General features: G+C 39.4%; 3 protein-coding genes across 13 annotated transcripts; all 3 read left to right on the top strand.

The window, feature by feature from the left end:
* The first annotated feature begins 14,173 nt into the window (after positions 1 to 14,173).
* Positions 14,174 to 21,114, top strand: Spp1 (secreted phosphoprotein 1). Its single transcript, XM_004661612.3, has 7 exons — positions 14,174 to 14,315; positions 15,379 to 15,446; positions 15,535 to 15,573; positions 17,838 to 17,918; positions 18,180 to 18,221; positions 19,669 to 19,992; positions 20,643 to 21,114. The coding sequence occupies exons 2-7, from the start codon at positions 15,393 to 15,395 to the stop codon at positions 21,060 to 21,062; spliced, it is 960 nt and encodes a 319-aa protein (XP_004661669.2). The 5' UTR covers positions 14,174 to 14,315; positions 15,379 to 15,392; the 3' UTR covers positions 21,063 to 21,114.
* A 31,496-nt stretch (positions 21,115 to 52,610) lies between these two features.
* On the top strand, positions 52,611 to 95,372 carry Pkd2 (polycystin 2, transient receptor potential cation channel). The gene is made up of 15 exons (XM_045143767.1): positions 52,611 to 53,247; positions 60,043 to 60,156; positions 63,420 to 63,553; positions 64,929 to 65,179; positions 72,151 to 72,375; positions 74,589 to 74,817; positions 77,662 to 77,829; positions 80,839 to 81,020; positions 82,121 to 82,241; positions 86,073 to 86,171; positions 88,690 to 88,811; positions 89,055 to 89,172; positions 89,348 to 89,511; positions 93,203 to 93,350; positions 93,866 to 95,372. Exons 1-15 carry the CDS (start codon positions 52,641 to 52,643, stop codon positions 94,100 to 94,102), a joined length of 2,919 nt encoding a protein of 972 aa, XP_044999702.1. The 5' UTR covers positions 52,611 to 52,640; the 3' UTR covers positions 94,103 to 95,372.
* A 7,193-nt stretch (positions 95,373 to 102,565) lies between these two features.
* LOC101610248 (THO complex subunit 2-like) lies at positions 102,566 to 139,226 on the top strand. 11 transcript variants are annotated; one of them, XR_006635661.1, is made up of 8 exons: positions 102,566 to 102,687; positions 105,352 to 105,501; positions 109,738 to 109,832; positions 114,354 to 119,739; positions 124,179 to 124,322; positions 131,715 to 131,881; positions 133,256 to 133,469; positions 137,304 to 139,226. XR_006635661.1 is itself a non-coding variant. In XM_045142498.1 (3 exons), exon 3 carries the CDS (start codon positions 114,623 to 114,625, stop codon positions 119,390 to 119,392), a length of 4,770 nt encoding a protein of 1,589 aa, XP_044998433.1. In that variant the 5' UTR covers positions 105,355 to 105,501; positions 109,738 to 109,832; positions 114,354 to 114,622; the 3' UTR covers positions 119,393 to 120,611.
* The last annotated feature ends 4,953 nt before the right edge of the window (positions 139,227 to 144,179 follow it).

The raw sequence follows: 144,179 nt of genomic DNA, 5'->3' as shown, positions 1-144,179 counted from the left end.
TAAATAAGAATAAATAGCTGAAACCTTGGCAGGAGATGAACCCCCCTTGCATAATAGCTAGGACCCAGGTGAAACAACAGAGGAATTGACAGATGAACATGAGTGCTACTTCAAAAGCAATTGTGGCAACCTGCACCAGGGTGATGGAGACACATACCCAGGATACTCAAAATTCAACAAAGCAGAAATCCAGATGCTGCTGAAAGCTCAATACTAAAGTAGATATAAAGCACACTCACCAAGGCTCAGGGGATTTTGTGGAAGATAGGGAGGAAAGAATGTAAGAGCCACAGGGTGGGAGGGAACATCCAGAGACATTGTACCTCCCACCTCGCAATGATTGACTACTGCTCTCACAACTCATAACCCACAATTCTATGGTGAATAGCAGCAATCACACTAAGGAGGGACCTCCATGTAGTGAAGGCAGGGACAGTGGAAATGATGGTGCCCACATATGATGTAAAAAGTTTCTACTTAACAAAAAGTAATAAAATAAAAATGATGTCAATGCAGAAAAAAATTAAAAGATAGATATAAGAAATATGTTTGATATTATTTCTATTGAATCTTAAAGATTTACAGATGATATCAAGGTCTTTGGGCTAATGAAAGTAAAGAATTATCTCATGAAGGAATAAAGGGAAAAGACAGGAAAGGTGAAAGATAAGTTCAGTGGGGTTACATGTTAGATATAGGTAAGTTTATTTGCACTGTGCAGAGATCCCAAGTATGTTAATAAAATTTTGTATAATGAGGTATTGCTTATGAACAATATGAACTTATTATGAACTTATGAATTATATGAATAATATGAATTATGAACTTATGAATAAGTGGATCAAAAGATCATTAGATACTCATCACAAATATTATTGATGCAGTATCATGTGCAGACTGTAATTCAAGGTATTTTTACCATAATGAATGTACACAAAATGGGAACAACACATGGACTACTGTCCATCTCACCTCAAAAATATTTTGATGGGCTGGAGAGATGGCTTAGTGGTTAAGGTGTTTGCCTGCAAAACCAAAGGACCCAGGTTCAATTCTCCAGGACCCACATAATCCAGATGCACAAGGTGGCACATGCATCTGGAGTTTATTTGTAGTGACTAGAGGCCCTGGCATACACATCCCACACCCCTTTTCTCTCCCCACCCTCTCTCAAATAAAAAATAATAACAAAATGAGTTTAAGGCTGGGGAGATTTCTCAGTGGTTAAAGACACTTGCTTACAAACCCTGCTGACCAAGGTTCAGATCCCCAGCTGCCCATGAATGCCAGATGCACAAAGTGGCACATGCATCTGCAGTTGTGTGGCAGCACAAGAGGCCCTGGCATACTCATATTCATTCTCAGTCTCTCTCTCCTCCCCCCTCTCCCTCTCTCTTTTCAGATTAAAACTAAATTGAGATTCGATATCACTCCTGTCAGATTGGCTACCATCATGAAAACAAATGATCATCAATGTTGGCAGGGATGTGGAAAAAGAGGAACCCTTCTACACTGCTGGTGGGAATGCAATCTGGTCCAGCCATTGTGGAAATCAGTGTGGAGGTTCCTAAAACAGCTAAAGATTGATCTACCATATGACCCAGCTATAGCACTCCTAGGCATGTATCCGAAGGACTCATCTCATTTCCTTAGAAGTACGTGCTCAACCATGTTTATTGCTGCTCAATTTATAATAGTTGGGAAATGGAACCAGCCCAGATGTCCCTCAACTGATGAGTGGATAATGAAGATGTGGCACATTTATACAATGGAGTTCTACTCAGTGGTAAAGAAAAATGAAGTTATGAAATTTGCAGAAAAATGGATGGACCTGGAAAGGATTATACTATGTGAGGTAACCCAGGCCCAGAAAGCCAAGTACCACATGTTCTCCTTCATATGTGGATCCTAGCTACAGATGACTGGGCTTCTGCGTGAAAATGAAAATAATTAGTAGTAGAGGCCGGTAAGTTAAAAAGGAGACATAAAGGGAAGAGAAAGGAAGGGAGGAGGATACTTAATAGGTTGATATTGTATATATGTAAGTACAATAATTGTGATGGGGAGGTAATATGATGGAGAATGGAATTTCAAAGGAGAAAGTGTGGGGGAGGGAGGGAATTAACATGGGATTTTTTTATAATCATGGAAAATACTAATAAAAATTTTTTTTAAAACTCACGAAAAAAGAAAATGCTATTTTTATTAAAGGTGTCCTTTTTTGTGAAAGGTATTATTTGAATAACTGAACAGATACTTAGGTATTTTTAACAACTGAAATTGGTGCTTTTAAGCACTTGATTCTAATTATGTCATCTCAGTGACTCAAAGCAGCATTGATAAGCCAACATATCAAAGTAGATATTTTCTATTTTGAACCATCAATATAAATACAATTGATTTTTAGCTTTATTTTTCTAAATGCTTCAACTACTTGTATACTTTATATTTTATATTTTTAATAAAAAACACTCTGTTGTGTGGAAAACCCACAGAGAGTCATGTATTTCTCCACTTGAATTAAAGGGATAAAAGTTTAGCTGAATTTTTTTTTGTTAGTCCTAGTCTTTCTTCCTACCAGGTTAACACTCATGATAGAAGATAAAGGAAACACATCAGTTGCCCAAGTTTATAAAAAAGACCATGAAAATTAAGGATGCCTTGGAAAATAAGTATGTAAAATATTTGGACTTCTCAAAAAGAAAAAGAAAAATTATTTTCTTTTATATAACAAATGGTCAAAACCTACAAAATTTAAATGCCTTGTCTCACCTTTTTCTTTAATTTCAGGATGTCATTATCATTAAGAAGTAAACTTACTTCTTACGAGATCACATTTGATCAAACGAATATACTTTTAAAATCTTAGCAGAGGTTAAGACACCACAATTTTTACTTGTTTCTGAACCAATTTCCTATAAAAAAATAATATAGTTGAAATCCCAGGCTGAGATTTGTTGGAAATGTCTAAAAGCAGAAAAAGTACATTTTCTGATTCCAGCCTCCACTTCTTCCACAACCCAGAAAAGTGGGTGTAATAGTTCTATTCGCATGCCACACAGAACCTCTTTGCTACTTCCCCACGAACTCTGGATAACCCCTTGGCCAAGCTACGAGCCACAGACCAACAGTCCCCCAAGGGCCAGGGTATATCAATGAAACATACAGGAAAGGGTCAAAACTCCAGCTCCACTAATTATGGTTATTCCCATATTAGGGTGGTTAGCTATTTTAAAATACTTCAGGTTTCCTAGAATTTACCACCCACACAATATTTGATCTGGTAACCAGTAGCAAAGACTAAAAATAGTCAGTAGATATATCCTTACTAATTATCAGCAGTCATCCAAAATCTGCATAGAATTTAATTTCTCAAATGCAGTGATATCAGTTGATTTGAAGTAAACTCCATTTCATTTGTTTTATTTTATTCTATTTTATTTTATTTGAGAGAGAGAGAGAGAGAATGAACACACTAGGGCCTTCAGCCACTGCAAATGAACTCCAGATGCATGTGCCACCTATACACGTCTTACACGGGTCCTGAGGAATTGAACCTGGGTCCTTTGGTATCACAGCAAGCTCCTTAACCACTAAGCCATATTTCCAGCCCTTGACATCCATTTCTACCTGTCCTTATCTGCCCCTGCTTGATAGGGCCAAAAATCTAAAGGTGTCCAAAGGGCTTAAACAAATGTATTCTTTATAAGTGATAGCTATAGGCTCTCCTCAGAGGTAAAACCAAATAAACAAGATTTAATTGAATTTATGGTATAGGTAGCATAAAAGCCAGGTCCCTGGTTTCCAATATTGGGCACTGTTTCTTAAAAGCCTGTGCCAATGCTGATTCATGTTCTGGTGAGCAGGGGAAAAAAAAAAAAAAGGATTGAAAGACTCTTTCTAGCCTGATCACTTACCACATCCACTTATACTGAATACCATCTTATTGCAGCATTACATGGTCACATACTTATATAAAATAATCACCTTCTAATCAATGTGTTACTAACCTTACTTCTGACTTTTAGGAACAAGGAAGCAAAAATTAGCTGAAAATACATAATTATAATGCTTTGGAATCATAATTTAAGTTTAGTCCCATTAGTCTAGCCACATGGAACACAAATGCCAAAACTCAAAATCTGTAGATTAAAAACAGTGTTGCATTAATTAAGATAACATCTGCTTGACAGGTATAAGACACTTAGGGCAGTAGAAGCATGTTTATCACTGATATAATATCCAAATCCAAGGTCCCTGGCAAGCAGACAATTCACGATGTGTCTTCTTTGGGGCTCTGCCCTCCAGAAATGCTCAAGTCAGCTTCATGCAGCTAGAGTATAAGGAAGAGAACCATAGACTCTTCAGTCTGGGAATGGAACACTCAACTTAGTTTGTATTCTGTTGCCAAAAACTAATCACATGACCACACCTAGAAACCAGGAAGGATGGAAAATATAGGGTCAGACTGGGAGTTTGTTCCCAGAAACTACTCTAATGAAGATGAAGCTTTGGTGTGCAGCCAGCAGCAATTGCCACAGTGATTATGCTAGGTATAATCAGAAATGCGAACGTTGTAAATGTAAGATTAACTACAGTGTGAGTCTTTCTCTATGTCTATGGTCCCTGTTAAAAATGTGATGAACAATTTACTTAACATTTTCAGGGTCAAGACAAGTAATATTTAAGGTAATTGTATGTGCTATCAGTTGAAATTAATATTAAGGCACAATTTTTAGGACTGTGTTTTGCATTGGTGATTCATAACAGAGTGAGATTAGCAGGGATGCATTGACAATCTCCCACACTGTGTGGTTCATGACCTTTCATGACATTAGCTACATGGGCCATATGTGGAAAAACAAAGTCTTACATGTTTCTGAGATGAGAACTTCTTAAGGACAAATCCATTCACTCATTATGAGATTTCTCTTATCAGTACAACTGTAATTTCTAGCTTTTATTATATGCTTGATTGGTTTTTATTTTGTTTCAATTGAAGATGGCCAAAGTTATATGTTTATAATCTTGATTAGTAGCTTAGAGGTCAGGCTTTGACCAAATGTGAATGGTAATAATAACAATAATATATTTTATGGGACATCTATAATATATAAGACTTAAAGCTATACATGCATCTAATATTTCTAACAGTTACATGAGTTCAGTAGCATAACCCAATCTTAAACCAAATTGTAATTTAACACCTCCCTGAAGCTTTTCCTAAGTTCAGTGAACTAGCAAGTTCTTCCTTTAGGTCTCCACTGTCCCTGTAAATAGATTTTGGAATGTTTTTTAAAGGATTGAATAAATCAGGTAAATAAACCTGATGGCTTTCATTATATTTATCTGAAAAAATTTCAGGTCATATAGTAGATATACATTTTAAAAACATACATTTTAAAATCTTGGACATTATAAATATCCCACAAAATATGTACAGATATTTTGATGAATGTCTTCTTTTTGACAACTGAAGGCTGAAGTTTTGGGGTTACTTCTTGTTATCACAGAGAAAGTAAATATTGAAATCACAATAATTACAAGGAAATGTTTTATGGAAGAACAAATAAGAAAGTATGTTAAGTATGACATGGGGAAAAAGAGGACATATTCTGGTCACAAAAATTGGATTCTGGATAACTCTTGAACAATCTCATTGGATACAAAGTAAAATTAAAAGGTTGTGAAGATCAATGACATCCACAGATGCTTGGAAATGAAGAGGAAGTGAGTGCGGGAAATAAAAATCTAAAAACATCCCCAGACTATGGTCAGGCCTGATATGCCTGATCTGCCTGGCAATGAAACTGCCCCCTAAAACCACAGGCTGCATTTTCCAGGAAAGAAACAAGCCAACATCTTCAGTTTCAATCTCCCACTCTTGGTGTAACAGAATCTGACCCATGTTTATATTGAGACTGATTTCCACACTTAAAAAGATGGTTTAACTTGGGTGTGGTGACTCACACCTATAATGCCAGCACTCTGAAGGTGGAAGTAGGTGGATCACTTTGAGTTTAAGGTGTGAGACTAGCCTGGGTTAGTGAGACCCTTCCTCAAAATAAAATAAAACCACAAATTTTAAAACTGAAACTGGCCTTAAAGTAATCCAGGTCAACTCTATCAAAAAGCCCAAGATGCAGACAGTGAAAGGATTTTTTAAAACTCAATAGAAAAGGGAGAGTGAGGAGGGAAAAAAATGTAGGCTCTTCAAATTCTACAGATGATATGGGCTGGAGAGATGGCTTAGCAGTTAAGGTGCATGCCTGTGAAGCCTAAGGACCCAGGTTTGACTCTCCAGGTCCCACGTAAGCCAGATGCACATAGTGGTGCATGTATCTGGAGTTTGTTTGCAGTGGCTGGAAGCCCTGGCACACCCATTCTCAATCTCTCTCTCTCTCCCTCTGACTGTAATAAATAAATAAAAATAAAAATATTTATATACCTATAAATATTTATATATTAGACATATTTATGTATATAAATAAAAATAATAAAAATAAGAAATTCTACAAATGATATAAGTGTGTGTGTGTGAGAGAGAGAGAGAGAGATCAAGCAGTAATTCCTTAGATTTAATACTAACTAAAAATGTCACATATTGCTACCAAAGAAATAAGTATTAGCATAATATTATCCCTTCATTTGTTCCCTCACATGATTTTTTGAGTGCTTAGCAGAAAACTGACAGAAACTTGAAAATAATCATCAGGAGTGGCTCAGTTTACATAAGCTGCATTGGTTTCTTGCAATGAAGTATCTGTCCTATACTTTAGTCAAAGGACAAAATTATGTGACAATAAAAGTGCCATAGTCACTGTGCTAGGCAGGGTGCGGAGTACATGAAAAACACAAAGAAGGAGTGGCCATTTCTATTCAGGCCAGAGAAAGTATACAGGGCATGCTTTGCTGCTTTTGCGAATTCAGCCTGGAAAGATATGCAGCTATTTCAGAGGCAAATGTAGACGGGACTGGAAGGACGTCCTACATATGAAAAGCATGCAGTGTGAACAAAAGATATAGAGACAAGGAAGGATGCCACATTGGGAAACCTCAAGTTACTCTGCATGCTTATTTTATGGAGTAGTGGGAGATCTGGTAAAATAATAATAATAATATAATTCTGTCTTATTACATATAAGGCTGGATAAACAGGAGAATATATGAAGTTCTTGCCTGTAATCCATTCACCCCAACAGCTCATTTTAGTGGGATCTGAAGCAGATGTTTAATATGGGCTTTCTGGTTGCAACAGGGATAAAAGTCATAAAGACTTGTACCACAGTGACATATTTTTATGATAGAGATAAATGTATTTATTCTCTGAAAAATATTTATTGCACGTAAACTGCTGGGGAATAATCCTATCATGGAATTTGCATTCTATTAAAAATAGAAATTTTGCAGAAGAGGGGGTGGAAAGAATGTCAGAGCCACATGTTGGGTCATGATATGCAGACATTTATCCTACCCATAACTGTGGGCTGACCCCAGAATGCATGACCTATATATCTCAACAAGGAGGGGCCAAGGGGAGGGGTAGGTAATGGACGAGCCTAATTATGGTACCAAATAAACTGTATTCGCTGAGTACAAAGCTAATTAAAACATTAAAAAATTAAAAAAAGAAGGAAGGAGGAAAAAAATTCAAGCATTAATGAAGAAATCAAATTTTTTATATAATCTTAATGCATAAATGCTATGCCTCAGCATCCATGAATGTCAGGTATTTCTAAACAGAAACTGTCAAAATAAGCAAACAATAAAATGGTTTCATTTCAAGAAAAATATATAAATCAATTTAAAGGATCTACCAATTAAAATGTTAAAATGTTAGCAACCATACTTTAATAAATCAATATTGGGGTTTGTAAGTGTAATTCAGTGGTAAGTCAGGTGACTTTCAATGTAGAACAGAGGAAGAAATCCAGAAGAAGATAAGGCTTACTACTTTTGGCATCTTTGTTTTAATCTCCAACACTACAAGGAAGGAGGAGGAGAATTAAAACTGAATTTTTGAGTACTGACAAAAATAGATATTAATACATGAAATATACAATGAATTCAAGCCTATGAATATACAATATATTCATGTGTAAGGTGTGTTACATATGTAAAATTTGTTGTTATAGAGAACTTGGTGGTCAATCAGCAAAAGAAACAATTAGCAGATTGGCACAATCTATAGAATAGGAGAAAATCTATGTCTACTATACATGCTAGAGGGGATTAATGTCTAGATTAGAACTCCAAACACCAAAATGATAAATCATTCAATCAATGAATGGGCTAATGAACTGAATAGACAGTTCTCAAAAGAAGAAGTATAAGTGGCTAATAAATATTGGAAAATCTTTTCAACATCCATAGTCAAATGAACTACAAATTAAAACAGCTTTGAGATTCCATTTCACCCCAATCAGAATGGCTAACATCAAGGCAAGAAGTGAGGAAATAGGAACCCTCATAAACTGCTGTATGTAAATGCATAGATTGGCCTCAATACAATAATAGATAAAAAAGATAAAATAGATAAAAAATCTTCTCTTGCCCATAAACAAGTCACTCAAACAAAATCCAACAAAGCCATCACAACTGGGTCTGAAAAGAGGACTTAGTGGTTAAGGCAGTTGCCTACCTAAGGAACCCGGGTTTGATTCTCCAGTACCCACATAAAGCAGGATGCATATGGAGTTCATTTGCAGTGACTAGAGGCCCTAGCACACCCATCCTCCATCTCTCTCTCTCTCTCTCTCTCTCTCTCTCTCTCTCTCTCTCTCTCTCTCTCTCTCTCTTCTCCTCTATCAAATAAATAAATAAGTACTTTTAAAAAAGAAGCATTATGGCTGGAGAGATGGCTTAGCTGTTACAGCACTTGCCTGCAATACCTAAGGACCCAGGTTCAATTCTCCAGTATCCAAGTAAAGCCAGATGCAGGTGCAGGCATCTGGAGTTCTTTTGTAGTGGCTAGAGGTCCTATCTCTCAAATTAAAAAAAAAAAAAAAAACTTAAAAAAATGTATCAAAACCAGTGAAATACAGTGAAAGGGGTTCTAAGTGAGAAGTAAGTCTTTAGCAGCTATGAGTACATGTATTAAAACCTCAGAGAGAGCTGGGGAGATAGATCAGACGGAAAAGTCCTTGCTGAGCAAGCATGAGAACCTGAGTTGGGATCTTCAGCAGCCACACAAATGCCAATGGGCATGGCAGCCCACCTATAATACACCAATATAATAAAGAGTATATCTAACAAAACTATAGCCAGTATAACATTAAAGGGAGAAAGTTTTTAAACATTTCCACTAAAATTGAGAATGAGACAAGAGTGCTTATTTTCTCTATCCATATTCAATATAATACCTGATGTCTTGGCTAAAATAATATGACAAGATAAGGAGATAAAACTGATACAAATAGGAAAGAAAAATGTTAAATTATCCCTATTTTCAGATTATATGATCCTTTATAAAAGAAACTCTAAAGTTTCCACTAGAAAAGTCTTTGAACTGATAAACACTTTGAGCAAACTCAACCAAAATAATTCAGTAGCTTTTCTACATACCAATAACAAAAGTGATGAGAAAGAAATCAGGAAAACAAACCCATTCACAATAGCTTCAAAAATCCCAAAGAAGCAAGGGTGCTGTTTTCTTGGTGACCTGGGTACCAGCACAAGGGTGAAGATCAACACAGGAAAAATCAACTCCTACCAAATCAGATATCCAGAGACCTAGAGGCCCCCAACACCGCATCACTGAAGCAGACCAAAAATGAACCCAACATGGCTCAGGGAAATTTTGTGCAAGAGGGGGCAGAAAGAATGTCAGAGCCACACACTGGGTCATGATACACAGAGACATTTCTTCTACCCATCCATAACTGTGAGCTAACTCCACAATGCATGACCCATATACCTCAACAAGGAGGGGCCAGGGGGAGGGGGTAGGACATGGACGAGCCTAACAATGGTACCAACTTGACTGTACTCACTGAGTACAAAACTAATTAACAAAAAAATAAATTATTTTTAAAAACTAAGAAAAAAATCCCAAAGAATAAACCTAGTCTAAGAAGTGAAAGCTTCTATAATGAAAATTTTAAAGCAATGAGAAAAGAAAATGAAGAAGACAGTAGTTGATGGGAAGATCTTCTGTCCTCATGGATCAGCAGAACCACTGTGGGGTAAACAGCTCTATTACCAAAAGCGATTTGCAAAGTTAATGCAATCCCCACAAATTCTAATTACATTCTACACAGAAGTAGAAAAAAAAACCCTAAAATTTATATGGAAGCATAAAATATCCCATATAGGCAAAGTAATCCTGGGTAAAATACAATGCTAGAAGTACACAATACATGATTTCAAGCTCTAATGCATTTCAAGTTATAGTTCAGAGCCGTAGGAACAAACAAAAGGATCACACTGAAACAAAATAAACACAGATCAATGAAATATAAAAGAGGCCCCAGAAGTAAAAACTAAGGTAAGATAAAAAATTCAAATACAACAAAAAAGAGATAGCCTCTTCAACAAATGGTGCTGGGATAACTGTGTCCAGCAGCAGAAGAATGAAACTAGATCCCTATTTTTCATCATGTGAAATCATCAGCTCAGCGCTGGAGAGATGGCTTTTGCGGTTAAGGTGTTTACCTGCAAAGCTTAAGGACCCAGATTCAACTCCCCAGATCCCACGTAAATCAGCTGCACATGGTGATGCATTTGTTTGGAGTTCATTTGTAGTGGCTAGAGGCCCTGGTGAGCCCATTCTCTCTCTCTCTCTCCTCTCTCAAATAAATAAATAGAAATAGTTTAACAATCAAATCAAAATATATCAAAGTCTTTAAGGTAAAAATTAGAACTTGGAAAGTATCAAAGGAAAATACGAAAGAAAAAAAATACCTCAAGATACAGGCATAGGCGAGAACTTCCTAAACAGGAATCCAGTAGCTCAGAAAATAAGACTAGGAACGGAACAAAGAAATTACTTGCAGAGCTGAGAAAGTTGAAATACTAAGTTATCACTCACTAAGTAGAGTCTGGTTAGAAATGTTCAAACAAACTAGAAATTGACATAATAAAACTTATAACAAGTTAAGTGACATATGAACATTTCAGTTTTCCTATGATGTGGAAATCTTCATGTATTTCAGAAAAAATAAAATTCTCAAATGTTTTCTCAAGGTGTTTATGTCTTAACATCACAAATCACTTTTTGCATTCTAGTTTTACACTAAACTTCTTGCTTTCCATTGACAAGAGTTTCAAGGAATGGGCATTTCGTGCTCCTGCTTCTCACAACTATCCATTAGCTAAGCATGGAAACAGAAAATATAACAGATCAAACCTCTTGAGTTTAAATGTTTTAATATGTGGATTCCAACAACTGGAAAAATCTACCCAGAAAAGATAATGTCAACAGCATATTTGAGAACAAAAAGGGATGGCTGGGGAGATGGCTCAGTGGCAAAAGCACTTGCTTGCAAAGCCTGCCAGCCAAGGTTTGATTCCCCAGAACACAAATAAAGCCTGCAGTACAAAAGGCAAAAACAGGGCTAGAGAGATGGCTTAGTGCTTAAGGTACATGCCTGCAAAGCCAAAGCACCCAGGTTCAATTCCCCAGGACCCACATAAGCCAGATGCATAAGGTGGCACATGCATGCATCTATTATTCATTTGCAGTGGCTAGAGGCCCTGGCATGCCCATTCTCTCTCTCTCTTTCTTGCTAATAAATAAAGATATTAAAAAAAAAAAACAAGAGACTCCTCAAAAATCGGAATAGACACTTTATCCTTCCATACTTTACAGGGTTGTCCAATTACAAATCACTTATCTTCTCAACCCTGAAGTGTCCAGACACATCCCTAACCCTTGAATTCACCAGACTTGACTTTGAGTGCAAACTGGGAATCAGGAGCCTTTCGAATGAATGCAGGAAAAGGGAAGGGTATGATTGTGTGAGATTGCTGAAGGCGTCAGCAGAGCACAGAGGAGAGCTTTGCTTCTCTTGGTCTCTGACCCTGGTTGCATAGCAGGTCAATGTTGGGAAATACTTCCCCACCTGGAATTCTGAGAAATGGAGGCCTCTGCAGCTGTATAGTGACTTTGCCATTAAATACATGAATGGCTCTCCTGCTGCAATAAGAAAAATCTCTAGAACCAGGTTGTGGACAGACATCCTTTCCTGAAATGCTGCCATCATGTGGCACTTTGGAGCTACCCACGAGAAGAGTCCTATAAAGGGTCATGCAGTTCACCTCAGGATGTCATAATTCATATTGAATCATTCCTGTGGGCACACAGTAAACTATAGTGAATTCTGGAAATCAAGTTGTTTTTAGAATTTGTGGACTTCCCTCCACTAAATGAAAAACATGATAAGCTTATGTGGTTTATGTGCTGAAAGGAAAAAAAAATTAAAGAAGAAATGAGAAGTCTAGTTTATAACTTTATAACCTAGGTGGTTTATATTTTACAGACATTGGTGCCATCTTGATCAAGAGTGTGCTGATAACCTTCAAATAAAAAATATCCATTCATTTGTAATACATCTAATTCAAGAGGCACATGCCCTTCAAATGTTTATAAAACCTATGGACTACTTACACTATAGGAAATTATTTAATCCATGTTTATATAAAAAGCAATATTTGGCAGCTAGGACTGACAACTTCAAACTGATGTAATAATAGGATGATCTAGCTTTAATCTCATTTCACACATGACTCTTACCATGAGTTGTAAAGTAAATAAACAGCTTGTTCTGTACTTCACAACTGAGAAAGGTACAGGAAGAGAGTGAGTAATCAGAGGATGATATTAAATATTTAAGACCGATTTAGAGCTATGCTAGCTCGTTATTCTACTGTAATATTCAAACTTCATCCGTAATTTTCTTCCATTAGAATACTTAATGCTCAGTAAAATTTTCTTAATACAAACATTAAAATTTACTTTTCTTCTTAAGTAGCCAATTATATATCTACTAGGAGAAAAACTAGAAAAAGACAATTCAGAGTATAAACTATTCCTTTAGAGATATTCAAATTACTCTTTTGAGCATATAGTTTGAAGACCTTACATCTATCTCCATCCTAATTTAAAGACAACATTACAAGTCATGACTTCTTGCTTGGGTTAAAATTTTCAGAAATATTTAACATGCAGAGTATTTAAAATATACAGATCCTCTGCATGTAATATGTGGGAAATACTATTAATTTTACAAAAGTCGGTGTCTAAACAATCCTGCCTCCAACAATAGCATCTGGATTTACAGAGGAGGAAACCAGTACAAGCAGACTTGTCCAAGGTCACAGAGGACAATAATGACAGAGTGGATTGAAAGCCATAGTCTGGGTTTCGTCGCATCACTGTCCAGCTGCTGTCAGTCCTAAACGGCTTTGTTCAGGTGACCTCTAGACTAACTTGCCTTTCCTCTATTTTATGTAGCTATATATTTATAGGAATTTCAATATCACTAATGGCATCTGTCTAAATGTCAAGCTGTCACATACTTGCAATAACACAACTGGCCTGTTGTTTGTTTGTTGCTTGAGGTAGGTCTCACTCTGTTAGCTAACCTAGAACTCACTACATAGCTCAAGGCTGGCCCTAAACTCACAGTGATCCTCTGACCTCATTCTCCCTGGGATGACAGGCATGAGCCACCAGGCTTGGCAAAATTGAGCTATTGAATAGCTAAGCCCGAGGTTCTCTGAACTCTTTGTGTGCAGAAACAATAGCTTTCTAGTCCTTAATAAGGCTGATAGAGACAAATGTGTTTGCCAGTATGACCTTTATCTGTAACTTAAAGTGAAAAAAGAATTCCATCCGATTTCCTCTCCTTTGGGTTTAACTTATGTTAACATTTTTCCACAAATTCAGAAACTGTAAGTAAATAAACAAAACGGTAAATAAAAGCTTTGTAAGAACTGTTCCCTTCTTTATGGACCTCTAAATGCTCTTTCAGGGTGCTAAATGCCAATCCCATAAATGAAAACGCTAGTTAATGATACTGCAGACAAGTAGTTTTAACTGTAGATTGTGCGTGTGTGTGTGTTTTGTTTTCTTTTCTTTCTTTTTTTTTTTTTTAAACCACAAAACCAGAGGGGAAGTGTGGGAGCAGGTGGGCTGGGCAGTGGCAACAGCCTCATGACACATCGCTCCGCCTCCTGTGTTGGTGGAGCCGTCTGCAATAGCGTTTAAATTCCGGGAGGTCTGGGCGGTCAGCAGCAGGACAGAGGCAGTGAGCTCAGCATCCTCTGCCTCCGACTGCCTCCCGGTGCAGCGTTCTCAGCGGACTCCAGCCGAGGTAAGCCTGCAGTTGGCTGCTGTGTGGCCGTACATTCATTCTGTCGAATTCCACGGGGAAGTCCGAGGTGTGGGGAAGATGATTTTAACTGTAATGCTGCAGTCAGGCATGAATTGTTCTAATCTTTTGAATAAGCAGGACAGCTATTACCAATCTCTTAGATCAAAGGTTTCCAGGTAACTTGAAAGCCAGTCTAATATAAAACTTAAAAATACTTCTTAGATCCTTAAAAAGACTCAATTTATTGCTCCTAATCAGACAAAACGGTAAACAATATCTGTTTGAAATGATTATAACTTTATCATTTTAAGCTATACTTCCAACATTTTAAAGTTGCTACATGACTAAGCAGGTATTAAAAGAAACATCTTCTGAGCTACCATAAGCCACAGATACTATTATTTTCTAGCAACTTAATTCATTTTCAAGGGGAAAACCTTTCTTAATAGCTTGTTTCTATATTCAGATTTTAAGAATTTTACTAAGATACCTATATGATGCCGTATAAACTCATTAGCACAGATAGAAACTGCTGACTGTTTTCCATTTTAAATTTCTAGAGTCTTTTTCTTTAATGACTAGCTTCAAATATAGCTTCACTTCACCTAAGCACCAACTTCTTAATAATTTAATTTGAAATGAATATTGGATTTCTTTTTTTAAAAAAAAGCAAATTTCTCTCACAGTTATATTTTCTCTTTTTGATTTTTCTACCTTGCAAAAAAAAAAAAGTACTATCACGTTTGCTTATTCTAATTATCAAATCCCTACAGAACTGATTTAAGATGGAGATAGCAGACAGTAGTGGTATAAGTTCAGGGACTGCAAATTCAAACGTTGAATAAATGTTGAGTTGTGAATTTCCTTCTCCCTTGCTAACAGTGAGAGATCGAGACAAGAGATGGTACTGATACTAACTCAGAAGTCTTTAACTTGGAAAAGTTTTCTCTAGGAAGGAGAAGGGATGCCATAGGGTATAATTTCTGTGTGACTATTATGTGGAAGTAGGAGGAATGCTATCACCTCTCAGGATATGGAGCATTGCTGACAGAATATTTTGCAGGGAATACCACCACCATGAGAGCCGCAATGCTTTGCGTCTGCCTCTTTGGCCTGGCCTCTTCTCTCCCGGTGAGTACAGCTGAGTCATAGAGAAAATTCTGGAAAATAAATGGTCTAGGGACGCATTGACATTGCATTTCATCTTTCTGTTTCAAAGGTTAAACAGGCTGATTCTGGAAGCTCTGAGGAAACACTGGTAAGCATCTTTTTGGTTTATCATATAACTGGAGAATTTATGAAACTATTACAAAAGTTGCTACAAACATGGTTTTATTGCTGACATTTTCTTACCTTCGCAATCAGTCCTGTTCCTTTGTGTTTATTGACTACTATAGACCGAGGATAGTTCCAAACATGCCATAGCTTTTAATAAATAGGTCCTCTTAAAATTAGACATTTTAGTACAATCAAACAGTGTTTCAGACCATTGTCATTTATATAATATGGACTCATATTATATAAATGTATGGCATTTCCTCTCCTTGAGTCAATATTCTGACAGCAGAAAATGCCATCCTTTGCTTCACTTAGTGAAAGGCTGGGTTTAAAATGTATCTCAGATGTTGGCCAGAACTCTTTGTAGGACCATGATATTCATAATATTGCCTGAGATATTTGCTAAGACTCCCTCTCTGAAAAGAAAGTCTCTTTATGCTGTTTGAATCTATTGTGCTTGTCAGCTGACTTTAGATCACATTTTCCTTAGTCAGCATAAAACCAAACCAAATTCTGTTCTTACTGCAATTACTTGACAAGCAAATAGCAGAAATGTACCTGCCCTTCCACAATAGATGAAACTGTGCCAACCAAACACAAGTGGGCCTTGTGCTGAGGAGTTTGGACAAAAAGGCACAGAGAGTCCAGTTCCAGATGAACAGAATAAAGGCCAGTATAGAATTGTCTGGAGTCATTGCAGTGAGATTGCTTAATAAAGACCATCATGGAGGTGTTTATGTGTATGTGTGCTGTCTGAATAGGTGTGTGTGGGTGTGCCTGTTTTCCAACAGAATTGAGACACAGTTGTTGAATCACAATAACAAAATGGAAAAGCTAACATTTCTAGGGAAGAAATAGTCAACAGTTAGTACTTTGAAAATAGATTCAAATGTGGCAAGGATGCATTTCTTAAGGGTACATGAAGCCGTAACAGTACAGGTCATTCAATGGCATTTAAGAAATAGATGAAGAAGTCAAAGTGCAACTTTTTAGAATTCCAGAAATATAGGTCCAGGAGGAAATGTAGTCTTCATATTGCTCTCTTTACATTATAAATTTAACTTATAAATGCAGTCTTCCTGAGCCTTCATCACATATACCACCTGAAATAGATAGATAGATAGATAGATAGATAGATAGATAGATAGATAGATAGATAAATAGATACATAGATACATAGATACATAGATACATAGATACATAGATACATAGATAGAAAAAGAGAGAGACTGTGGAAATTTGAACTCATCTAGTCCAGTAGTTTGTACATCTGTTTAAGGCAAGGAAACTTTATATCAAGTTTATATCAAGTATCAAATTCTGAGATGCCCAATATAAAACTGCTCTGTGTAGAGCCAGCCATGAGAAAATTCCTTCTGAGCCTCCTTAGGTAAATATGGGAAGGATAGGTAGAACCTCCAGGAGTCTCCTCTGTGGCATGGCTGTGAAGTGATTTGGCCTGGTCATCACAGCTGATATAGATGATACCACTCTGCATTAGCATGTTGTCATTTTCCCAATAAATTAACTTGCCTAGAAGAAAGGCTATTCTATTTACCTTTGGTACCTCAGAGCAATAAACTTCTGTGTACTAGCATTATTTCTCATGATCTGATGCATGTGGTTATTCAACACTGAAAATGTGGTTTATTATAACTGTGGAACTGAATTGTTTTATTCTTAACTTATATTTAAATGGATACATTTGACTAAGGATACCATATTAGACAGTGCAGTCTTAGAACATTTCTGTGTTCCATGGAGAGGAAATGAAGAATGATGGCAATTAAGGCACATCTGCTCTAGGATGGTTTACCTGAGAGGAAAGTTCATCCAGCAAAGACAGACTAGGAAATCACAGTGGTGAGATCAGTGTGACAGCAGTAGACCTGGCTTTGAACCTCAGCTCTGCCACTTATTACCACTCAGCCATACTGGTGTTCAGGTTCTTATTTGGTATTGTGGGGGAAATGCTGATGCCTATATCAGAGAGGGTGGAGAGACCCATATGAACTAATATTTGCAAAGCACTTTGAAGAGGGTCTGGTCCAATGTACAAGTTCAACAAATGAATTAAGAAAAATAAATTATAAAAAGGATGTCTAAAGTAGTAGATGACTAGATAAATTCATATGATGCTTTGACATCAGGAATGGTGAAGTGTGTAGCTGCTTTTTCCAGTTTATCACTTAGATATCTCCATGTTTCTTTTTGTGATGATGGCAAGTACACCTTTTTTTATAGATTTATAACAAACACTTGGATGCTGTGGCCACATGGTTAAAACCTGACCCATCTCAGAAGCAGAATCTCCTAGCACCACAGGTATGTTTAAATTTCTCAAAACTAAGCCAAAACAATAGACAGCTACCAATGTCATTCAAGCTTGTTATCAGGATCCTTTCAGACCACTGGTACGTGGGTACCTAGAATACCAGTGGGTCTACCATATTATATTCTTCCTACTATAAGCCACCCACCAATGAGGCTGAAAAACAAGACCTGATTTAGATTGAAAAGATTAACTTTTGAAGCAAATAGCTGAGCATGCATGATGTGTACTAATATGTGTCATTTCTTCCTCAGAACACTGTGTCCTCTGAAGAAACAAATGACTTCAGACAAGAGGTAAGTTCTCATGTTCACTGGAGACCTAGAGAAACCATGGCTTCATTCTCTTTAGAAGCAATTCCATTAGCAAGTTCTGCAGTAAATCTCATTGTAAACCTTGTTTAGAAAGTAAATGTGTGTTTTTATACATCAAAAATAAAGGGGTTATTCAGATAAGTGTAGTGATGCAGAAAATCTACACATGCCTATTATTTGAATCTTTCAGCCTCTTGCAATTTTTTTAAGGTAGCATAAAGGAGTCTTGTCTAATATTGGATAAGCACATCATTAATACTACCCAAGCAAGGATTTTGGCCTTAGTATGTTTCTGCTGCTGATATTATAGTTTATTAGGCAAGTATTTTTTTTATTAGGATCATTAATATATTTGTTGAGCAAGGCAAATAAACATCTCTAATAAGGAAAATTAAATAAAGGACTCATTATATTTGCTGATTTGGAGTTTCATAGACTTTAGCTCTAAACTCAATGAACAGATCTGAGCTACAGTTATGTAGCCATACATAGATATACATTATAATAGACTACACATAATAGGGAAGGCTTAGAGATTTTGATATATACATTAAGAAACAGATGTGCTTGGGCTGGAGAGATGGCTTAGCAGTTAAGACACTTGCCTGCAAAGCCAAAGGACCCAGGCTCAATTCTCTAGGTCCCACATAAGCTAGATGCACAAGGTGGCACATGCATCTGGAGCTTATTTGCAGTGGCTGGAAGCCCTGGCACACCCATGCTCTCTCTTTATTTGCTTCTTTCTCTGTCTCTTTCAAGTAATTTTTTTTAAAAAAAGAAACAGATGCTCTAATATCTTGAGAACTTGTGTTTCATACAGAAAGCATCAATCTCACAATTATTTATCTGTGCATGTGTTATATCACTGAATTTGATAAACTGTTGTTTATTTATCCCTGTGTTTAAAGACAAATTAGAGGCACTCGAGAATTAACTCAGTTAATAAAGTGCTTACCTCTCAAGCATGAGGACTTGAGTTTGTTCCTCAATACCCACATAAAAATGCCAACCTGTAATCTGAACACTGGAGAGGCATAGGCAGACAGATTTCTGGAGTTTTCTAACCAGCCAGTCTAGCTTTATTGGTGATCTCCAAGCTAATAGATGACTCTGTCTTAAAAAGAAGTGGATAATGTACCTAAAGAAAGATACTGCTTGTCTTCTGGGCTCCACACCCAAGCACCTACACTCTTGTGCACACACATATGAACACATACAAACATGCACCCTACCAGAAACATGTAAAAAAAAAAACAGACAAATTAGAAGATGCCAATTTTGGTGCCTAAAAACAATGGAGTATATTATAAATGCTATATGATAATAAAAGATGTTGAAATTAAAAATAATTCTAGAAAAACTAGTGCAGCATAAAGGTGAAGCAAAATAGAACTCAAACATCACTTGTTGGACTGTCTTGATGTTTTAGACCCTCCCAAGCAATTCCAATGAAAGCCATGACCATATGGATGATGATGATGATGATGATGATGGAGACCATGTGGATAGCCATGACTCTGTTGATTCAGATGACTCTGAGGACACGGATCATCATGATGATTCTCACCATTCTGACGAATCTCATCATTCTGATGAGTCTGATGAACTGGTCACTGATGTGCCCACTAATGGTCCACAAACTCAAGATTTCACTCCAATTGTTCCTACAGTGGAAACCTTTGATGGCAGAGGTGATAGCGTGGTTTACAGGCTGAAGTCAAAGTCTAGGACATTCCACATTTCTGATGCTAAGGTAAATCCCTGGTCATAACATAATGCTTATAACTAGAGCTCACTTCTAGGAAACCAGGACCTGCAAATTCATTCATCAGACAGGAAGCATCTATGATCTTTGACTACAAAGCCTTTTACCACTTGTAGTCCTAGCTTCAAGTTTGCATAATATCTTCCTAATTTTGTCTCCCACACATAATTCCATCTTTCCAAACCCTGGCTTTCAAGCATTTCTTACACCCATTTATTTCACACTTAAAATTATTTCAAAAGGAAGTAATTATTTGCATGATATAGTGGTCATAATTTGAAATTAAGAGGAATTTCAAAATACGAACTTAGCCAAAGGATCTGGCCTGGATCTAGGGTCACAACTTACTCTTAACTTTCAATTTAATTTCTTTTAATATAAGTCAGAGATAATGAGACAAGCATGAGCCATGAAGGCTCATAAGTTTCTTTACATTATAAGTGATATACCTGTTAAACTAGAAACAAGTATGTGAAAGTTATTGGTAAAGTACAAAATACATACAAATCTCATTTCTTCAGTAAAATTTGGACAATCAAGATTCAGTATGATTTGGCCTAAAAGTTAAAGATAAAGAATTATAATGTTCTCTTCCATAACTGTTCACATAATTCTTCTTCAATTTGTGCTTGGTTCAGTATCCTGATGCTACGGAAGAGGACCTCACTTCACACATGGAAAGTGAGGAGTCTGATGATGCACTCAAGGTCGTTCCTGTTGCCCGGCATCTGCACGTGCCCTCTGACTGGGACAGCCATGCGAAGGACAGTCATGAATCAAGTCAGCTGGGTGACCAGAGCGTAGAGACCCAGAGCCATGAACAGCCCAGAGAGTATAAGCAGAAGACCAGTCATGAGAGCATTGAGCATTCGGATGGAATTGACAGCAGTGAAAGTTCCAAAGTCAGCCAGGAGTTCCACAGCCAGGAGCTCCACAGTCAGGAAGTCCACAGCCAGGAAGACAAGCTGGTCGCAGACCCCAAGAGCAGGGAAGAAGAGAAACACCTGAAATTTCGCATTTCTCATGAGTTAGATAGTACATCCTCAGAAGTCAATTAAAAAAAAAAAACATACAGTTTCTTACTTGGCTTTTAGTAAAAAGAGAGAGAGAGAGAGAAAATACATTAATGAGGGCTAAGAGAGAATAAGAAATGCTTATTTCTCCATTTAGTAAATAGACACATATGTGTGAGAAGGAAACAGTGTTGTTGATCATTATTAGTTTAGTTGTTGCTTCATGGAAACACCCTTGTAACCCAAAAGCTTCAGCATTTTTTCTATGTTCTTTGAACAAAATGAAAACTACCACTGTATTTTAATGATTGTTATTCTTTTATGAATAGAAATGTATGAAGAAGAAGGCAAGGCACTTATACACATTAAAAAATTATAACATTCTGTGTCACAATAATCTTTTGTTTTTTAAATTAGTGTATATTTTGTTGTGGTTATTTTTGTTGATGTGAATAAATCTTACATCTTGAATGTAACAAGAGACTAATGGTGTTGATTACTTTTCTGACTTGGTTTCCCACAGTTGTTTTACAACTAATAAAACAAAACGAGGTTATTGAACTTGCCCTACATAGAGCAATCTGCGGTGTGTAGATCAACTATGGTTTCTGAGCAAAAGTTCCTAGTTAATGGGACAAAGACTACCACGGAGTTAAGATGCAACCAGAACCATCCAGCCCTGCAGAGTTCTCCCTGTGAGCGCTCCTTGCTCACTGTAGCACAACTTACTTAAAAGCTAGTGAAAGCCTGATGTCATCAAAAGCTAATATCACTATTTCCATCATTACCTATTAGACTGCTCAGTAAAATGTCTTGCTTTTCTTCGCTTGATAAACTTTTGTGTGAGTCTTATAGACATTCTACTTTTGATAAGAAAATATAATCCCCTTTTAATTAAAAAGAATTAACTCCTGTTTCAAGGGGCTGAGGAGATGGATCAGCAGATAAAGATGCTTGCTCATTCAAGTTATAACCAAAATTATCAGTTTTATTCAAAGTAAAATTTTAGGAAAATTTAACGAGTACAAACTTCTTCTGGATCTTCTGCTCTTTCTAAAACTAGATATTCCACTTAGAACTTATAAAATGTTCTGTATTACCTGGAACAAAAGTAAAAACCTTAAACTATAGAACTTCTTTAAAACAACAACAACTGAGGGGCCAGAGAGATGGCTTAGTGGTTAAAGTTCATGCCTACAAGGTCTAATGATCCCAGTTCAATTCCCCAGTACCCACATAAAGCCAAGGCACATGCATTTGGAGTTCATTTGCTGAAGGCACTGGTGTGCCTCTTCTCTCTCTCTCTGCTAGCAAATAAATAAAAAATATTTTTAAAAAACAGCTAAAACAAAAACAATCTAGTTAAGTCACTGATTATAAGGAAACTTTTAGCCTTAAATTCTTGCAGCAACAAGTAAATAAAAAAGAATGAAAACTGAGTTTCCCATTTTAATAATTAGGAAAGAACTACAAAGTAAAGCAACAGAAAGAAAATAATAAATAATAAATTAAGAAATAAGATCAATGAGGTATGGAACAGGAAAATGTAAAACCTAGGGTTGGCAAGATTGCTCAGTAGTTGAAGAACTTGCCTGAAAAGCTTAAGAACCCAGGCTCAATTCCCTAGTATGCCCAAAGTGGCACATATGTCTCAATTTCATTTGCAGTGGCTAGAGACCCTGGTGCACCCATTCTCATTTCCTCTCTCTCTCTCTCTCTTTCTCTCTCTTTTCCTGCTTTTAAATGATTAAACTATTTTTTTTAATTTTTTTCAACTGTAGAAACTAGTAAATAGAGATGCCAGTTCTTTGTAAAAGCACATAAGCCACTATCTAATAAAGAAAAAGGTGGAAAGCACACATAAGATAACAATAAGAAAATTGCCAATGAAATTAGGACACTTTGAAAGTAAAGGGGATTTTGTACATTTCTGTCTCATATCAAATGTAAACCTACATTACTTGGCTCATGTTCTTGGGAAAACCAATACAGGTGTTCCTCAATTTATGATAAAGTTACATCTAGAAAAGTCCACTGCAAGATAAAAATTTTGCAGGGCTGGAGAGATGGCTTAGCGGTTAAGCGCTTGCCTATGAAGCCTAAGGACCCCGGTTCGAGGCTTGGTTCCCCAGGTCCCACGTTAGCCAGATGCACAAGGGGGCGCACGCGTCTGGAGTTCGTTTGCAGAGGCTGGAAGCCCTGGTGCGCCCATTCTCTCTCTCTCTCCCTCTATCTGTCTTTCTCTCTGTGTCTGTCACTCTCAAATAAATAAATAAAAAATGAACAAAAAATATTAAAAAAAAATAAATAAAAATTGAACTAATAATCGTTAAAAAAAAATTTGCAAATAAAATTTGCACTTATCTAGTCACAGACTCACAGATAGGGCCCATGACATGGGTGCATGTGGCTTGAATTCCATTTGCATTACTTTAAAAACCTTTTAAATTTATCTTATTTATTTGACAGAGAGAGAAACAGGGAGAGAGAGAGAGAGAGAGAGAGAGATTGGGCATGCCAGGACCTCCAGCCGCTGCAAACAAATTCCAGAAGCATGCACCACCATGTGCATCTGGCTTACATGGGTCTTGGGGAATCCAACCTGGGTCCTTTGATTTAACAGGCAAGTGCTTTAACTGCTAAACCATCCCTTCAGCCCTCCCATCATTATAGAAAAAGATTCAATACACAGAAGATCAAACATCTCAGGCAAGCAGCTTGGCCACAGTGTCCTGTAGGAATGAGGTGTTTTCTACTGGTGGTCACATAGTTCTACTGGAAATGCACTGATTTACACCATCACAAAGCTAAAACTCACACATCATCCACATGGTAAAATCAAGCCTATAATGCAGAGAAAGCAGGAATAAACAAATTTATATTGAAGAAAGAGAAAACAGTTATCAAAGCTATTAAAAAGTAATTCTGAAGCTGGGCATGGTGGTGCACACCTTTAATCCCAGAACTCAGGAGGCAGAGGTAGGTGGATCGCTATGAGTCTGAGGCCACCCTGAGACTACATAGTGAATTACAAGTCAAACCTGGCCTAGAGAGTGAGGCCCTACCTAGAAAAACAAAACAAAACAAAATATCTATTAAACTTCTGAAAAGCACACAGGCTCAGTGATATGAGACCAGTAGTAGAATTAAAAAGCAGGAAGGGGACTTGGGAGATGCCTTGGCTCAGTGGGCAAAGCAATTACCATGCAAGCATGAGGATCATGAAGCATGGTGACATGCACTTCTATTCCCAGCACTGAGTCAGCAGGGGCAGGAGAACCCCTGGGGCTTGCTGGATAGCATGTCCTGAATAGGTGAGGTCTAGGTTCTGTAAAGATCCTATATCAAAAAATAAAGTGGACAGTGATTGAAGAAAACAACTGATGGCCTCCACATACACTCACCACATGCACATACACATATGTGCACCTACATACGTACAAAAATGCATACATATGTATGTAATAAAGAAAGAAAGCTCTTAAATGACTTTTCCTCAACAAATGTAATTTGAATTGCAAGGCTGAAAATATTCTATAAACCCACACACACATAAAACTCCAAACCCTTCTAACTCATTGCTAGCAATGGAAAAATCCAAAATTATACACTGGCAAGCAGAATGCAAAAACCAAGCTTAAAGAATCCACCACAGAACAGATAAATGGCTCAATGGATAAGAGTTCTTGCTGCACAAGCACGAGCTCCTAAATTGCATTCCCTGTAGCCACACACACCTCTGAGCGTTGCCACATGTGCCTCTCACGCCCGCAGTAACGGTTATGGAGAATTGCTGGGGCTCACTGGCCAGTCAGTCTCACATAAAAACTGTGTAAGTTCCAGGTTAAGTGCACCCAGTGTCCTCCTCTAGATTCTGCATGTATCCACAGCAGGTACCCACATTTGCACACATGCTTGTACACACCACATGCACACATACATTTACCCAAAGGACAAAAAAGAATCTATCATAACCATAGGAAGTTTATTATAGGACATCGCTGCTGCAATATTAGTGAATCCATTCCCATAATTCACCCCATCTCTAGCTCTAAAGAGAAAACTATCAGATGATTAGACCATTAGGCAATTATAAAAAGACTTTGCATTAGCTAGCTCTTATGGAAATAAAAACAAGCACTCCAGTATCTCAATGGCTTACAATCTCTAATAGTTACTTTCTTCTCTCAACAGTCTGTGAGTTGACTGGCTGGTGGTATTTCAGGCTACATACAGCACAGATTCAAGTCTTTGGGATCAGCCACTACTCAAGGCATGTCCTCTCTTTCCCCTTTTTGCAAATTTTTTTAATTGAGAATTTTTCCCTTCTTTTGTCCCCCCTCCCCTACTCCCACTTAAATGAACCCCCTTTTTTTCTAATTAGTGCCTCTTCTACTTTGACATTTTTCCCTTTCCTCCACAATCCATGATAAAATGTTGATGGGCTCATTATTGTGCAGGTCTGGTGGAGATAACAGCCACTATGAGGTCATGAATGCAAGTTACTTCACATATGACATATAGTGCCCCAAAGGACTCCTCTCCATCCTCTGGGTCTTACCTTTGTGCCTTTGCCTCTTCCACGGTGTTCCCTGAGCTTTGGAGGGCATAACAGGGATGTCGCATGTAGCACTGAGCACTCAACAACTACTTAGTCACAACATTTTGATAAATTTTGAGTCTTCCCCAATATCCAACACCTTCTGCAAAAGCAAGCTTCTCTGGCCAACACTGAGAACAGCACTAATCTATGGACATAACTATAATGTAAACTTTTAGGAGACAATTTGATAAGTACAACATATGTATTTAGTTAAACGATAATAGGAGTTTATCTTCTAGGTTTTGTGACCTTCTAAGCCATAGGCTTTCTACTAGATTTTCAGTAACAGTCATGGATTCCCTCCCATGAACAAGCTTCAGATCAAATCAAAAGATGAATTGTTAACCTCATGACATTCATGTTACTACTGTACCATGAAGTACATCTTGCTGGCTGGTCAGTTATGTATTAAACAGGGTGGATCAAGAACATGCCCTTCTAGCTGGGCGTGGTGGCACACGCCTTTAATCCCAGCACTTGGGAGGGAGAGGTAGGAGGATCACCATGAGTTCGAGTCCACCCTGAGACTCCATAGTGAATTCCAGGTCAGCCTGGACTAGAGTGAGGCCCTACCTCAAAAAATAATTCTGATGGTAGAAGCAGAAACACAAGACATGTTAGTAAAACATTATGTGTTGGGTTCAGAACTAACACAGTCTCACATTTAATCAAATTCCATTGTTATAAGCAAGTGACCTGACCAAATCCACATCCAAGGACAAGGAAGGTCACAGTGAACTGTGATAAAGGAGTGGAAAAAATTACTTACACCAAATATGACATAGCCATTAGCAAATTCAAGAGACATTGCTGATTTTACAAAATAAAATAAAATTCTGTAGAGATGGCTTAGGGGTTAGGGCTCTCCTGTGAAGTCTAAAGACCCAAGTTCAGTTCCCTCATACCCATGTAAGCCAGACGCACAAGGTGGCCCATGTGTCTGGCGTTCGTTTGCAGTGGCTGAAGGCTGTGGCATGCCCATTCTTTATCTGCCTCTTTCTCTCCCCTTCTTCTCAATAAATTAATTAATTGATTAATTAAAATATTTTAAAATAAAGTTAAAATGATGAAACACCTCAGATCAGCATCATACTTAATAGAGAAACAGAAACATTCTTATTAACCTCAAGGAGAAAGTAAGTATGTCCTCTCTCCCTACCACTTAGCAATTTTTTGGAGACATAAACTAATGATAAAAATATTTAGATAGACTGGGGAGGTTGCTCAGTGGTTAAATCACTAGTTTGCAATGCCTGATACATGGGTTTGGTTCCCCAGTACCCATGTAAAGCCAGAGGCACAGAGTGGTACACACATCTCGAGTTCATTTGCAGCAGCTAGAAGCGCCAGCATGCCCATTCTTTCTCTCTGTCTCTCTCCCTTTCTATATTTCTGTTTGCAAATAAATAAATAAATAATAAAGTTTTTTGATGTATAAGAATTGGCAAAATATTAAGTCATATCTACATATGGTACACATAATATCATATCTGGCAGACTGAGAATCAGTACTAAAAGTTAAATTTGATAAATCCTGTAATGTAGTATTATATAAAAGTTATCTAAAACCTAAACAAATAATTCCAAGCAGTAGCCATTTGGCAGAGATGATAAATGTCATTAATATGTAAGCAAAATACTAAATGAAAGTGTACACTAGGAAAACCAACCAAAGAGTTGAATAAATGAAAATACAACATTTATTTTTATAGGACTATTCAACACTAAAAAGACATTAATTTTCTCCAAGTAATATGCACATCTAACAGGACTACAATAAAAACATTACTCAACTTTTTTTCCTGGAGCATCTAAGACTACTTGGGAAAGATTAGCTGTTAAATACATGAACTTGAATGATTAGACATCCAACCAGACAAAGATCAAATTGGATTCACATCTTTCATTATTCCTCAAGCATAATCTCCAAATAAATTAGAGATCTAAATTTAAAAGACACGAGAAAACAAACAAACATGTGAGTTAGTTACTTTATAACTTTGGCAGCAGGAAAGCTTTTCTAACTCTAAGAATACAATTCCATTCCACAGTCCCTGCAGACGTCATCAGTCAGGGAAGGTGAAGGTGACCCTGAGTTCCTGACGCACTTATTTCAGCCGGCACACTCAACTGCAAATAATCACAATTAATGGTATTGTTTCACCTTCATAGAATACAAGTGTTCTGTTCCGTATTAATAAGCTGCTCCACACTGTGATCACAGCCAGGGGGCAAAACAAATTTAATCCTGAAATTGCATCTTTGAATTCTGGCACATTCAAAGACCATTTCCTGGACTACTTCTCTGTTAGGATAGTCAGGAGACCCACCTCGCCCCCCCCCCAAAAAAAAAACATAGTAATTTGAGCAGAGAAACTTAAGTATAAAGAACTAGGAACCAGAGGTAAGGGGTTAGTCAGATAAAAGACAACCTTAAGGTACCATAAGGCTGAGAGTACCCAAATAAAGGGCAATTTGAAAAAGAGATCCTTTCCCCCAAACCCATCATGGAAAAGGGTAAAGCTACAGTGTAGCAAATGACAGACAAGCTTGCTGTGATCTCTAGTAGGCTCTGGTTCTCCGCTGGTGGGCTGAAGTTGGCTAACAAGGTGCTGTGGTTTAATCAGATGCCCCCTACCCTCATAGAACCATATATTTTGAATACTTGGTCCACTGCTGGTTGCAATTTGGGAGATGGAGCCTTGCTGAAGCAGGTGTGTTGATGGGGGACAGGCTTAGGAGTATTATATCGGGCTCCCACTTGCCAGAGCTCTGTTTACTCTCTTGCTTGTTTTCCATCTGCTGCAACAGAAGTGCTATCCAGCCTCTGTTCATGCCATGTTTTCTCCCGCCATCAGGAAGCTTCCCTTCAAGACTGTAAGGCAAAAATAAAACTTTTCGTCCCATCAGCTGCCTTTGGTTGGGTGATTGATCCCAGCAACGGCAAGGAAACTACAACATAGAGTTCTTGCGGAAAGTTGCCAACAGACCATGACTGGCAGACAGGACTGTGGGTCAGGACTATAGAGGAGAAGGAAGCCAGAGTGAGAGCCACTGGCTGTTCTGCATGTAACAGACTGTCAGCCTCGCCCTAGGAGCAAGAGGAAGGACACCAAGAACAATCTGAGGGAGCCAGCTCTGCGGCGTCCCTCTGGTGCCCTCTGCTGACAAAGCTCTCCACTGTGCCAGCGGGCCTGTTTGCTGGGCCAACTCCAGCATTACGGAGAGGGGCAATGGATTCATAATAGGGAGGCAGAGAACCGATAGTTCAGTGGGGAAAGGCGAATTCTTGTTCTTGGCCAACAACAAAAGAAGCCTGGGGCATCATTTTATGATAGAATGAAATTCAGCACTGCAAGACAAAATGAATTCGCATCCAAGGAACCAAAGACAGATTTGAAGAGGGTTTCCACTGACTAAACTGGGCCAGTAAGAAAAGCAGTGAAAAGGATAATGGCAATAATGAGTTACTGAAAATAATATTCTTTAATTCTATTGGTATATAGTAACTCCAAGAGAGAATGGGAGAAAGAGAAGGTCACAAATGAAGGAAAAGCTCACCTTTATAGATGAACACTGACAAGTGATAAATACAGGATTGATAAAACTGGAAAATTATTTCACAAATGACAATGTAATAATTGATTCAGGAAATGAATTTCTACTAAATGTTAGACTCATCACACAAAAGGTGATTTGGAAGAAGTATTCACCTGGTCTGTGCATATTACTCAACAACTCCAAATGAAGTTGCTTTTAACTAGACAGATTTAAAAGTCAGCATAGTTATCTAGTTTTTCAAACTTGGCTTCACTAACACCTCCTTCCTAGAAAATGTGGTGAAACATGAAGCACGCAACATTGCCTTTGCTTAGCATGTGTAAGGCTCGGGGCTTGATCTCCAGCACCCGCCCCTGCCCACACACACTATGCAAGTTCACATATATAAGAAACATGCCACACCATTTATGAAATATTCCTCAAAATTTTTTCAATAAAATCAAAGCACTGGAAAACAAAATTTGGGCTAATCTATAATATGATTGGCCTGAACTTTCCAAAAGGTAGTATACCAGATAGAATATAGGATACCTTCTGAAATCTGAATTTCAAAAGAATAATAAATTATCATGCTGAGAACAATAAGCCCAGGGCATATGGATAAATAAATTTACCAGATCAAAATTGCTATAAAAGCTTTCACAGGACTGGGGAAATGGCCAAGAAACCAAAGGACCCAGGACCCAGGTTAGATTCCCCAGAACCCACATAAGCCATATGCAGAAGCAGGGGGCACATGCATCTGGAGTTTGCTTGCAGCAGCTGGAGGCCCTGGTGTACCCATTCACTCGCTATCTCCCTCTCTTTTTCTTTCTACCTGTCTATTTATCTCTCTCTCTGAAATAAATAAATAAAAATAAAATCTTTTAAAAATAAGTATTATGAAACACAGTGGGCAAATTCTCAGAGAGAGAATCACATGTCTGAGAGGGCATGGGACCTTTTTTAGAGTAGCTAAAAGAAGGTCCCTGGCCTTATATCCTAGGTCATGTGTTTGGAGTCATATTTTGTGACCAAAAAATAAATAAATAAATAAAAGTACAATCTATTCAGCAGGAAGCTCTAGTGCAGTTCAACGTTGTTAACTGTTCCCTTGTACATTACGTGGCTAGATTTGTTCTTTCTCCATGTTACTTAGTAACTCTCCACCTGCCTTTTCCCATTTCTTTCTCCTATCTTGTTTTCTAAACTGCTGGAATGTAAATTGAACAGTGGCCTTGTTCCTAACAATTTCTTTATAATTCTTTCAAGGCTAATTACATCTTTAATAAAAGATTGGTGGTCCACTCTATCATCTAATATGCTGTGCATGATGAAGTTGCACAGTTATCCCCAAAATATGCTCTACAGCTCTTTGTCTTTTGCCACCAAGATTCATATCATCCACAATGAACTTTTGATGAGAGAGACCTACAAGGTTTTCCAAAAGAAGACAGATTTCTGTCAGAGCACTTAATGACCCACCATAGGTTAGTGGTAAGACCCTAAGGCTGAAGACAACATACACTGTTGGTACATAACATGGAGTGACATGGCTGGAAGCAGGAAGGGAGTCAGTCTCCAGACAGTTAGTGCATCTAGTGCCAGAAGATGCTACATGAGCAACTGGGGGGAAATGACCAATATTTGTCCAAGCAACGCATAGCCTAACCTACTTAGCAGCAAACAGCCTGAAGTGATGCTCACACAAGTGCAATAGTGGCACACAGCCATGGTGAGGAACCAACTGCTCTTGATTTGGCTTACTGATCCCCTCAGTGGTATGGGACCCATAGCTGGAGCTGGGAAACAAGTCAGAACCATATCCAAAAATGAGCCCACATCTATTAAACTCTCTCTAAAAAATCATGGTTATCACATTTATTTGGTGCTAACTTTATTCTCTGTTAGAGAATCTGCTTCTCTTTTTCAGATAGATGCAGATCCTAAGGAGAGAACTACCCCATCATACCTCAAAAGGACCCCAGCTGAAACTAAGAATAATTGGGTAATCATGCAAGAATGCTATTTTCTTGGTGACCAGGAGCCAGCAAAATGGAGAAGGAGATAGAAAGAGAACATTCAACCCCTACCAAACTAGATATCCAGAGACACAGAGCTCCCAAGATGTCAATACTGAAGCAGACCTAAAATGAACCCAACATGGCTCATGAAAATTTGCAGAAGAGGGGGTGGAAAGAATGTCAGAGCCACACGTTGGGTCATGACACGCAGAGATATTTCCTCCTACTCAAAACTGAAGGCTAGCCGGGCATGGTGGCACACGCCTTTAATCTCAGCACTTGGGAGGCAGAGGTAGGAGGATTGCCATGACTTCAAGGCCACCCTGAGACTATATAGTGAGTTCCAGGTCAGCCTGGACTAGAGTGAGACCCTACCTTGAAAAACTAAAAAAAAATAAAAATGAAAAAAAAATTGAAGGCTAACTCCACATACCACAACAAGAAGAATCCCTGTGGAGGGGGAAGAACAGGAAGCAGGTACCAACTTGACTGCATTCACTGAATACAAAAATTAAAAAAAAAGATTCACTAGTTGTCATGCCTTTTTTGTCCGTTGGAACTTTGATTCTAAAATATTGCTTCTTCTTGGTCATTGTTCTCCCATTAAATTGCCACTTTTGTGGGATTCACAGATTTAGATGATTTTAATGAGAGATAAACACTGAATCATGTTTTAGTATAATATACCCCATGATTATAATAAAGATAATTTGTGGAGAGATGAGAAGGCCAAAAATAGAAAAATTAAGAGTCTCCAAACAATTGGATTCTGTTTGGAACCTGACCCAGCAAATTGTGATGCCTTATACAAACAACTCCTAATGGTCTAGGGCACCTTCCCCCACATGGCAAAAGTAGTTCACTGAAGGTGGATCCTTAGGGATATGTTATACTGGCTGTTTTCTGTATATCTCTCTGTTTCCTGTCTGCCATGAAGGAACAAGCTTTACTCAGCTACATACTCCCATCACCATAATATTCTGCCCAAGTGAGTGGTGCCAAATGGCAAATAGACAGAACCTTCCATAACCATGAAAATACATCTCCCTTCTTTTAAGTTGTTTGTGTCAGGCATTCTGTCACAGCAACAATGGTGATAAAAGTAACTAATTTAAGACAAGTTCCTGTGAGATTTAGTCTTACTTATGAAGCAGGGCATAGGTAAAGAAGTGTATTAAGTAAGTCTGATATTGATCTATATGAAGCATGCAAAAAGTATTTAAGCAATGTGATTGTGAAGATTGAGTAAAGACTATTTCTACTTTGTAATTTCATGAATGATGTTTTTATATTTCCTCAATTTATCAGTCTCACATAGTGGAGTATGATGGAGATTTCCACTCAAAATACCCATTCTAAAGCACACATTCTCTAAAATATTGCAAATTCAATGTCAGCATGGTTTCGATGAAACCTCCTTGACTTACCTACCTATTCCAATTCCATGTGGTTTGGGTCTTATTAATCTAGCCAGGTTTTCTTAAACCAATGTGCACCTAGGTATTTGCGCACTAAATCCAACTCTCCAATTATCAATCTCATGATGCAATGGACTAATCTTCAAAGCATAGGTAGCTGAATCTACTCATCTAGTCCAGTGAAAGAAGTACAAAACAACTATCAAAGAAGGAAAATGTTAGCTCCTTCTGAAGATCTACCAAAAAAAAAAAAAGTGAGATTGATCTAAGGGGGAAAAAAAATCTGAAAATAAAATTCTAAAGGTAGAATACTACCAAAATCATTTATGTTAAAATTAGACTTTGTGCTTGTTATTTAAATAGACCAATTCATTTTCTGCTTATACAAAACTCACCTTACCAATAAAGATAAACACCACTTTGGGGTAAAAGGATGCAAGCAGATATTCCAAGAAAATGGTAATAAGAAACAAGCAAGTATAGCTACAGTAATATCAAATAAAATAGAATCTAAAACAAAAGAAATCAAAAGAGATAAAGAAGGCCACTTCATACTCATTAAGAGAACAATACAAGAGGATATTATAATCATAAACTATATCTACCAAACACAGGTATACTAAATTTTATAAACCAAAATCTATTAGAAAATAAAGCAGAATTAACTCCAAACACAATAACAGTAGAAGACTTTAATACCCCACTATCATCAATGGACAGATCATCTAAGCAAAAAAGAAAAAAAAAAGTAATGGATAAATAAGGGAGCTAAACAATATCATATATAAATTGGACTTAACAGACATCTACAGAACATTCCAAACTAATTCCACAGAATACACATCATATATTGGGGCATAAAATATGTCTTCACCAATACCTGAAGACTGAACAACTTGCTATTAAACAATGAATGAGTAGTTAAATAAATCAAAATGGAAATCAATAAATTTCTAGAGCTGAGTGATAACAAAAGCACAGCATGCCAAAACTTATGGGATACAATGAGGGCAGTCCTCAGAGGGAAGTTTATAGCACTTACTTAGTAAATGCTTTCATTGCAAAACTAGAACGATTTCAAGCTAATAACTTACCATCCATCTGAAGGCATTGGGAAAAGAACAACTCAAACCTAGTAGTACCAGATGGAAAGAAATAACCAAGATCAGAACAGAAATCAATGAATTGGAAAATAGGAAAACAGATTAAAAATTGATGAAACATAGAGCTGGTTCTTTGAAGAAAGAAAAGATAGATAAACCTCTGGCCAAAAGTTAAAAAGAGAAGGCTCAAATCAACAAGATCAGAAATTAGAAAAAGAAATGTTACAATGGCTACCAATAAATGAAATTGTGAGAATCATCAGGACATATTTCAAAAACCTAGGCTCCACAAAATTGGAAAATATGGTAGTAAAGGATGAATTACTTGACTCATTCCACCTACAAAAACTAAACTCAGATGAGATAAATTACATGAATAGAGCTATAACAACAAAGAGATTGAAGAAGTAGTTAAAAGTCTTGCAACAAAAAAAGTACAGGCCCACATGGAGTCATTGCCAACTCCTACCAACCTTTATTGCCTAGCAAAAGCCAATATTTCTCAAGCGATTTCACACAATTGGAATGGAGGGAGTCTCCCTGATTCTGTCTATGAAACCAGCATCACAATAAAACCAAAAACAGGCAAAAAAGAGAATTACAGACTGATATACCTGATTAACTTAGATGCAAAAATTTTCAATAGAACTCTTACAAACTGAATTCAAGAACACATCAAATATATCATTGATCTCAATCAAGTAAGTTTTATCCCAGGGGTTCAGGGATGGTTCAACATACAGAAACTGATAAATGTGGGAGCTGGGTATGGTGGTGCACACCTTTAATCCTAGCACTCAGGAGGCTGAGGTAGGAGGATCGCTGCGAGTTCAAGGCCACCCTGAGACTCCATAGTAAACACAAAGTCAGGCTGGGCTAGAGTGAAACCTACCTCAGCAAACAAAAACCTAAAGAAGGAGAAGAAGGAGGAGGAGAAGAAGAAGAAGGAGAAGAAATTGATAACTGTAATCTACTACATAAACAGACTTAAAGACAGGAATCACATGATCATTTCAATAGATGCAGAAAATGCTTTCAACAAAATTCAGTATCCCTTTAGCATTAAAACACTAGAGAATCTAGGGATGAAGGGATCATATCTCAACATAATAAAGGCAATATATAATGGGCATAAAGCCCATATCATATTAAATGGGGAAAACGTCAAGCATTTCCAATAAGGTCTGGAACTAGACAGAAGTGCCAACTCTTACCATGGCTTTTCAACATAGTACTTGAAATCCTATCTCAAACAAAAGAAATAAATAAAAAGGATACAAATTAGAAAGGAAGAAATTAAACAAGCCATATTCACAAATGACATGATTCTACAAATAAGAGAACAAAAAAAAAAATAAAATTCCTGGAAATGACAAATGCTTTCAGCAAAGTGGCAGAAGATAAAATCAACACACAAAACCAGCAGCCTTTGTATATGCTAATGACAACAATATGGAAAAAGAAATGAGAGAAGCTGCCCTGTTTACAACAGCCACAAAAAAATAAGTATCTTGGAATTTCTCTTACCCAGTAAATGAAAGATGTATGCATTAAAAACATGAAAACACTGAAGAAAGAAATGGATGAAGACACGAGACAATCGAATAACCTACCATTCTCATGGATCTGAAAAATTAATATTATTTAAGTGGCCATCCTACCGAAAGTAATATGCAAACACAATGCAATTCCAGTCAAAATCCTATCAATATTCTTCTCGGGGTCAGCAAAAAAAAAAAAAAAAAGTTTCAAAATTCATATGGAAGCACAAAAAGCCTTGGATAGCCAAAACTGTCCTTAGCAAAAGGAACACTTCTGGTGGTATCACCATACCTGATTCCAACATATACTATAAAGCCATAGTAATAAAAAGAGCATGGCACTGGCACCAAAAAAGGCACACAGATCAATGGGATAGGGCAGAAGATTCAGGTATAAGTTCTAGTGACTACTGATCTTTGATAAAGGGGCCAAAAATGCTCACTGGAGCAAAGATAGCATCTTCAGCAAACTGCTGGAGAAAGTAGAAATCCATGTGTGGAAGATTAAATTTATTAAATTTATACCCCATCTTCTCACCCTCCACTAAAATCAACTCCACATGGATCAAGACCTGAAACTCTAAAATGGCTACAAGGAAAATGGAGAGAACACTCCAAGATATAGGTATAGAAAAAGACTTTCTGAATAAGATCTCAGTAGCCCAGGGAATTAGACAAACACTCGTCCACTGGAACCTAATGATATTAAAAAGCTATTTTACAAATAAGTAAACCATCAACAGAGTCAATAGACAACCCACTGAATGGGAGAAAATCTTCACCAGCTATATAATCAACAGAGATTTAATATCTACGACCTACAAAGAACTCAAAAAACTAAACAATAAAACATCAAACAATCCACTCAAAAATGGGGCAGGAACTTGAACAGGGTTCTCAAAGGAAGAAATACAAATGGCCAATAAACAACTAAAGAGATGTTCAACATCTCTAGCCATCAAGTAAATGCAAATTAAAGTGATTTTGAGATTCCATTTCACTTTAGTCAGAATGGCAGTCATCAAACAATCAAATGACAACCGGGCATGGTGGTGCACACCTTTAATCCCAGTACTTGGGAGGCAGAGGTGGGAAGTTCATCAAGAGTTCAAGGCTACCCTGAGACTACATTGGACCAGAGTGCGACCCTACCTCGAAAAACCAAAAAAAAAAAAAAAAAGAAGAAGAAAGAAAATCAAATGACAGGGCTGGAGAGATGGCTTAGTGGATAAGCACTTCCCTGTGAAGCCTAAGGACCCCAGTTCGAGGCTCAATTCCCCGAGACCCACGTTAGCCAGATGCACAAGGGGGCGCATGCATCTGGAGTTCCTTTGCAGTGGCTGGAGGCCCTGACACACCCATTCTTTCTCTCTCTTTCTCTTTCTCTTTCTCTCCCTCTCTCTCTCTCTCTCTCTCCCTCCCTCCCTCCCTCCCTCTTTCTCTTTTTTTTTTGCTCTCAAATAAATAAATAAATAAATATATACATATTTAAAAAAATTTTAAAACCTCTCTTTAAAAAATTAAATGCGGGCTGGAGAGATGGCTTAGTGGTTAAACGCTTGCCTGTGAAGCCTAAGGACCCCGGTTCGAGGCTCGGTTCCCCAGGTCCCATTTTAGCCAGATGCACAAGGGGGCGCACGCGTCTGGAGTTCATTTGCAGAGGCTGGAAGCCCTGGCGCACCCATTCTCTCTCTCTCCCTCTATCTGTCTTTCTCTCTGTGTCTGTCGCTCTCAAATAAATAAATAATTTAAAAAAAAAAATTAAATGACAGCAAATGCTGGCAGGAATGTGGGGAAAGAGGAACCCTCTTCCATTGCTGGAGGGAATGCAAACTTGTGCAGCCACTATGGAAATAAGTATTGAGACTCCTTAAAAAGCTGAAATTATATCTACTATTAGAGCCAGCTGTACCCCTTTTCATCATATACCCCAAAAGATTCTATTTACTACCAAGACATTTACTCAACCATACTCATCTCTGTTCTATTCACAATAGCTAGGAACTGAAATCAGGCCAGATGCCATCAACAGACAAATGAAATGGTTAATGAAGATGTGGCACAAACATACAATGGAACTGTATTCTGCAATAAGGAAAAACAAAATACTTAGATTTTCAGGACAATGGTTGAACTTGGAAAAGATCATACTAAGAGAGGTCACACAGGCTTAGAATGACAAATGCCACATGTGCTCTCTCATATGTGGTCCCTGACCTGGAACAGCTTGAGTTGATTGTAAATGGTAGCAAGCATCAGAAGTATTGACATGGAACTAGACTAAAGCTAGGAAAATGAGAAAAAGAAAGAATCAATAAGAAGGGTGGAAAAGTTTTCAGAGGGGATGGGTGAGGGAGGGAGGAGTTACACACAACTGATTATAACATGAATCAGTACCATAAAAAGTTTTCTCCTGGATAAAATTCTAAAGATATAACCATCAATAAGGTGGGGGAGGCAAACAGAATTACCACTAAGAAGGTGGAAAAAGCTTAACTGTAAAACCATGGGCTTTGGCTGGTAAATCCCAGGATCAGAATTCGGTTATTTCCCAGTGAACTGTTGGTCAGGGAGATACATGAGGTCCCAAAAACAATGCAAGCCATTGCCAAAGCACTTGGTTACCTGACAGAGCCAAAAAGGAAAATGCTATGGGAGCTGCTGAGGGACAATGGTTACCAACAGCCTGAATAAGCAGGAGATTCTGCAAGCTATAAAATCAATCAGCAGGGAAAAGTTACGCACTTGTGCAATAGTGGCACACAGCCTAAGCAGGTAACCAGCTCTTCTTAGTTTGAACATGAGACCCACCTCAGTGGAAGAAAACTTATACCAGGTAGTGAGAACCAGGTCAGAATCCAAGATACAGGAAACTCATAGACTCCTGAAAGAATCTCCACTGTTCTTTGGCTAAGAAGAGTGAGCACAGTAGAAAAAAAAAAAAAAAAAAACTCTCAAGTAACTCTGTTTATCCCCTTTAATCCAAACTGCTCTCGCTTTTGGTTGGAGAATCTGTTTTATCTTTCAGATGGCAGAGATTACTGGGAGATCCAGGACACTTGACACAACAAGAAAAGATAGTTGGGGCTGGAGAGATGGCCTAGCGGTTAAGCGCTTGCCTGTGAAGCCTAAGGACCCCGGTTCAAGGCTCGGTTCCCCAGGTCCCACGTTAGCCAGATGCACAAGGGGGCGCACGCGTCTGGAGTTCGTTTGCAGAGGCTGGAAGCCCTGGCGCGCCCATTCTCTCTCTCTCTCTCCCTCTATCTGTCTTTCTCTCTGTGTCTGTCGCTCTCCAATAAATAAATAAAATAAAAAAAAATAAAAAAAGAAAAGATAGTTGACTGCCTACCACCAAATGGGTCACCTCCACCACATCTGCCTGAGCCCAGGAGTCATTGCCAAGGAAGAGGCAACACAAGTACTGCTCTCACTGCTACTTTGAAAACCAATCCAGGAGAGATGGTGACAGACAGTGTAGCCTCTCAAATCTCATAAAATAAGAAATCCAAAGGCTAAAGAAAATTCAACACTAAATCAGATTTCTAACATGTCTACCAAGTGAAGGCAGAAAATTATAAGAAGGCTGGAGAGATGGAATAGTTGTAAAGGCACTTGCCAGCAAAGCCAAAGGACCCAGGTTTGATTCCCCAGTACCCACATAAAGCCAGATGCACAAGGCGGTGCACATGTTTGGAGTTCAATTATGGTGGCTGGAGGTTCTGGCACACCCATTCTTTGTTTCTACCTGCTTTTTTCTCTCTAATAAATACATAGACTATTTTTCAAAGGTAATGAGGGAATAATCTGCTATGAGTCAAATGTGTACCACTTAAAAATATATATATTGAAGTCTTAATGTTCAGTACTTCAAAGCATGACCTTATTTAGAAATGATATCATTATACTTTAGTTAAGATGAAATCATAATGAAATGCAATATGACTGATACCATTATAAGAAAAAAAAAAGCTGTGTGAAGACAAAAGCACACAGGGAGAACACCATGTAATGATGCCACATGTTGCTAGAAGTCAGCAGAAGACAGGGAGAAGCACGAAGGAGTCTTCTCTGTAGATCTCAGTGGAAACATGACACAGTGACTAGACTTCTGGTATCCAGAATGATGAGACAATACATTTCTGTAATTTATGTCACTCAATGTGGGAAGCTTCTTTGTTACAGTTCTCCTAGAAAACAAATATGATTATGAACAGCTTTATGCTCATAGATTCAACAACTTAGACATTGAGCAACTCCTCAAAAGCCACCAATTAAAAAACTCAGTCTAGATGAAATTGATAGTTGGGATAGTCACACAGCCATTTAAGAAATTAAATGCATAATTCAAAACATCCTTCAAAGGAAACTTCAGATCCAGATGGTTTCACCGGAAATTTTTACCAATCATTCAAAATTAACACAAGCTTTACACAATCTCATTCAGAAAATAGAACTGGGAGGAGTACTTTCCAACTCACTTTATGAGAATAGTATTATTCCAATATTAAAACCAGAGACAGTTAAGACATAAAAAAAATTAATGCTGCAAACCATATTGCTCATGAATATGGGAACAAAATCTTTAGCAAAAAAATGTTAGAAAATGAAATTCAACACTATATTTAAAAATATAATACAGGTATGCAAGATTTGTTCCCTATTTGAAAACTGAGCAATATACTATACTATGTCAACAAGCTAAAAAGAAAAATCACATGATAATACCACTGAAATAATGAAAGTATCTAACAACTCGAATCACGGTGGCAAGTAGGAAAACAAGAATAGAGAGTACTCAATCTTATAAAGAATGTCTATGAATAATATATAGATGACATTCTTAAGGTTAAATACTGAAGACTAAATTATTTGCTTCTAAGATTAGGAATAAAGCACACAGATTAAAAGAGAAGAAATAGACATGTCTCTACTTTCAGGTCACATACCCTGTGCAGAAAAACTCAGTGAACTCACTGGGCATGTATACCTGTAATACTACCATTCAAGAGGCTGAGGCAAGAGAATTATGAGCTCAAGGCCAGCCTGGGCTACATAGTGAGACCTTGTCTCAAGAAAGAAAATGGAGAGGGGTGGATTTTAAGAAATGTTACAAACGCTCCTAAAATGTGCATAGTAAAATTGTAGGAGGAAAAAATAACACACAAAAATCAATTGAGTTACTATATTCTGAAAAGGAATGTATGCAAAAAAAATCAAAAGTATGACATCCTTTAAAATTTTTTTCAAAGAAAGTTAATTGAATAGGTATCAATCTAGTAAAGGCTGTACTGAAATTAAAGTAAGAACAATCTAAAATGCAGAAATATAAAATAAAACTAATATAAAGTTAAGAAGAAGCACTAAGGCAGGTAAGCATAAGGAAGAGCTTAATAACCCACAACAGAACTTGGTCTGGTCAGTAAACATACCCTCTTCCTAACAATGCACCCAGCAACCTGTCGGCAATCTGGGACCCTGAAATGCACCAAGCTTTCTATATACCCTGAAAACAATGGAATAAGTTTCTCTAATAAGCCCATGGGCCAACTAGTCTGGTATTCCCAACAGCAAGCAACAGGAAAGAAGACTGTATCTCAAGCAAGGTAGACAGAGAGACCCAACACCCCAAATTTGTTCTCTGCCCTCCACGCACATACTATGGTATCTATGCTCACATGTACATGCACATACACACACACACACACACACACACACACACACGAATAGCCAAAATAATTTAAAAACTAAAATGAACCATTCTTCATATTGTTAAGGCTGACTATATTGCTACAATAATCAAACGGTGTAGTACCTGCACAAGGTAGAAATGCAGATACAGAATAAACTGTAGGACCCAGAAATAGATCTGCATAACTATGTCCTGGTATTTTTGGCAGAGTGAAATCATTGCACTGCAGAAGTGATAGCCTCTGCAGTAAATAGTGCTGAAGCAGTAGAACACTCATAGATCAAGGCGGAAAAGGACAGCTTAAAAAAAAAAAATCCTAACCTAAACCTCTCATTTCATACAAAATAACGCCAGTGTGGATTATGGACTTAATTGTAAAGTGCACAACTATAAATCTTCCTGCCAATAAAGTAGGATGAAATCTCCAGACCTAGCGCTATGTAGAGTACTTTGATTTAACACCAAAATCATAATCTATAAAAAGAAAGAATTATGAGATGGGGAGGTAATATGATGGAGAATGGAATTTCAAAGGGGAATGTGTGGGGGTGGGGAGGGAGGGAACTACCATGGGATATTTTTTTATAATCATGGAAAATGTTAATAAAAATTAAAAAAATAAATAAAAAGAAAGAATTAAAAACAGTGAACATCATTAAAATTTAAATTTGTTCTATAAAGTAGCCTACAGAAAGGATGAAGATAAATTCTAGGCAGGGAGAAACTTTGTAAGGGGCACTTTCTACAAAGGACTTATATCTTGAAAATGTCAGATTCTCCAGCCACTAATATGAGTGCTAACATTCACTTCTGGCGTCAACTACTCTAATTTAGTGAAGACTCCACATGTTAAATGGCTCTGTCACTCACCAGTCACAAGCCCTGGGTCCCCAGAGTATACTCACTAATGTTCAAATGCATTACAAATCCAAGGGTTACTATGACCTCCCTATTCACATTCAATAATTCAGTGGAAAAGTAAAGAACTCAAGAAAACACTTATGTTTATTGGCATGTTGTAAAGGATCCAATTCAAAGAGAGCTATGCAGACTAAATACATTTGGTGCTATAAGGAGAGGCAGGTTATGCAAAGCTTCCCTGCTGTTTCTCGCTGTGGTGCCCTCTCAGTACATCTGTGTTCACCAACATGAAATTCCCTGAAGCCCAGGCTTTAGTAGTTTCTAATAGGTATTTCATTATGTAACTATAATTGATGAGATCATTTCACAGTGGTGTAAACTGAAGCTCCAGCCTCTCTACCCTAGTTACAGGTCAAGAAGTGGAACTGAAAATTCCAACCTCCTAATCATGGCTGTTCCATCTGGCAATTGCTCCAGTCCTAAAACTGTCCCGAGAGCACGTACATAGCATTAGCATACAAGAGATATTCTTTTGGGGGTGTTTTTTTCTTTTTTTTTTTTTTTTTTTGATGTAGGGTCTCACTCTAGCCCAAGCTGACCTGGAATTCACTATGGAGTCTCAGGGTGACCTTGAACTCATAGCAATCCTCCTACCTCTGCCTCCCAAGTGCTGGGATTAAAGGCATACACCACCACGCCCAGCAAGAGATACTCTTATTGCTCAGAAAAGTGTGCGTGGTTTTGAAGCTGTGTTTCATCAACCAACGACTAAAATTAACATTTAAAACAATTTTTAATTTTTTAACTTTATTTTTATATTAACAACTTCCAAAATTATAGAAAATAACCCATAGTAATTCCCTACCCCCCACACCTTCCCCCCTGAAACTCCACTCTCCATCATATCCCTTTCCCCTCTCAATCATTCTGTCTTTTATTTTGATGTCATGATCTTTCCTTCCTATTATGATGGTTTTGTATAGGTAGTGTCAGGTACTGCAAGGTCATGGATATCCAGGCCATTTTGTGTCTGGAGGAGCTCATTGTAAGGATTTCTACCCTTCCTTTGGCTCTACATTTTTTCTACTACCTCTTCTGCAATGGATCCTGAGCCTTGTAAGGTGCAATAGAGATATTTCAGGCTGAGCACTCCTCTGTCACTTCTCAGCACCATGGTATCTTCTGAATCATCCCAAGGTCACTTCCATCTGAAAAGAGAAGTTCTATAATCCAAAAGTGAGAGTAGCATTAATATATGGGTATGAACATTAAGAGAAGTACTTACTGGGAAGTTCGGTGAACATAGTATATACATTTAGCAAGACACCAGCAAACATTACACTCCTAGGGCTTATGACTACTCCTATTTTAGGTTTTCAGTATCATTGATATATTCCCTTCCATGGAGTGGGTCTCCAGTCTAATTAGAGGGTGTTTGGTTTAACCCATAACAGACATGCCACTATTGCACCTGTTGGTTCATTTGGCCTGGCTGGCCAAATTTAAGGCTTGCAGTGTCCATTGTTGAGTATTGCCACTGGTGATTTCTCTTTCTCCCTTTGAACTGCATGCAGTGTAGCTTTTCCAGGTTTCTGTCAGTTGGTCTACATGAAGGAGCTTTTTATCTCAGCTCCAGCAGGATTTCTCAGTGACTTTGCAGCCCAAGTATGTGGAGTCTTCAGCAACTGGGTCTTACCATATATTCCTGGTGTGAAATGAAGAGCCTCAGTAATGGCCTGTAATGTTTTGGGGCCATCAGTGACTTCCCTAGCCAACAACTCACTGGAAAGTATACCATCCCAAGCATGGAAAATTTTCTAGTAACAATCTATGGCTTTTGGGTGTTCCATTGTCCAAAAAAGAAGGTTTCCATATGACTTATTTATATCCTCTTAAATTCAGTTGCATTGGGTATTTTGTTCCCACATGAGAAAGTAATGCAGAAAATTTGTACCAAGAGTGGGATCATTGCTGCGATAAACACTGCCACATGATTCTTAATCTTTTGGAACTGGTTTGAAAACAGAATATGGAGGCCACAGGCAGCACAGCATGAGGAATAGAGATACTCAAGTACTTTGGAGTCCAGATGATCCCATCTCTAGTCCCAGATGCCAGGCATGGTGCTGTAAGATTTGGGGTTTCTCTTCTGACTTTTGGTCTTGCTTTGGTTTGTTCATTCCTGGTTATGCTTCCATTCCTTTGGGATTGGGACTGTTGACTTTGTGATAATGCATGTTGAAAGCATGCAAGTTGGTTTTTGATGTTACAGAAACTCAAAATTCAGAGATTATCATGAGCTTCAGATGAGACTTTAAAGTTTTGGACAGTGTTGGAACTGTTTCAAGACTATGAGGACTTTTAAAGTTGGGCTGAATCCATTTTCCATGTGATGGTTGTGAGTTCGTGAAGACAAGGGATAGGTAGGAGGTTATGGCTTTTAAGTGTTATGTTTGACTTTCAAGTCGAAAAGGGGTAGACTTCTGATTAATTAAGGTGGTGTGGTTGTCAACTTAACAAGATTTAGAATCATCATGGAAACAGATGTCTGATTTTTACCTCTGGGAGAGTTTCTAGATTAGATTAGATTACTTGAGGAAGGAGGACTCACACTAACTGTCATTAGCACATCTTATGTGCTGGGTTTCTGGACTCTATGAAAAGAAGAAAGCTGGCTGAGCATTCAACATTCAACATCACTCTGTTCTACTTTCTCCCTGCAGATTTGGAGATGTGATACTATGCTGTCTGTTCCTGCCATGCCTTCCCCAATATGATGGACACTTCCACTAGAGACTGAAAGCTAGAAATAAAACCCTTTCCTTCCTTAAGCTACTTTTGATCTGGTATTTTGATCTGGTATTTTGTCCCAGCAAAGGGAAGTTGACTATTATAGACCATTGGTACCACAGTGGGCTTGTTGCTGTGATAAACCCCATTCATATCTCCCACCATATTCAAAAATCATCGCAAAATGGACCATGTTTACATATATAATTAAGACTTATGAAACTTCTACAAGAATATATTTAGAAAAATACTTTAGATTTTTAGATAAAAATTTTATTACATATACCACCAATAGCATAATCCATTAGATAAAAAGTTCACAAGTTGAACTTTAAGTTATAAACTTCAAAAACTTTTAAGAGAATTGAATAACACTTTCAGAAGGACTTTTGGAATATTTATTTACAGTTGTTTCAAAGTGGCTATTTAATGAGATTTTAAAAAGAAAAATACAGTGTAGCATCCTCCAAAATCTCCAAAGTCATTTCCTAACTCTTTAAGAGTAGAAGCCCCAGCCAGGCATTCTAAAGACTTACTTCAGCTACTCATTTCAAACAAGAGGACCAGACTTGTTCCCAGAGCCTGTGTGCATGTGACTAGCAGGATGCTTGCCAGTCTGTATGACCCATTTCTATTCCTTCTATTCATATTTATTTATTGAGTATAGTTGCATGTGTAATCGACAGAAACCCCTTCCTAAAGTTAACCAGAAAGGAAATGTCTTGCCCTACTTCATCCTGCTCAGAAATACCAGGAATTAGTGTCCAGAATCTGTATTAATAAACAAAAGAAGGGCTGGAGAAATTGCTTAGTGGTTAAGGTGCTTGCCTGAAAAGCCAAAATGCCCAGGTTCAACTCCCCAATGCCCATGTAAGCCAGATGCACAAGGGGTGCACACATCTGGAGTTCATTAGCAGTGGCTGGAGGCCCTGGCAAACTCATTCTCTCTCTCTCTTTCTGTCTGTGTCTCTCTCTCCCCTTGCCTATTTCTCTCTCTCTCTAATAAATAAAGAAAAATAAAATATTTAAAGAAAACAAAACACCTTCTCATAAGAGTGGCATAAGGCTCCTATTGGCTGAATATTTTATTTGTGCATAACAAGTTAATGATAAACTTACTCTAGACAAGGAAAACTTTTGCACTCTAATCATAACTATGCATGTGCTAGATGGATACAGAATAAGGGCTGTGTAAAATCTGGCAGTCCTTTAGAATGCCAAAAGCCTCATTTCATTTTGGCATCAAGAGACACATGAAAAACAAACTGATAGGATTTTTGGAAAAGTCTGGGCTCGGCTCATGGAAGTACAGTTGGATTCAATCTGTTTTAATAACCATACTCAAATGGTATTTATAAATAGAGTTGGTGAAGAGAAAAGCCTCACAAGGTATTCCAAAGAGCTTTGTTCTTGGTCTTACCTTACATAAAGTTCTTTAAAGCTTGTATAAAGATATGTATGATAAATATATCTTTGCCTGACAAAACTAGGAGTTAGTTCATGATTAAAAATATAATGTTCTTGGGCTGGAGAGATGGCTTAGCGGTTAAGCGCTTGCCTGTGAAGCCTAAGGACCCTGGTTTGAGGCTCGATTCCCCAGGACCCACATTAGCCAGATGCGCAAGGGGGCGCACGCATCTGGAGTTCATTTGCAGTGGCTGGAGGCCCTGGCGCGCCCATTCTCTCTCTCTCTCTCTATCTGCCTCTTTGTCTGTTGCTCTCAAATAAATTCAAATATATATATATATATATATATATATATATATATATATATATATATATATATATATATATAATGTTCTTGAGTAACATGGCCACTCAAACATTAGCTCAATTTTGATATCCCTTTGATCTTCACATCATGTGTGCTTTTTGTATATATACCTATGACTCTACTTTTCCTCTGAGTGTCAATATTTTGGCTGCCAGATTATCTAGACATAAACTCTATAATTCCAAATCGAGTGGTAATAAAGTTTTTCTTTTCCAATACTTGGCCAAAATTCTGCTGTGTCAGTGATCAAAACTGAATATTAGGACTGGAGAGATGGGTCGGTTATTAAAGGTGCTTGCTTGCAAAGCTTGATGACCTGAGTTCAACCCCCTAGTTTTCATATAAAGCCATATGTACAAAGTGGCACATGTATCTGGAGTTTATTTGCAGTGGCAAGAGGCCCTGGCATGCCCATAGTTTCTTTCTCTCCCTCCCTCCCCTCCTCCTTCTTTCCTCTCTTTTTCTCTCTCTCCTAGTGAATAAATAAATAAACAAATAAATAAAATATTTGTTTAAAAAGGGACTGGATGCTGAGCTACTAAACAATAATTCAATCATCCAGGGCCTCTGTTCACCTTAAACTTTCTCTAACCAGGCACAATTAATGCAGGTCAAATGTTGAGAGAAAGGCTTACGTGGTAGTAAAGCAAGTAGCTGGGGACCAGGATCACAGCTAAGGAAGATTCCAAGAGTAGTTATGCACAAGTCTAGAGAGTCATAAATTTCTTTGCAGTGTAAGAGAGGGAATAGGCATGATTTAAAGAAGTCTGTGTGTACTTTGTTTAAAAAATTTGATTCTCTTGAAAGTAGGAATATGGCTAGGAAGATAGCCCAGTAGGTAAAGTGCATGAGGACCTGAGTTCAATCCCCAGATTTCACATAAAAATGCCAGACATAAAAGGAATACCAGTGCTGGGGAGGTGGAGACAAGAAGACTCTTGGGGTTCACTGGCCAGCCAGTATAGTTTAATAGTGAACTCCAGGCCAATGAAACCCTGTCTCCTAAAAAGTTGGACAATGTTCCTGAGGAATGACACTCAGGGATGTCCTCTGACTCTACACAAACACTGCCCCCTACACCCATGCATGCAGGAACCCACATAGTTAAAATTGTAAAATAGGGCTGGAGAGATGGTTTAGTGGTTAAGGCACTTGCCTGTAAAGCCTAAGGACCCATGTTTGACTCTCCAGATCCCACATAAGCCAGACACACAAAGCTGAGGCAAGTGCAAAGTCACACATGCTCACTAGGTGGCACAAGCATCTGGAGTTTGATTGTAGTAACTGAGGCCCTGGAACACCAATTCCCCCCTCCTCTCTCTCTCTCCATATATTTTATATATAATATATATATATATAATTATATATATAATTTCTAAAATAAATGAATAAATAAAATTATAAAATAAAATAGGAATCATATCTTTGTTTCCTTGGAATCCAACATGGTGCTTGATGTCTAGTGGACATTCAATAAAAGTTTGATGACTTTATTAATATTCTTCATTAATGTTCAACAAAAATTCCTAAGGGATTTGAAAAATATATATTTAACCACATTATTCAGAGTGGAAAATTATGATAGAGGGGTTAGTTCATTATGACCAGATTGCCATCTAATTGTGGTGCCAAGATGATCCCCTCAAAGACAAGGACACAGGCAGGCCAATCCAAGCCTAAACCCATACATGAAGAATACCACACATCCAAGCCCTGCCTTGTTAGAGCCATAAAATAAGAAATAAAATGAAGGAAAAGTTTTATCATGGTTAGCATTTCTTCTTATGAAGCCCCAAATGCCAGATTTTCTGCTAATGATTTCAGATGTCAAGTGGTAAAAGTTTATTTTACAATGTCCTTAAATAAATAAGGACTGAGCAAAAATGAGGGGGGAAACATGTTTGTTTGGGTGTATTGCTAAGCAACACCACACATGCCAGAAACTCTTTTTGGATTTCCTTTTGAAGGTGGAGACAGCGAGACCAATGGGCACTTCAGCTTGCGTCTGTCTCACCAGCTTTCCCTGGAAAACAAAAGCTAAACAAAAAACAAAAAGGCAATTCTAGCAGTAGAGAAATTAAGAGACACAGATGCTACTATTATGAAATTTGAATGGAGGGTTCTTAAGACACCATTTCACTGGCTTGAGTATCTACCATGGCACTAAGGGTGGGGTTTGTACCATATGTCCCCAGATAAACCTACTCTAAAGATGAAATGAAACCAAAACATCCAGGCTATGTTATCCATTCCACCCTATGCTCCACACTGTAGATTATTGCAATGAAAATATTAAACATGGCAATAGGATTGTGGAGGCCAAAGGAAGAAAAATACAGTTTTGTGAATCTCACACATAATAAGGGAAAAACGCATGGGAGAAGTAGGGTTTTAAAGTGGCTATTGGGGCTGGAAGATAGCTCAGTGGTTAATGGTACTTGCTTGCAAAGTCTGCCAGCCCAAGTTTAATTCCTCAGCATCCATGTAAAGTCAAATGTGTAAAGTGGCACAAGCATTTGGCCTTTTTGCAGTGGCAAGAGACCCTGGGACCTGACCACCACACACACACATGCAAATTAAAAAAATATTTTTTTAATGGCCACTAAATGAAGTAATTCCATTCTTAGGGAGAGAAACTGACACCCTCAAGACCAGTTTGAGTAAAAGCCAGACACTCTGCAGGAGATAAGTACATTAAAGAAAACACATTAGTAACATTGGTAAACCAGAGAGGGGGTATGGGTGGGGCAGCAGGAAGCATATGCAATGACAAGTATAGGGCTTACGAAGCAATGATTAAAATGTAATGAAATTCTTGAAATGTAAGATTTAATTGACCAAATGCTGTTTGTGTCCTATTATGCAAAAATGACCAAATTTTTAATGACATTACTTGTGATAATTTGTAAATGCAGTTGTGGATAAGCACATATATAATCCTAAAATTATGCATGTTCAGACAACTTTTCAACAAATCTGGACTATTTTAAGACTGAAAGTACAGTCTTAGGAGGAACGTTTCAGATTTTAATCAATGCTGGAGAGAAAACCCTAGGCCCATTGGTATCATTATTCATTGCAGAATAACATCTGTTCTACTTGGCTTGCATTTGAGGCCTTCCATATGCAGCCCCAGTATTTTCCTTGCCCACTTCAGCCTGGGAATTCTCTTAGCTGAATCCACTATTGTGTTGGAAACCTTCACTATTAACTTGCTACTAGATACTATTATCCCTTCTGCTACTATTCAGAGTCAAGGTAGGTATCTAAATACTATTTTGTTTTGTTCATCCTAAGATAATACTTTTTACTATGCAAGTAAAAGCATAGAATTTGGTATTAGAGGTAAGTAGAGGCCAAGGCCCTTATCACAATCTGCTGAAGTTGCCCTATTCCTAATTTGATGTACAGAACACGTCTACAGAATGAACTGATGAATAGCATGTGCCAGGCCTGTGCTCTATCTCACACCAGCCTGCTGAAGTTCACAGATGAGTGGAGGGTTTATGCATAGCTAGAAAATATGTTGGATTGGGTAGTAGGTAACCATAATAACCTAAATATGATCTGTGTTACCAGCCCACGGAACCAACAAATAATGAAGCAAAGGTAGATGTATGGTGTGGGAGACCATGCTAGAAAAGTACCAGCTAGGAGCTGTTCTGACTGAATTTGAAGTCCTAACCCCTAGTTTCTGAGAAAATGACTTGGTGATTGGGTCTTTCTAAATGTAACTTAGTTAAACTTGGAGAAGTAGAGGCATCACTAGATGACCAGTGTCTTAGGAGAAAAGAACAGGAGGATCATGAGGGGACACAGAGACATAATTGGCCATCTGTAAGCCAAGAAAAGAGGCCTGAGAGGAAACTAACTGTTAACAAAATTATTTTTGTTTGTGTGTGTGTAACGTGGTATGCATGGCATGTGGTATATGTACGTGTATGTACCTTTGTGGCACCCCATACACTCACCTGTGGTAGGGGTCCCTTGCCTGAGATGGTGAGAATGGAATATTGCTCTTCTGCCTGTTCTTGTTTTGAGTTGGATTCTTTCTCTCTCTCTCTCTCTCTCCCCCCCCCCCTCTCTCTCTCTCTCTCTTTTATTTTTACTGATTTGTTTCAGGGAGAGAGAGGGAGAGAGAGAGAGGGAGAGGCAAATAAGAGAATGGGCCTGTCAGGGCCTCCAGTCACTGCAAACAAACCCCAGGCTCAAGTGCCACCATATGCATGTGGTTCTATGTGGGTACTGGGGAATCAAACCTGGGTCCTTAGCCTTCACAGGCAAATACCTTAGCTGCTAAGCCATCTCGAGTTGGAGTCTCCTTTTGTCTTTCTACTGACTCCAGAGCTTACAGGGCTCTGACGATTCATGAGTGTCTGCTCTCCTGCAAGACTGAAATTACAGGCACAGCACACCCACCTGGTTTACATGTGATCCAGAGATTTTGAACTCGGGCAGTCTCGGGCCCTAGTGCTTGTGTAGGAAGGAAGTGCATTTAAACACTGAGCCTTGAAATCAATTTGGTTTTTTGTTTGTTTGGTTGGTTGGTTTTGGTTTTGGTTTTATTTGAGGCAGGGTCAGACTCTGGCCCAGGCTGACCTGGAACTCAAGGCTATAGTCCAGGCTAGTCTCAAACTCACCCTGATCCTTGTATGTCAGCCTCCTTCATGCTGGGATCAAAGGAGTGCACCATTGTGCCTAGCCAACTGCCTTTGAGACAACATATTTCTATTATCTAATCAACCCAATTTATAGTAGTTATGGCAGACCTAGCAAGCTAACATGATCAGCTAATTCAAGTTTACAGAAACTAAATCTTATCCTTTAAAGTGGAAGCCTACAGACTTGGCTAAGCCTCAACATAACTACTTCTGGAATATATTTAGAAAAAGACAAGACAGACAGTATCCTAAGGCCCCTAATCTCTTCTGACCTCAGGAACTAAGTAGGGTCTGGCCTGGTTAATGCTTGGATGGGAGAATAGAAGTGAAATTGACAAGAGATCACTTATTCCATCGTGGAAATACATAAAACACAAACTGAGGCCAGCGGGAACAAAAAGCAGAGATCATATCCTAAAGACAAAGACACTTGTGATTAGAGGTAACAAGGTTTGAACAGGACCAAGAAATGAAATGCAGACAGATGGGAATCTCCTGAAGAGAAGCCTGGGAAGGGAGGAAAGTGATGCATAGACCTCCACTGGGGTATGCCAAAAAGAGGTTTACAGACTGTTGGAAAAGATGGGGGGCGGTGTGAATGGGCTGGGGAGATTGCACAGTGCTTACAGACGGTTGCTTGCAAAGCATGCCAGCCAGAGGGAATGGATATGCCAGGTTTCAATTCCCCAGTACCCATGTAAAGCCAGACACAAAAAATGGTGCATTCATCTGCAGTGGCAAGAGACTCTGGCATGACGGGCGCGCGCGCGCGCGAGCACACACACACACACACACACACACACACACACACAAATAAGAAAAATATTTTTAAAAATTTGGTATGGAGTAGGGTGAGCCTGAGCCAACTGCAGAGGATCAAGTTGGATGTGCCAACTGGGGGAAAATGAAGTTCCAGACATAGGGCCTGAGGCAGATTTCGGTTACTCAGAGGCCAGTGCTGGCCACGAAGGGAAATGAGATCATGTTGGAAGCAGGAGCAATTCCAGAGTGGTCATGATGTGTGGGAAGAGGAGACTAAGGAGATCATCCAACAGCCGAACTTGGGGAAAAAGAGGGGCGCCAGATGCAAAGCCAAACAGCCTCAGTGGTGTGCTCCAGGTTTCTAAACGAGGGAAAGATCTCTTCACCATTGCTAGAAACTTCAGGATGAATCTCTCTAATTCACATGATCCCACGACACTAGCTCACACCATCCCACGAAAGGGTCTTGGCCTTTCTCTTCTTTGCACTTTGGTAAATGGAGGAACAGTAGGAGACGTAGGTTAACCGGGGTTCCACGCCTTCTTTCCAGGTCGGGCAGACCATGACGTCTCCCCCTGCACTCCCCGCCGGGGCTAGCTGGCTAACCACTCCCTCCCTTCGCTAGCCTCGAAAGAATGCGTGCGCCCTCCCGGGCACCGAGTGCATTTGGACCGTGGGCCCGCGCGCTTCCCCTGGGCGCGGCGCGGCCAAGGCGAGGGCGGAGCGCCGGGGCCCAGGGGGCGGGCGGGGGGCGGGCAGCGGGCGGCCCACCCCGGGGAAGGAAGGAACATGGCTCCGGCGGCGGGCAGCGGTGAGGACGGCGCGGCGCATCAGCTCGGCGGACGCCAGTGAGCGCGATGGTGAACTCCAGCCGCGTGCAGCCGCAGCAGCCCGGGGACGCCCCGCGCTCCTCCGCGCCGCGAGCGCAGGGCCCGGGCCGGATGATGGCTGCAGGCACAGCCGCGGGCTCCGGCCTCCCGGCGCCGAGCGGCCTCCGGGAGCAGCGGGGCCTGGACATCGAGATGGAGCGCATCCGGCAGGCGGCGGCGCGGGATCCCCCGGCCGGAGCGTCGGCTTCCCCATCTCCGCCGCTCTCGTCCTGCTCGAGGCAGGCGTGGAGCCGCGACAACCCGGGCTTCGAGGCCGAGGAGGAGGAGGAGGACGATGACGACGAGGAGGTGGAAGGGGAAGAAGGGGGCATGGTGGTGGAGATGGACGTGGAGTGGCGCCCGGGCAGCCGGAGGTCGGCCGCCTCCTCGGCCGTGAGCTCCTCGGCCGGCCGCGGGCTCGGGAGCTACCATGGCACGGGCCACCCGAGCGGGAGGCGGCGCCGGCGAGACGAGCCGGGCCAGCCGAGCCCCAGCCCCGCCGGCGGCGGCGGGGACCCGCTGCATCGCCACCTCCCGCTGGACGGGCCGCCGCCCCGAGTTGCCTGGGCCGAAAGGCTGGTGCGCGGGCTGCGAGGTAAGCGCGGGACGGGACGCGCGCTGTAACCTAAGCCGCCGGCGGCCGGACCCTCGCCGGCTGCGGGCAGCTGTCGCCGGCTCCACCACGCGTCCCCGCCTCCCTGGGAAGCAAGCGCCTTCCCCGAACCTCGGCTCTTTCCGCTCGATTTCCGGCACCCTGCGCGGAATTCCTCTGAGCCCTTGCTGGTGCGAATCGGCTGGGTGCCTCCCTCTTTAGGATACCGCAGCGCGTTCTTTTTCTACTGTTGAACATGGGAGAGAGCCGGGTTAGTGCACATCTGGGGTTTGTGGAAGACGAACACCGTCTGCAGCTACAACTGATGGTAGTTGCAGCTGCACCCATGCGTTTCAAGTCTGGCCTTGGTGCCAGCACTGTTAGCCAAGTTGTGGGAGGGAGGGAGGGAGGGACGCTCTTAATATGGTTCATGTTTTGGTGATTTTGTGCATGGTTGTTTGGGGGAGAACTTGTGGAGGTCATCATGAAGTTTACAAGAATTTCTGTAGAAAGTGATTTTTGTTCATTTCTAATTCTAGACATATGTCTAAGACAGTTGTAAGGAAAAGGTTATGTGGTTTAAAAAACACAACTTGGAAGTATGTTTTAAAAGAATGTTCTTGCAAAGTTATGGTCCATCCAGATACCAGCTGGTTAATATGTCAGAGTTCAGCACACCCAATGCTCCAAAAGACAGTAGGGGGACACAGATTTTCCAATAGCCAATGGAATCTTGTTTTCACCAAGTCTTGTCACCTCAGGCACTCTTGGAAAAGTGTTACAGTGTCCCTTACCCACTAAATTATTGCAGTCCTCGCTTGTAGAAGCATCCATTCCGAGTGCTGAAATTCTTTCCCTCCCCTCTGTCAGTTTTCCATCATACACAAAAACTAACCTTACGTTGCAGCGGTGCGATTGAGACAGGTCAGGCCTGCATTCAAATCCCAGCTCTGCTACTTGCTGGCATTTGATCCATTTGATCATAAGTAAGCTATTTAGCTACTCTGAAACTTAAATTTTACATATTTTATAAAAGAAATAATCATAATACACGTACTTCTCGATTTGCTGGAAGAATTAAATAAGACATCTAGAGTCGGGAGTGCTCTTTAATCCCAGCACTCAGTGACTGAAGGTGCTTAACTGCATAATCTACCAGCACAGGTTCAGTTTCCCAGGTGCAAAAAGTTGCACAAGCATTGACGCTGGTTTGCAGCTGCAAGATACTTTGACAAACCCATACACAACACACACACATACACAATGTGCAAATAAATAAATAACATATATACGTATGTATGTATGCATTTAAACCAACCCAAGGCTTCTGCTCTGCTGACATGGGGATGAGTTAGCAGAGTCATGTACTGGAGGTGCTGAGGCAGGAAGCTATCCAACTACGCAGTACCTACAGTGCTCAGCTATAACTTTGGCCAGCCATTTTTCATATTTTCCTATTTTGTCGATTCATCATCAGACGATGTAGCATTAATGATAACACAGTCCATGGATCCAAGTTTCTCATTTATCTAGAGAATAGAAGAGCCTTTTTGAAAAAAAATAAAACTCCAAGTTTCTCATTTATCTAGAAACTAGAAGAACCTTATTTTTTGAATGTTTAAAATTGCTTTACTTTTTAAAATTGTGGTAAAGTATATGTAACATAAAACTTACCATTTTACCCATTGCTAAGTGTATAGTTCAGTGTTGTTAAGTACTCATAATAATAGTGTGATTCCACTTAATCCTTAGAGAGTATATATATGCATTAAATTGTCAAGTAAATAATGGAATTTTCTACCCCATTATCCTTTCTAACTCCCATTTTCCATCTAGCTCCCCCTAGTTAACTCTTATTATTTTTTTCTAGGAATTTTTAATCGTCCCAAACATAATGTACTAGCACATAAGTAAAAACACTTTTTCCTTTTGTGTCAGATTTATTTCACCTGGTGTAATGTTTCAGGGTTCATCCCTGTAGCAGCATGCATGTCTCAACTTCATTCCATTCTGTGTATACATCATATTTGTACGTCTTCTTCAGTAGTTGACAGGCCTGTTTTTACAGTTTTTTTTTTTTTTTTTTTGAGACAGGGCCTCCCTGTACAACCCAGGCAAGCTAGAACTGTCCATCCTCCTGCCTCAGCCTCCTGGATGGGTGCTGAAGTTACAGGCATGTGCCACCACAAACAGCTTCAGAACATTTTTTTTAAAAAAAAAAACTTATTTATGAGGGAGAAAGACAGAGAGAAAAAAAGAATGGACACACCAGGGCCCCTAGCCACTGCCAAAGAACTCCAGACACATGCACCCCCTTGTGTCTGGCTTTCTGTGGATACTGGGGAATCAAACCTGGGTTCTTAGGCTTTGAGGGCAAGCACCTTAACCACTAAGCTATCTCTCCAGTCCAGCTTCAGCACATTTTTTTAGTGGAGAAATAATTTGAAAACTTTGGGACTTTTCTCAAATACATATTTGCCAGCTTCCTCCAAGGCAGGTCCTGGACTGGACCACACAGCCCCCCCCCCCCCAATAGTCTGGAGGCAGCTCTGCCATGAAGTGGGACTTGTCCCTGTTACTAAGTGTGGAGTCTTACCTCTTGCTCTCATGCCCTAGTACCCACTTGGGTATGTCTCACCTCAGCTGCCAAGCATTCTTGTACAGAAACCTGATCAGAAATAAGGTTATGAGCAGATGAACAAGTTGCCCTCTCAGGTGGTTGGCTTCAGATGTCTCCCCCCCCCACCCAGAATTCTCACTTCCTTTTTACAATAGCTGTCACAAGTCATGGTTTAGAGAGAGAGAGAGGGAGAAGACACAAGCAATGACTTCATGCAGGCTAGCTGTGTATCTTACCTGTGGTGGCAGTGTGGGTCAGGCATAAGTCTCCAGAGCCTGGTGATGCCCAAGAAAAGTCAGAGCCTCCCCCACCTCTGCCCAGTCTCTGAAGATCCTAGTCTTGTTCCCTGGCCTCAGCCTGCTTGATAAAGGCCAGGTGGCTTCCAGCTTTTACAAATGACTAAAATGGGCAAGGGCTGCTCAGCTCCCAATGGTACTATGATGACCTTCCAGGGCTGATCCTGGTGTCCAGACCCATCTGCAGAGAAGCCAGACCCCACAGCCCTCCAGGAGAGAGACTTTCATTTCGTTTTTGTTTACTCCTCACATTATGATTATTGAGACTTTCCTGTTATATTTAACCCAAACTTCATCCAGTTCTTCCTTTGCCTGTTTTTATTTGCACCATTATTTTGAGCAAACTAGATTTTATATTTCCCTTTTGTGAGGATTCTTGTGGGAGAGGGTCAATACCCTTTAATGTTTGTTTCAACACTCATGTGATCAACAAACTGAATCCTCTCGATGATTGGTCCTTGGGGACATAGGTGAATAATATAAGGTTCCAGTCTTTAAGTTGCTCAGAGTTCAGTAGGGGAAAGAGATGTAAGAAACCGCAATTCTAGGTTCTGAATATGAGGGAATCCCAAGGAAGAGAAACCCGCTCTACCTGAGGAGGTCAAAGAAAATTTCTGGAAGGAGGTTGAGGGGGAACTCAGGCAGGAAACCGGCCCAAGCAGACCTGAAGCTTGCAATGGGGAACTGGCATGTGTTCCTGTAGGCAGTTGGAGAGAGAGAGGCTTCACAGAAAAAGGCTTACATGATTGCACCAGGATAGAGGTGAGGGGAAGGTCAGGAGGGGGCTGGCCAAGACAGGGAAGGGTGACCAGAGCTGCATCCAGGCACATGGGCTAGGATGTAAGGCACCTAGATTAAAGAAAAGACAGATTGTTATGGGGAGGTAATATGATGCAGAATGGAATTTCAAAGGAGAAAGTGGGGGGGGGGGGGAATTAACATGGGATTTTTTTATAATCATGGAAAATGCTAATAAAAATTAAAAAAATAAGTAAATAAATAAAAGACTGAAGAAAAAAAAAAGACAAGCCTCAAAGTTATAGAATCAGGCCAAGAGTGCACATATGCACCTATTATCCTAGCACAAGGGAGGCAGAGAAGGAGAATCATTGCAAGTTTGAGAGGCCAGCCTGGGTTATAAGAAAACTGATTCAATTAATCAAAATATAAAGAATTACAGAATTAAAGCAGGGTGTGGTGGTGCATGCCTTTAATCCCAGCACTTGGGAGGCAGAGGTAGGAGGACCTCCATGAATTTGAGGCTACCCTGAAACTACATAGTTAATTCCAGGTCAGCCTGAACCAGAGAGAGACCCTACTCAAAAAAAAAAAAAAAAAAAAAAAAAGACAGAATTAACTCCATGTGAGGGATAAGAAGGGCTCTATTCTGCATTTTGGGGGTGTTGCCATTAACTCAAATGGGAAGATGTTTCTAAAGAACACTTCATTTGTAAAACTGAGCCACCTGTGAAGTGTGCAGGCAGAGTGCTGGCATTTTGGACAAGACTTGTGCCTTTGATCACTTTGACCCTATCAGCTCTTCTCACCGTGGGAAGTCATCCTCTGAGAGGACAGTTATTTGTCTGTTCATAGTAGCAACCACTTTCCCCCTTCACAATGCAGAGGCCCTCTCTCCTAAGGTCGACCCTTTATATATGCCCAGGGGGCAAATGGGATGAAAAATTTAAAACACATGAATATTTAATTTAGAAAATTTAAATATGAATAGTGTATAAAAATATAAAAAGGAGATGTGTTTCTTTTCATTTGTAATGTCTCATTCAAAGGCTAAAATTAAATTGCCATAGTCCATTTCAAGTTTAGCTTAAGAGAGTCTATCAGAAGTTTGTTTGTTTGTTGTTTTCTCTTTAAAGACCAAGTAATACCTTTCATGGCTATTCATGTTTTAGTGTATGATTGTCTAGAAACCATTGGAAAGAATGAAATCACTGACTAAGCAGACCAGGCATGGATCTTTTCTGGTAGTAAAGGAGCTAGCAGGCTCTGCATATATGTGTCATATCTGACCTGGCCTCCAAAAGAAATCTAGCCAAAGAATTGGTGTGGTTGTATCCAGGGCTACGAACGCTAACCTTGGCTGCCTCTTTTATCCTGAGTTGTAATTTTCCATGTCATCTAAATTTGTAATAATTCTCTAATATGGTAGAGTTTCAACGAACAAACATTCTGCATGCTGCATTTCTTCTGAGTGAGTAATTCTCTGACAACTACCAAATCTTGGCAGCAGCAAACCTGGTCATAAGTTATGCTCTACCCTGAGTGGTGAAACTTATGATGTGTAACACAGTGTCTGAATTCAGATGCCAATTTTCCTAAAGGAAACTTGGAACAAAGGAAGAAGAGGAAATGAAATATCCAAATTTAAGATTAGAACTTATATTATTTCAAGACCTAAAAACCATATAAACGCTAGTGATACAATCATTTCTTCCAAGTGAAAGACCTTACATGATTTTCTCCTTTTCTCTGTGTGGCTTGTTTGTGGCTTGTGTGTGGTTTTAGTTTCAGTTGTTGGAAGAGGTAAGTCTGTGAGAGTAGAAGCAAGCAGCACATGTGGGGGCCAAGTTGGAGTCCATGAGCAGCCAGCCTAATCTGACTGAAAGGACTGAGAAGTTGGTCTTTTTTGGAAAATGTCAAGGTTCTTCCAAGGAATCAACAGTGTGACTTAACCACATTGTTCATTAACAGGGCTTTGGACAGCTGCTGTCTCTGTGTGTTGGCTGAATCCAAAACTGTGGTAATTCTCTCCAGCAAGTTCCCAGAGGCTTATGCCATCCTTACTTCATGAGCCCAAATCATTTCCCATCTGCTAAAATGCAGAACATGATTGCTGATTTTACTTTCCCAAAAGAGAGAGCGAGAGAGGGAGAAGTTAGATGACCTTTTGCCTTTAATTTAAATACAAGGGGACTGCAGAGATGGCTCAGTGGGTAAGAGCATTTGCTGTACAAATTTGAGGACCTGCGTTCCATCCTCAACACCTGTGTAAAACGCCTAACATAGTCTGCACCCCAAGTACTGAGGAAGCAGAGACAGGAAGATCACTAGAGCGAGCTGGTCAGCCAACAAACCCCAAAACAACAACAACAAAAACCCCAAAACTATGAGCTCTAGGTTATGTGAGAGACTGCCATAGAGCAATCGAGGAGGATGCCTGAAGTCCTCTGGCTTCTGTGTGTTGTGTACACAGGGCATTCACATCTGCATACCTATGCATGCACACCACACACAAAGCACACAGCTACACGCATATATACACCCACTGAAAGGACTATAGTAATAGGCATTTAAAAACCTGTACAGCTTAAATGGACTTAGTGCAGTCAGTGGTAATCAGATTTTTTATAGAGTAGAGGTGAGCAAGGAGACGTTTGTCTGCTATTGTGTTAGATGCTTCACGTTGAAATGATGTGTCAACCAGACTCCTCACTGGGGTGTCCTGGAAGGTTATTGGCACTGCACTCACATCATCTGCTTCCTGGGTGTGGCAGGAGGAGCCCCGAGAATATCTTTTCTCAAGTTGGAGGAGCTATGTGATATGCAGTCACTGAAACTTCTTTATAATAGCCTTCATTCCCAGTCCTTCCAAATTTTAAAAGATGCTTGCTAATTGCCCTGGAAGTTAGCAAAAGGTCTTACTTTTTATAGTTTTTAGGGGATACATAGAACCTGCTATATTATAAAAATACAAGATACTGTTATGAAATCAGTGTCTCAGTTATACCCAAACTTGCACGCATATAAATTTATAGTTATATATGAGCACTTTCCTTACAGGTCACACTAGTTATTCAATGGCTCTTTCTTTTGTCATTTGGAAAATTCTTAAGTAAGACGATACTGTTTTTCATTATTTTAAAGGTCTCTGGGGAACAAGACTCATGGAGGAAAGCACCACTAATCGAGAGAAATACCTTAAAAGTGTTCTTCGGGAACTGGTCACATACCTCCTTTTTCTCATAGTCTTGTGTATCTGTAAGTAGACTCTTTCCTTTCACTAATGGAAATATTTTGAAAATGTTTGACCTGTCAAAATCATAACTAAAAAATACAGATGCAGCAGAAGGAGTCAAGTCAGCAGTTTTCTTCCCAGTGTTGTTTTCAGTTCCAGTGTAGAATTTGGTAGCATTCTGTTTGATTGTGAATACTAATTAAAAATTACTTAATAATAAATAAAATCAACATTGTTGGACTGACCAATTCATTGCCAGTTGTGACCACTTTCACTGTGAGATACAGAGGGAGTTTGCCATACGTAAAGAGCCCAAGTGAAGGGGGCTGGAGAAATGGTGTAAGGCACTTGCCTACAAATGCCTTATTTCTTCCAAATCTTTGAATGATTGCTGGATTGTACAGGAACCTGGTATAGACCTGAGTCAGCATACGTTCTCTCTCCCTTTAATGTATTTCTGCACCTCTGGTAGGCAGAGGTAGGTGGGAAGCCTTGGTCAGGAACCAGTCACAGAAACCCTTTGCCTCGAAGTCCACAAAGTCCCAGATGAATGAATGACTTATACCAAGTCAAGGCATGTTGAAGGATGAATTTTGTTGTGTCCTGTTTAAGGCTTTTTATGACACAAGAAACAGAACCTTAACCAGGATCCAGGACCATTTTGGAAGTGACAGGTCAGGTAGCTCTTGAAGAAGAATGTTCTTTGTAATAATTATTCATTATATCTCTGCTTCTCAGCACCCTTACATTATTATTATTTTCTGTTCTCCTTGAATAATCTTAACTTTTCATGCTGCTGAAAAGGTGGAATGGGCTGAGAAAGATTGAGATTTGCAAATCATTTAAACAAAAATAATTTAGTATAAGGTTTACTTGATACTTTGTTGATACCTGAAGATTTATGAAATCAGGTAAGCATTAATCATCATTGGCATGTTCATTGATATGGTTAAAGATACCACTGGGGTGATGGTTTAGCAGTTAAGGCACTTGCCTGTGAAGCCTAAGAATGCATGTGCAAATCTCCATGTCCCACATAGCCAGATGCAAAGTGACACAAGTGTGCAATGTTCCACATGCACACAAGGTGGCACACTCATTGGGAGTTTGTTCACAGTAACTGAAAGGCTTTGGTACTCCCATTTTCTCTCTCTCTCAAAAGTAAAATAAAATAAAGATACAAAATATGGGACGAAGAGATGGCTCAGCAGTTAAGGTGCTTGCCTGCAAAGCCTAATGACCCTGGTTTGATTCCCCAGTACCCATATAAAGCCAGATGCACAGAGTGGTACATGCATCTGGAATTCATTTGCAGTGGCGAGAGGCCCTGTTGTACTGTTCTCTGTGTCTCTCTGTTTAATAAATAAACAAAAATATTTTCTTGGGCTGGAGAGATGGCTTAGCAATTAAGTGCTTACCTGTGAAACCTAAGGACCCCAGTTCAAGGCTCAATTTCCCAGTACCCCTGTAAACCAGATGCACAAAGTGGTACATGTCTCTGGAGTTCATTTGCAGTGGCTGGAGGCCCTGGTACACTCATTCATTCTCTCTCTCTCTCTCTTTGTGTGTGTGTATGTGTGTCTGTCGCTCTCAAATAAACAAACAAAATTTTAAAAATATATTTTTTTAAGCCAGGCATGGTGGCGCATGCCTTTAATCCCAGCACTCGGGAGGCAGAGGTAGGAGGATTGCCATGAGTTCAAGGCCACCCTGAGACTCCATCGTGAATTCCTGGTCAGCCTGGGCTAGAGTGAGACCCTACCTCAAAAAACCAAAAACAAACAAACAAACAAACAAACAAAGATAGAAAGTATCTTCCTGCTACTGGAAGCTCTTCACTAGCAAATTGTGGCAATGATACCATATTACACTTATAGTCACTGTGATTCCAACATAAATGAGTGCTTGCTAGCTGGGTGTGGTGGCTCACACCTTTAATCTCAACACTGGGAGTTCAAAGCGAGCCTGAGACTACATAGTGAAATTCTCACAGGTCAGCCTGGGCTAGAGTGAGAGCCTACCTTAGAAAAAAATAAAACAGTGCTTGCTAAAATGCTCAAACTTACAAGAAAGTATTGTAGCAAACCACTTAGGAAGAAAGAATCACTATTCTTGAATATTTTATTACCCTCTGTATTAATGGATTTTGATTGTTTATATTTAAGCACTCAAACATTCTGTAGGGTAACTAATTATTTCATCTCTCAGGAGAGGAACCTGAAGCTTGAAGTGTTTAAACAACTTTGCCAGGTCAAGTAGAAAGTAAGCACATGACTGCCATAGTAACCCTGATCTCCTTGGAATTCCTTTCCACCAGCTTCCTAGTCCATTCAGTATGATTAGTGAGTATTAGGAATAGGAGTTTAAGCCAGGCGGGGTGGTGCACGCTTTTAATCCCAGCACTCAGGAGGTGGGGATAGGAGGTTTGCCATGAGTTCGAGGCCACCCTGAGACTATGTAGTGAACTCCAGGTCAGCCTGGGCTACAGTGAGACCCTACCTCGAAAAACCAAAAAAAAGGGGGTGGGTGGGTTAATTGGATTATAGTGTTTCATACAAAATTTGATTGGTAGGTAATAAGCAGCTATCTGCCTGCTGGTGAACTAAAGTGGTGATTAAAGCATGTTAACTGAAGGGACAATTTTCAGAGATTGTCAGGGTAAAGAGACAGATGTGGTACTTAATGAAGGTTACCACCTCCAGGCCTGGGGTCCAAAGGAGAGAATGGCATGACGGTAGCCCAATGTTGCTATGGGAAAAGGAATTCTCTACCAGCTGATGCCAAGGCTGGAGGATCCTCTTGATACCTCACATCCAGATGGTGAGAGGATGGAATATGAGGGTCAAGGGAACAAATGAGACCTCCCTCTCCCTGAGGGCAAGGACCTCAGGTGGTAGTCTGGAAGTAAGCCTCAGAGACTGCAAAGGACAGAGAAGAATGAAGAATCAATCTAGGGGAATCAGGTAGGGCCTGCTGGTGTCATTACGGACAAAGTAATTGGGACAGGTGCAGAGGTGTCAGGGCTCATGTTGTGTTGTGGGCACAACAGCCATGGAGTGTGATCTGAGAAGCAAGTTAGAAGTCAATTTTATGCTCAATAATGAGCCAATTTTGTTTTGCCAATATTAATGTTACATATTTCTTGTATAAGCCAGAACAATAGGAATGCCCCAAGATCACTGTGAGGGAAGGGAGACAAAGGTGAGAGAAGACCTTATATGGCCATTTGTTCATCCAAGATGTCCACCTCTCCTTTGAATCTTACTTGATTCTTTCCATGTTCCAGTGACCTATGGAATGATGAGTTCCTACGTGTACTACTATACCCGGACATTGTCCCAGCTCTTCCTAGATACCCCAGTGTCAAAAACAGAGAAAACTAACTTTAAAACTCTTTCTTCAATGGAGGACTTCTGGAAGGTATTTTCAAATGACTTTCACCTTGTAGAGATAACATGTAGTTTCATAAGTTCAGAGCTAATACATTTGCCACTATGAGAGAGGTTGTAGGTTACATTGAGTTTTACTATTTCTACCCTGAGTATCTATTTAGAACCTTGAGGATACCTTGCATGGAGTGGGGGTTTCCTGCCTTAGCTGACTGAATATCTGTAAGATGAGTACTAATAATGTGCCCCAGTTTGTATATAGGGCAAGTGAGTTCAAGTTCTCAACTGTTTAAGGTTACTTGGCTAGAGAACTTCTTTATCATAGCTAATTACTCATTCATGACCCATTGAATATTTGTTAAGATTATCCCTTAATCTAAAGCCCAGAAAAGCAATCTGTGGTTACATGTTATTTACTTTTTGTGATTTGTGTCTTTTTGACAATGACATGCCCCATCCCCAGCTCCTAGAACAGAGCCTGATAGGAGATAGGCACACTCTTTCCAAAGTCTGCTATCATAAAACCCAATGCAGCCTCTTCTCCTGTTGTCATAAATTCAAACAGTAGTAGGGCATAGGCAATGAGTAATATTGGAGAAGAATATTAGCCCAATCTGGATAATATGGTGCTTGGAAACTAAGAAAAAAAAATCAGAAGGAAAATTTAAAAGGAAATCATGATTTCTCCCTGGGAAAATAATTTGTAAAATCCTTTCTAAATCCTGAAGTCAGAATTCTTGATCTTAAAGAGAGAAAACTGGTCCCTGTAGCCTTGTAACAGAACTTGTCCTCCAAACCCACTCTTGCATAGCAACCTTTCTCCAATGGAGTGGCAGGTCTCCGTCAAGCACCTGATTACGACAACACTTGGAGAAGTGGCTCCAGCTCCACCGGTCCTTCCCTGAAGAAGAGCTTCTATGAACAAGACATTTCTCGTGTACATTATTCCATAGTAATATCTGTCAGGCTGTAGGGAGGAGGGGCAGGGTGGGGTGGAGGGATTCCATATAGTGTGAAAGGATCAAATAGGCAAGATTATAAAACACATTGGCCTTCTCTCTCCACAGATGCTCACGATTATGTGGAACTAATGACCTTTGTAGTTTATGAAGCCTGCCTGTCCTATGGCCTTTAGTCTCAGAACAGATCAGAAATCAGAGTTGATATTTATTAAGAACTGACCTTGTGCCAAGAGCACCAAGTGCACAAAAGATAGCTTTTCCATGTGAGAACCAGCTCAGGCTTCTACTCAAGCCTTACGGCTAGCAAAGTGACCGCAAGATCCAAACCTTTAATTTTCCAACAACAAAGCCACCCTTGCTGGGCTCATGTTGTTAGGCAGACACTCTAGGCAGGAGCAAGACGACGCTAAGCTTGGCAGCTTTCAAGTGTTTCTTTCCCTTCAGTTCACAGAAGGCTCCTTCCTGGACGGGCTGTACTGGAATGCGAAGGCCAATGACCAAGCAGCAGCTGACCACCGCAGCTTCATCTTCTACGAGAACCTGCTGCTAGGAGTGCCACGCCTTCGCCAGCTCAGAGTCAGAAATGGGTCCTGTTCCATCCCCCAGGACCTGAGAGATGAGATTAAAGAGTGCTATGATGTCTACTCTGCCAGTAGTGAGGACAGGGCTCCGTTTGGTCCTCGAAATGGAACCGCGTAAGTATCCTCGACCATGGACATCCAGTGACATTCACCAAGTCATCCAGGGACTTCTTCATCAAGAGGATGCCTTTAGGGCCTCATCAGTTTTCTCTAACTTTCCTCCCTCTTTTCATTTCTCCATGCACGTTTGAAAAGGGTAAGTTATTGACCTCGTAGCCCAAGAAAAAGAAATGATCTGAGCCTTTGAAGATTTTAAGGTGCTGAATCCTGTTTTGATGGTTCCAATAAGATTGTTTCCTTCATGATGACAAGGAAGTTCAGAAATTCTTTCGTAGCTCATACAGAATGTAATTATTTAAAGTTGAATTTTTCTTATTCTTTATTTTTTACTGATAGGCATTCTGCTTAATTTCCTTCTGGTCTTTTCCACCTCCCTCCCTCTTAGACTTGCTCCTACACCCACCACCAGAGTATGATTGTTGGCATACATACCATCTTCAGAATTCCCTGTCTCCATTTCAGACAGTTTGTAATTCTTGAAGAGAGACTTAATTTTTTTTTACTTGTTTTGTTATTTTTTATTTATTTGAGAGCGACAGACAGAGAGAGAAATAGGCAGATAGAGAGAGAGAGAATGGGCGCGCCAGGGCCTCCAGCCACTGCAAACGAACTCCAGGTGCGTGCGCCCCCTTGTGCATCTGGCTAACGTGGGTCCTGAGGAACCGAGCCTCTACCCGGGGTCCTTAGGCTTCACAGGCAAGCGCTTAACCGCTAAGCCATCTCTCCAGCCCACACTTAATTTTTTAAGTCATATATACTGTGCTGCATAAAGACACAGTCAAACATTATACACTGTATGTTGAGCACACCCCCCTGTACCCTCTACACTCTGCTTGCACCTTCCTTCCACCTCCCATTATTAGTCCCCTTTGCCCACCAAGACAGCATTCCTTGCACTTTCCTGATATGCTTGCAAACATGACTTTATGCATCTCCATAAAATCTAGGAACCACAAATGAGAGAAAACATGTCTTTCTGAGACTGGCTTAATTCGCTTAATATGATTTTCCCTAGTTTCAACCATTTTCCTTCAAACTACTTAACTTAATTATTAATAACTTAAAAGATTCCACTGTGTACATATACCACATTTGTTTTTATCCATTTCTCTGTTACTTGACACTGAGATTGGTTCTGTAAGTCAGCTGTCATGAATAGTGCTGCAGTAAGCATCGATGCACAGGTATCTCTGTGGCATGTTGGAATGGAATATTTTGGGTAAGTACTAAGAGTGCTAGGTAATATAGATCTATTTTTAGGTGTTTGGGAAAACTTTCTTACTAATTTCCATAGTGGCTGGACTCGTTTTTTTAAGTTGCTACTTCAGTGTAATTGATTCTTATATATCTGTTTAAATTGCTTATCTCATCTTGGTTTAGCTTTGGTAGGTCATGTGCATCTATAAATTATATCCACTTCTTTTAAGTTTTCAAATTTAGTGGATAAAAATCTTTAAGTTATTTCAGAATTTCATTGATATCTGTTATATAATATCTCCCTTTTCACCTCTTTTTTTCTTTTATTATTAATTTTATTGACAACTTCCATTATTGTAAGCAATATCCCATGGTAATTCCCTCTCTCCTCCCACTTTCCCCTTTGAAACTTTACTCTCTATCATATCCCCTTCTCCTCTCAATCAGTTTCTCTTTTATTTTGATGTCATGATCTTTTCCTTCTATTATGATGGTCTTCTGTAGGTAGTTTCAGGCACTGTGAGGTCATGGATATCCAGGCTATTTTGTATCTGGAAGAACACATTGTAAGGAGTCCTACCCTTCCTTTGGCTCTTACATTCTTTCTGCCACCTCTTCCCCAATGGACCCTGAACCAAGGAAGGTGTGATAGAGATATTTCAGTGCTGAGCATTCCTCTGTCATTTCTTCTCAGCACCATGGTACCTTCTGAGTCATCCCAAGGTCACTGCCATCTGAAAAGAGAAGGTTCTGTAACCAAAAGTAAGAGTAGCATTAATATATGGGTATGAACATTAAGAGATGTGCTTACTGGGCAGTTAGGTGAGCATAGTATATACATTTAACCAGAAAGCAGCAGACATTATACTCCTAGGGCTCATGACCACCCATGTTGTAGGTTTTCAGTATCAGGGATGTAGTCCCTCCCATGGAGTTGGCCTCTAGTCCAATTCGAGGGTGGTTGCTTTCTCCCATAATAGACATGCCACTATTGCACCTGTTGGCTCATTTGACCTGGCTGACCAAATATAAGGCTTGTAGTGTCCACTGTTGGGTATATTCACTAATGATTTCTCTCCCATTGAACTGCATGCAGCATGGCTTTTTCCAGCTCTGTCAGCTGGTCTACATGGAGGAGGTTTTCAGCTCATTGACCTCGCAGCCCAAGTATGTGCAGTCTTAAGCAGCAGGGTCTTACCATCTATTCCTGGTGGGAAACCAAGGGCCTCGGCAATGGCCTGTAATGGTTTGGGGGCATCAGGGTCCTCCCTGGCCAATAACTCACTGGAAGGTATCCCATCCCATAACAATCTATGGCTCCTGTGTATTCCATTGTCCAAAAAAGTAAGTTTCCATATGATTTATTTATATCCTCTTAGATTTTGATTAGCCCTCCCTCCACCATTCCTTTACTCAATCTCTTCCCCTGACTTCACTTAGGCCTTTTCACCCCCATTAATTTGTTTGTCTACTTACACATATATAATACCATCCTATTAAGTCCCCCCTCCCTTTTTATTCCCTTTATATCATTAATTTCTACCATAATTTCTTTAAGTTTACTGTACTTAAGTTTGGCTTTAAAAAATATTATTTATTGCAGGGCATGGTGGTACATGCCTTTAATCCCAGCATTCAGGAGGCAGAGGTAGAAGGATAGCTGTGAGTTCAAGGCTACCCTGAGACTACAGAGGGAATTCCAGGTCATCCTGAGCTAGAGTGAGACCCTACCTCGAAAAAAAACAAAACAAAACAAACAATATATATATATGTTACATATATAATTTATGTATGTATTAATTTATTTGAGAAAGAAAGAAGCAGATATAAAGAATGGGTACACCAGGGCTTCCAGCTGCTGCAAACAAATTCCAGATGTGTGGACTAGCTTATGCATGTGGCTTATGTGGATCTTCGTGAATCAAACTTGGGTCCTTTGGCTTTGTAGGCAAGCATCTTAACTACTAAGCAATCTCTCCAGCCCAAATTTGACTTTTTGTTTTGTTCCTTGAGACCCTAATGTGCACTGTTGGGTTATTTATTTGAAAACTCTGACTTTTTTTTTTTTTTTAACAAAGTCATTTGTAGCCATAAACTTTCCTGTTAGGGTTGTTTTCCATGTATCCCCTAGGTTTTGCTATGTTATACTTTCATTTTCAGTTGATTTTAGAATTTTTCTAATTTTCATTTGATTTCTTTGATGATTCCTCTTCATCGTTTAAAAATGTGTTGTTCAAGCTGGGCGTGGTGGCACACGCTTTTAATCCCAGCACTTGGGAGGAGGATCACGATGAGTTTGAGGCCAGCCTGAGACTTCATAGTGAATTCCAGGTCAGCCTGGGCCAGAGCGAGACCCTACCTCAAAAAACAAACAAAAAAAAGTGTGTCATTCAATCTCCGTGAGTTTCTTTATGTTTTGTAGTTACTCTTGTGGTTATCCCATTCTGACTAGGTAGAAACCCAGAAATTATTAAATTTTTTTTCTGTATTTGTTAAAACTTGCTTTGTATCCTATTAGATCATCTATTTTAGGAGTATTTCCCTGGGACTCTGAGAAGTGTATGTTCTTCAATGTTTGTATGGCATATTCTATATATGTTTGTTAGGTCCATTTAATATTTTTTTAACTCCAGTGTTTGTCCCCCCCCCTCTTTCTTTTTCCTCTCTGTCTTTCTCTTTTGGGGGGTACGTAGGAACGTCTATTGGTGAGAGTGTGGTATTGAAGTCACTACTGTTACTGAGTTAGGTTAATTTGTCTGTTTACATCTAGTAGTATTTCTTCTATAAGCTTCCTATCCTGAATCCCAGTTGTTAAATAGTATTTTTTTTCACTTTATTTCACTTTGGGACTTAAATTTTTTCCCCTCAACTTCTTCAATAAGCCATTGATCATTCAAAAGATTGCTGTTCACTCTCCATTTTTTTGTATATTTTCTATAGATTAGTTGGTTGCCTATGTCTGACTTCTTTTTACTTGCAGCAGTTTTTAGCTTTATGAAGGAATAAAAACAGCATGCATCAAGATGTTTAGTAGAAATATATATTGTAGCCGGGTGTGGTGGTGCACGCCTTTAATTCCAGCACTCAGGAGGCAGAGGTAGGAGGATTTCTGTGAGTTCGAGGCCTGAGACTACATAATGAATTCCAGGTCAGCCTGGGCTAGAGTGAGACCCTACCTCAAAACAACAACAACAACAAATATATATATATACACACACACACACATACACACACACACACACACACACATATATATATATATACACACACACATATATATACATACATACATATAGTGAAATAATTAACACTATTAATCTAATTGACACATTTATCCCCTCACACATTTTTGTGTGTGATAAGACTTTAAGATCCATTCTTGCACCAAATTTTTTATTTCTAATTTTATTCAATTATGATCTGATAAGATATAAGAAAGTATTTATTTTTTAATGTTTTTTGTGTCTCATAAGATGTGATCTATTTGAAGAACCTTCCATGGGTTGCTGAGGAGAATATATAACTGCAATATTTGTAATATTGTGTAGATTTCCATTAGATCTGTGTGATGGTTAATGTTAATGGTTAATCAACTTGTCTGTATTTGACAGCACCTAGTGGTGTGACTGTCAGGCATTTCCAGAAAGGTTTAACAGAAGAGTAAGCACTGATCTTGAAGGTAGGCAGCACCGTCCCATGGACTGGCGACTAGGAATCAAAAGCATGAGTGCCAGCATGTGTTTCTTTTGGATAGCAAAAGGGTAGATCTTGGTTTTCAATCCAGTCTGAATCTTTTCTTTGAAAAGTTAAGATCATTTATATTTAGGTTTATTGCTGGGGGTGGTATATACTAATGCCTTTACTTTTTTTTTAATAGTTGCTATGAGTATTCTGTGTTCTTTTCTTTTTCCCTTATTCATTTTCAAGGTGTGCTAGATTACTGAGTTCATTCTTCCCTTATTCTCATTTGTTTATCCCTTTTTCTAATGAAGTTTATTATTTCAAAGCTCTCATGATTGTGACTGCCTTTTTGTATATAAGGATGGGATACATGTTTTGCGGGGAGAGATTTCTCATTGGAACTCCACTGGATATGTGGGGAGGAAGTGTCTGTTACTTTTTCAGTTCCAGACTTCTCAAACAAAAAATGGCTGTATGGAGCTGAGCCCTACTTTAATGACAATTGCTCAAGCCAAGACAGCACTCACTTTTAGACTAAATTCCTGACCATGCAGGGAGTGTAAGAGCTTCCCTCAACTGCTCCTGCTAGTGGAGTGCACTGACCTCTCATTTGGAGATTCCTTCTCACCAGAGTTGTCGACCAGTGTATGTATGGGTATGAGAAATCCTAGAGCTGCAGCTGTGTTCCCACCAAGTACCACGAGGCATGAAGAGCGTGGAAGGTCATCCAACCAAAGCAGTCTGCACTAGGGGCATGAGGTACTAGCACGGAGTGCTCCTGCCTGTCCTGGCCATACTAGACTCCACTTCCCTCTGCAGTGTAGCCCACTGTTCCCATCATGTAGACCTACATCTGTCAGAATGGTCCAACTGAAAGCCAGTTTCCTGAGTACATACTGATGGTCAGGGTGGTTTGCTTTGATGGTGAAGAGCAGAGACTGTTGGAACTTGAAGATATGAAAATGCAGGGGCCTGTGATTATGTCAGCCAAAAGATTGACCTTAAGCCTTCTTCAGATCCTGAGTTCCCCACCATGGCACCTTTGAGCCAGTTGGGAATTTCAGAGTTCTTTTTTCTATCATCTGCTTGTTACAGGGGTCTTCAACTCTCCTGTCTTAAAACTGTGTCATTATGGAGTGACAAATTTTGTGTTAGTGGCACTGATCAATGTTTTCCTTTTCTGTTTTGTTAAGGCTACACATGGGGAGGGCACATATAATTTGGGAATTACTATGGTTACTCTAGAGAATGGGAAGGGCTCGCAAGTTGTTTCGGGGTGGCCTTGTGTGGTTATTCATCTCAGGGAACATTACAGGCAGTTATCTTCTAAACTACAGGTAATTCTCTCAGGTCATCTTTTCATGAGAGCTTAGGCAAACCTCTGTTTGATGACTAGATTATTTGTCTACCATCCTGCATACAGTATACTTAGTTTAATTTATACACAAACAGTAAAAATCAGGAGATTTAGAGAAAGGGTACTGAATAGTTTTTGTTAAATATTCCTTCCAGTTTATATGACAGTGATTATACCTTTCAATGTTACTTCTAGTTCTTGCAAAGCATGCTCACAGACTTAATCTCTGGCAACATTCATGAGAGAAGTTTATTTAGCTGCTACTCTGGGCCAGACGCTATTTGTGAATGTACCTCATCTCCCCCATACAGAGCATTTCTAAGACAGGTACCATCTCATTGTATAAGGAAGCGGTGTGTGGGGGGGGATTAGACAGTGAGTCACTTAGTGGGTTTGCCCCTGTTGTTTATAGTTTTCACTGGGAGCCTCAAGTAACCTCATCCCTGAATCTGTTACCAGGAAAGAACTGTGGGAACCCAGACCTGGTGGCCCAGGCTTTGTGGACAGATTAACCTAGTGTGGGTTCTTGACTCTAACCTCAGTCACTGTGGAAATAAACTGATCTCAGTAAGCCTCAGGGCCCATATTATCACACTGAGGCAATTACTGTAGAGGAAAACACATGGAGCATCCTGTCAAGCACATCATTTCCTCCCTCCTTATTCTTAACAGGAGCCAAGTCTTCTACTGATTTTACCTGTTTTGTTTTTTGTCTTTGTTTCTTAATTAGATGGATCTATACAAGTGAAAAGGACTTAAATGGGAGTAGCTCCTGGGGAATAATCACGACGTACAGTGGAGCTGGCTATTACCTGGACTTGTCAAGAACCAGAGAGGAAACAGCTGCCCAGATTGCTGGACTCAGGAAGCATGTCTGGCTGGACCGAGGAACGCGAGCAACCTTCATTGACTTTTCCGTGTACAATGCAAACATTAACCTGTTCTGCGTGGTCAGGTGTGTTCTCTGAGCTCCATCCTTTCTGCTGGTGGGGAATTGTCTACTAAGCCTATTCGGGAGCTGGGCCATGCAACTATTCCTATGGCTGGCTTGAGGAGGATGTCAGAGATCCAAGCCATAGCAAGTATGAAGTAGAAACCCTCAGGCTCAGAGGGATAAGGATATTTGGGAAAACAAAGGATCCTGCATTTGAACAGCTTACATTCAATAAAAATAAAAGAAATAAGTTATGTATTTTTTTAAATAATATGTAGTATTTTTAAAATAGTTTTAAAATGCATTTATTTATTTGAGAGAGAGAAGGAGAGAGAGAAAGAGAGAGAGAGACAGGGAGAGAGAGAGAGACAGGGAGAATGGATGTACCAAGGTCTCTAGCCATTGCAAATGAACTCCAGTTGCATCTGCCACCTTGTGAATCTGGCTTATGGGGGTGTTGGGAAATCAAGCCTGGGTCCTCAGTCTTTGCAGGCAAGCACCATAACTGCTAAGCCATCTCTCCAACCCCTTTAAAAAATATTTATTTATGTGCAAACAAAGAGAGATAGAGACAACAGAGAGAATGGGCATGCCAGGGCTTCCAGCTGCTGCAAATAAACTCCAGATGCTTGTGCCACTTTGTGCATCTAGCTTTATGTGAGTACAGGGGAATTGAACCCTAGGCAGGTGCCTAACTGCTGAGCTATCTCTCCAGCCCAAGCTATGAAGTATTTTAAATTAGTAAGTGTTGCTTAAAATTAAAAAAAAAAAAAAGTAGAGTGAGGCAAGGGCTAGTCAGTTCCCACTGGATATCTGGTCAGCAACATTCAACCATGGCTCACATGGATTCTCTATATATAGCCAAACAAAATAAGATGACATGTTCTCATGATATCAGTATTTTGCCATAATTTGTCACACTAGATTCAACTCTGATTTAATAATCAGTTGGTTTTTCCCAGTATTTATACTTACCAACTTATGCTGAAAACAGTATCACTTTAAATTAAGTGGCTCTTCATTATTAGAAATGAGTGAAAAAGGTTTCAAGTATTACTATGCATTTCCTAAGGATTCTAGTGAAAACCCAAAGAGGTTAATGTAGAAGGGCAATGCTGATGTCTTAGAAAATGTCTAATTATAGGATGATTGTGTCTGTCACTTCCTCTCTGTGCTTGAAGGATGAACATCATTAAAATAATTACTTGGATCCTCTACACTGCTTTATAAGAAGTGGTTGGCAACTGCAGACTCAAGTATGCCAGAGAAAAATGCCTTGACATACAGAGGCCACGCCCCTCCATCATGAGCTTACACTGAGGCTGTCACTGCTACTCCAACACATTAGACAGGCATGAAAGAACAGAAAAAATTATGAAGAGGCATTCCCATTTGCTGCAGTCCCTGTCTTGATTCAGGCATTGCTGGAACTTATGTGTGTCTTAGAAACTCAGGTTCCTGGTGTGGCCGCTAATGATGCGTAACACCTGCCTGAGGGCGTCTAAGCTCTCAAGTTATAGAGCTAGATATTCTAATCCTAGGTTATAGGAAGGCATTTCTAGCAAGTGAATTATTTAACTTTCTCAGTGTGACACTTGCAAAATGGGAATTTGGTAAGAAAACCCTCAGTTCAGTTGTACTAAAGCAGTAACGATCGGTGCTAAGAGTGTGGATGTAAAACACTCATGGGACTGTTGGAGCCATTAGATGGTTACTGAGTGTCTGAATTACAGTTTCTCCCTTGGGAAGGAGAAAAAAAAAACAGCCTTGATACCAACAAAAGTGCTAATTAGGTGTCACTTAACTACTAGATGAATGAGAGAGTCCTTATCAGGACTGTGTATGTTGCTATATGTGTGTATAATATATAACAAGATATGTATCCTACTTCTCAAGCAGATCAGTAAAGACCTAGAAAGATTGGTTTGTTGATAAACTATTAGTTTTACACACACACACACACACACACACACACACACAGAGAGAGAGAGAGAGAGAGAGAGAGAGAGAGAGAGCAGATGGAGTCCTAGGGTGGAAGTAACTCCTTTGGGACAGGAGGACTTGGAAGTCAGTTTGTTTTACAACAATGCTCCTCCAAGAATGGAGGTGTTAGCCACAATAAAAATGGTTTTCCACTAGCTTAGGTGACTTGTGGTAGAGGAAAAGAATACAAAGCCATGCTTTCTTGACTATATCTGTGCATTTCGGTTTTAAATGTTCTTTTTGCGATGCAGGTTATTGGTTGAATTCCCAGCTACAGGAGGTGTGGTCCCCTCTTGGCAGTTTCAGCCTGTCAAGTTGATCCGCTACGTGACAACTTTTGACTTCTTCCTGGCAGCCTGTGAAATCATCTTTTGTTTTTTTATCTTTTACTATGTGGTGGAAGAAATACTGGAAATTCGTATTCACAAACTTCATTATTTCAGGAGTTTTTGGAATTGTCTGGATGTTGTGATTATTGTGGTAGGTTGGAGAAAAATGCCAAATTCTCTACTATATTCTCTTTTATTTTATTTTCCCTGCTTTATTCTAAAAGCCGGTTAGTAGTGATCTTTGATCTCAGCATTATGAATCTGTGTTTTTGATAATATTTTATTTATTTATTTGAGGGAGATAGTGAGAAAGAGGAGGAGAGAAGAGAGAGAATGGGCATACTAGGGCCTCCAGCCACTGCAAACTACAGGCACATGTGCCACCTTGTACATTTGGCTTTACGTGGGTACTGGGGAATTGAACCTGGGTCCCTAGGCTTTGCAGGCAAGCACCTTAACTGTTGAGCCATCTCTCCAACCCAGTATTGTGGATCTTTAAGCCCAGAAGAAAGTCTATTGTTTCCTTTCATTTATATCAACTTCTGTCTTATATGTATTTTCTCATTTTGTGTGAGGAACCTTTCTGACTAGGAAGCAGACAGACATTTATACTAAACTCTAACTTTTCCACATGGATAAGTATAACCTAATAATTCAAATTTGGCTTTAGCATGCCATATAAGACATGTACATTAAGTAATTATGTTTTTTTGTTAGTGATATTTTAACTGCTCATAAAAATTAATTTATGTTTTTTTGTAAATATGTCAAATTGTGTCAAGAAGACATGGCCTAAAAATGTTTTGAGTAACAGAGAAAACCTCCTGGTGTTTAGAATTTCCTATTCTGAATAGGAAACAAAATTTGTGTTCCTCAGTAGTCAATCTAGTATCATACTGGCCTTGATCCAACTGTCATTTCTAGTGCTTGTCTCTTTTGTTTTCCTTTCATCCAAACTTAATTAACATAATCAGTTCCTTCTCTAGGTTTTAGAGTAAAAGTATAAAATAAAATCTTTGTGTTCAGCAACAACAGATTAACTTTTACTGTGTTTTATACATTTCAACATACCAGAGTGTGCCTATCACAGACTTAACCATTCTGTTTGACATGGCTGTATTACATATTACTATTTGCTTTTCACTGCTCCACCATAGAAATGACTCTAAAGTCTGAAAATATGCCACATTAGCCCATTAGTATTCTCCCTTCCATTAGCTTTCCTATTGAGAGTTATTCTTTTCCCTAACCAAAGTTCAGAGTTTATTAAATATTAAGTCATTGCTCACTAGAAGTTGTGAAATGTAAAAACTGTGTTATTCATATGTGAGGGAACAAATACTTAACACATGAAAAAGAACAATGGGGAGATGTATGCATGGGCACCTATTAGGACCAATAATAATAATAATATAACAGCTCACATTTTAGAGACTAAAATGTTAGGCACGTTTCCAAATGTTTTTCATATAAGAAAGTTTGTTTAATCATTACATTGGTTCTCTTACCTGCTCTGCCTCTGCCTAATTGAGTTGGTACATTTGTGCTTTAGAAAGTGCTTCTACTTGATATATATGTGTGTGTGTGTGTATATATATATATATATATATATATATATATATATATATATATATTACTATAGAATACATACGGTGTGAGACCCCTTGAACTCTAGTGCCTCCCACCTTTCATGATGTTCTTGTAATATTCACACAGTTTGCCCAAATCAAGGTGGCTACTTGATCCACACATTCTGAAAGCATTACCAGTAGGAGAAAGGGTATGCTTACTGGTTTTTCCCAAATATGCCCTCATTTCATTGGACCATCAAGGGCTCTTAAAAAAAAAAACAGCCAGGCCTAAGGGTGCACACCTTTAATCCCAGCACTTGGGAGGTAGAGGTAGGTGGATCACTGTGAGTTCAAGACCACCCTGAGACTATCCAGGTAAGCCTGGACTAGAGTGAAACCCTACCTCGAAAAACCAATTTGTAAGAATTCATCTAAAACCTGACATACCTAAATGATTTTGGAATTATTTCCTATCGTCTTATTTTGTCTCAGCAAATACTCCGATGTCTCCAGGCTTATATCAATCAGCCATTGGTCCTTGTCATTTGTCTTTCAAAAGTCACAGGAAAAACTGAAAAAAGAAGACTTTAAAAGTCTGAATAAATATTGATTGCTTAGCTGCACTGAATGAAAACAGTCGTTTACTCAACAAATGCTCCCTGAGCACCTCCTATGTGCCTGGCATTGTTCCAGGCACTGGAGACCCAGGGATACAGAAGACAGTCATAGCTTCCTCCCTCCTGCAGCTTGTGTTCTGGTTAGAAGGAAGTTCAGCTATGTGGTCACAAAATCTCTGCTTTCTCATTCTCTTTTGGAAGAAAACTCAGAAGGAAAGCTAATGTATTCATATGGTATTGGTTTTGTTTGCATAAAGGACATCTTGAAGAGATAACAAATTACCTCATCAGAGTTGGTAAAGAATTATTATTGGAATTGCTTAACCAACCTGGCTTCTTCATCCCTCCTAGCTGACCCCATGAACAAAGACATTTTCATTGTGTCCCAGAGAGTACAAATAACATATTAAAGCCAGCAACACAAAGTATAAGATTGATTGGAAATCCTTTCTGCATTAAAAAAAAAAAGGAAGATAGTGAGTTTGGCTTTTTTTTTTAGCCATGACTGGCTGCCAGGCAGAAAACATTGCCATTTGAATTTGGGTTTGTTTTATTATCACTTCTTGGGTGTGTGCACACACATGCATTTATTCTCACTGGATTCCTGTTCCTATGGAAATACAGAGAATATGTTGTTCACGCACTTTATGGCCATACTCAGCACTCCACTTTGAGTCACTTTCTTGAGTGCCTTTAGGTGAGTACTACAGTCAGCCCTGTAATCCCTATATTAGTAGGAAAAGTCATCTATGAGGTTATTATATATTTCTAAAGCAATGTGGTAAATATAAATCTTTTGTTTTCCAGTTATCGGTGATAGCTATCATAATCAACATTTACCAAACATCACGTGTGGAGGGCCTACTTCAGTTTCTGGAAGATCAAAATACTTTCCCCAACTTTGAGCATGTGGCATACTGGCAAAGACAGTTCAACAACATAGCTGCTGTCACAGTATTTTTTGTCTGGGTTAAGGTAATTTATTTATTTCAAATTCTGCATGTTAATATATTCTTTTTCTTTTCGCTAACATGAATCACACACAGTATTGGGAAACTTGAATTTGCCTTTTTGGCCAGCCCAGGCTGTTCCATAATTTACATCAAGCACCCTGTGGGACGCTTGTGACCATTCCTACCTTGGATGAGGCTCCTGCTGTTTTTCTTACCATATCCCACTCTGTGAGTTTCCTTTAACACATATTATATGAAACCTTTTCACTGTTCTCTGATCCTGGGGTTCAAGGCTACTCTAACATAGTGGTAGGTCTGAATTTCACCTCCTATGTGTGAGAGGAGATGGAAAGGAACTCAGAAAGAAGTGGAGGTGTGAGGGAGAGAGGAGCTGCCCCAGAAAACAGTGGCTGCAGAAGCCTCCTCAGGAGGCATCCAGAGAAAGTTCCACCCAGAATTGTGACTACCTTAGAAAAGCCCAAGTAGTTCTTGCCCCACTCATTTTCTTCCTGTCCTGAGGTGTAGTGTGCATTTCCCAGAGTATGAAAGCATGGTGGCATCTCACGGACAGTGAGCCTCAATTCTGGAGCTGCAGGAAATGTCAGTCTTTGTGAGGCAGCCACTAGTGAGAATTCACCGTGGAGGCCCTGCCTGCCTGCCTCCAAGTGGCTCCTGGTTCCATGTGCAGTGCACATAATTTAAATGAAGGGTTGGAGGTGGAAGAGGAGGTGGAAAGAATGTAAGAGCCAAAGGAAGGGTAGGACTCCTTGCAGCGTGCTCCTCCAGACACAAAATGGCCTGTATATCCATGACCTCACAGTGCCTGACACCACCTACACAAGACCATCATAATAGGAGGAAAAGATGATGACATCAAAATAAAAGAGAGACTGATTGAGAGGGGGAGCAGACATGATGGAGAGTGGAGTTTCAAAAGGGAGAGTGGAGAGAGGGAGGGAATTACCATGGGATATTGTTTACATTCATGGAAGTTGTCAATAAAAAATAAAATAATAACTTTAAGTGAAGATTAAATTGAAATGCAATTTCAGTTCTTCCTACCCACTAGGCACATTTACGGTGCTTAGTGTTGCCAGTAGCTACTCTGTTGGGGAGTAGAAATAGCAGATCATTTCCACCAGTACAGAAAGTTCAGTTAAGCAACTTCTACTGAAGGCACTTACCAGCAGCTGTGTATTTTCCTGAATTGTTGATGCCTGGAAGGTCTGAGGTTAACTAAAGCACGCAGACTTCATCCTGTGTCTCATACCATTATTCGTTTGCCTACTTGTTAGAGATTAGCCATTGCTAACACATCTAGCCTTATAACATGAATAAGAATTGGGGCTGGAGCTGGGCGTGGTGGCACATGCTTTTAATCCCAGCACTCAGGAAGCAGAGGTAGGAGGATCGCCGTGAGTTCGAGGCCACCCTGAGACTACATAGTTAGGTCAGCCTGAGCTAGAGTGAAACCCTACCTCGATAAACCAAAAAAAAAAAAAAAAGAATTGGGGCTGGTGATGTAACTCATTGTCAGAGCCCTTGCCTGGCACGTATGAGGCCCTGGGTTCCTCCCCCAGCACTGCAGAGTAAGCGATGAATGGGAATTTCCTTTAAGTGACAGCGGTTACAATAACCTTCAGAAGATTGTGTGTGTGTGTGTGTGTGTGTGTGTGTGTGTGTGTACAGAAAGTTTTTTTTTTAAATTTTTGTTTATTTATTTGAGAGCGACAGACAAAGAAAGAGGCAGAGAGAGAGAGGAATGGGTGTGTCAAGGCTTCCAGGCACCTCAAACAAACTTCAGATGTGTGCACCCCCTTGCACATCTGGTTAACGTGGGTCCTGGAGGATTGAGCCTCGAACTGGGGTCCTTAGGCTTCACAGGCAAGCACTTAACCACTAAGCCGTCTCTCCAGCCCCAGAAACAGGTTTCAGAGACCATTAAGTAAAATTCTAGAGATTTCCTTCTAACATGAGCCTGAAGTTACTCCTTTATTTATTGCTTTGCTCCACAGACTGTGACCAATAGAGTCTTCCAGACAGGAATTGTGACTCTGCTTCTAATAATCCCATGCGCTGTTTCACACAATCTTCTACCTGGAGCCACATACGTTGTCCTGCCCACTGGGCTGTGCACTGCAGAGTCTGGGCAGCCATCCTCAGTTCCTTGTCTAGAACAGGCTTCAGTGGGACTCAGTAGGTTTATTCTTCCTTCCTTTTATTTTAGTACTTTTGGGGAAAAACATTACTACTCATTTTTTAAAAATCACATTTAGACTTGTTTTTACTATATTTTAATTGTGATACAAAGTGGAAGCAAATGAGACAGAAGCACTGTTCTGCCCACTGCTGTATTTTCAGTTCCAAGGACAGCGCCTGACACCAATCAGGCACTCAGCCAATGCACACTTTGAATGATAATATAGATGTAGGGTTTGAAAATGGGAAAAGGGGAGTCATTTCACTTCTATTCTTTTCTTTCTGATAGATATACATTACATAAACTAAGTACACTCACATTGCTGTATGACCATCAGTGCTATGCATTACCAAACATTTTTACTTGTTAATTTGTGAGAAGTAGAGAAAGAGAAAGAATGGAAATGGACATGCCAGGGCCTCCAGCCATTGCAAAGGAACTACAGAAGTACACACCACCTTACACATCTGGCTTACATGGGTCCTGGGGAACTGAACCTGCGTCTTCAGGTTTTACTGGCAAACACCTTAACTGCTCAGCCATTTCTCAAGCCCACCAAATGTTTTTATAATCATAAAATGAAATGTTGTATCCTTAATCATCACACTGTGGTTTTGGCCCAGACAATTTAACTACACTAAGTTCCTCACATAAATAGAACCATATAACATTTGAGCTTTTGCATCTACTTCATATTGCTTGGCATGTTTTCAAAGTTTATGTTATAGCATGTATGAAATTCCATTCCTTTTTATGGTGGAAAGATGTTCCATTGTACGTGTATACCACATTGTATTATCCATTCATCTGCTGTTGTCCCTTTCTTTCCAGCTCTTCAAATTCATCAATTTTAATAGGACTATGAGCCAGCTCTCCACAACTATGTCTCGGTGTGCCAAAGACCTCCTCGGCTTCACCATTATGTTCTTCATTATTTTCTTGGCCTATGCTCAGTTAGCATACCTTGTTTTTGGTACACAGGTTGATGACTTCAGCACATTTCAAGAATGTATGTAAGTATCTATGAAATCAACAGGAGAAGTTTAATTAGCAACATCCCTGTCTTTGCAGCAATTCATTTTGCTCATTCTATTTGACCACCAAATGTTAAAAATAGTTCTTTAAAGTAAGAATTACCTACCTGTTCCACAAACATTGCCTTACCAAAGAAAACGAGGTATTCTGAAAGGCTGATGGTTAAGAAAGCAGCCCTCAAGTAGTAAGCTTGTTGGAACAGCCATAGGAAGTCAGTGCTGTACCAGAGGTCTCTGAACAGGGGTACAGATGGGATTTGTTTTAATGGAAATAGAGCTCATTGGTAGAATGCTAGGCCTAGATTCATCCCCCTTCTCTGCCTCACCATCAAATAAAAAGATAAATATTTGTATTTTCATTTCTGCATTTGAACTTATTTATAAGAAAAATATGTTTCTAATATTCTATAAGAAAAGAAAGTACATGGATTTTTAATCTTTTTCAGTGTCCCCAAATATACCACAACCCCCACCACCACCAATTAGTATTGTGAATCAGATTTCTGTGCCAATCACAAAGAAGTTAGTAGGAGGAAAGGGGAAGGTCATGATAATGAAACTTAATATGGCTTTGTGCTAGTCAGTCATGCTTGTTGATAAAAGTCAAGAATGGAGGTGATTTCATACCCAGTTGCCTTGACCTCATTCCACATGAATGTGACAATACTGGATCTCTGAACCATACGTTCTTCACCATCTTTCAACATGCTTTTTATTTTGTTTTTCCTTTGTTTTTATTTTAACTCCAGACCCAGAAACACCATTGGGAAAATTTATCTACCATATTTTAGTGAGATTAGGTATTATCTACTACTTTTGTAATATTCCAACAATCAGATTTTATAGTATGTAGAAATAGCATATGTAATATGAAAGTATGTTATCATTCCAGAAGGGATCAATTGATGAAACAAGTAGCAAGATTTTTTTCCAAAGAGATAAACAGTTTTCCGTTACATGATGGCTGTATACAACTACCAAAATATGTCCTAAGATAATAAGTCATCTTTAATAAATGTTACATCTACTGCTGGACATTTTTTGGCTTTGTATTGTGGTGTGATGTTTTGTTTTTGTAGCTTCACTCAGTTCCGTATCATTTTGGGTGACATCAACTTCGCGGAGATTGAGGAAGCTAATCGCGTCTTGGGACCACTGTATTTCATTACCTTTGTGTTCTTTATGTTCTTCATTCTTTTGGTATGTATATTTTGTTGTTAATGAGGTGATTTAATCTTTACACACGTAAAACACCATCTTCTCTTTTCTCATGCTAGATTACCTATCATTTCCGTTAAAGACACAGAAAATAGAAAAAAATGCTGATTTTAGAGAACAATTTTTTTCACTGATTCACATTTTTGTGCTTTGATTATTTACTTTTCCCATCATCTTTCATGTATCCATATGTGTGGCCAGTCATTGTAAAAAAAAATGATAACAAGCACATACTTCTAACGTTTGCTAAAATGACAGTTTGCCTCAGTAGTATAAGGTGCTTACCTGCTTTTTTTGTTTTTGTTTTTGTTTTGACACATTCATTTCACTTTCATAGTAGCTCATTAGCATGACTTCCTATTTCTCACATTTCTTTGAGAAAAATAGGAACTGACAAGTAACAGAACTAGGATGTCAAAAGTAGTAGTTTAGTGAATTATTGTATGTAAAAAATTAGGAAATTTTTTCAATTCATATACTAGCTGCAAAGAACTGCCTATATTAAATTTCAAAGCAATATATATTAGGAATTTCTTTCAAAATATTTATAATATCCTTGATCCTCTTGTTTAGGAACAAACTAACTTAACATTTTGCTATAAGTTAGTTAATCATTTACATATTCTACTTGTCCACTGAGAAAGTGGGAAGTGATGTTTGCTTAACCTAGGGAGGGGCATATTCCATCTAAACACCCCTTTGAGACTTTTCATTTATGGAAAGCCATCTGGAGAAAATAACAGAATTGTTTCATTTTCTGTAAATTTCCCTTCTGAAAGTTTGAGTGATCAGGTTTTCAGGAACATAGTGTCACAACTCCAAAGCCCGTCCAGGCATTCCTGGTTTGGTGGATGGTATTTACTGAGTATTCAGTATCTGTGGGTAGGACCAAAGGAGTGGCAGGATCCTGTAATTCTCTCCCTTCATGCCTTGCTTATTTGTATGTATAATGGCTGATTTTTAAATTAACTCTTCAGTAGACAGCTCCATGCTGTTGGGATGAATCTTCAAACCACACACAATTTATGGAAGATAAGGGATTATTTAAGGCTTACACATCCAGGGGAAGTTCCATAATGGGAAAAGAGAGAAAACCCACCACCAAAAGCAAGAGCAAAACCTGCAGCCAAATCGCAGGAAACCCTGGTAGAACTCACTCTGCATACCTTAGGCTAGAATTCAGACCCCTCTCTTCTCCCCTCCAAACAAGAGCCAGCCTGCTAGAGGCAGAAGCTGCAAACTCAATTTTAATAACACCTGAGTCTATTGGGGGACATAAATTCAAGCTATCACAACCCTGTTAAGTGTCCTCTTCCTGTTACATATTAATGAAAAACTAGGGATCAGTAGGTCTTTGTTACACTATAACATGGAGAGTACTTTGGATTCTGGGTCATCTGTCTAAGGCTTTAAAAACAAACAACCAAAAAAACAACAAGAACAAGTACTGAGAGTCTGCAGTGGGTTCTTCATTTGGTCTCTGGCCACCTAACATGCTCAGTGTGTTAATCCACCCATGAGGCACACAGTTATATTGCTTTGAAATGCACAAAGCAGAACTTGTTTGAACATGAGGCTGTAGTAGGCAACACTTTCTAGGTTATTGTCATTTTATTAGATCAATCACCAGCACATGGCAGAATCTCTTAGTTTTTGTCTTTATACTAAAATAATGTTTATGCAAGTGCACCAAAAGGGGCTTATGTCCTTGAACAACCTAGATATGGATAGGTAGATGATATAGGGTGATATAAGCACAAATTTCTCTCTTCAGGAAATAAGCTGAGTGTAGATCTGACTTTCTTTATGAACTAACTGCTGGAGTTAATTTATTGCCCTTCCACAGGAAGGTCTCCTAGTACAGAGGGCCAACCGACAATGAGGTGGTTTTTGTGAGATAGGATGGGTAAAAAGAAGAGCAGTTTCCTCTCCTACCTTGAAGTCTTTCTCAACCATTGACTACTTTTTTCAAAATTTCCTAGAATCCATATTTTTATCTATTTGAGCAGAGATAGTAGGCGTCATTCAGCAGTTAGCACTTAGCATTTGGAAACAGAAGTAGAGTTAGAGGCCTGATACAGGAGAGTACAAGTCAAAGATGACATTCTGAAATTATTGAGGCTTGGAGTGGAATAGGACTATGTGAACTGACCTGTATTCTGTTCTAAAGTCTAGTACCAAGTCTTAAACATATTCTCCCTTAATTGATAGAGACTTAGTACCCCACAAAAATGAGACCTTAGTGTTCCACTGGAAATCATTGAATAAGTATTGCTTGAACCACTATCTTTCTATACACACACACATGTATAATGCATACTGTATATCATGTTTAGTGCATATTATACATCATGAGGTATTCTTAAATAACTGAAGGAAGCCTGGAGAGGAAAGACTAAACTTTTTCATGATTACTATTCTGTGGACTTGTGGGGAAAACAGATATAATTAAATACACCACTGTATAGTTATAAACCACAGTTAGTAGATACAAAGGAAAAACATGCAGAAGAGTGATCTGATGCTTGGGTGTGTGATGCTTTGAGAAGGTGTGTGGGAATTTCTACTGAGAAGGGGAAGTCAGGAAAGAGGACTGGACATTGGTGGATGACAGCAGCTGTAAATGATGTGACACTTAACCCATGTTAGAGCCTGTCCTGAGCACAGCAGAGATTATCTCATGAACCCACATAAGTGCTTTGTAAGGGGGGCACTGTTACCTTTTCTATTTTATAAATACAAACCAAATCCTAAACCCAAGGCTTTAAAAAGTTAGGTAACATCTTGTTGGTAGTGCTAGACTTGCTGGTAGGTGAAGCTTGGGGAGGTTCCAGAAACAGAGGAATCTGACAAAGACTGCTGCCCAGTGTTTCCAGGTTTTGGTGAGAGAATTCCAAGACAAGACCAAGTAAGGGATAGGAAGTTTTTGTTTTTGTTTTACAGAGGAGAAGGGGTGAGTGTGGGGGGCACTTCTCAAGAAAGTTATACTTCAGAGCTTTTGTCTTGGGTTTTAGTCTAAGTCTACAATTTGTAGTACAAGGTGACATAGGCTTTGCTTTTTGTTAAAATAATTTGAGAAAGAATATTTTATTGTTGCATCAGAATTCAAGTTAGAATGTCAGACATGATATCTACAGTTATTTTTCTTTTAACACAAAGCCCAATTGGATAGTTGTTGAGTATACATATAGATGCTATGTGCTTTGTAGGGTATTTATTTTATTTTTTTTTAATTTACATTTCTTCTTGTTTTTGTTGTTGCTTGGGTTTTGCTCATTTCTTTGACCCCCTACTGATTCCCTGCCTATCCTTATTTCACCTAGAACCCACATTTGCTTTACTCCAAGGTCTCCATCTTTTCTACAAACTTTCCTTTATCTTTATACTAGGCCTACTCTATGCCTATTTGCAAAGGCCATTCATCTCTTTTGAATGGAAATCTCAAATATTATATGACAAAATTCGGAATGAACAGAGTTCTGCTTGTCTAAGGTAACTGTTGAAACTTAAAAGAGCTCTTTGGATTTCTCTACAGTACTTACACAAAATGTTTTAGATGTAGAAAATTATGTAAACAATAATTATATCATTTGTAGATAAATTAACATTTTGTTACCTTTTATTATTTATTTGTATAAAATATATCATATATGGCATGTCTTAGAATGTATTAAGTCTGGAGGTATGGCAACAAAACTTAGTGACTTCATAATGATTCTCACTGTGCATAAGCATGAAGAGAAAGACATATGTCAACTATTACATTGATGTTACCAAAATATATTTATGTTTCATCCTTTGATTTTCAAACAGAACATGTTTTTGGCCATTATCAATGATACTTACTCTGAGGTGAAATCTGACTTGGCTCAACAGAAACCTGAAATGGAACTCTCAGATCTTATCAGAAAGGTAGGGTAATCCCTAACTCCCAGAAATTCCTTTATTTTCAATATAAAATGAGTAGTATATCACTTTTCCAAAATTCAACATTGATTGAAATTGCTGAAAGAGCAGTTTGCTATATTTCAGTGGTAATTTAAATGTGATGGGTATGCTGCTAGCTAGGACTTAAATTCTGGGAAATCTTTATGTCCTTAATTCAAGTCTCAATGATCTCTTTTCTTTCTTCTTAACTCTTAATTGCTCAGAGCTTAAGAGTTCAGAATAAACTAAGAGGGAATATTCTATATAAATACTTCCAGCTCTTCCATCTTAGTTACCATTTAAACAAGGAAAGGGTTTTAGGGCAAAGTGATTAGTCATTGCCTTTTACTCCTTCCAAAGCAGTTGTAAAAAGTCCAAGGAGAAATTGAGGATATATCCTACATCCAAATCTTTTCAGAAAATGCATAGTTGTTAAATAGAAGAGCAGGACAGGAAAATAGGGCAGCTTTGTTCTCTCACTGGGAATTCTTCATTCAAGAATCAGACTTATAAAAGAACTGAAGAGGCCATGTGAAGGATAGAGTTTGTTCCCTGCTTTGATACTGGTAAGATGGAGTGGACTCCTCACTGATTTTCAGTTGTTCAAGATTTAGCACAGTTATGCAATAAGGAAAAAGTTCTTATGTCCACCATCTTGGATTCTGCACCGCAGCTGGTTGCATTTTCTTAACATCCAGGTTAAGCCCCCTGCACTACAGATTGGTATGTGCAGGGTAGTTATTGTAATTTCATTATGTAACACCAGGCTCTCAACAAGCTCAGATTTGTGTTGCTATCATGTATTAACTGTGGGTCACAGCATAGAGTACAGGCTCCCCTGCTAGCTATTCAGTTTACAGGTCAGTACCTAAGTGACCTGTCCACACTCAGTGACCAGGGTGTGACACTTTGTGGGATGTGGCTGACTGGTCACTGGACATCTGTTGTTCATTTTATGCACCACAAAGCATATAGGGTTGCTTCCTTGTCTGCCAGTGAGAAAGCCATCTAACATTTTAATAAAATGTATGATTGAGAAACAGATGCACCAGAAAAGATAGCACATAAAAATGATAACATTGGGGCTGGAGAGATGGCGTAGCGGTTAAGCGCTTGCCTGTGAAGCCTAAGGACCCCGGTTCGAGGCTCGGTTCCCCAGGTCCCACGTTAGCCAGATGCACAAGGGGGCGCACGCGTCTGGAGTTCGTTTGCAGAGGCTGGAAGCCCTGGCGCGCCCATTCTCTCTCTCTCCCTCTATCTGTCTTCCTCTCTGTGTCTGTCACTCTCAAATAAAAAAAAAAAAAAATAAAAAATAAATAAATAAATAAATAAAAATGATAACATTGGAAGAAAAACATATATCATATGTAGAAGAAATAGCTCTGTGTGGGAATGTGAATATGGCTACCACTGAAGAGATCCAGGTAAACAGCCAAAAGAACCTAGTGAAGGCCAGTTTATCAAGAAGTAAGGGATACACATTGTAATGAAATGTGCTGTTCCAGGTGGGGGATACCAACAAATAAGCCTCATAGTGAAGTAACTTTTATTAATTAGAGATATTGTCCAGTAAGGAATAGAAAAAATAGGAAAAAAATGGAAACTTACTTATATTAAGATTAGAATATGACAGTTCACCAACACATAGAAAATATGTTTAGTTCATATTAGGTAATACAATAAAATATATTATTTTAAGTATTGATATTAAAGATAAACACTGTTTGATCTACTCTGCATAGTTTTTTTCTTTTACAAGAAAGAAAATACTTTAATTTTCAATATTCTTAATGTTTTCTTTCAGTGTATTGGTTTAGAATTTTTATTTCCCTATAAATTTATAATTGACATCAAGGAAGTTTTTAATGTTTTAGTAAAAGTGTTAAAGGCCGTAGAACAATTGAAATGTTGTTGGTTATATAGTTTACACAGTTACAACCTATGCGGTCACTTTTACAGTCCTGTTTACCATACCAAAAACAAAACAAACACAACTATCTCTCTTTTATTTTTGCAGTGCTGGGGAACCAACCCATTGCCTCCCAATTGCCTGGCAAGTGCTCTACCACTGAGCTACTTCCCTGGCCCTGCTTCTAGTTTATTATTTAAAAGTCCTCATCTTTATTTTACTGGCTTTTAAATAAAAACATATCCATGGCCTAGATTTCTTGGTATTCTCTGGACCTGTTGCAATTTCTATACATTCTGGGGGACAAAATCCTGTATTTGTGGAATTCTCATTGGAGACACTTAAAGTTGAATATATGTATTAGAAAAAGTTATTTCCCAATTTATTAAAAGATGCTTACTCTTTTCATCTAATTCCTCTACAGGAGTTTTATGGAAACTGTAGATATATCCATTATTCATTCACCAACACATGATTTCTGAGGAGTTACTTTTAGCCAAACACTGACTTGCAGTAGTTACTAGTAAAATGGAAAAACAAAGCAAATTTAAAAGGAGAATAAGCTAAATAAAACCTTTCTTATTTTTCCAATAGGGCTACCATAAAGCTTTAGTCAAACTAAAACTAAAAAAAAATACCATAGATGACATTTCAGAGTGTCTACGGCAAGGTGGAGGAAAGTTAAACTTTGATGAGCTTCGACAAGATCTCAAAGGGTGAGAGTGACATTTCTGGGAGCCTTGGGAAGTCTTATTGTAAATATAAATTCTTGGTGACCAGGGTGCTACTGGCCCAAGTACTAATGGAGAGACACTTTTTATAGAGGCAGGTTTTCTTCCTGCAACATGCAGTAAGAGGAAGATTGCCCCCATTTGTGATTTCTCCCCTTCCACCTACATTTTGATATGTCAGTGTTTGGGTTGGTCCAAATGAGTTCATCTGAATCCTTTCAAATTCAGGAAGGGGCATACTGATGCAGAAATCGAGGCCATATTTACAAAGTATGACCAAGATGGAGACCAAGAGCTGACTGAACATGAGCACCAGCAGATGAGAGATGACTTAGAGAAGGAGAGGGTGAGTAGTTCAGGAGACCATGATTGGATTCAGTACCCACAACCCATGTACTAAACACCACATGATTCTGCCCCCACTCCCAGTATATATCCATTTCCTGTTTGCCCAAGACCTCAGTAAAAAGTTTTGTGAGATCTTGGTACTGCTTCTCATTTGATGACCCTATGTTCTTCAGGAAGACCTGGACTTGGAACATAGCTCTTTACCACGTCCCATGAGCAGCAGAAGTTTCCCAAGAAGCCTGGATGACTCTGAGGAGGATGATGATGAAGACAGTGGACACAGCTCCAGAAGGAGGGGAAGCTTCTCCAGTGGAGTTTCTTATGAAGAGTTTCAAGTGTGAGTTTAAACATTTTGACCTAGCATGAGTTGCCCAAAATAAGTGAGATGAAACAGTCATGATGTTAGAAATTCAGTCCTGTCTATGACTAATCACTTTTTAAAAATTTGTTCTTATTAACAACATATTTTGTATGGATACATCATCTTTTAGTACCCTCTTTTCCCTCTTCCTGCCCTCATTTTGCTGGGGACCCTTCTCACTGGGGTTGCTGGTATTCCCCACGGGGTTGGGGGTTATGCATTATGGGAGCAGGAGTCAGTTTTTAGGGAGAGGCAATCCCTCTGGGCATGATGTCTCAACCTGTGGTTCTTACAATCTTTCTGCTCCCTCTTTTGAAAAATTCCCTGAGCCATGGTGGGTGTCATCACATATTTTAAATATATTTTATTGTTTTTTTTCTCTTCATAAAAGAATTCATTGTGGGAAAATTAGCAAATAAACAAAAGCAAATGATCCATTAATGCCATTCATGTTCCTTCCAACAAAAATATCTTAGTATTTTAGTGTGTCTCCTTTCAGATGTGCTTGTCAATGTGTGGTAGAAGGAATTGAACAAACACCAGGCCCAGATGATACTCTAAAACACAATTTCTATTGTATAAGCTTTACCAGGCAGACAGCATGACCCAGAGTCTCCTCCTAATCTACGCAGCCATGCCCTGCTCCTTTATGTTATCTGGTTTGTGCAGAGCCATGTCACAACAGCCCTGAAGGAACAGCTTTCTGTTCTACATTTGTACATTCTCATCACTGATTTATTGCTAAAGAATTTTTTGTTTGTGCCCCAAAATCATGTAATCTTTGAAACATGTAACCTGCCAATAGTATAACAAGTTCAAGATGATGTCAGGCTGCTCGTTACTGTCTATAAAACCCTTGACGTATCAGAGCTCAGTACTCAGGCTCTGGAAGTTATTCCCAAGTCCCTGTCAAAATAAATAAATTTTCTGATTCTGCACTCTATTTCTGATGCCATCTCTGTGTAACTCGGTTTCCTATAACAAATGTTTTTATATAGTCTGCCCTTGAGAAGAATGGATACTCTGTTGTTGAAAGGAGGGTTCTGCAGAAGTTAGCTGTTCAAATTTCCTATTTCCTTATTGGTCTTCTGCTTGCTATTCTGCTTTGGAAAGTGAAGTGATCATACCTCTAACTACTGATTAAATTATCTATTTAGCTCCATTCTGGATGGTTCTACTTTGTTTTCTTTGGAACTCAATTTTTAAGGATATACATATTTATAACATGGATTTCTAAAATATTGAATCTATTTTCATTGTCTTAGACATTTTCTTTTAAACACTTTTTTGTTTGAATAACTATAGACACTAATTTCCTTATATTTGCTTTTTTTTGTTGTATCTTTTGCTGACCTGTTACTTTCAACGTATCTGTATCTTTGAAAATAAAGTATGTGTCATGAAGGCATAACATTAGGTCTTCCTTTTTTCTTTGTTAATCTGTCTTTTGATTAGATTCTTTGACTACTTGTATTTTGATATTATTGATGTGGTTAGATTTATATCTGCTTTTTTATTTCTTAAGGAATTCCCCCCTTACTTCTTCAGTTTTTTGGGGTTTTTTGTACATTAAGTGCATACTTCCTAGTGTAATATTTTAGTGCTTACAGCCCAAATTTAATTGTCCAGTAACCATGTGAAGCCAGGTGCACAAAAGGACTCATGCATCTGGGTTTCCTTTGCACAAGGCAGGAGGCCATGGTATGCACATTCATATTCTCTTTCTCTCTGTCTTTCTCGCCATCTCTGTCTCCCCTCACTCATAAGCAAATTAAGATAATAAAATAACATATGTTGTTGGTTTTAATTTTGTTTTTACAGGAGTTTTGTAGGTATTCTTAGTGGTTGCTTTAGGACCTCACATACATAATTTATGAGAAACTATTTAGTTATATGAACTTAACTCCATGAAATACGGTAATATGGCTCTTTTCCCTGATCCCCCTTTTTGTAATATACATTATAATACATATATGTTTGGGTGCTTCAAATATGTATATTACAAGTCTATCGTACTGTAACTATTATGGGGTTTTTGTCTGAAAAAAGCTAAGAGAAGAAAGAAGGAAAAAGTATATTTATAGAATTTGCAATCTTTATTTGCCATTTGATTATCTTCATTTATCTTTTGGGCTCAGGTTATCATCTCATCTAATTTTCTTCCTATAGTGCAACTTTGCTCCTACCTATCTCCTTTGCTAAGGAATTGCCAAATATATTACACTTGTACATGTTACAAGCCAACAATTTTATTACAAGTCTTACCTAGTTACTTTTAAAGCCAATGAAGAAATAGGATTTATACTCTATTTTACACAAACACATCATCACCTTTACCAGTGTTGCCTATTTTACATGAGGATCTAATTACTGTGATCTAATTTCAGCATGAAAGTTTACTGCAGCACTTCTTGTAAAGTAGCTTCACAAAACACCAATCTGCCTGTCTGTCTTTCTCTGATAAGGAATAAAAAACTGTTCATCTAATGAAGACTCTGTACATGATAAGTCAATGTTCTCTTGATGCTCTCAATTTTCTTTTTGTGGATCTTTTTATATCTTCACTAGGTATGTCTGGATGCATACCTCTGGGCTTATCCTATTTGCAGCTTTCCAAGTATCTTGATTTTTCAGTTTTTCATCAAACCTGGGAAGCTCTCATTTTTGTTTCTGTAGTTTAGTTGAGTTTTGATTAAATAATTTTCATTTGATACTTGCCTTTAAGAACATTTTTAGATATTTAAGTGATGAAATGTTTAAAAATAATTTTCAGCTGGGCATGGTGGAACATGCCTTTAATCCCAGCACTAGGGAGGCAGAAGTAGGAGGATCGCTGTGAGTTCAAGGCCACCCTGAGACTACATAGTGAATTCCAGGTCAGCCTGGGCTGGAGCGAGATCCTACCTTGAAAAACAAAACAAAATAATAACAATAACTTTCAATAGTTTTAGATATTTCATCAGTAAGACAGTCTACCGAACATTTGTGCTATCATTTGAGAAGGTGTCTCCAGGGCATGTATCTCAAGTGACAGAGCATTCACTTGCCTAGCATGTGCAAGGCTTTTAGTTTAATCCCTGCTACCATAAGTTGAGAGAGAGAAAAACTGGAAGTTGCCCCCAGTTTGCATGGTCTGACACATTTACATATATTTTTTATTTGAAATAATGGGCTGATAAATAAGCATCCTGTTTCCTGCTTTTCTCACTGTATTATGAACATAATTTCATTAAACATAACACTATGATTTCTGGTGTCACTGTACAGTTCCATTGTATGGGTGAGCTAGGACTTATTTAAATAATCTCTTACAGCTGTTTAGCATAGTCATTGTTCACTGATGGCATTTGAAAAGCAACAATCTGATGAATAGATATGTTGCCAAAAATTATGTGTAAAGCTTTCCTTTAAATTAAAGCACATATGACTAAAGGGATGGATTTTCAGATACAGTGCTCACAGGCAGGAAAGTTGGGCCAGTTTTCACTCCCACCAGCAGCTTAGAAGAAGAGCTTGTCTCTCATCTTGTGACCATGTAGGAAGTGTTTCAGATTGTCATATTGTTTAGGGTAAAAACGATGTATCAGTACTTGCATTTGGAAATTCACTCAATTTGAAAAGACAGTTACCAGGTAATCTTGGCTCTTCCTACTGTCCTTTCCTACAGACTGGTAAGGCGAGTGGATCGCATGGAGCATTCAATCGGCAGCATTGTGTCCAAGATCGACGCTGTGATTGTGAAGCTAGAGATCATGGAGCGGGCCAAGCTGAAGAGGCGCGAGGTGCTGGGGAGACTCCTGGATGGGGTGGCTGAGGTAAGTGGTCATGACCCTAAAATACTTGACTGGAGGACAGGTATTTATTGATAAACAATGTACAGTTAGGCTACCTTTTCTATTGGAAGTACTGAGGAAGAGTACGATGTTTAGAAAGTTACTTTATATGCATACACAATGTTGTTTTCATTCACTCTCATTTTCAGACTTTTCTTTCCTGAGACAGAAACATTCTTCCATTTCATAAAATATAACTGTAGTCACATTGTGTAACTTTTACTCCAGGATTCTTGTCTTCCTCCATAAATGCAGATCAAATGATAATCTGCAGGTGTGACCCTTTATACCATATACAGCCTGCTGGTCCTGCCATCCCTGTGGGATACAGTTAACAGAACAATTCCTCCAGAGACTGAAGATTATTACTTTTATTTGCTCTCTCTCCAGTCTTATCTAACCAATAGTAGATAATTTGGCCACAGATTTTCTATGGCAGTTTTTGTGTGGAGAGTACGCAACACTCATCCAACAACTCTGTTTTCTTTGTTTGTCAGGATGAGAGACTGGGTCGTGACAGTGAGATCCACAGGGAGCAGATGGAGCGGCTGGTGCGGGAAGAGTTGGAGCGCTGGGAATCTGATGATGCAGCTTCTCAGGCAGGGCATAGTCTCGGGGCGACAGTGGGACTCGGAGGTCAGCCTCGCCCCAGAAGCTCTCGCCCTTCCTCCTCTCAGTCCACAGAGGGTCTGGAAGGAGGAGGTGGAAATGGAAGTGCCAATGTCCCTGTGTAAAAGTCCTTGTGTGCTAATGTGTGCGTTCCTGAAGGGGTGATTGCTGAGAATTGCCATGACAAGTTACAGTATTTATATGCTCTGACTACATTATGATGCTCATCTCTGTGACAGATTGTTAATCTTCTGCACTTTAATTTATTTTATATAAACTTTACCCATGGATCAAAGAAGATTATTTTACTTTTTCTCATATGAGAAATCTGTATGTAAATATTGAGTTCAGAAACATTGAAAAATATATTGAGAGGTATGCCCACATTGCTACCCTGCCTGAATCTTCTCAGGTGACAATGAAGTTGCCTTTTAAAGCTAGAAGAAAACTGTTAGAGGGCTTCTGAGTTAACTTTCAGCTACATAAGACATACTGTCATTTTTATCCAATGTGCCAAGGGAAAGTTGGGGCATTTCTTTCCACTCAGAGGCAACTGGTATGGTGGCTTAATACATAGTTTTCTTCTGAGAAAAGAGTCTTTGATTTCAACCACCTGTCAGGGTGAACTTTTCTTTTAAAATGAAGTAGAAATAAATCCCAAACCCTAGCAGGGGTGTATGGCCATTATGCTAGAGTTTGTATGGATGGCTGAGATAAATGTTAAGTAATATGCTTTTTTTGTTACTGTCTCATGTCTTTAGGACTAATTATATCACTTAATTTTTATGCTATTTCAACCTGGTTTAAAATCAACTAAGAAAATCCCCTAAGATCAATTATAAGATTAAATGTGAGAGATTAGAAGGAGTCTTAAACTGTCACTGTTTTTTTCCCTATCATTTGTTGTCATAGAAATTTCTTCCTTTATTTCTTCCCAATGTGTCTCAATCCATTTGCAACTGAATTTAATAATTAACCAGTAGGTCAAACATTAATTTGAGTATACAATGAAAGTGTTAATACAGCCAATATATGCATTGATAGGAAGTTTTTAAATGCATAAAGCTTTGTAAGACTACAGAATTTAGTTTTTATATAGAATATAGCTCTTAAATATTCTTGATCTTATATTAGAAAATAGAATGTATGATGCAAATTTAGTTCAAAAAAAAGTAAGGAGGCTTTACTATTAAAAGGTCATCCATTATCAGAAGGAAGTTAGCCCAAAGTTGATTATCAGTGGTGGTTTTCATTTGGAGAAAGTCTCAATACATTGATTTCCCAATAAAAAAGAAAAGTGTAGGAGCTGGAGAGATGCCTCAATGGTTAAAGGAACTTGCTTTCAAAGCCTGACAGCATGGGTTCAATTCCCGAGTGCCCATGTAAATAGCCAGATGCACAAAGTGGTGATTGCGTCTGGAGTTTGCAGTGGCAGGAGGCCTTGGTGTGCCCAAGCTCTCACTCTCTGTCTGCTTCTTCCTTCCTGCCTGCCTTTCTTTTCTTCTCTCTTTCTCTCTCTCAAATAAATAAATATTTTAAAAATAAATGTATAAAATTTAAAAAGTATTGAGTAACCTGACCTTTAGAAAGACCAGAGGACAAGATACCTTGCAGTGTTAGTAAGTAACCCTCAGCTGAAACAAGTAGAAGAGCCCTGTTTTTCTGTTCTGTACCTTACATTCACAACTTACTCACTTAATTCATAGTATCAGTTAAACCTCCAAGAAAGGGAAGAGCAGACAAGCCTTTCTAGGTCAGCAGAAGTGAAACATTCTAAGTGTCCTTTAGTAAGCACTCCCCATTTCTATCTTATTCTTTTTTGAATATGCAAAAGGTACTAAAGTTGAAATTCCAAAGGTATTGTGTGTATGTATTTATGTATGTGTACTATGTTGTTAACATGTAAACAAACTTCAATTTGAAGTGCATTCATTAGGTGGTATCCATGTGTATTGACTATGTGCCATATATCGACTATGGTCACTAGAACATCTTTTTTGATGCTTTTTATTGTCCTATTTTTCATTTTATTTGTAAAAATTCTACAGAATTTTTTTCCCATCCATAAGTTCCGTATGTCTTCATTAATCTTGGAGGATTCAGTCCTGTTCTTTTTCCTATTGTCTGTTCCTCTGTGTTGCTATAATGAAGATACTACATATACCAGTCTCTTGACAATCAAGAATTTCCGAATTGTAATGACGTGCACTTTACTTCTTAATAAAGACCTGACTCAGTACCACATGTATGCATTTTCTACTTCCAGATAGATAGGGTTGGGTGATTTGCCTTTTATCAGGAGATTGAATAAAGATGACTCTTAAGAAAAGCATCCTCTCTTTTTATGTCCACTAATGATACAACTAGAATGTTTGTATATTTTTTGTACCAAATACACATTTTATGTATCCAACTAAACTTTAAACACAGGGCTGTCATACATAGTATCTTATTATTTTCTACATTTCTCTCAGAGGCAAAGCCCTGGGCAAGGGCATCAGGTCAGGGAGTTTATTTGGGACGTGCAGGCAATAGGAATAATAGAGTGGGAGAGACAGGAAAGGAAAGGTGTGTTATCACTTAGCACTGTCAGCTGCTGGATATCTAGTCCCTTTGCTGCAGCACTGGGAAGTAGTAGAACACACAGTGTATTCTACCTTGGGAAGTAAGACTGATGCTTGGAAAGGAAACAAGACTGAAGGGAGAGCTACCCTTGGAAAATGGTACTCATTCTCTAGCACTAACCAGAGTGACCCTTCTTGGCTTCTGATTTAAGGAAAGAGTTGCAGCCGTTGGTAGCTGAAATCCAGCAGGCCCACACTGAAGGGCTATGGCACAGAGAATTTGCCCAAATTATGCACTAGGCATAGTCAAGCATGATTCAAGTCCTGGTAATTCCATCCCCTTAGGAGAGTGCAGATAGTACTCAGTCAAATTGTGCCCTGTGACTTTCTTTATAATACACGGAGATGAAACTACAGAGATAGCACTAGGGGAGCTGGGGAGGTGGCTCAGGCAGTGTGGTGGTTCATGTACTGAACACTTGGTCCCCAGTTGGTAGCACTGTTTGGCAAGGTTGTGGAACTTTTAGGGGGTAAAGTAAAGCCTGTCTGGAGGAAGTCGTGACTTTTAAAGCTTAGTCCCACTTCCTGTTCATTCTCCTGGACTCTGGATGCCATGTGGGCTTAGTGGTTAGGGTGCAAGGGATGGAGAGATGACTTAGTGGTTATGGCACTTGCCTGTGAGGCCTAAGGACTTTACCATGTTCGACTCTCCAAGTACCATGTAAGCCAAACGCACAAGGTGATGCAAGCATGCAAGGCTGCACATACGCACAAGGTGGTGAACACGTCTGGAGTTTGACTGCAGTGGCTGGAGGCCATGGCATGCCAATTCTGTCATAAAAAAAAACTATATTAAATGAAGCATATTAAAACAGGGTTTGGGTGCTGGCTTACTGGTTAAGTGTGCTTGCTGATTTAGCATAAGAACTTCTTGGGCCAGAGACCATCAGCTTCAACTCCACAGAACCCATGTAAAAAGCTGTGTGTGGTCATGCACATGTCTAACTCCAGTCTGTGAGGGGCAGGCACCAGAGAATTGTTGGTGCTTGCTAATGCACAGTAGTTCCAGTTGATGAAGAGACCCTGTCTCAAGAAAAGAAATACACAGTGAATGAAGAGAACACCTGACATTCTCCTCTGGCCTCTGCACACACACACGTGGAAGTTTGCATCTGTATACACATGTGCATATACCAATCACACACACCACACCATACACATATTCTCTACACACAAGCATACACACACACATATAATTTTAAAATACTAAATTTTAATTTTAAAAAGCAATTATAGGTTGAATATAGCTCAGTTGGTAGAGTGGTTGTCTAGCACCCACAAGGCCTAGGCTTGGTCCCCAGCACTTATGCAGTGCTGGGCATGGTGATGCTCACCAATAATCCCAGCACTTGGGAGGCAGAGGCAGGAGGAGCAGAAGTTAAAGGTAATTGTCAGCTACATAATGAGTTTGAAGCCAGGCTGGGCAACAAGAGCCTATTTCAAAAAAAAGGAAGAGGGAAAAGGAGGAGAAGCAGGAAGAATGGGAGAAAGAGAAGGAGGAAGTTTATACTATATATATACTTATATATATGTATGTGTATGTGTATATATATATATATGTATATATATATATAAGTTTATACTTAAACTCTTAACAGTTGAAGGGTAGGTATTAATAACTTTCACTGTTTATTGTGATGTACACACACACCAGATCTATGTGTAAAACATTTTTCTTCTATGTGCAACAAGGAGTTCTTACATAGGGAACTATAAGGCCGTTCTATAAAAAACTAGAATTTGACCCAAACCAGGAAAAATAACAATTGATCTTCCTGATCACTTAATAAACTGGAAAAAGAGATAGTATTTTATAAAGTGATGCTTTGTTCAAATGTCATAAAAAATAAAATTATGGGCTTGGAGGGATGGTCTAGCGGTTAAGGTGTTTGCCTGCAAAGTCAAAGGACCCAGGTTCAATTCCCCAGGACTCACGTTAGCCAGATGCACAAGGGGGTGCACACATCAGGAGTTTGTCTGCAGTGGCTGAAGGCCCTGGCATGCCCATTCTCTCTCTCTCTCTCTCCTTCTTTCTCTGTCAAATAAATAAATATATTTAAAAAATAAAAATAATAATTCCTCAAGAGATTTTTTTCTGCCAGTAATTCAAAACAGAAGTTTGCATTAGTACTAAGAATTAACTGAATACTATTTGAACATCCAAGAGAGATTTCCATGCCAGTATATATGCATAAAATTACGTAGATTTTTCTTTAAAAATGCAAAAAATACAAAGGAGAGGTCAATACCAAGTGGAAGCATTGGCCTATTGAGTTCTTTTCTTGTCTCTGTATTCACAGTGGCACCCATGTGACTCACCCTGTAACAGATTTTTAAAATTCATGATCTCAATTTGCTATGAAATTTCTTGTATTCCCCTAAAATCCTATTTCCCTAAAATCCATGACAAACAGTAATTCCCAATGAAACAATAACCTCCAATGTTGTAATAGTGGGAATTAGTTCCTTTGGCAGATCAAATTTAGATCAAGTCATGAGATTGGAACCTCCATGATAGGATTAGTGCCCTATCAGAGAAAGAAACACCAGGCACTTTGTTTTGAGAGGGTTCAAAGAGAAGGTGGCCATCTCTTAGCCAGGAATAGGCCTTCACAAGAGCCTGGCACTGCAAGGACAGAACCATGACCTCATCATATTCCTAAATTCTAGAATAGAAAAACAAGAAATTTCTGTTGTTTAAAACACTGAGTGTATAGTACTTTATCATGGAAGTCTAGATTAATAAATAATTCATAAAATTCACTTTCAGTTTAACAAAAGAACCAAGTGTCATTCCTAAGGTACAAACTGAAAAACAGGCTAAATAAAGCTCCAAAGTGTTAGAGCATTCAGTTAGCCCACTGGAGGAAATTTAGCTTGAACAATTTACCCTCAGCACTTTTCTACAGGGTGTCAACAACTGGCCATACATACCTCTTCTGCCTTCAGTCCACACCAACTGTAAACTCTAGGACCTCCACAGATTCCAGGATGCTAAAAGCAGGGACATTGGTCCCTCACCTGGTGGCACTGGTGTTTCAACTGGAAATCCCCCAGCAGGGGAGATTTGCATTTTGAGAGGTATTGGCACAGTCAGAGAATCTACCCAGAGGCCTCTGTGATATTTCCAAGCATCAATATACAAAATATGACATAGTCACTAAAAAAAGACTCATCATGAATGAGAATTATTTCGGTCTAGCTATAGAAACCTGGTTGGCCTGGAACTCACTGTGTAACCCAGGCTGGCCAGGTACTCATGATCTTTTTGCCTCAGCCATCTGTAGTGTGGAATTATGATGTGTACCATGATACCAAGTCTATGAAATAATATTTTTTTGGTGGGTGAATCTTTCAAGGTAGTGTCTTGCTCTAGTCTAGGCTGACCTGGAATTCACTACGAATTGACAAGGTGGCCTTGAACTCTCAAGGTGGCCTCACACTCCTAACTCTGCCTCTCAAGTACTGGGATTAAAGGCATGCACTACCACTCCTGACTCTGAAATGAGATTTTTGTTTTGTTTTGTTTCCAAGTAGGGTTTCACTCTAGCCCAGGCTAACCTGAAATTCACTATGTAATCTCAGATTGGCCTTGAACTCACAGTGATCCTCCTACTTCTGCCTCCTGAGTGCTGTGATTAAAGCCATCGCCGGCTCTGAAATGAAATTTTTAAGGGCATATTATGACTAAGATTAGGTAAATATCACAAAACTAACAGTTATCCTACTTGCTTACCCTAACTCCAGGTCACATACATCAAAAAACATCAAGGAGAGACCAGGCATGGTGGCACATGCCTTTAGCCCCAGCCCTTGGGAGGCAGAAGTAGGAGGATCACTGTGAGTTCAAGGCCAGCCTGAGATTACACAGTAAATTCCAGATCAACCTGAGCCTAGAGCAAGACCCTATCTCAAAAAATTAAAATTAAAAAATTAAAAACAGGGCTGGAGAGATGATTTAGTTGTTAAGGAGCTTGCCTGCAAAGCCTAAGGACCCAGGTTTGATTCCCCAGCACCCATGTAAGCCATCTGCACAAGGTGGTGCATGTGTCTAGAGTTTGTTTGCAGTGGGTAGGGGCCATGGCACACCCATTCTCTCTCTCTCTCTTTCAAATAAATAAGAAAATAAAATATTGAAAGAAAACTGTAAAAATTTTTTAAGGAAAATCGTTTCTTTTTTAAAAAATCAAGGAAATTAGGGCTGGAGAGATGGCTTAGCAGTTAAGCGCTTGCCTGTGAAGCCTAAGGACCCCGGTTAGAGGCTCGGTTCCCCAGGTCCCACGTTAGCCAGATGCACAAGGGGGCGCACGCATCTGGAGTTCGTTTGCAGAGGCTGGAAGCCCTGGCGCGCCCAATCTCTCTCTCTCCGTCTGTCTTTCTCGCTGTCAAATAAACAATTTAAAAACAAAAATCAAGAAAATTAGATCACAAGCAAAAGAAGAAAAATAGATTTAAGTATACCCAAATTAAAAATATGTTTGTATCCTTAGAAAGTACCCTTAGATGGGCTGGGGAGATTGCCCAGTGGTTAAAGCACTTGATGCATAAGCCTGATAACCAGTTTGGATCTCCAGAACACATGTAAAGCTGGATTCAAGTAACACACACGTCAGTAATTGCAACATTAGGAAGGCAATGGGGGAGGGAGAGTTGGAGAGATGGTTTAGCGGTTAAGACATTTGCCTGCAAAGCCATAGGACCTAGGTTCTGTTCCCCAGGATCTATGTAAGCCAGGTGCACAAGGTTGCACATGCATCTGGAGTTTGTTTGCAGTGGCTGGAAGCCTTGGCATGCCCATTCTCTCTAATAAATAAAATATAAAAATAAAATACTTAAAAATAAGAGAGGCAATGGGAGGTGGGATTAGGGAATCCCAAAGCTCTAAGGCAGCAAACAACATCTGACCTAAATAAGGTAGAAGGCAAGGATCCCAAGGTTGTCCTCTGACCTCCACATGCATGCCATGGCACATGTGTGCCCTACATACACATACATGTGCATAAACAACCATGCACACCAATGACAAAAAGAAAGTGTCTTTAGAGCATGGACTGTTGCATACATTGTGGATAGCATGAGGTTGCTCCCTTCCCACTGCCATTCTTCACACACAAAAAAGCAAATGTCAGGAAACCCATCTCTGAAGAGTCCTTGACTTCACAGAACTCCTGCAAGGACTGATCATTCCTCTTTAGTGTGTCTTTCAGCGTGTTTTCTTAAGCGCAGAGGCCCTTTAGTCCACTCACTTGCATTCGAATGTTCTCCCTCATGGCCATTTTCTACTCTTGGTCGCATTTTATTTTCTATTTTTCATTCCTATATTCACCTCAAATGCTTCATGCATGCTTAAATAACTGCAAATGCATTGGAATTTGCATGTGAAATAGATTTTGGTTATGTGTAAATTTTAATTCATCTTGATGTAAGGAACATGTTTCCTAAGGAAACTTCTGCATAATGCCCATAGCTTGAATGAAGATACTCAATAAATTTATTACTATGAATCTTTATGATTTCTTAAAATATTTATTTGAGAGAGAGAGAAAAAAATGGGCATGCCAAGGTCTCTAGCCACTGCAATCAAATTCCAGATACATGTGCCACCTTGTGTATCTGTCTTATGTGGGTACTGAGGAATCAAATCTGGGTCCTTAGGCTTTGCAGGCATGCGCCTTAACTGCTAAGCCATCTCTACAGCTCTTGCTTTATGATTTTTTTTGAAAGTAAAATAAGCTTTGGCATTTCCACCACTAGGCAAAAATCTTGCGAGGGCTTGCCCAGTCACACCGCACCCCCACTCTCTCCTCACGCGCGCGCACCTTGCCCTGCGCGGCCCAGCTCAGCCTCCGTACCCTCAGTCGGAAGACACGCGCGTGCGCACCGCGGAGTAGCGACGCCGCTCGGGCTCCAGACGCGTCGAGGCCGCCGTAACTTCGTTTCCGGGACGCTGAGGGAGCGAGCGAGGGCGTGAGCTGGCGCCGGGCGCGGTGGGTCCTGAGGCGCGGCCCGGCTCCCTTCCCGCGCGGTCTGGGTCTGGAGCCTCTCGGCTCCGCGAGAGTGCGGGTGGCGAACGGGGTCCGCAGGAGGTGAGTTTAGGCCGCGGGCCTGCGGTGTCGCCGGGGCTCTGGCGGCCTCTCCTTCGCCCCGTGTAGCGCTAATTCGGCGACCCCCGCCGGGCTGAGGGCCGAAGCCGGCGGCGCGCGGGGGACGACCACCCCCGGCGCTCGGGAGCGCCTGCGGGCCGCGGCTCAGCCGGACGGTGGGTGGCTCCTGGCCCGCGGCCGCCGAGCACTGGGAATGTCGCACTAAGGTTTGCCCCGCAGGAGGGGTAGCCCGGGAGCTGGCTCCTGGACGGTGACGCGTGGAGTAAAGTAGGACTGTGGACGTGTCGCTATTTCTCACGGCTGCTGTCATAGTTCGTGCAGTGTTGGGGCTGTGCAAACGCTGGGAAACGAGAGTCGTGGTGGCTCAGGGAAAAGGACGAGGATCAGGCCTCGTTAATGTGCATCACCAGGGCCTCCAGCCTCCGCTGCTGCTGCATGCCATGGCCTCTTGCCACTGCAGATGAACTCCAGAGGCGTATGCCACTTTGTGCATCTGGCTTTATGTGGGTACTGGGGATTTGAATTCTGGCCCTCATTACAAGCAAGTGCCTTTAACGGCTGATCATCTCCCCAACCCTTTCCTCAGAAAATTTAACACCTGCGTGGAGATTTTTTTTTTTTTTTTCAGGATTGTATTGACAAAATTTTATCAGGAACATCAAGTTGACATCAGGAATTGTTAATTCTTCACTAATGCAAGAAGCTTTGAGACATGAGGCCTGGATAAGAATATTGATATGTGTTTTAGGATATTGAAAATGCTGTATTTCATCCTTCTAAAGAACTTTTAAGGCACATATCCACTATATTCCTAAGCATTTGGCTGAAGTTTTCTCTTGGGTGCATTTATGTCAGCTAAAAGACTTAAATACCCATATAACAAATACATTTTATTATGGTTCATTCATTCTTAGCCAAAATTAGAGTGATTTTCTTAAGACCTTGTTTGCAATGACTGTCTCTATACTACCAAGTTCTTAAAAGTAGTTCAAGAGAGGATTTATAGATTGTTTTTTTTTAAAAAATGCATCAAGTTGAACGAAAACAAAACAAAAATAACAGGGTAGTAAGCTCAATAAAGCATTCTAATATTATGGAAATAGACAAGAAGGTTAGGAATGTAGCTCAGTTGCATAGCATGCAGGGCTGAGTTTAATTCCGAACATGTAAGAAAGAAGTAAGAATATATAGCAAATCAAGACCTGAATCAAAATAACTGATGTGACTGTAGGAAAATGTTAGTTTGGGTAGCAACTTGGTTGTCTTTTATTTCTCTCTATTTTAAAGTAATTTTTTAATGTTTGATTAACTTACAAATACAGCTTTCATAATTAAAATGTTTTTTAAGGTAAAGTAAGTTGATAAAATGTACATATAGACAAAAAATACTTGGAATGATATCCTCACTGAAAATAGGGCTAAAACTAGTAAACCGATGCTTTTAGTCTAAATATAAAGGCTTTTTAGTTTGTAAATCTTTTTTTTTTTTAATATATATGGAGAAGTCATTTTGCTACCTTAAGTCATATTATTAGTTCCTTATTTCACCCTAATACTTTCAAGTTAATCATACTACCATCAAGTTTATTGGACAAATTCTGTATTTCATTGCATTATGAAGAAACAAGTCATTTTAACTTTAGCATTTTATTTTAGGCTAATTATTTTCCTGATAATTATCCTTGTTTCACTTTGAGTGAGCATTGTAGGTTGCAGATTTTAGAGAGGGATGGAGAAAACCTGAGCAACTTTCCTTACTTTACAGATGAGTCCCAAAACAAGACCAATTTGTACAAGGCGCAAGCCTCCCAGATCTCTGCCTGCCACCACATAACTTCTGTTTCATGTTGCCTGAAAAGTATAACTGTAGTATTTACAGAACTTGCTGTAAGCAAACCAGGCTGTTCCTCACCTCACTCATCACACAGTATGAAAACTTTGAAAAGATGAGTTGTGCCAAACAGGAAGAGTTTACTCATAAAGTGGCCAAGTGAGATTAGATGGGTAACTGAAAACTCAAACCCACCTCTCCAAAGACAGGGTTTAGGAGTCTACATGATAAAGAAGCAGCATAATTTAAGGGGTGGATAAGATTGGAAGTGAAATAATGTGTTATTCCCATTTCTGATCAATTTTCACAGCCCTTCATGGGATGTAGGTTCAGAAAATGGTGCTGTTACCGTGTTTTGAGTATAGTTTTTGGCCCCCTGATATCAAAAACTGAAAGTTTGGGGTTTGGAATGATGGCTCAGCAGTCAAATGCACTTGCAAAGCCTAGTGGCCATTGTTCAGTTCCCCAGTACCCACATAAAGCCAGATGTACAAAGTGGCACATATGTCAGGAGTTTGTTTACAGCAGCAAGAGGCTTCTCGTTGCAAATAATAAAAATATTTTTCAAAAGAATCAAAGTGGCTTCAAGCTCCTCAAATAACCCAGGCAACCACTGCCACCATGAACCACACAGAGAGAAGCATTGCCTACTCAGCAACCTAATGAGAGGCTAATAATCCATAGTCAACTGAGTGGCATCCAAAATAGTGATAGTTTAAAGCTAGCTAAAAGCACATGAAGCTAGAAAGCTTATTTAGGTTTCCCCTTAGTTTCAATCCTTGTCTCCTCATATTTGTTCCTTTCTCATTCTTGAGGAATCCAGAGTGATAACCTACTTGGCTGCTGCTTGCTGAACTCATGCATGGATCTGGACTAGAAGATGGGCATGTAGAAATAACCATCCTTCACTGGCCACGTGATGATCCAGTACTAGAAGATCACTCTTCTCATACTCTGTTGAACAAGTAGGTCATTAGAAGTGGAAGAGCTGGTTTTATTGTTGAACCATATGAGTATTACATTTTAAAGGAGCCAGATACACAGACCTTATAGTTACCTTCTTGCTGGAACAGAAAACACAGTGAGAAGCAGCTTATGGAAAAAAATGTTTAATTCAGGTTTACAGTTTTGAGGGGAAGTTTCATCATGGTGAGGAAACTATGGCATGAGCAGGAAACTGTCACCTATCTGGGTGGAAGTTATCTAAGCACTAAGCTTGGAGCAGATCTAATGAAACTCAAAAGTCTACCCCCAGTGGAACACTGGCTCCAGCAACTCCACCTCCCAAATTGCCACTAGGTAGGGATTGAGTATGCAGCGTAGTTATAAATACATGAGGTTATGGGGGCTGTTTCACATTCAAACTAAGATCTGAAAGGAAAAATATATGTATTAACTATAAGGTAGAATGCAAGACAAACCAAAGCAAGCAGGTCCTCCTACTACATGAATCACAGGGGATCTTCTCTCTTTCCAAATATTGTCCTGGCCATATACCACCAAAAGAGCACATTTGGTGTGTTGGTGTTTCAGAATTATAAGCCCTCCCTTCTGTGTGGAGATACTTGTAGAAGGACTTCTTCTCAGTATGCCTTTTTCTGGATTACCACGGAACACCCAGCTGTATACTGTCCTTAGTTCATAAAACTGCTTCTGTCTGTGAATATCTCCAGGTCTGGACTGTCCAGTGGTGATCTGTTAGATCAGAACAGCTAGAATAAACTTGGTTGATTATCTGGATACAATCATGAATGGGTTGTTTGGCACTAATGGGAAGCAGTGTGGCTAGGCTTGAGACTAAGACAGCATCATAGTGGCAGTATGACTGTCTAGTCAAATAGTTTGATAGTTGCCTAGTTGCTCAGAGATCAGGAAATCAGTCCTTTTAAGAGCTTCATGGAGAATGTTGGCTGTTGTGTCCAAGTAGGAGATCCAGATACATTTGAGCCTTAACAATGCTCAGGAATTCATATAATTTTCTCCTGGTAGGGAGCATTTGGACCTCTCTTTTTGTCTGAGAGCACATTCCTTTACCCCTGATGCAGCTCAAAACCCAGACACTTAACAAGTGGATGATATTATCTGATTTTGTTTTGTTTAGTTTTATTTTTGTTTGTTTGAAAACTTGCAACCTTCTTTTTGACCAAGAAATTTAATCAGAATCATGTTTTGATTCTTGTAAGATGTCTTTAGTTTTACTAGCAAACCAATATGTAATCCACACATTGGAAAAATAATTCCTTTGAAGTGGAGATTGTGCATATTTCTGGCTATTTTTTCCCCCAATTAGTGGGGCATTCTAAAACCTCGAGGAAGGACAGTCCGATATTATTGTTTAACTCTAGTCTAAGAATACCCCATTCAAAAGCAAACACTTTAGGAGTCAGGTCTTAAGTGTCTTTCATATCTAGAACCTTGAATCAATGGAAATCTTCAGACAGTGTTAAAAGATGTATTAGGTTTGGTCACCCAACATAGATGTCTTCCACAATCTAGTTAATTGTCCTTAAATAAGTCTTGTGTAAAATGATACTCATGTGCCTGGCTTTGGTAAAAATGAGGTATTGTATAGGGACCAAGAGGACAGATGAGATTGTACTTGAGAAAGGCAAGCAATAGAGCACAAATACCTCACCAATCATGTTCCTTCAGTAGGCCCCATCTCAATTTTAGAGTTTTCAACTCAGTCCAGATCCATGGGTACTGCTGCCATCCCTGTCTGTCCTAGCCCCCCACTTAGATGCCCAGCCTTTTCTTGTAAAGTCTTATAAGAAAGCCTTATAAGCCAGTGTCTGCTCATGTTTGTGATTCTGTCAGTCATCTGTGATACTTGAAATAGACAGTTGTGGGGAAAGATAAAAAACAAAACAAAAAATAAACCTTCCTTCACAGTCTCAGATCTATTTACTTCTTAGGTAGAATTGACACAAGAAATTGTATTTTCATTCTGACGGCTTTCACATTTCCATTACTGTCACTCATTGATTAACTATAGTGTAGTGAAGTTTAAATTGTCTCCCACTGCCAAAATTTACTGTCCTTGTCACTTTTTTATCTGGTATCACATTGAAGGTAAAAATAGTAGCATACATTATCAATGCTCAGGTAAATTTTGAATGGCAGGTTTTGGGTTAGTCTTTCTTGGTTCCTTTCTTTCATTGCAGACAAAGTGGTAGAGAAGTATTCTTAAGTGAAGTTTACCTAGAGTCCATTGTTAGTTCACTTTTATCTGTCTGTAAGGGATCAGTATCATATTAAGTACTGGGTCACCATTGTTTTGTTAGAAGTTGCACTTTTTTCAGTTTTGACAAATATTATACACAAAGTTTTAAAGGGGGAAAGCAAAATGAAATGAGCAAGTATACAACAAATTTAGCTTGTATACAAAATTTGAACCAAGAAGCAATTTTTTATAACCATACCTATTTATACTAAAGATAATCAAAGGAAAATCAATTTGGTTGTAAATGAGATTTGTTTTCTCATTTAAAAGTATTTGTTACCTGTGAATCTAATTGTAAATGCTTTAGAGAAGAAACAAAGCTATGGAGGATAAAAGATAGAATAGCCAAGGTTAGAATTCTTTTTGAGGTAGGGTCTCACTCTTGCCCAGGCTGACCTGGAACTTACTCTGTAGTCCCAGGCTGGCTTTGAACTCATTGCATTCCTCCTACCTCTACCTCCCAAGGGCTAGGATTAAAGGTGTTCACCACCATGCCTGGCTCAAGGTTAGAATTTTAGTGAGTTTGGCAATTTAGTAATTTTCACTCCATATGGAATTTTAAGATAACAATTTTGGCTTTTACAATTTATTTGAGACACGATGTTGTAGCCCAGGCTGGCCTCAAATTTGCTATGTGGCTGAAAATAACATGATTTTCTGATTCTTCTGCCTCTACTGTCCAAGTGCTCCAAGTATAGGCATGCACCACCACACACAGCACACACCAGTGCTGGTGATGGAATTCAGGGCTTCAAGCATGCTAGGCAAGTACTCTACCAACTAATCTACATCCCTAACCCCATGTTCATAGAATTTTATATAATCTTTGGAATATTGATATCAATGCATCAACCACCTTTATACAATAATATTCATTTCACCAGAGGCATAAACAAAATTTAGTAAGATTCAAAATGATCATTCAGAAGACTTTAAAACAAATACATGCTTAAAAACTTTAACTCTTATTTAAGATATGGTATTCAAAAACCTTAAAAAGTCAGAGAAAACAATTATCATGGATAGCTAGTCAAGGCCAGGGTTTTTAAGTAGGAGAGTCACAAATTCAACTTCTTAATATTTATTTATGAGTAGAGAGAGAAGGGGAAGAGTATGAGCCCACCAGGACCTCTTACCCCTGCAAATGAACTCCAGCTGCACATGCCACTTTGTGTGTAGGGCTTTCCATAGATATTGGGAAATTAAACCTTGACAGGAGGCTTTAGAAACAAGTGCCTATAACTGCTGAGCCCTCTCCCCAGCCCCTTAAAGTTTTAAGAAGATAACTTGGAGTGACATGTGGGCCACAGCTTGAATAGGAACCATTCTTATGTCTTCCATGAACCCCAGGAACTGCCTTCAGGCATACTGCTCCTGAATCCCAGTTAATGCAGGTCACTCCTCCACACATCATCTTCAAGATAATCTTGAAAAAACAGATTGGCATTTCACTCAGTGTTCTTGACTTACTTCTTTAGGATGGCCACTTCATGTAAAGTTTTTAAGTCTCTTCAAGCTAATTGTGATTCTCAAAAAGGCTTCCAAATATAGTGTTTTCCTTCTTGTTAACATAATTCCTCCTTTAGGGAAAAAATGTATTAAACAATATTTGTTAAAAGCACATTAAGTAAACTTATTTCTCAGACCATTGCATAGGAACCACCACAGTATGGCCTTACAATAGAGGGGGTAAAGAGGCGTGACCCCAAGAATAAGTAGAAATTTGTAGTAAAGAAGCAATGTGGGGGTCTGTATTAGCCATGGTTCTGTAGAGGAACAAAAACCAATAGGAAAAAATAACGGGGGGGGGGGGAATGTGATGGAGAGTAGAGTTGGGGAGGAGAGAGAAATATCATGGTTTATTGTCTGGAAGTATAGAAGTTGTCAACAAAAAATATAAAAATATATCTATATTATAAAGGGGATTTTTACTTGATTCCTAATCTGTTAAATTGACAACAGAATTTAACCATCACAGGGTCAACAGGTGGAGAATTACTAAAAAGAAACATTAAGTATAAAGAGGATCCTGGATAGCCTGACCTGAGAAGATCCTTGCTGAGGACAGCCACAGTGAGTAGACATCACCTGGGGGATAGTGGAAAATAAGGAACCTAACTTTGGATGGAGGGTAAACAGATACTGAGGACAGGTTCTAGGACTCTTGCTAAGTTTACTTTACAGACATCTTTGCTAAAGCTGGAAGAGCAGCTGATACGATTTCTTTAGCTCATAGATAATTATGAGAAAAATTGTCACTTAGTTTTTAAGTGGCTTAATTGTACATGTGTGTTTGGTTACCCTTCTGTTATCTAAATTTCAGAACTTAAGGCTTAAGGATATTGCTTGGTTATGTTTTTGTTTTTATTTTTTTTAATTTGTATGTGAGAGGCTTGTTAGCTTTATGTTTTGGTTTATAACAAAAGAAATTTGTTTTCTGAGCTCTGGAGGCCTGACGTCCCAAAAGTGCTAACTAGGCTATGCTTGTCTGAAAGGTCTGAGGGAATCTTCCTGCCCTCTTCAGTCTTTGATACTGCAGTAGCCCTTGGCATCCCTGGTAGAGTGGAGGTTCATTGCTCCAATCTTCTATATGGCCATACTTACACAATGCTCCTCTATTTTTTCAATTTCAGAGATTTCCTGATGTTACTTTGTGGCCTAACATATAACCAACATTTGTAAATCTTCACAAGATATTTGAAGAATTTGAGAGATCTCTTTGTTATAGTATACATTAAACATCTCTCATCCAAACTATCAGAAGTGTTTGAGTTTTTGGATTTGTGTGTCTGTCATTTTGATACATTCTCATATAATATTCTGTCATTTATGTATATATAGAGATCTAGATCTATGAGACATCTTGCTGATATGGTCCCAATTCTTACCTTTTGTATAAATAGCCAGAAGGGTAATTTTAGACAATATTTAAATTTGTGTATGAAACAAAATTTCATGGTGTGGAATTACTCATATATGGCATCATGTTGGTAGCACAGTGTTTCAGGGGCTAGGAAAATGGCTCAGCAGTTAATACACTTACTTACAAAGCCTGCTGGCCTGAGTTCAATTTCTGAGCCACCTACATAATCCAGATGCAAAAAGCAGTACAAACTTTTGGTTTTGGTTTGCAGCAACAAGAGGCCCAAGTACATCCCCTTACCCCCCCCCCCCACACACACACGTGCAAATAAAAAAAAATTCAGTTTCAGATTTTGTAGCAAACTCTCACTTCAAATATTTGGGTTAGAGATGTTTACTCTGTATGAAGCTTGATGTGTATGTATGTTAGTCATGTTCTCAGTCCAAACACTAAGTAGATAATAATTTTTAATAGAAATGTTATAAATTTTTGTGTACTTTTTTGGTCAAGATTGACAGTTGTTTTCAAGTATATTGTTACTTTGCTAACTTTCCTCATGCTACTAGGAAGTTCTTAAAAAATATATCTTTATGCTTTGTTTTTCAGTGCATAAGAATTCAAGAGTTACTGTTTTATGATAACTTCTGTTTTTGTTTTTATTTTTCGAGGTAGGGTTTCACTCTAGCCCAGGCTGACCTGAAATTCGCTATGTAGTATTAGGGTAGCTTCGAACTCACAGCCGTCCTCCTACCTCTGCCTCCCCAGTGCTGGGATTAAAGGTGTGTACCACCACGCCCAGCTTTATGATAACTTTTTTATTAATCCAATATTCACTTTACAACTTTTTTCAGGTAAATATAATACCACTTAACACTATTTAAAATATCTTGGCTGCCGGGCGTGGTGGCTCACGCCTTTAATCCCAGCACTCGGGAGGCAGAGGTAGGAGGATCGCCATGAGTTCAAGGCCACCCTGAGACTACAGAGTTAATTCCAGGTCAGCCTGAACCAGAGTGAGACCCTACCTCGAAAAACCAAAAAAATAAAATAAAATAAAAAATAAAATATCTTGGCTGATATATTTCTCAGAGATTCTTTTGTTTTTTTATTTTGTTTTAAATGAACTGATAACTCTCAGTGCTTTTTTTCATTTGTTGAAGCTTTGTCATATACTAAAAATTTAACCTATTCACTAAAAATTTAACCCATTTGTCAGTTTTCTATCATGTTCTTATTCTTTTGCATATTTCCCATTTTTGAGAGGTTTTGGCTTGTTTATTCCAGTGACTGAAATTTGTACAATAGATGAGATTCTATAATACTCTGTAGTTTTAAATATCTGCACATATGTTCATATACCAGCTCTATTGAAGTGATAGACCATATATTTTGTTGTTGTTTCAATACTGATTGTTTAGTGACCTGTGTTATAATCTGTATTATCCTGAATTCTTTTATGGAAAAATGGCAATTTGAGGGTTAAGACCAAAGCTAAATAGAAGTCAAGTATGTGTGACCATTCATTACCTGGCATTTTAATAGTCACCTTTCCTTTCTGGTCCTCATTTAAAATTATTTCAAGCTCTTGCTCTGTCCTTCACAATATATTTACTTTAGAGCACATGGGCAACCATCTTCTGAGTGGAATTTTTCCATTTGGAATGAAAGGAGATGTGAAGTGATGCTTTCACTGAAGTTGAGACTGTGCAAATGATGTCACATGCATTTCTTCAGTTGGGTTTTACAAAAAAGCTCTTAATAATGTTGTTTTCACTTTGTTTTTTCTTTTTAACTTTTTATTTATTTGCACGTGTGTGTGTGTTTAGGCACATGCCAGGGTCTCTTGCCACAGCAAACTACCACCAGACTCTCAGCTACTTTTTAGTGTCTGGCTTAAGTGAGTGGCTTGGGAATTGAACCCAGGCCTCCAGGCTTAACAATCAAGTGCCTTTAACCATTGAGCTATCTTTCCAGCCCCTCTTTTCACTTTCTAGATAACAAAATTCAACTTCAGGAGAATTAATAACTATTTAAGATACCAAGCTGCAACAGCTTGACTGTTATTCAGGATAAAGCAGAGCTGAAACTTACCTAAATTGTCAGACTGCAAATCTAGTGATCATTGGGCTGTCACCTGTATAGGCTCATGGCATAATTCTTCCTGGTATGTGTAACATCACTCACAGATATCTAACAGCTTCCTAGAGCCTTGATCAGGACAGGAATTGAGTTCACTTTTGCTTATCAAGGGTCTTAGCTTTTTTCAAAGCTAAAGGAGTTGTTTCTCTGACTTTCCAGTAGAGGGTGCAGCACAAGGAATAGAATGTGTTGCTTCCCATGAAGGCCAGTATAGATAATGAGAATTTCAACAGCAAAAGCCAGTATTGAATCTAAAGGGAAATTTTTAAATCAGTGGCTAAAATACTTAAGTATTTTATTTGCATGTAACTTATACCATGTTTAGAAGTCAGGAATGCTAAGTTATCAAATTCCTTAGCAATTAACTCATAGATAAAACACTCCAGAATATTCTTTCAGTGATCCATCCAAAGTACATTTTAATTTCACATTAATTGAAAGTACTCATTTTAATCATTTAAATCATACCACCTTCACCCTTCTATTGACTCTGGGTCCATAAAAATGCTCTACAAAGCATGAGAGCTGGGCAGGTAGCTCATCTGGGAACACTGTGAGCTCTTATAGAAGGAAGGTTAAATTTTGACAAACATCATAACCAGTTCTTGCCTCACTAATGGAAATCGTGACTGCCGTAGATTGTTTTAGTTACTTTTATTTGAGAACCAGAAAATCCCAGATAGCTAATTATTTTATCTTAGGGAAGAGGAAATTAATGTTCAGAAAGGCAAGTCACATAAACCCTTCCAATTATTCTCCAGCCTCTTTCATAGACCACTCACTATGATGAGTGAGTGAGTGTTCATGGCAGGTAGTTTGGATTAGAGGTTTCCAAACAAGATTTGATTAGCAGGTGGGAGGCAAAGGAAAAAAAGATGGTGACCCAAAGTAAAGTTGAATGAGGGGACTACTCACAGATGTGGCAGGGGTAAGGGAACCACCATGGCAGAAAAAGACAGTGAAAGGTTACCACTGTAGGCTTGAGGGTTCCAGTGGAGAAAATGGCATGGTAGAAACTTGGTGTTAGCTACAAGAAAAGAGATTCTCCCAGAAGCTGTGGCCAATGCTAGACAATTATTTGCCAAATTATATCTAGAAGGTAGAGAATGGAACTTTGGCTTCAAGGAAACAAACCTGATTTCTTCCTTGGCCCACAAAGAGCAAAGAATCTCAGGTGATAGTCTGTAGAGATCAGCCTCAGGAAGAGCATGACTGAGAGGAATGGAGAATCAAGTGTTGGGGGATAAAGAGCCTGCTAATGCCATTGTAGAGAATGTAAGGCAGGCAGACAGGCACAAACAGCATGAGGAGGTACACACCAGCATCAACAGCCACAGGATTTGACCCAGGAGACAGTTGTCTGTTGGAGTTAGTTTTGGTTCACATATGTCATTGTGAATACTGTGTATTATTATAAACCGAAGAGCTAGGGATACTCTACAGGAATGATGGGGAAAGGAAGGCATAACTGAGAGAAGACTGAGCATTTGCCCACTCATCAGTAGCAGACCCCCTGGGGAGACTGTTGGCTGAAAAAACCCTGTGTGAATTCCTTTGTGAAAGTCACTTGGCTCTTTCTGTGTTCATTCCAGTGACCTATGACAGTGAGTTCCTGTGTGAAACTACCACTCCCGGACGGCAACACGGCACTTGACGCCTGAACCAGTGTGTACCGACCGTACCTGGGTGGTGGCAGGCTCTTCGTACCCTCTGGTGCTGGGACTGCAAAGCCCCTCCGGCCTGTTCCCGAGAACGCGCAGCTCCCGGCATCCTGTGGGCGTGTTCCCCCTTGACCCTGCGTACTGCGAGCCCTGGCACACGCACGACGTCCACATCCGGGGCTCTTGCTAGCGGGAGGAAGATGGCGGCGACCGCAACTGTGGTGGTTCCCGCCGAGTGGATAAGGAACTGGGAGAAATCGGGGAGAGGCGAGTTTTTGCGTTTATGCCGGTTTCTCAGTGAAAGCAAAAGCTGTGACAGTTCCGCTTACAGAGATTTTCAACAAGCTCTCTATGAGTTGTCGTACTATGTCGTTAAAGGACATTTAAAGTATGAGCAAGCATCTAATGTCCTTCATGACATTAGTGAATTTCGTGAGGATATGCCATTCATTCTTGCTGATGTATTCTGCATCTTAGATATTGAGACAAATTGTTTAGAAGAAAAGAGCAAGAGAGACTATTTTACACAGTTGGTATTAGCATGCTCCTATTTAGTTTCAGACACAGTGCTAAAAGAACGCTTGGATCCAGAAACATTGGAATCATTAGGCCTGATCAAACAATCACAGCAGTTCAATCAAAAGTCAGTTAAAATCAAGACCAAACTGTTTTATAAGCAGCAGAAATTCAATTTGTTAAGAGAAGAAAATGAAGGTTATGCCAAGCTGATTGCTGAACTGGGACAAGATTTTTCTGGAAATATTACTAGTGAGTTAATTTTAGAGATCCTCAAATCATTAATAGGCTGCTTTAATCTGGATCCTAATAGAGTTTTGGATGTCATTTTAGAAGTGTTTGAATGCAGGCCAGAATATCATGACTTCTTTATATCTTTATTAGAATCTTACTTGAGTATGTGTGAACCACAAACACTGTGTCATATTCTTGGGTTCAAATTCAACTTTTACCAGGAACCAAATGGTGAGACTCCATCATCTTTATACAGAGTTGCGGCAGAACTTCTGCAGTTTAATCTTATTGACTTAGATGATCTGTACGTACATCTTCTTCCAACTGATAACTGCATTATGAACGAGTATAAACGAGAAATTGTGGAAGCTAAGCAGATTGTTAGAAAACTTACTATGGTTATACTGCCTTCTGACAAAACTGATGACCGAGAGAAAGAAAAGAAAAAAGATGATAAAGTAGAGAAGGCACCTGAAAATCAAAAACTTGGTTTGCTGGAAGCCTTGCTGAAGATCGGTGATTGGCAGCATGCACAGAACATCATGGATCAGATGCCTCCGTACTATGCAGCTTCACATGAAGTAATAGCCCTTGCAATTTGCAGGCTTATACACATAACTATTGAGCCTCTCTACCGAAGAGTTGGTGTTCCTAAAGGTGCTAAAGGCTCACTTGTTACTGCCTTACAAAACAAGAGAGCACCAAAGCAAGCAGAGAACTTTGAAGATTTAAGGAGAGATACATTTAGTATGTTCTGTTACCTTGGTCCTTACCTTTCTCATGATCCCATTTTATTTGCAAAACTTGTGCGCATAGGAAAGTCATTTATGAAGGAGTTTCAGTCTGAGGGAAGTAAAAAAGAAGATAAAGAGAAAATGGAAGTTATCTTTAGTTGTTTGCTTAGCATAACTGACCAGGTACTACTTCCATCTCTTTCTTTGATGGACTGCAATGCTTGTATGTCTGAGGAACTATGGGGAATGTTTAAAACATTTCCTTATCAACATAGATATCGCTTATATGGCCAATGGAAGAATGATACTTACAATAGCCATCCACTTTTAGTAAAAGTTAAGGCTCAAACAATAGACAGAGCCAAATATATCATGAAGCGTCTGACCAAAGAAAATGTGAAGCCTTCAGGAAGACAGATTGGGAAGTTGAGCCACAGCAATCCAACCATTTTGTTTGATTATATCTTATCACAAATACAGAAGTATGATAACTTAATAACACCTGTAGTAGACTCATTGAAATACCTCACTGCATTGAATTATGATGTCTTGGCCTATTGTATCATTGAAGCTTTAGCTAACCCAGAAAAGGAAAGAATGAAACATGATGATACAACCATCTCTAGCTGGCTTCAAAGTCTTGCTAGTTTCTGTGGTGCGGTTTTTCGTAAATATCCAATTGATCTTGCGGGTCTTCTTCAATATGTGGCCAATCAGCTAAAGGCAGGGAAAAGTTTCGACCTGCTTATATTGAAAGAAGTGGTACAAAAAATGTCAGGAATAGAAATTACAGAGGACATGACAATGCATCAGTTAGAGGCTATGACTGGTGGCGAACAGTTAAAAGCTGAGGGTGGTTATTTTGGCCAGATAAGAAATACTAAAAAATCCTCTCAGAGATTAAAGGATGCTTTACTTGACCATGGTCTTGCTCTTCCTCTTTGTTTACTTATGGCTCAGCAGAGGAATGGAGTAATCTTTCAAGAAGGAGGAGAGAAACATTTGAAACTTATAGGAAAGCTTTATGACCAGTGCCATGATACTTTAGTACAGTTTGGGCGATTTTTAGCGTCAAATCTAAGCACAGAGGATTATATAAAGCGAGTGCCTTCAATTGATGTGCTCTGCAATGAATTTCATACACCCCATGATGCAGCATTTTTTCTGTCTAGGCCAATGTATGCACACCATATTTCATCAAAGTATGATGAACTTAAAAAGTCAGAAAAAGGAAGTAAACAGCAACATAAAGTTCATAAGTACATTACATCATGTGAGATGGTGATGTCTCCGGTCCATGAAGCAGTGGTGTCCTTACACATTTCCAAGGTTTGGGAAGATATTAGCCCTCAGTTCTATACCACATTCTGGTCATTAACAATGTATGACCTTGCAGTTCCACATACCAGTTATGAACGAGAAGTCAATAAACTTAAAATCCAGATGAAAGCAATTGATGACAATCAGGAAATGCCTCCAAATAAGAAGAAAAAAGAGAAGGAACGTTGTACTGCCCTTCAAGACAAGCTTCTTGAAGAAGAAAAGAAACAGATGGAACATGTACAGAGAGTTTTACAGAGACTGAAATTGGAAAAGGACAACTGGCTGTTAGCAAAATCAACCAAAAATGAAACCATCACAAAATTTCTACAGATGTGCATATTTCCTCGGTGCATTTTTTCAGCAATTGATTCTGTTTACTGTGCTCATTTTGTTGAATTGGTACATCAACAGAAGACACCAAATTTCTCCACACTTCTTTGCTATGATCGTGTTTTCTCTGACATAATCTACATGGTCGCTAGCTTTACTGAAAATGAAGCTAGTCGATATGGGAGATTTCTATGCTATATGTTAGAGACTGTGACCAGGTGGCATAGTGACAGAGCCACATATGAAAAGGAATGTGGAAACTATCCAGGATTCCTTACTATATTACGAGCAACTGGATTTGATGGTGGAAATAAAGCTGATCAACTAGATTATGAAAATTTTCGACATGTTGTACACAAATGGCATTACAAACTAACCAAGGCATCAGTACATTGCCTTGAAACAGGCGAATATACTCACATCAGGAATATCTTAATTGTGCTAACAAAAATACTTCCTTGGTATCCAAAAGTTTTAAATCTAGGTCAGGCTTTGGAAAGGAGAGTACATAAAATCTGCCAAGAAGAGAAAGAAAAGAAGCCAGATCTTTATGTACTAGCAATGGTGTACTCTGGGCAGCTGAAAAATAGGAAGGCACACATGATACCTGAAAATGAGTTTCATCACAAAGACCCTCCTCCAAGGAATGCTGCTGCCACTGTTCAAAACGGGGCTGCTGGTGGACCACCTTCATCTGTAGGAAGTACACCTAAAACAGATGAGAGCAGTGCTGAGGAGGCTGATAGATCAAGGGAGAGATCTCAGTATGCTGTGAAGGCTGTTAGTAAAGCTTCTAATGTCACACCAAAAGGAAATTCAAGCAGTGGGAATAGTGGTTCTAACAACAAAGCTGTTAAAGAAAATGACAAGGAAAAAGGGAAAGAGAAGGAAAAAGAAAAAAAAGAAAAGACCCCAGCTGCTACTACTACAGATACGAGGGCACTTGGTAAAGAAAGTAAAGAAAAACCAAAGGATGAACAGCCAAGTAAGGATGAAAAGGCAAGAGAGACCAAGGAGAGAACTCCTAAGTCTGACAAAGAGAAGGAAAAGTTCAAGAAGGAAGAAAAAGATAAGGATGAGAAATTTAAGGTCCTCATCCCCAATGTAGAATCCAAGTCTTCTCAAGAAAGGGACAAAGAAAAAGAGCCACCCAGAGAAAGAGATGTAACAAAAGAAATGAAGTCAAAAGAAAATGTTAAAGGAGGAGATAAAATGCCAATTTCTGGGTCCTTGAAGTCACTTGTTCCCCGATCAGAAAATGCAGAGCCTGAAAGGGAACAGAAACGCCGCAAAGTTGATAACCATCCTCCTTCACATTCCTCCTTGATAAAGGACAGTCTCATCAAACTCAAGGAGTCTTCAGCAAAGCTCTACCTTAACCATACTCCTCCACCACTGTGCAAGAGTAAGGAGAGAGAAACGGACAAAAAAGATTTGGACAAGTCAAGGGAAAGATCTAAAGAAAAAGAGAAAAAAGATGAAAAAGATAGGAAAGAGCGGAAAAGGGATCATTCAAATAATGACCGTGAAATGCCACTAGACTTGCCCAAAAGACGGAAAGAGGAAAATGGAGCAGCTGGGTTTCCAAAACACAAGAGTGAAAGTCCTTGTGAGTCTTATCCAGGTGAGAAAGACAAGGAGAAAAGTAAGTCGAAATCCTCAGGCAAAGAAAAAGGTAGTGATTCATTGAAATCTGAGAAGATGGAGAAAATTTCCACTGGCAAAAAGGAATCTGGACATGATAAAGAAAAAATAGAGAAAAAAGAGAAATGGGATAGTTCTGGTGAAAAGGAGGAGAAGAAGCACCACAAGTCCTCGGACAAGCACAGATAATGAAGACTCAAAAACCAAGGGTATGGACAGGCCTCTATAAACTGAAGTTCTCTAGCAGAGAATGCCTAAGATCTGCAGGGCACTCAGAATGATCTCTCATGACTAAGAACTTCAGGTGCTGTCCATTTTACAGTAATCTGCTTTAAATCAGAAGATGATTATATACACTACCATGCTCTTGAGACATTCCAAAGTCAATAGTTTTTAGAACATTATTTTCACCTCCAGGCAGTTTCTTGCTGCAAGTTCCTTGTGCACATAGTTTTTACATGAGATTTGCCACCCAGGAATGACATCTACTGAAATTTCACCAACTGAGTTTTAATTCATCCTACTTTCTCAGAAAGGTGAGTTAATCGCCTCCTAGTATGGGTTCCTTAATGCTAATAGATAAGGCTGTCTTTGTGGGTAGAACTCCTATGACCGTGACAACATTAGGATGATTTATTGGGATGTGTTACTTGAGGAATTTGGCTTCTGTAAAAAATTTAATTTCCATTCTTAGGAAAAATCCTTTTTATATGTTTAAATAGCACCAGCAATGTTATTTAATGGGGGTCCTTAAGTATGTCATCAAAAATTCCCTTGTCCAGTAATTCCAATGTGATAGCCATATGAACAACCTGTGTTCTTTATCAGAACATTGCCCTTTTAATGTAAAAGTTGAGATAAATTCACCCATTTTACGTCCTGGGGAGATGGCTCAGTTGGTCAAACTGCTTGCTATGCAAGTGTGAGAACCTGAGTGCAGATACACACCTACATGCTGGGCCATGGTGGTGGCCCACCTATATAATCTTAGTGCTCAGGAGGCAGAGACTGGCATCCTAGGGCCAAGCTGGTAGATAGACTAGCCAAATTGGTTCAGTGAGTGACCTTTTCTCAAAGAAAGGAGGGTAATGGATTGAGACACCTGATACTGACTTCTAGTTTCCACATGCACACATAATGAGTTCATGTACCCCACACATATACACACCTAAGATGAAACAGTTCCGTGTTTTAAAGTACACAGTGGTCTTTAGTATACTCACCATATTGGGCAGTCATCAACACAGTCTATAATTTCAACGGTTTTTCTCTCATCTGCAAATGAAGCGCCATGCATGATAAGAACCGCTTTAATCCTCTCTTCCCAGCAATCCCTGGAAACTACTAATGTACTTTCTGTCTGTGGATTTGTCTATTTTGGACATTTCATATAAATGAAATCATGCAAGTTTGTGGTTTTTATGTCTGGATTCTTTCACCACGCATCTGTTTACAAGATGCATCCATGTTTTAATATGTATTAATTCTCCATTCCTTTTTATGGCTATATAATACTCCATTGTATGAATGTGTATCATACTTTGTTTATTCATTCATCAGTTGATAGACAAGAACAATGATTTTTTAAAGTGGTAAAATAAGTTCAATGTCAGTGTACTCACAGTTAAAATTGATAATGTCAAGATGGTATAGAAATGATACATAAATTATTTATCTCCATTTCATGTGTGATTACTTTCTAAGGTTTCTTCTAGCTCTAGTCTTAAGAGATATAGAAATGAGCTGGGTGTGGTGGTGCACGCCTTTAATCCCAGCACTCGGGAGGCAGAGGTAGGAGGATTGCCATGAGTTCAAGGCCACCCTGAGATGAGAGTTAATTCCAGGTCAGCCTGGACCAGAGTGAGACCCTACCTCAAAAAACCAAAAAAAAAAAAAAAAAAAAGAGAGAGAGAGAGAGAAACGTATTTTTTCAATACAGTTTAAGGCATTAAGCATTAATTTAAAGTTTGACAACAATGTTAAGCAAATGTGAAGTTCTTTAACTGTTTAATATTTTATATATTTGAGAGAGAAAGGCAGATGTAGAGAGAGAATGCATGCCAAGGCCTCTAGCTTACTGCAGATGAACTCCAGATGTATGTGCCATTGTGTGCATCTGGCCTACATAGGTACTGGGGAATTGAACCCGGGTCCTTAGGCTTCACAGGCAAGTAGCTTACCTGCTAAGTCATCTCGCCAGCCCAAATGGGATGTTTTTTAACCACATTCTGTAATAATCATGTTTTGAAATTTTTTGTTGTGCAATATTTGAAAAAATCAATACATAAAGAAAAATGTATAATTGAGCCAACATTTTTAAGCAGTTTTTGTCATTTAGCAGTTATTCTTGCCTCATAACACAAGTCATTACTAAAATTATATCCTTGTGGAGAAACCCCTTCAATGGGGAGCATCTGAAAAGTATTTGCAAATGACTTGAAACTGCCTGTTGATGCCTGAAAATTATTCATTTGGTATCATAAATTCAGTGCACAAAGGAGAGGATAATTCATTTCTGCATTTTTTTCAGGGCCTGCTATGCTTTTACAATCATGTGAGAAGTGAGCTAAGGCGCGTTGTTGCAGTTATTGTTAAATAGAAAACAAGTTATTCTACCTTCAAAGAAGGGTTAAGTACCATTATAGAAAACCTTGTATATGCCTTACACCAGGCTGAATGTTTTATATATCTTAGCTTATTTAATCCCCGTAGAGACCTTATAAGGTAAGCGCTACTTCTGTGCTCCATTTTGTAAATGAAGCAAATGAGATTGAGGATGCTTAAAATATTTGGTCACATGGTTACAGAATGAAAATAAGGGACTTTTTTCTAGTGAGATAGTCACTCCTACATCCTAGTTTTGTGATTCATCCTGTGTTTAATGGCTCAATAAATACTGACCAGTAATCTCTTAGGAAATTAAGGACCAGGAAGGCTTTTTGTTGTGGTGGTGGTTCTGTGCTGTTCCACTAATTGTGTTTAGCTTCTCCCTCCCCTCCCCGGAAAAAGGGTCTCACTCCTGCCCAGTGTCACCTGGAACTCACTCTTGCTCCAGACTATTTTCAAACTCATGGTGATCTCCTACCTACCTCAGCCTCCTGAGTGCTGGAATTAAAGGCATACACTACCATACCCAGCGATGTTTAATTTTTATTGATGACAGGATGTATCCCTAGCTCCTGATACAAGTTTTCTGATAAAAAAGCACATTCAAATTCTGCTCAAATAAAACACAGCTCAGTCGTTTGTTCAGTCATTACAGATTCTAACACAGTACCTAAATGTAAGCCATAAATAATAATATAGTAACAATATTATGCCACCTGGTCTGTATCATAGTTTAACCTTACAAAATTAAAAAAGAAACAGGGGGAAAATGCTTGTTTTACAAATACTTTGTTTATTCATTCATCAGTTGATAGACAAGAACAATGATTTTTTAAAGTGGTAAAATAAGTTCAATCAAAGCTGTTGGTTCTAAGCAAGGAGAAAACTAAGTCACTGGAAATCACTAGTATATTAGAGAATGGGGAAATCCAAAACCACATATCCATTATACTAACATTTGCCCACTTCACTGGCAGAACATCCTTGGATGTGGGAAATGGCTGAGCAAAGCTGCACTCCCTCAGATGCCACTGGGGCACTGAGTGGGAAGGGAATCCAGCAAAGCAATCTGCACTGATGGAAGTGGCCCTGTGATTTTGCCATACAGGTCTCTAGCCCAGCCTCCACTTCTTTCTACACACAGCTGGATTCACTTCTCTTCCTAGCGATACAGCCACATTTCTCAAAATGTCCTTTCTGTCCCATACACATAGACCTGTATCTAGACCAAGCCTGTAATGACTTCAGGGTAGTCACTCACAGCCAGTGGAGATCAGGGGCTATGAGACTGAGATATATAAAACTCAGGGGCCTCTGATTCCCCCAGCTTAAAATTTGATGATAAATCCCCTCTTGAGATGGTTTCCACCCTAGCACTTAATAGCAACTAGGAAGTGCAAGAAGACCTATCTCCCAGATCATAGATCTCATTCAGACTGTCATTTTACAGGGTGCCAGACTCTGCACCTATGCCACTGGCTAGGGTCTCCTTTCTTGGCTGAAGGACCCTGTGTAGGTATTTCTATCCCTTCCCTGAGGCCAAGGTTTCCTTTTAGCTGAAGGACCCATGGCAGGATGGGGGAAGGAAACTTCTCTTTTCCTTCCTACCCTGTTGCCAAGTACCAGAGCTAGGGTTTTTCACAAAACCAAGGTCCAGTATTTCTGGTTTCACTTGTTTCTGTTTACCATTTTATCCCCTTGCCTTTCCATGCCATTCTGCTTGTCCCTGCAGCCATCCACCTGTGGTTTTGTTTCAGTCTGTTTCTGAGATGCAGAAGTGTGCTGGGGAACTCTAATCTTCCTTCTTCCCTCCATTCTGTATTTCTGTTAAAGTATCTAAAGTGTGAGCTTGGGAGGCCATTCTCTGCTATAAAGCCCACCCTCAAACTTATGTTGATGGTGATGATTGCATTTATACATAGGCATATTTGTGGGATATTTGTTCTGTTTGGCACCTATGCTTCAAGTATCTTTTTCACCTAGTGAAGGCACTTTTTATTAGGATTATTGGAGTAACTAAAGAAATGGGGCTGTTTAAGGGTGGGTCTGTTGGTGTCCTCTTGCCCTAGGTAAGTCTTTGTGGACAGAGTCCTTTTCTTAACAATGTGAAGTTAATTCTGTCAGGTCATCTAAATTTCTTTTGGTAATTGAGTTGCCCAGAATCCATAATTGTTAAATTACACTGGGGTAAACAGCTTTTTGATGACTAGATTATTTGTCTTCTATCCAGTACACACACTATTTAGCTTAGTTTGGGTCCAGATTTAGTAAAAGTCAACAGGTTTAGAGAAAATGTACTGAATGTTCATGAAAGATAATTTTCCCAGGTTATGCCAATGTTCATATTTTCTAATCTTCCTTTCCCCAGTTCCTGGAGTACCTAAGCCATCCTTTATTGTGGCACCTTTTCCACTATGTTACTTCGTCTCACACCATTGATAAGAGACACTTGTACAGCTCCTTCTCATGCCAGACCCTGTTCAAAGGTGTGTAATCACAGAACACCCCTAAGGTAAGTGCCATCTCATTTACATGGAAAAATGGAGGTTGGAAAGTGAAGCACTTGTCTCCTTTATCTGTAATTTTTACTGGTGGTTTTGAGTCATCTAGTCCCTAAGTCAGACAGTTACCAAGGAAGGAAGCAATGGAAACTCAAGACTGATGATAAAGGTTCTGTGGTCAGATAACCCTGGTGTGAAGTCTTGCCTAACCTCAAAGGTTTAGGAACTAGGGCTGGAGAGATGGCTTAATGGTTAAGGCACTTGCCTGCGAAGCGTAATGAGCCAGGTTTGATTCCCCAGTACCCATGTAAACCAGATGCACAAGGTGTCACATGTGTCTGGAGTTTCATTTACAGTGGCTAGAGGCCCTGCCATGTCCATTCTGCCCCTCCCCCCTTCTGTCTTTCTATCTATCTATCTCTGTCTACCTCTTTTTCTCAAAATAAAATAAATAAAAGTTTAAAAGTTTGGAGATGTCACTAAGCCTCAGAACCTTCGTTCCTAAGCTGAGGTCAGTAACTCTTAAGAATTGAATAAGAGGACATTTATGAAGCACCATGTTTTGTGTATTACCCAGTGATAAGACTTTGTATTAACCATATCTTTCTTACTATCTTTGTGATTATCTTTGTGCCAGAAATTATCCCATGAGTTCATATCATTTTATTTTCATTTCCCCCTTTTAATTTATTGGATCTACACATTTGAAATTGGTAGAGAATGGGAGAAGAGAAGAGGAGTTACCATTAGAAAATAATTGCATTTAAAGTGGCTCTGGATATAACCTGGCTTTGTCAAGTGCTGGAGAGGAAACAGCTGTCCCAGATTGCTGGATTCAGGAAAGCACCAAGAAACCTAATCCACTGTTGTTGACTTTTCTTTGTACAACAGCAACAGTAAACTGTTTGGTGTGGTCAGATGTGTACTAAAGACTCATGTCCCTTCTCTTTCATGGGAGTTGCCTGCATATCCTTTTCTAGAGCTGGACCAGAAATAAATACCTTTCCTGTAGCTGATTATAGTAGGTGCTAATGTAGCGATTCAGGTAGACAACAGAAGAATACTGAAAACTATAGGCTTGGTAGTTGAGAGTATTTAAGGAAGGGATTTGTAATCCTACGATACTATGGTTTAAAAAGGACCTTAAATCTAGGTGTTATGGTTGTAGATAATTTGGTAGAGTTCTTCCCTAGCATGCACAAAGCCCAGGGTTCCAACCCAGCATTATGTAAGTTCAAGGTTATCCTTGACTACACAGTGAGTTTGAAGCATGCCAGCGACTATATGAGACCCAGTATTAAAAAATAAAAAGTAATAAAGAACCTTAAATCCAATCTTAAATCCACCTAAATTTTGCAATCTTTTTTAGAAAAAGCACTGCTTTTCTAACATCTACATTCATCCATCGTGAGGATGATAACAACTGTGTACACCATCATCATTTTTCTAGGTTTCATACTTTGACTCCTTTCCTGGAATTTTCCTCTCTCAGATGATGTCCTGCTATTAGAACACAATCAAAGTGTCTTTACCCAGGCACTTTTTCATGCTTAATAATTACCCAAGGTAGGCAGAGTTCTTCCACAGACCCCTGTGATGATACCATCAGGGCAACTCAGAAACAACAAGGAAACTGACAGATTCCATAGGCTTGTCAAGAAATTCTTGTTTATTGATTCATTCATCAAACATTAATTGGCCACCAAGTTTGTTCTAGGCTCTTGGAAAAGATCAATGAAAGAAACAGAAATCTTTGTCCAAGCAGGGCTTACTACATTCAAGCAAGATAGAATGGAAAACAGACAATAAACAAGTCGGTAAACCATATAGTACTTTAGATGGAGAGATAGAGAAAGTAGAGCAAGGAAGGAGGATTCAAAGTTAACACACTGGGCAACATACTGGATAAACTCAAACATCACTCACATGGATCGCCTACATTTGTTCCACACAAAACAAGGACCTATCCCCATGATAACTGTATGTTTTATATTAAACCTAACAGCCAGTTGGACTTTTGTGACATTTATTTTTAACTACTTTGAAGACAGTATCATTTAAATCAAGTAGTACTTTCTACTAAAGTGAGTGAAAGTTGGTCACAGTTATTATTGAGCTTTTTAATGATTCCCATGATAATTAGGAAGGCTGATGTCTGGCAAATGACTGTAGTCTTGTGTGTCTTTCACTTCCAAGATTTTAAGGATAAATATTATCCACACATTCCTCTATTCTTCCACACTGCTTTCTAAATCTCTACAAGTGGTTGACAGGTTCTTGGCCACAGTAAGCTAGAAATGACATGATACACAGAGGCCACTTCTTTCCCTTGAGTTCACACCAAGGCTGGTACAAGATTAGGCTTTCAGTTCTCATCCCTACACTCCAACACCTCAATTAGGAAAGAAAGAACAGGAGATTTGACAGAGGAGAGGAATTCTTTTCATTTATTTATTTATTTTGGTTTTTCGAGGTAGGGTTTCATTCTAGCCCAGGCTGACCTGGAATTCACTGTGGAGTCTCAGGGTGGCCTCAAACTCACAGCAATCCTCCTACCTCTGCTTCCCGAGTGCTGGGATTAAAGGCGTGCGCCACCACACCCAGCAAAGGAGAGGAATTCTTGTTTGTCATAGTCCTGGCCTGTGTGGGTTCTGGAAGATTCCAGGTATAACCATAGTCCTATAATATAGGTAATGATGAATAATACCTGGCTGAGGGCTTTGAAAACTCTTATAGAGCTAGATTTTTCATTCTAAAATGTAGATTGTAGTTAGGCATGGTGGTGTATACCTTTAATTGTAGCACTCGGGAGGCAGAGGTAGGAGGATCATTTGAGGCCACCCTGAGACTACTAGTGAATTCCAGGTCAGCCTGGGCTAGCGTAAGACCTTACCTCGAAAAACCAAAGAATAAGATGTAGATAGTAAGATGGTGAGATTAAATACATAATTTCACTTTGTCAGTGTGACATCTATAAAATGGACATTTCCAGAAAAAATCTCCAGTTATACTAAAGCACAAAAGATCAGTGCCATCAGTGTGAATGTAAAGCATTGTTTCAGGCAGTGGGCAGGTGTTTAGTTCCTATGAGCTATGGGAAGGGAAGAGCACAGCTATTAGTACTATTGGAAAAGAACACTATAACAGTTCAAATCATGTTGAGTTCTTGGTTTCACTACATTAAAATGATGAACAGTGAGTATTTTCTGACTACCCACTATGTACTAGCACTGCTGTAGACACTGGAAAGGTAGGAGCTAACAAAATAACTAAAACCACTGACTCCTCAAGTTCCTATTCAGATATAAAAAGAAAGGTTTTTTTGTAGACAATGGAGGATAATCCCAAAGTAAATTGGGAGTGATTTAACAGCTTACTAACATAATCTTTTATTTTGCTCCCTATTTTGGAGGAAAAATAATGAGGAAAGTTAATATGCTAGTATGCTATTGTTATTATAAATTCATGTTTTTATAAACATGTCCTGTGTAGACAAAACTTCTGAACTGGATAACACATTATAAAGGGGAAATACTCTTAGTTACTTCTTCACCCACCTGCTTCCTCATCTCACCTGATCCATGTGGAAGGACACTTAAGTGTATCCCCACCACCAGCACAAAAATTCAAGAATGGCTTTGGAAATCTTTCCCAAGGAAAAAAGTGAAGTAGATATTTTCACTATAACAGCAGCCATGTGGGTCTTTGTTGTGATAATCACCTTGGCCATGGTCTGGACAACCTTTTTAGGAAGGGTCTTTGACCATCATTATAGGGGACAGAGAATGGCAATGAAGGCTACACCTGCCATAGCTGCCAGTGCAAGCTCAGATCACATGTGAGAGCAAGGTTACTATGGTTGACTTCTAGATCTTCCACATACATGTTAATCTAGGGGTGCTAGGTGCCAAGCAGAAGCCAGTAGCCCTAGGATTAGACTGTGCAGCCCAGACTTAAAGCAGGTATGAAAAGTTCATTGGTCATGAGTCCAGAAACCTTAACCAGCAAGAAAGAAACCATAGGGTCACATGTTGCCACCATAAGCTTTCCTAAGCTGTGACTAGCCAGCATCATGCATCTTTCTTTAGTATTCAGAGCCATATGCATAAAGACTCAGAGTCTAAATTGAAGTTTGAGCACTGGGGGACAGAGGAAGACTGAAATTGGACTCAGACCTTGGGGAGTTTTGAGTTCTTTTATTGCAGCGTTATCAGCTAAGAAAAAGTAATCATTGTTAGAGTATACAAAGGTTATTTGGATTGCACAAAATATTCTCAAGCTTTCTTCTGCATTGTAGCATGCAAGATAGCTCATAACCTCATAACCAAGATTTCCACCCTATAGGTTATCCCTGCTCCTCATGGCTGTGCAGCATAGACTGGACAGTCTCCTCAGAGCCTTGTTTCCAGTGGTGCTTAATGGGGCTTTGCCATTAGGCACAGGTGGTTCAACGTCTCCCTCTCAGCCTCAGTGACTTCTGCAGCTATAATACCAGTACATCTGCACATTGTGGAGATTCAAAGCAAGTACATAAAGCTGTCCACGTATACACGATGCATAGTAAATGGCAGTGCTTCTTATATATTTATTACATAGATTTTTCTTATTTTACTTGTTTTTCTCCATTTTAACTCTTTCTTGGTAAAAAAAAATCACTGGGGGCTGAAGAGATGGATTAGCGGTTAAGTGCTTGCCTGTGAAGCCGAAGGACCACAGTTCGAGGTGTGATTCCCCAGGACCCACGTTAGCCAGATGCACAAGGGGGCACACGCATCTGGAGTTTGTTTGTAGTGGCTGGAGGCCCTGGCATGCCCATTCTCCCCCCCCCCTTTCTCTCCCTCCCTCTCTCTCTCTCTCTCTCTCTCTGCCTCTTTCTGTCGCTCTCAAATAAATACATAAAAATAAACAAATCATAAACCTGTTTTCTTCTAATTTAAGCAACATGAGGCACAAGTTCCTTTCCCTTAGCCATAAATAAAAATTCCCTGGATAGAGCCCCTGCAGTCAGGAGGCAAGAGTGCCCTCCTTAGGCCTGGCACAGCCCACCAGCTTTGGCGCCAGCAGCAGCACCCCTGCTGTTTAACAACAAAGCTATAGAAGGAAAGGGTTTGGGGGAAAGCATTTAGACTATAGGAACCTCTGGGTGTGAGAGAGTACAGCCATTTCTGCAAGCACTGTTAGCCCTGGCTTGCCCCTTCTTGTATCCTCACTGGCCCTGAGTACCTTTGCTTCCTCACACTGCCAGTTGCCACCATTTCTCAGGAGGTCTGAGGTAGAATGAGAGCACTGGCAAGTATCCTTTTGAGTGTCTGAGATAGACCTTGCATAGCATGTGCAGGGCCTGGGGTTCAATCCCCAACACCCTAAAAAATACTGATTTAAAACAAGAAAAAGTTTTAAGGTAAGAAAAATGAATAAACCAGCTCGTATTTTTACACCTATTCTAAATAGTATTTATTTATTTAAGAGAGAGAGAAAGAGGCAGGGAGAGGGAGAGAGAGAGAGAATAGGTGCACCAGGGCCTCCAGCCTCTGCAAATGAACTTCAGATGCATGCAGTACCTTGTGCATCTGGCTTATATGGGTTCTGGGCAATTGAACCTGGGTCATTAGACTTCACATACAAGTGCCTTAACTACTAAGCTGTCCCTGCAGCCCTAGTGCTTATTTTTTAAACCTTTTTAGAATTACATCCTCTGACCACTGTGACTTTAAAAGCCAGAATCATGTGTACATTCATTATAAAGATGCATAGGGCTTTTCTGTCACATCTTATCAGAAAGATAGGATAATCACAAATTTGTAGAATTATTTTAGATGTCCTACATAAATGAGCATTATTTCAATCACTTCTCCAGTCAACATCTATCTGAAAATTACTTCATAGTAAATAGTAGGTTGCAATATAACAGACATTCATTAAATGTTCTTCTTCCTAGAGAAGTGACGAATATGTTGCTAGCTTGGATTTATGCCCTGAAATCAGCTGTCAGCAATATCTTTGACTCTAAAGAGCTGAGCACCTATATATTGACCATGCCTTTAACTAGCTGTCACCTTGGTTCCTAGTGAGAATGAACTGAGGGATGATTCTATTCAGATGCTGCCAGCTCTTAGAACTCACTAAGCACTTAAACCATTTTAGAGGAAAATATCTAGTCATTTACATCTTACCCCTGACCCAGGGCAGCTATAAAAGTTAAGGAAGGTGCTTGGGTTAAGACCACATCCTGGATGCCTGAGAAATTTCTATTCCCATTCTAAGAAAGTGCTGTTTTTTCTCCTTCCTTCCTTTCTTCCTTCTTCCTTCCCTCCTTCCCTTCTTCCTTCTGCTCCCTCTCTTTTTATTGCATGTGTGATATGGAGGGAAAGGTATTATATAATGTATGTGTGCAGATGCTCTATGCATGTGTAGAGGCCAGGGGAGAAATTTGGTTGCACTTAACTGCATATCTAATATTTCTTTGGGGGAGGTGTGTCTCCCCGCCAACCTGAAGCTGCTGTCTTTCAGTGATACAGGGTTTTGGGCCAGGGAGGGATTAAATTCAATCAAGTGGCAGAACCCAGATTAATAAAGAATTGAAAAAACAGACGCTGAGAATGGCAGATTATGGATAATGGGGCTTCTTTTGGGGAGAACTAGGATCCAGGGGGAAGGCTAGCTGAAAGACTGAAGCCAGAAGTGAATTCTCCTTGCCCATCTAGAAAGGGGAAGGGGGAAAATGGAGAGAATCAACTTCCAAGAAGGCACACACACACACACACACACACACACACACACACACACGGAAAGCAGTGCATTAGAGTATAAGCCAAGAGATCACCTTCACCTTCTTCATACCCTCCTAGGAAGTCAGGAAAGACTATGACCTAGGATAGTAAAGGGCTCGGACTCAGAGAAAGATCAAAGGAAAACATCCAGCAAAAAGTGTATGTAGGAAGCAAGCAGGAAAATGCCCAGTCAAATAAGAAATCCTCACCTCCTTCTCAGCTTAGCCAAGAAGGGGGCGAGCTTATCAGAGCTCTAGGAAGGAGTGTGTTAGTTGCCAGGAGAATGGAAAAGGACCAAAAGAGTTACACACACGTGCTAGGCTCCTTTATGGATTAAACATCTGACTAAGATGACCCTCATCATTAGGCTCCACTATATAAGGGATAGACTTGATTGGTTGGTGGACTCAAGGGGCTGACTCAGGAGGGGCCAATCCACCCAGGTGTGCTGGGCTGAGGAAGAAGCAGGAAACTTGATGAAGAATTGTCCATAGCCATCTGAAATGAGACTAGATCAGATGCAGGTCCTAGTCCTTCCAGGGTAGACAAGGTGGCATTCATGTTCTCCTGGGGCCTTTGTCCCTGACTGACTGCCTATTAAAAGCTGTCTTTCTCCAATTCCTCCTTCATCAGCAAGCCTCAGTGATTCTCCAGTCTCTGCACCCCATGGACCTAGGTTACAGAAGTACAAGACCATGGCCAGCTTTTTACATGGATTCTGGGGCATCAAACTTGGTAGTCTCCAGCCCAAGAGACGTTCATGTGAGAAAATGGACATTGCCGTCATATGGGAGGTCCAGGTAAACAAGCAGACACTAGTGAGGGCCAGTTTATAAAAAAGAAAAGGTTTGTAATGAAAAGAATGTTGTAGGTGTCTTGGAAGAAATGACACCAGCAAATATACTAAAGGAACAAATAGCAATGAATATGTAAAAGCTGAGCTGATACATATTTAAGAAGAAATATGACAGCTTACCATCCATTCAGTTCATTTATGTGAGGAATATAATGAAATATTTTAGAAAAACATAACCACTATTCATACTCTGAATATATGTGTATATATACATATATTTCACTAAGAAAATACGATGTTTCTAATATTTTAACATTTTAGCACACTTATATTTTTACTTAAAAAATTATTTGTTGTAGGTAGGGTGTGTGCCACAGCACATGTGTGGAGGTTAGAGGACAGCCTTGAAGTGTGTGCTCTGCTTTCTTTGAGCTGCAAATGAACTGCCAGACTGCCAAGGAAAGTCATAGTAGCTGCTCACCCACAAGCTTCAGATGCTCTTCGCTCAACCTGCATATACCATTGTGCATCCAGCTTTGTATGGGTGCTGGAGGTTTGACAAGCAAGTACCTTTAACTGCTGACCCATCTCCCCAGGTCCTTTGTTTTACTTTTGTATGTTTCTTTGAATCTATAACTAACACTATGAAAATTTTTTAATGTTTTGATAAAAGAAAATATAAAGGTTAAGCCATGCATAGTGGCCTGCCTTTAATCCCAGGTAGGAGGATCACCATTCAGTGCTGGATTAGAGTGAGTTCCAGGTCATCCAGGTTTTACAGTGAGATCCTACTTCAAAAGACAGGCAGAAAAAAAAAAAAAAAGGTCACAGAAAAAGTAAATATTTTCCTCTAAATTACTGAGTTTCCTTTGCAGAATTGAAGGCTGCAAGTCCTGCTGCCATCCCAAACTGCCTTGCTTAAAGCAAAATCTTCCTCTAGTTTGATTACTTTAGAGTTGGTGATCAACCCAGAGCCTCACACATGCCTTGGAAGCACTGTGCCACTGAGCTATATACCACCACTCCTGCCTCTAGTTTGTTACTTAAAAGTACTCATTCATACTTCACTGGTTTTGTAAACATACTTACCATATATAAAGAGGTTTCTTACTGTGAGATAACATGAAAAATAAGCAATTAATTGATGGTTTATATTCCTAGGTACTAAGAACTATTAAAATTCTTAGATATTCTAGGGCAGTCAGCAATGAAATATAAAGTGGTTTTCATTTCATCACTTGATTTCTTCCATAATCACTTGTTGAGTGGCTAACTTTTCCTAGATACTTGGTTTACAGTTGTCACTACTACAGCTGAAAGGTAAAGCAAATGCAAAAGGAGAATTGCCTAAGGCAGGTCTCTTCTTTTTTCACAATAGGGCTAACATTAAAGTCTTGGACAGCCTTTCTTATTTTGATGTCTCTGTGTTTGGGTTGGATCATGCAAAATAATGAACTCATCTGTGTCTAAAATATTCAAGAAAAGCTGTACTGATGTAGATTTAAGTATCCACAAAGTACAACCAAGATGGAGACCAGCAACTGACTGAACATGATTATCAGATGAAGAGGGAAGACTTGGAGAAAGCACAGGTGAGTTTACTTGACGAGTACATGGTGGGATTCAGTCCCAGCTATGTACCATACTATACTAAATGGTAACATTGGCTAACTGCCTGCCTGCCCTTCCCCCATCTGTCTCATGAGTCCCTATTTATTCCAGAAGGTATAAAGAACACAATAATATATAAAGATGTAACAGAAGAGCACAAATGCAAAAATGTTAAACTAACTGAAGAGTGGAGCAAAATAAATATGTAAATAATGAATTATGATATAGCTAAAATTATATTTTATAAATATGCTTATTGAGCTATAATCTTAGCACAGCTGGTTCTACAATTTTTAATTATCATTGTAGTTGCATGAGTCATAGTAAACACAAAAGTGAGAACTTACTAGGAGATACCCAGTTATTCTGGCTAGTAATTCTTTAAATTACTCACCTTTGATTTCCACTACTATTCAGGTTTCTTGTTTCCCTGTTGATGTTCTACTGGGTTCTTACAAAAATATCTCAAAAGCCAGATACTAACCTCTGCCATTTTAATTTTTTTTTTGTTTATTTTTATTTATTTGAGAGTGACAGACAGAAAGAGGAATAGAGAGAGAGGGGGAGAGAAGGGGCGCACCAGGGCTTCCAGCCACTGCAAACAAACTGTGCGCTCCCTTGTGCATCTGGCTAACGTGGGTCCTAGGGAATTGAGCCTTGAACCAGGATCCTTATGCTTCACAGGCAAGCGCTTAACTGCTTAGCCATCTGTCCAGCCCAACTCTGCCATTTTAAATTGTCTATAGTCTTGTTCAGTTCTTTGTGGTTTTGCTTTGTGTATGTTGAAACTGTTGCTAGGTGCATATATGTTTATTACTGTGTATTCCCTAGTAGTTAAGACACTGCTTTCATTCTAAGATGTCTATCTCTCTCCCCTTCTCTCTTTCAGTGTAATAAATGTTTCTTAATCTTTTTGCTTTAAATATTTAAATAGCCACCACAGTTTCTTATGGTTGCTGTTGACATGATATCTTTTGCTATCCTTATATTTTTAACTTATTTATAACATTGAATCTAAACTATATGTCATGAAGACAACATATAATTATAAGCAACCTTTAATCCAGTTTGTCAGTCTCTGCTTTTTTTTTTTTTAATTTTTTTTGTTCATTTTTTATTTATTTATTTGAGAGCAACAGACACAGAGAGAAAGACAGAGGGAGAGGGAGAGAATGGGTGCGCCAGGGCTTCCAGCCCCTGCAAACGAACTCCAGACACGTGTGCTCCCTTGTGTATCTGGCTAACGTGGGACCTGGGGAACCGAGCCTCGAACCAGGGTCCTTAGTCTTCACAGGCAAGCACTTAACCGCTAAACCATCTTTCCAGCCCCAGTCTCTGCTTTTGATTACATTGTCAAGGCAGTTTAATTTTTGTTATTACAATAGTTGAATTTATGTTTTGCTCAGTTTTTTCTAATTGTTCAATCTCTTTCGTTCTCTGTTTCTACATTACTGCTGTCTTTTACATTAAGAGAATATTTAGTATTTTAACATGTTGATTATTTTAATGATGTTTTTCACTGAATTTCTTAGTGGTTGCTCAAGTATTGACCATATATTAATTTATAGGAAACCCCTTCAGATATTAATTTAATCATATAAGATACAGAAGTTTCATCCCTGTATAGTTCTTTTCCATCTTCCTCCTTTTAAAAAAAAAATTTTTATTTGAGAGAGACAGAAAATGGGCTTATCGAGGCCTCTTGCCACTGCAAATGAACTCCAGATCCATTTGCCACTTTGTGCGTGTAGTTTTACATGGATACTGAGGAATTGAACCTGGGCCGGTAGGCTTTGTACATAAGTTCCTTTAACCACTGAGGCTTCTCTCCAGCCCCCATATTCCTCTTTCCTGTTAGATATCTCTATATATACATATACATACATACATATACACATACAGTTTATCATTCTATTCTTTTACTATGCATGTGTGGGTTTGCATCTCTAGTTTATCCCACTTAAAATTTGGTGATTGTCTTGAAAGTATAGTGGTTTTCAATATATTTTGCAAAAGAACTATTTTGTTCTTGTTTTTGAAGCAGGGTCTTACTCTAGCCCAGACTTATATGGAACTCCTTCTATAGCTCAAGTTGACATCAAACTCAGAGCCATCCTCCTACCTTGGCTTCATGAGTGCTAGGATTAAAGGTGTGTACCACCATACCCAGTTTGAAATAGTATTTCTTAAAATACCTCTTAAATACCAAAACATAGTCTAATTGTTATTGAAATTTAGTACATTTTTTAATAAGTGCTTTTCTTTTGCTGTATAACCTTTAAAAACTTCTTGAGTATTAAGGTGATTGGGTTTTTAGTGATTTTTTTTAAGTTAATATATATGATGTATGCACATTTTTATGCATATTCATGTCAGGTGTCCTCCTCAGTCACTGTTATGCTTGTATTTCCTTGGCAGGGAGTCTCACTGAATGCAGAGCTGCCACTTCAGTCAGACTGGCCCCAGTGATTCTTCTCTGTCTACCCTCCTAATACTGGGATTACAGGCTTGCCTGGCCATAACTGGCTTAAGGAATGTTTTTATTTTTATTTTTATTTTTTTCTGGTGCTGAAGATCAAACCCAAGGCCTTACACTTGCAGGCAAGCAGTCTGCTCTACCACTAAGCTTAATGCCCAACGCTATGACTGGGTTTTTAAAAATTACTTTTAGCACTGCAGTTGGTTCAGTGGGGAGTTACAAAACTCCCATGCTCCATTCAAGAAGCCTCCAGCTCACATGTTTCTAAGGCATTTATGTAAAATGTTATATAGAAACTAATGGGATAAGAGAACATATTGTTTTCTAGCTGCTTTGTTTTATTTTTAATATAATGTTAACATGATTATATTTCCATATTTTCTCACAATAAAATTCATGCTGTTGCCTTAGTATTCTGTTAAAAGATGAATAATTATATACTTTATCAGTGTCCTATGAATCGTATAACATAGCTATTCTCAAAAACAACAGTCTCAGTAATATTTTTGTAACAAAAATACAGGCATATAAGCTTCTGTGGAAAATGTTTTTAAAATGCAACACTGACTAAAGGGGTATGCATAAATTTTGAGGACTTCAGATATGGTGCTCATAGCAGAAAGTTTAGGTCAGTTAGCACTCCCACTCCAGCCCATAAGAACATGTATCTAAGATTTGAAAAATACTTAAAACTGTTTTGCATAATCATACTGTATAGGAGAATACATCATAGCATTTCCATTTGAGAAGACAAGATCATTTGTTTCTCGGAACTGTGATTTCCCCTAGCCTGATGAGAGGAGTGGACAGACTGTGTGGAGCACTCCCATCAGCAGCATTGTGTTCGAGATCCAAATAATGACCTCAGAGCTAACCATCCTTGAGCTAAACTGAAGAGATGTAGCGGACAGGGAGGCTGCAGTAGCAGTGGCCAAGGTGTGTGACCATGAGCTTAAAAACCCTCCCTGGTTTAAAACAAAAAACAACCCTCCCTTGTGAAGAACATATATAGTGGTGACACTGTTTTCTTTGGAATTGGTATTCCTTACTTGGTAATGTTCTCATCCTCAGTAACTGCAGACCAAAATCTAATCTGAAGGTATACTTCTTAATCCTCCTCCCTGCTGGTGCTGCTGTCCCTGGGGAGAGTGCAGTTAAGTGAGCAGTTACTCCTGTGACTCAAAATTGCTGTTATTTTGTGTCTCTCTCCAGTTTTACCTAACTACAAACAGATTATTTAGCCCCTATATTTCCTAAGGCAGTTTCTTCTTAAGAAAGTATGTTTTACCCTGCTACTAACACTCTGTTGTCTTCCCCCTCCCATCCCATTCATCAGGATAAGACTGGGTGTTGACAGTGAGATGCACAGGGAACAAGGAACAGCTGACCCAGGAAGACTTGGAAGCACATGGGTACACACAACAGTGATAAGCATCATAGCAGAAGCCAGCATTGTTCCTCCTCCCAGTCTACAGAGGGCCTGGAAGGTGGAGATGGAGGTGGGATGCTGATGTCCATGTGTAATTCTCCACATGTGCTAGTGTGTGTGCACGCTACTGAGAGTCACTGTCCCAACTTGCTATGACAAGTAGTTACTTATGTGCCTGAATACCATATGACACTGGTCTTTGTGACCAGTTAGTAATTTTCTTGCACTTTATTTTATATAAACAACCCATTGATGAAAGGTTTTTTTTTAAACTTTTTTCATGTATCACAATGTAAATACTGAGTTAAGGTTGGAGGGGGGTGGCTCTATAAAGAATATTGAGAAGTGTGCCCAGGTGACAATGAAGTAGCCTTGTAATGTGAGAACTGCCAGGGATGTCTGGGTTCAAGTTAAGCCATATAAGTCATATTGCGATTTTTATCCAATGTGCAAAGGGAAAGTAGGGCATTTCCCCTCAGAGGCAACTGGTATGGTAGCTTAATACATAGTTTTCTTATAAGAAAACAGCCTTTGATTTCAACCACCTTCCTGGGTGAACTTTTCCTGAAAAACAAAATGGAAATGAACTCCAAATCACAGCATGGGTATATGGCCATTATACTAGAGTTTGTATGGATGGCTGAGGTAGTGTGCTTTTTTGTAGTTTTCTCATGTCTGTGGGGCTCTGTCACTTAGGTTTTGTATTATTTAGCTACAAAATGGCCTCAGAAAATCACCAGAGGTCAGTTATAAGAAAAAATACTATGTCTAATAACAACATAGAATTAAAATAAGCCTTAAATTGTCACTAAGTTTGAATTGTTTCCATAATTTGTTTAGTGTCAAGATTTTTCCACTTATTATCTTTTCCATATGTTTCAACCTAATTTGAAACTGAATTTAGTATTAGAAGTTACCTAGTGGGACAAACTTAGTACAATTTTTAGTATTCACTGAAAGTTTTAATGAATCAAATGTGTTCATTTTAAGCAAGATTTTAAGGGAGCTTTTTACATTCATATGAAATTCAATATACAATAAAGTTCAGTTTAATTAAAAGCAGGCTTATTTGGTTTAAAGTCCATCCATTATCAGAAGGCATCAGCCCTAATAGTTTGCAGTAATGGGGTTGTTTTATTAGGAGAAGCTCGTAACAACTTTATGTGATAAAATCTTTCTCAATTAAAAAAAATGTTTTAAACATATTGAGAACTACTAGTATAAGGAAGATACAGTTCAGTGCTGGTGATTTATTGTCACTTGGAGAACCAGTAAAAGACAACTCTGCTTTTAATGTAGTCTCTTAAGTTCTCAATTTGTTGGCTTAATTGTTAGAATGTGACAGTATATCAGCAGTAAAAGTATGAACAGACAGGCCTTTCTAAGTCAGCTTCTAGCAAAGTGAGCCTTGTTGGTTTTACCACACTTCCCATGTGGCTTTGTCTTAGTCCTTTCCTTTGAGTGTATTAGTGAAGCTCATTCATCCTCTGTACTCAAGCCTGTATACAAGGCATGTTGGGTTTATATGTTCATGTTGTTTCCATAGGTATGTTCTGACCATGTGCTGTATATGTCCATTAAGGTCATGAGAAAGGTTTTGATGATACATATATTTATACTGTTTCATAACACCTGTAAATCTTTTTACACGAGTCCTTCATATTTTTTTCTTTTATACTTATGAAAATTCAGTCCTAATTTTATCCTTATCATCTTCCTGTCTGTATTGCTATAATTAGGATGTTAATTATAAGTCTTCCCTTCAAAATCAAGTTTCATAATTGTGTAATACCAAACACTTTACTTAATAAAGATGGAAGAGTTATCTATTTTCTATGTGAAAGCTGTTGAGTAATACATCTTTTGTTTGTTTGTTTTTCAAGGTAGGGCCTCATGGTAGCCCAGGCTGACCTGGAATTCATTCTGTATTCTCAGGGTGGTCTCAAACTCACAATGGTCCTCCTACCTCCGCCTCCTGAGTGCTGAAATTAAAGGTGTGCACCACTATGCCCAGTTGAGTAATATATCTTTTATCAGCAGATTATTAGTAGTAGTGTCTTGGACTTTGAAAAAAAAAAGTACATTTTCTTTCTGTGTCCAAAATAAAAATGGAAAAGATATGCCCAATATACATATCAGATACCAAATATATGGCTATGTGATATCATATTATATAGTTCCTTTGGAGCTATAACCCAAGTCCAGGAGACAAAGACAAATGATTTATTTGGGAAGTTTGTGCAGTAGCAGTAATAGAGTGGAGAAGACTGGAAAAGGAAGGTACTGTGTTGGCTTCTGGGGAACATGAACAAATGCCAGTTACCCAGATGGGGCACTGAAAATAGACCAAAGAGTGAGTCCACACAAGGCTGCCTGTGAACCAGGGTATGAACTGGGGTTACTTCCAGGAGTGCTGGGTGCAGGGTTACCTCCAGGAAGTTGGGGTGCAGGGTTACCCCCAGGAGTGCAGGGGCAAGGTTACCCCAGGAGTGCCAGGTCTGGGTTACTCCCAGGAGTTGCAGGGTGGGTAGGGGTTACTGACAGCAGCATGGAACCTCAGCAGCAGCATCACCATAAAGCGTATTCCAGCACAGACAAAGACTCAAAAGCTGTGTCCTTGGAGCTCAGTGCACAACTTGCAGGCATGTCTTCTGATCAGAGTTTATGCTCCCCTGCTGTCCTTACTCCATTCATGACCCTGGAGAGGGGGCCTGGCGACTGGTAAGTTTCTGATAAGTTAAAATTATTTGTCTTCTGGGTCTTGTAAGTTTTGTTTACTTCCTGAATCTTAATAAACCCCATTGAAGGTTGGAAAGTTTTAATGCGGGGAAAATTGCTATACAACAGAAGGTGTCAGGAAGGTGTGCTATCAAGATGGCTAACACTCATCTGGTGGAATCTTATTCTTTTGTGTATCTCTGACAAACATTGTAGAGCACACATGAAGTGGAGAGAAAGCCACTCTAGGGAAATGGTACCTGTTTATTACAAGTTCCTTCCTGGCTTATGATCAAAGGCAGAGCAAAGACACTGGCAGCCAAAAATCACTAGGCACACTTAAGTGCTATGGCACAGGATTTGAGTAAGATGCCCACTTTATATACTAGGTATAAATCATGCATTTCAAACCCAGGGGAATCCATCCCCTTAAAACACAGTGCAGATGGTGTTCTGTGCACTTGTGCCACATGAGTTTGTAGCCCACCCATAACCCAAGGAGAAGCTCAATGTATAGGAAAAAGAACAATGCTAAGATTCTGGCCCTCACTCTGTACTGACTGACAAGCCATGTGACCATGCTAGGATTGCTGGTACGTAATTCCACTTTTTCTGAGGACTCCTTTATCTCCTTTGTACATTGAGAAAATGAATATATACCTTGTCTCTTTCAGAGAATTCTATGGGCAAAATCTGAATGTATATGGACACAAGCATTTTCAAGCTGATTGTCCCACTGCCCTGGGAGTGAAAGGTCTCGCTGCACTGAGAGTGAGGGAGTATGGTACCACAAGTACACCGACTGAAGGTCCCCCTGCACTGGGAGCGAGGGTGTATGGTGTCACTACCACACCGACTGAAGGTCCCCCTGCACTGGGAGCGAGGGAGTATGGTGCCACCAGCACACCGACTGAAGGTCCCCCTGCACTGGGAGCGAGGGTGTATGGTGCCACCAGCACACCGACTGAAGGTCCCCCTGCACTGGGAGCGAGGGTGTATGGTGCCACCAGCACACCGACTGAAGGTCCCCCTGCACTGGGAGCGAGGGAGTATGGTGCCACCAGCACACCGACTGAAGGTCCCCCTGCACTGGGAGCGAGGGAGTATGGTGTTCTGTGGTCATCTGACAACACAAAATTATTTTTCATAAAAGTACTTCAATTTAAACAAAAAATACACATTAAATGGTGGTAGGTAGAGTTCAGTTATACAGGGCTTACCTTGCATGTACAATACTTTCAATTTCATCATCAGCACCAATTGTTTTTAATTAACATGAAATGGGATAAAATTATTCAACCTTTGATATTGCCCCACAAATGGGATTTTCTAGAACTTCTTTCAAGTTAAATAACACACACAGCTGGGTGTGGTAGTGTACACCTTTAATCCTAGAACTTGGGAGGCAGAAGTAGGACCGCCTTCAGTTCAAGGCCACCCTGAGATTACAGTCAATTCCAGGTCTGGGCTACAGTGAAACCCTACCTCGGGGGAAAAAATAGGAACCAATTTTATCCCAGCACTCAGGAGGCAGAGGTAGGAGGATCACTATGAGTTCGAGGCCACCCTGAGACTTCATAGTGAATTCCAGGGCAGCCTAAACTGGAGTGAAACCCTACCCAAAAAAAAAAAAAAAAAAGACACACATTTCAAACTCAAGGTACAGATTTGTTTTTAAAGGAAAGAAAACTTTTTATGGATTTTTTTTGTTAACACAAGTAAAAATGGTATCAATTGAACATCTCAGCTTTCCACTTTTTATATGCATCATATGTAATTTTTTTTCTTATGAATCGATGGTGATCCTTGTATGGACTAGCTGAAATAACACTATTGGAAAGTTAGACCCAAGATGTGTTGAAATAACTCGTGGCCCCTTATCAAATCATACAAGCTAAGAAACAGTAGTGTCTCATTGAAATGATGGAGGTAGGCACTGGGGCTGAACTGCACCAGGAAGGGAAAACTGGCTACATAGCCCTTTTCAGTATGAACCTTCCAAATGGACTCAACATTGAGAATGCTTGGTCACTCTGGATGATAGATGGATCATGAGAACAGCCATCTTGAAAATATGAGCTTTGGTTTATTTTAAGTTACAAAGGCTAGCAAGTAGCTTTGGAAATAAAATCACTCTGAAATACAATATTTATTAAGCATTGGAGGCAGCTGGTTTTAGTCTGAACTCATTGGCATTGGTAGCATCCAGCTTCCTTGTGGGAAGGGTTTAATGTGAGACTTCATTTTCTATTCCATTTGATTCCTAATAAGCTGGACCAATGCCTCATGTAATTGTTAAGCACAATTTTTGTTATGTCTTAAGTGGTGGCTCCTGTGTGTTAGCTTTCGTTTGACCAATTCACAGAACATGTTTTTGTGAATATTTGTTTTCTGTTTAGATGTTGGAATAAGTTTGATACATTAATTAAAAAAAAAGAAGAATACCTTCCACTGAAATGTAGTTGGAATTGTGCTCAATTTCTTGGTTTATAGAGAACCAGCATCTTCATAGTATGTGAAACATGGAAAGACACCATCCAATCACATCTTCCCTATGTCTTTGCATTGGTTATTTCCTTGTCACTGTGAGCAAATGCCTGAAAGGAAGCAGACAAGGGAGGACAGATCTGTTCAGCTGAGGGATTAGAGCCCTTCATGGTAGGGAGGAATGGTGAAGTTTTGGGCAGTGGATTCATGTGGTGGAGACTCTTCTCATCTGGACAGATTAGGAAAGCATACAGGAAGCAGAGCTAGGGTAGAAAACCTCAACGCCCACCCAGTGACCCACTTCCATCAGGAAGGATCCACCTCCCAAATGTTCCGTAACAGCCCAGGACAGCACTGCCAAACTGGGAGACAAATGTTAAGGAACATGAGTCTATGGGGGACATTTCACATTCAAACCACAAGTGTCCCTTTAAGTGCTTCTTATAATTTCTTAAAAATCATGTGCAGTTGTTGTTATGAATAGTTTTATTAATGCTATGACTTCAGTACTTTCTAGTTTATGGTTTTGATGCCTAAGTTACATTGTCTTCCATTGTACTTCAGATGGATATGGCTATTATCAAATAAAATTATGTTTTCATAAATTAATGTGCCATGGGCCAGGTGTGGTAGTGCACGCCTTTATTCCCAACACTTCGGAGGCAGATGTAGGAGGATTGCGTGAGTTCGAGGCCACCCTGGGACTACATAGTGAATTCCAGGTCAGGCTGAACTAGAGTGAGACCCTACCTCAGAAAACCAAAAAAATAAATAAATAAATTGTTCACTCAGCACATTTGTTGAGTTTAATAGCTATGACTGGAATTTGATCAGAAGCACATCACATTTGTAAATAAGGACAGTGTTCTCTGAAGGAGACACAGTTCCAGTGAACACATATGTTTCTAGTGTTAGTAGGAAAACATTTTGGTTTGTGCTTGAGAAAAGAACCAGGATAAGGACTTGGTCTAGGTGGTTTATTGGGAAGGTCACTTTACAAAAGTGGAGACATTGTTACGGGCAGTGTGGTGGTTTGATTCAGGTGTCCCCCTAAACTTAGGTGTTCTGAATGCTCGGTTCCTAGCTGATGGAGATTTGGGAACTAACACCTATTGGAGGGAGTGTATTGTTGGCGGCAGGCTTATGGGTGTTAAAGCCAGTTTCCCCTTGCTAGTGTTTGGCACACCCTCCTGTTCCTCTGATGTTGGCCAGGGCGTGATGTCCACCCTCTTGTCCATGTCTTGTTTTCCCAGCCATCGTGGAGCTTCCTCCTTGAGCCTGTAAGCCAAAATAATCCTATTTTTTCCACAAGCTGCTGTTGGTTGGGTGATTTCTACCAGCAATGCAGACCTGGCTGCAACAGTAAAGTGGTACCAAGAGTGGGTTTGCTGCTAGACATCTGACTATGTGGCTTTGGCCTTTGGGAGCTGATTTTCCAAAGGAATGTGGAAGGATTTGAAACCTTGGCCTAAGACACACCTTGCAGTGCTGTAAGTACAGCTTGATGAACTATTCTGGTCAGAGTTGAAAGACCTGAATGCAGTAACAACTGTGGACTATGAGATTTGGCTTATGAAG

This window comes from Jaculus jaculus, chromosome 2, assembly GCF_020740685.1.
Source record: "Jaculus jaculus isolate mJacJac1 chromosome 2, mJacJac1.mat.Y.cur, whole genome shotgun sequence".
Classification (NCBI taxonomy): Eukaryota; Metazoa; Chordata; class Mammalia; order Rodentia; family Dipodidae; genus Jaculus; species Jaculus jaculus.
This window is presented reverse-complemented; position numbering and strand designations above follow the sequence as displayed.

Excerpts from the sequence above, each read along its gene's own strand:
- Spp1 (XM_004661612.3), top strand. The coding sequence starts at position 15,393 with ATGAGAGCCGCAATGCTTTGCGTCTGCCTCTTTGGCCTGGCCTCTTCT. Across the intron at positions 18,222-19,668 it reads CAAATGACTTCAGACAAGAG|ACCCTCCCAAGCAATTCCAA; the intron begins GTAAGTTCTCAT and ends TTGATGTTTTAG. Across the intron at positions 19,993-20,642 it reads TCCACATTTCTGATGCTAAG|TATCCTGATGCTACGGAAGA; the intron begins GTAAATCCCTGG and ends TGCTTGGTTCAG.
- Pkd2 (XM_045143767.1), top strand. The coding sequence starts at position 52,641 with ATGGTGAACTCCAGCCGCGTGCAGCCGCAGCAGCCCGGGGACGCCCCG. Across the intron at positions 65,180-72,150 it reads GGTCCTCGAAATGGAACCGC|ATGGATCTATACAAGTGAAA; the intron begins GTAAGTATCCTC and ends TTTCTTAATTAG. Across the intron at positions 77,830-80,838 it reads TATTTTTTGTCTGGGTTAAG|CTCTTCAAATTCATCAATTT; the intron begins GTAATTTATTTA and ends CTTTCTTTCCAG.
- LOC101610248 (XM_045142498.1), top strand. The coding sequence starts at position 114,623 with ATGGCGGCGACCGCAACTGTGGTGGTTCCCGCCGAGTGGATAAGGAAC.